This window comes from Agelaius phoeniceus, chromosome 1 (genome assembly GCF_051311805.1).
Source record: "Agelaius phoeniceus isolate bAgePho1 chromosome 1, bAgePho1.hap1, whole genome shotgun sequence".
In the NCBI taxonomy this organism is placed as follows: domain Eukaryota; kingdom Metazoa; phylum Chordata; class Aves; order Passeriformes; family Icteridae; genus Agelaius; species Agelaius phoeniceus.
This window is the reverse complement of record NC_135265.1, coordinates 116,199,385-116,314,827: the sequence shown is the minus strand read 5'-3', so window position 1 is coordinate 116,314,827 and position 115,443 is coordinate 116,199,385. Positions and strand designations below refer to the sequence as shown.

At 39.2% G+C, this 115,443-nt stretch overlaps 4 protein-coding genes across 7 annotated transcripts; 2 read left to right on the top strand and 2 right to left on the bottom strand.

The window, feature by feature from the left end:
• Window positions 1-2,447: 2,447 nt before the first annotated feature.
• On the top strand, window positions 2,448-41,494 carry NSMAF (neutral sphingomyelinase activation associated factor). 3 transcript variants are annotated; one of them, XM_054631760.2, is made up of 31 exons: window positions 2,448-2,787; window positions 12,394-12,483; window positions 12,585-12,663; window positions 12,755-12,822; window positions 12,908-12,944; window positions 15,683-15,733; window positions 18,220-18,291; window positions 18,656-18,703; window positions 18,829-18,881; window positions 19,391-19,520; window positions 21,313-21,384; window positions 22,202-22,310; window positions 24,361-24,537; window positions 25,503-25,582; window positions 26,969-27,059; window positions 27,148-27,211; window positions 27,333-27,384; window positions 28,344-28,464; window positions 28,736-28,867; window positions 30,615-30,657; window positions 31,096-31,259; window positions 32,587-32,695; window positions 34,049-34,107; window positions 34,556-34,623; window positions 36,222-36,289; window positions 36,524-36,647; window positions 37,386-37,469; window positions 38,490-38,640; window positions 39,028-39,130; window positions 40,088-40,197; window positions 41,143-41,494. In XM_054631760.2, exons 1-31 carry the CDS (start codon window positions 2,735-2,737, stop codon window positions 41,235-41,237), a joined length of 2,757 nt encoding a protein of 918 aa, XP_054487735.2. In that variant the 5' UTR covers window positions 2,448-2,734; the 3' UTR covers window positions 41,238-41,494. The 3 variants fall into 3 exon arrangements, with proteins under 3 accessions (XP_054487735.2, XP_077041950.1, XP_077041953.1); XM_077185835.1 differs by lacking the exons at window positions 2,448-2,787; window positions 12,394-12,483; window positions 12,585-12,663; ... (4 more) ...; window positions 18,656-18,703; window positions 19,391-19,520 and having other exon boundaries at window positions 18,850-18,881; XM_077185838.1 differs by lacking the exons at window positions 2,448-2,787; window positions 12,394-12,483; window positions 12,585-12,663; ... (16 more) ...; window positions 30,615-30,657; window positions 31,096-31,259 and having other exon boundaries at window positions 32,681-32,699.
• Window positions 41,495-45,401: 3,907 nt separating this feature from the next.
• Window positions 45,402-60,812, bottom strand: SDCBP (syndecan binding protein). The gene is made up of 9 exons (XM_054629415.2): window positions 60,655-60,812; window positions 56,215-56,296; window positions 53,270-53,348; window positions 50,658-50,767; window positions 50,185-50,343; window positions 49,010-49,185; window positions 47,622-47,793; window positions 46,976-47,067; window positions 45,402-46,116 (listed from the first exon to the last, which is right to left on the bottom strand). Exons 2-9 carry the CDS (start codon window positions 56,263-56,265, stop codon window positions 46,062-46,064), a joined length of 894 nt encoding a protein of 297 aa, XP_054485390.1. The 5' UTR covers window positions 56,266-56,296; window positions 60,655-60,812; the 3' UTR covers window positions 45,402-46,061.
• Window positions 60,813-74,663: 13,851 nt separating this feature from the next.
• On the top strand, window positions 74,664-80,751 carry CYP7A1 (cytochrome P450 family 7 subfamily A member 1). Its single transcript, XM_054643811.2, has 6 exons — window positions 74,664-74,743; window positions 76,018-76,258; window positions 76,608-77,221; window positions 78,539-78,669; window positions 79,602-79,777; window positions 80,452-80,751. The coding sequence occupies exons 1-6, from the start codon at window positions 74,664-74,666 to the stop codon at window positions 80,749-80,751; spliced, it is 1,542 nt and encodes a 513-aa protein (XP_054499786.1).
• A 17,701-nt stretch (window positions 80,752-98,452) lies between these two features.
• On the bottom strand, window positions 98,453-112,100 carry UBXN2B (UBX domain protein 2B). Of its 2 annotated transcripts, none has more exons than XM_054638879.2 (9): window positions 111,947-112,100; window positions 109,410-109,510; window positions 107,852-107,923; window positions 106,188-106,347; window positions 104,635-104,712; window positions 103,127-103,236; window positions 102,515-102,652; window positions 102,224-102,385; window positions 98,453-100,092 (listed from the first exon to the last, which is right to left on the bottom strand). In XM_054638879.2, the coding sequence occupies exons 1-9, from the start codon at window positions 112,070-112,072 to the stop codon at window positions 99,930-99,932; spliced, it is 1,110 nt and encodes a 369-aa protein (XP_054494854.1). In that variant the 5' UTR covers window positions 112,073-112,100; the 3' UTR covers window positions 98,453-99,929. The 2 variants fall into 2 exon arrangements, with proteins under 2 accessions (XP_054494854.1, XP_077041941.1); XM_077185826.1 differs by having other exon boundaries at window positions 99,956-100,092; window positions 102,199-102,385.
• Window positions 112,101-115,443: the final 3,343 nt, after the last annotated feature.

Below are 115,443 nucleotides of genomic sequence, written 5' to 3'. Positions count from 1 at the left end.
AGACAAGCAAGTTCTTACTGGGATGTATTTATGAATGTTCCTCTTATATGTAACACATGGGGCATAATTACTGCACCCCAGTTGGTGTTGATGCCTTATATCCTAAGATAAAGGCAAAAGTCATACTGGAATGTGACTTTTTGGAAGAATAAAGCTGGAAGAATAAATCATTTATGAGTGTAGTCTATAAAAGTGAAAAAAAAATGTTTAGTCTATGAGAGGATGATATACATATCTTCACATATAAACAATTATATGAATAAGTATACATTTATCCAAAAATATTTATTAAAACATATGTGAGGCGCATAAATACCTTTGACCTTCAAGTACTGCATTCAGCTCTGGGGTCCTCAACACAGGAAGGATATCAGCCTCTGGAGCTAGTCCAGAGGAGGCCACCAAGATTATTGTGGGAATTGAGCACCTCTGCTCTGAAGAAAGGCTGAGAGAACTGGGATTCTTCAGTCTGGAAAAGAGAAGGCTTCAGGGTGACCTAATTGTGTCCTTCCAGTACCCGAATGAAGCCTACAAGAAAGACAGAGACCATTTACAAGAGTATGTAGCAACAAGGACAAGGGGTAATGATGTCAAACTAAAAGAGAAAAAGTTTAGATTAGATGTGAGGAAGAAATTCTTTACTGTGAGGGTGGTGAGGCACTGGAACAGGTTTCCCAGAGAAGTGGTAGATACCCCATCCCTGGAAGTGTTCGAGGCCAGACTGGGTGGGGCCCTGAGCCATCTGGTCTAGTGGAAGATGTTCATGTCCATGGTGGGGGGATGGAACTAGATGATTTTTAAGGTCCCTTTCAACCCTTTCTCAACCCAAGCCCCTCCATGATTCTGTGATTCCATGATTTCCACTGGAAATATGACAAGGAATGCAGCAAAGAAAAATCAGGTTGGACAAATATATATACACAGATGCCTGTGGAAGTTTGTACAGGCTACACACAAATGTTGCAGATTTTCTTCAAACAGGTGCTTTTACAAATTGATCAGAGTTCATGCAGATGATAGAAGTGGTTTTCAAACTGTGATCTGTTGCCTCCTTAGATTCTGTGAAGTACTCCTGAAGAGAACCCTGAAAGACAATTAGCCAAAGTAAACCTGCCTTCTGTAAATACAACAGTTCTCATATTTATGCCCACAAATTGAAAATATTTGAGTAACACTGATCAACATATACCTGAATCCATCTGAGTACAGAGAGTACATCAGACAATCTCTTGAGGTCTAGAAGCCAATAATTCTTTTAATTCCTATGTGAAAAATTATATCCTCTCCATGAATCCATTCTTTCTAACTTATGCAAAAAGCAAGATTTTTCTACTGCACAAGATATCGCGTCTGTAAATGCATAATAAATTGTTCAGATACAGTGGCAGTTTTATCAATTGAAGGGGTTTTACATTAACTAAGAGATTTTACTTAACTCCTTGTGAAAAATGTGTATTTTATGATTGGCTGTTTGCAAATATTGAAATGAATATTATATGTGTTGTGTTAGAAAGTAATGCTGTATTAATTCTCTTAAGTAGTGTGTTAAATATATTTTTAGGTTATAAGAAATGTTAAAATAGAAACTATGCTATGTACGATATTTTTTTAAGAAAGGACTCGCAGCGAGATAGCCACAGGACACCTAAATCTTTCAGAGAAAAAGAATTTATTGCCCTCTTATCAGAAGAAATGAACTTTTTCCCGCCTCGAAGGCACTGTTAGGATTCAGAGGAAGAAGTTGACAATGACCAGACAGAATCCTGTGTTTGGATAGAATTTATACCTCATGTATGAGGTGTATGAATATGCAACAAGCTATTGTTTTTAAGGGTTAATCCTTTGTTAACAGGTGTCTTTTTTGGGCTTGTGCTGCCCAGAAAAAGGTACCAGGATGTCCATAACTCTTTGTTTCTATTGTTTCATATTGTCCTAATTCAAATTGTCCAAATTATTATTACTCTAATTGTATTACTATTTTTATAACCATTTTATTACTATTAAATTTTTAAAATTTTAAACACAAGTGATTGGAGTTTTTCACACTCCTCTTTGCATAGAGGTCTTTCTTGACAGTGATAGGACTTGAACAAACGGCATGAAGCTGAGTCAGGGGAGGTTTAGGTTGAGTATGAGGAAAAGGTTGTTTAGCCAGGGGGTGGTTGGGCACTGGAACAGGCTCCCCAAGGAAGCGGTCACAGTCCCAAGCCTGACAGAGTTCCAGAGGCGTTCGGACAATGCTCTCAGTGCAGGCTGTGACTCCTGGGGATGCCCCGTGCAGGGCAGGGAGTTGGATCCCTTCCAGCTCCGCACGTTCTGTGATTCCAGGCTTTGAACACACCTCCTGCCCGGACAGCTTCTGTCACACGCATTGCGGGCACAATGATCTCACTGCAGTGGCACTACATTCAAAACTTTTATTTTAGTCCACGTAAGGCAGTTGTTTCGCAATGTAATACAGCGTGCCCTTCCCTCCGTGTGCGCCGCGGAGGCCCCGAAGGCCCGCAGAGACACCGCAGCCCGGGCGAGGGCGCAGAACCCTCGGCGCCGACTGTCTCCGCTTCCCCGGCCTTCTCTCTGTGCCGCCTCCCCCCCCCTCTCCGGAGGCACAAATGGGGCGGGCCGGGCTCCCCAGCCCGGCTGCGGCCGCGGCCGGCCCGCTCTCCCCGCCTCCCTGAGGCGCGGCCTGGCCCGGCCCGGCCTGCTGTGGCGGCGGCACCGGCAGCTCGGCTCCATGGCTTTCATCCGCAGGCGGCGGCTGGAGCGGGAGCTGTACTCCAAGGAGAGGTGAGCGGCACTGCCCCACCGGCCCCGGCCGCTCCCGCTCGGCCCCGGCCCCTCGGAGGGCCCGGCGGAGCTGCGGGCGGCGGGGCCTCCGGAGAGGCCGCGGCGCAGGGAGGAGAGCACGGGCGCTGTGCTGCCCTCGCTGTTGTCACTGGGGACGTCAGGTGGCTGATGGGTCCCCTGAGTTAAGGCTGAAAAGGGTGTAGAAAGGACCTGGAAAAACAGGAGTGCTGCTTGCCTTGCATAAATTGCATGAAAAATAGCGTCTTGTAAATTTTTGTTTATTAGTTTGTTCTCAGTTGCGCTTGTGGCATGGAGCTGTGCTTCACTGTTGTTCGTTGTAGTTTGTTGTGATATTTTTTCCTTTTTTTTTTTTCCTGAACACTATAGTCAGTGTACTGTCAGCCCTTAAATTACAGACTCTGTGTTGTCTCTTTAAAGCGTTAAATTCAATTTACGCGCTCCTGTTTGCTGACTGTAATCTTTGTTTTGTTTCTGAACGTACAACAAAGGCTTATCATACATGCTTGAGTGTATCCTGAATTTACTCTCTTATTTTTAGGTAGTGTCCCACTTCCTTTTGTCTGGCTTCACTGTATCTGTCTTGTCAAAAAGTTTCAAAATCTTTTGCAAGCCTAACATTTCCACATAGGACATCTCTGAGGGAGCAGTAGGTCGGCATGGGTTACACAGTAGGACACCCCCTTCTCTGGGGGGAACAGGGATCCCCAGGTGTCTCCTGCTGCGGGAACCAGGGAAACAGCAGGCTGGTCCCGTGTGAGCCCTGCGCAAATTCCTGCTGCAAGTCTCTGCTGGTTACACAGCACTGTTTATTGTTGATGAGAAAACCACATGATGGGAGAGCTGGACTCACTCTGTCCATATAAATTCTGATTCATAGCTATGCAGCCTATGAAGCTACCACATCCTCTGAAGTGTTTTGGGTTTTTTGTTTTGTTTTTTTTTTTCTTTTTAAGTACAGATGTGTTCTGGATCACGTTTTGTCTTCTTGTATATCTTGTTGCTTTAGGGGTCTGCTGTGGTATCAGATGTGTGTAAGGGACTGCAGGCAGAAAGGACAAACTCCCAGTATCGAAAGAAAAGATAAATGTTTTTTATTGTAATTGTAGGAAAACCAAGTAAAATGACTGTGTGAGCTGTGTTATGGATTTCATGTAAATAGCCTTTTTTTTTTTGAAAGCTAAAAAATGGCCAAAAATCAGACTTGTCCCAGAGAACCTAAACAGGGTCCAAATCTCTTCTAAAAAGCCCTGAGAACAAACTCAGCATATCGATGTCAGTATTACTGATCTACTGTTGTTGATGAGAACTTTTTTCTTTGCTCCTACTTGAAAGCATATCAGGATCTTATTATTTGAGCTTGTAATTTGAGCAGTTTATGAAAGGTCAGTCTTATTCTCATTTGCACTGGCAGCTTTTCCTGTATCTGCAAACCCATTTCTCTGTTTTTTCCCCTTACCTAACAATTGATATTAGTGCAAAATCTAAGTAAATTTACATGTTTTGTACCCTATATCAGGTCCCTCCCTCTCCCTATTTTCCTGTGCTTTTCTCAAGTAGGAAATCTTAAAAGCATTTAAGCGATTTAAAATATTTCGAGCTTAGAATTATCAGAAACACTGTATTTTTGTTGTGTGTTGTCCTTATAGTTCTATCTTAAAACAGAAAAAAACAGTGTGTTATGACTTAATTGAAGGGACAGGTTCTGAGAATTTTTTCCCTAGGAACTGGGTAGCTGTTAGAGACACCAAATTCTGCTTGAAAGCTTTGCTTGATCTTTGTATCCTTGGGGAAGATATTTCCTAGTGAAATGAACAGGACTTTTAAAATTTTGTGGCAACTGCATTTGATGTGTGTTTTGGTTTGGGGTTTGTTGGGATTTTTTTTGGTTTTTTTGTTACTTGAACGTTGCTTTCTACAAAACTTTATGCTGTAAAAGTTCCAGTTAAGAGTAGTGTGAAACTTGGTAAGTAAGAAGTTAATCTTCTTATGCAGTTGCTTTGGAGGGAAGGAAGATCAGATTAGTTTTAAGTGATCTGAAAAAAATATTTCTTCTTAACTAATTAGTCCACTTTAATATCTAGTTACATAAACCTTCTTTTCTGTCTATATGCCATTTTCTAGAAGAAAACAAGAAAATGCTGAAATGTTCTCTGTCCAGGACAGTTTATTTAATCCCCCAAATATTCATCCTTCATGAACAGCAATCCTTTTTTTCAAGCAATTTAGTTACAAAACATCAAATTAGATGATGTGGTGTTTTGCTCAGGTTGTTGCTTTCTTTATAAATTGATTTCTCACTTCTGCTGGCAGTATGCCCAAATGCAGACAAGTGTAAACACTTGGTATGGGGACTCTCTATGCAGTGCTGATGGTTTGTCTTGCACCCTGCTTGGCTTCCTCTGTGAGGGGTTCATGTCTTTGCTGGAAACATCACTCACATGAAGCAACCTCCTGGCAGCATGTAGGTGCTGCAGATGGATCTTTGGTGTGATGGTTGCTTGGTCATTGGATATATTTTTTTTTTTTAATTTTTTTTTTTTTTTTTTAGTCAGTAGCCTTATCTTACTCTCTTGAGATAAAATATGTATAATGAAGGCTTTTATCCAAAGATCAGCAAATGAGTCCTACAGCTGGCTTACAGATAATTTGTTCTTGTTGGGAGGAGGTTTAATTTTAGAGTTGGTTTTGCATAGCTGTGTGCTGCTGCTAGATTGGGCTACTCTGCTTTTTCATCCCTGACAATTTCCTTCTGTTATCAGGGCTGTACTTCTAGTTTCAGGTTAAGTGATTGTGCAAGGTGTGTTGGATCAGCCACTTGAAACCCGTGTCCAAGTAGATTGCCAGCATGTGCTTTTCTGATGAAATGACAAAAATAGTAAGGCTTCAATCACAGATTATGAATTTAAAGCAGGATCAATAATGGATACCTTTCCTGGGTGGTATAAACACTCTTTCCTGGGTGCCAAGGCACTGGTCCCTGCATGGTCATTCCTGTGTCCAGTTTGAATAAGTCCAGTGCTTCAGCTGGTAGGTGAAACTGGTATATGAAAAAACTGTGGACTTGTTTTGTTTTCTTTTTTTTTCCCCCAGATGTTGTCGAATGTCTGAGTCTTTTGCAGACTGAAGTATAGAGGGACATACACATCAAGCAGAGGAACAGTAAAATTCTCAAGTAGACTAAGCCTGATGCAGCACACTTTTGTTTGGAGGATATTTTGTAGCATCTTGGCAGGAGTTACAAACCCCAGGTTGTAGTTTGTAAAGGGTGATTGGCTTCTTGGCTGCATACTCAGAACAATGCTAGGAACGTGTGGGTGCCTTTGGGTTCCCAAACCTTGTGTATTGGGAATGACATCATACAAGCTGAAGTCTTGCAAGTGTTTTCTTGCTACTTAGTGCTGAGTTTTCTTATGCATCTTGGGTGTGTTCTTGACTCATATTCCTCAGACCTTTTCTGAATGACAATTATATGCCAGTTCTTTGAAAAAGGAAGTGAGTTCTCTTTTTCTTGGCAAGATGGTTACCTTTTTCTTTTTTTTACCTGGAGCTGCTTCTCAAAGGAATACTGATTCCCTTCATAAGAAAATACCTTCCCACTGACTGGCATATGAATTTTTCAGTTATTCTTAATATAATCTTTCTGGGACTATACAAAGACAGGAATTTGAAATAGGTCTTCAAGCTAAATTATGTTGGCATGCTTTAATTTGCCTCTCCCCTTAAAGTATAGGTGCTTATCTTTTAAGCTCAAACAGCTCCTTATAGACTGTTAAAAGATTAACTCTTTACCAAATTCTGTATACTTTTAACACTGTGTGGGGATTGAAGGTGTTCCAGCACAAAAGCTCTTAAAGCCTCCATTAAAGTTACCTGGGGGAGATGTAGAGATGTGTGTGATGTGTGATCATCCCTTGCTGTAGCTCCCACTGCCCCAACATACACCCTCGGACAGACAGGCACAACTATGGCTGAAAATCTTTTTTCCATTTTGGATCTGGGAGACTCCTTGTGTTATTAAGTTGGTGGTGTTGGTTTTTCCAGCTGTGTGAGTTGTTATAATAAAAGATATTCCCTTATCTAGCATGTTCTTCTCTTTTCCCTCTCCAAGATGCTGCTGCTGTTGATTTTTGGACACAGAACTTACACTGTTACACCTCAGGTTTAATGCAAGCGCCTTTCCACCCACTCTAAAGCTCAAGGCTTTGCCATAGTGTAGTGGTGGCTACTGATTTATTTTACACTGGAAAGTGAAACTGCCTCTTTCCTAGCATCTCTTGATAGCAAGAAGATAGGCTGTGTGGGTTTGCTGCATTCCAAAGGGTAAAGTCTTCTTCCTGACCACCTTGTTCTTGTGCGTGACCCATTCTCCTGATACTGTTTCTGGTGTTCCATGTACCCTTCCATGTACAAAACTATCCTGGGAAAACTCCACAGCTCTGAATAGAAGCTTGCATTATGGCCTGTCTGCTAGTGTGATAACTTTTTAAGTCAAAATTGGCTGGTCTCCACAACTGGAAGTAGTTTTTAAAGCATTACAAGTGTGTGGGACCAGCAAAGCTACTGAAGCCGCTTTTTTTTTTCCTTCAATTTCCATTTTTCAAATATTACATGTAGTAAGAAAATATAGTCATCTTGGAAGCTCTCTGAAGCTTTGTTTGCTGTTGGTGAGACATTGAGGATAAAGGCTGGACTGTTAAGAGGCTATAGTATAAGGCATTGAGCATCTTGCAGAGTCTCAACCCTTACAGCTACCTTCATGGGGTTTGAACTTTTTTGAAAATCTTGTCTAATTTGTCTCTGTGTCATTCTGTGTCATTTTCAGAACATGTTGGCTTTTTTTTTTTTTTTGGATAGCCTAGTATGTCGAGTTCATTGTAGAAGAACAAAAATGGTCAATGATCCCTGAAGCCATGCCTGTGGCTTACTGACTTAATCAGTGTGTCACAAACCATTGAATAGCATAGTGGCAACAACATTTGTGGGCATAAACCTGCCTTTATTAGGGCGTAAGCATAAAAACATCCTGTAATGAACTTAGAGGTGTGAGTTTTATTGCTGGATTTCAAAGGATTTTTTGTCAACAGGTATTTGAGTTGCTTTCCAAGCTGTAGCATTACCTTTCTCTAAGTAGATTTTTAATAAAAACTCATTAATTATTTATACTTGGGAAGTTTTGATTAACAAGTGGGCTATTAATTTTGAAAATGAATCAAAATTACCACTTGCTGGTAATAAGAAAAATGTCTCAAACTGGATCCTTTTCTGTTTGTGATATTTGTTTGTTACTGTATTACAGGAATACAAAGTTTTAGAGCACCAGGCAAAAGTGTTTAATAGAAACTTGAAGGGATCTCCTACGAATATGTAAGAACCAGAACTGAGCTTTGATTGTTTATTGATTTATTTGGTGGGGGTTTTTTTAGATGCTGCTTCTTGCAGATAATTTAAAAATGGAAAAAAAAAATCAAAACCCTTTTTCATTTTAGATACCAAAGCATTTTTGTACCTTACCAGTTAAAACTTTTGATTTGCCTGACTAACTGCTTAGATTGAGGGGTTTTTACATCTTGGGATCAGACTTGAAGGCAAGGAAGGGTAGACTGGGGACAGACTTACTTATTGTTACTTGTGTTGACATTGATTTTTTTGATCCAGGTTGCTATTGCAGGTCAGTGTGATAAAGTCATATGCTTACAGTGTGTGCTGTTAATTACATAGCACTGGGAACAGTACAGCTGCTCAGTGGCTGAAAACCAAAATATAGTTTTCAACTCTTACAGGTTTAACCAGTTTCTTATACAGGGTACCTCATGCATTCTCTGCCTACTGTTGCTTGTTGATTTTTTTTGAAGTCTTCCTGTCATGTGCAGAATTAAGTTACTATTTTAAAAGTATGCTAAATTTTAATTTTAAATGTATGCATACAAATTCTTGTTGTAGAACCATACAGCAGTTTTGATAGTATATAAATGATGTATATAGATGTGCCGGTCATCTTGATATCACAAGTGTCTTTGGCATACTTCCTTTAGCTCTTTGGAAGGCAGTCAGCCCAAAGCCCAACTGCTTAGTTGCACTTTGAAGATCCCCATTGCTGTAATTTTATAGCTATTATGATTGATATCCTGGTTTTTTCAGGCCTTCACAGTACTGTTTGCCTACTTATGCAGCATGCCAGAGGCTGATCTGTGCCCTTGCTATCTGTAGATACTTGTTAAACCTCCCGGCAAGCCTGAAGCATCATTATGTGCAGTGATGGTTCTCCAGAGGGACCCTGTTAATACAGTAACTATCAGAGGCTCTGTTTATTTATGTGAAAGATACTACTTCTGTGAAGATAAAAAGCTGGCTGCACTCTAGTAACACGTGATGAAATTTGACTTTTCTTTGACAACTCTATGGATCATTAACACAGGCAAATTAAATTTAAATACTTGAGCAATAAAGACTAAGATGAGTTGAGAAATTCCAGAAGGTTATTCCAGAGATCACGCATCATAATCTTCAGAGTTCATTATTAGCAGTAACTTGAACTGGTCTAGATTTGTTAGCCAGTAGTGAGATGCAAGTCTGAAAATTTTGCTTTCACTTACGGGATCATATTAATTTTAAAAGGAGCAGTTTTTGTGACATTTGTGGAGATTTGATATCTGGGCTCTGTCTGCCTGCAGAAGTGACTTGTTGCAGCCTGAAAATACAGGAAAATGCAGTTGGAGTAAGTGAACTTGCAAGTAGAATAGCAACAAGCACAGAAATGCTAGGAAGAGGCTTCAGAACTACATGGGAGGCTCTGCAGAGAGTGGGAGGGGAAGATAAATAAGCAAAATGCACTTATCCTATATGATGGACAGTGTTTGAGGAAAAATGCTTTAACAGGTTCCACCACAGCCTTACAAGGCATTTTCCAGACAGCAAAGCTGAGGTCAGCGAGCAGGAGATCATTGCACAGGAGGTCGCTGGTCTCTAGCAAGAAGCTCTACAGCACTGCTGTCTCTGTAAGCCTGGAGAATGAGTACTCATGTGGAAGAGACACAGAATAGCAGAAGGATAAACTGGATACTGCTAGCAAACATGGTATTTAAAAAGGAGTAAACCTACAGTTTCCCCACACTACCTATTTAGCCTATATAAAGAGTTTGAGTTTTTGTGCATATATTTACTTTTTCTTTTTTTTTTTTCCTTCATGACACCATCTGGTTCAGCAGCAGTAAGTGTTATACTGGGGAAAGAATACCTCAAATCTTTGCCTACAGCTTCTGGTTTTGGAAAGGTGAATTGATTTATAAAGTGACAAGCACACAAAGATACAATAGTTTCATAGAGGTGGTTATAATGAAAAATTTCAAAGAGAACTCTTGTTTTATGTATTTTGGCTTATGTTGAGTATATTATCGTTACTGTGAATAATAGCCAATGTTTTGATACAAAAACATAGCTTGTCTTGAATACATGCGGGATGCCTGCATTACCTAAAATCTTAAAAATCTAGTAAATACCAGTGCTGTCATCAGGTGAATTTGGAAAGAATATAAACATGTGAGGAGTTTGTTAAAAGAATTGGTGGAGATAAAAGAAAGAGCCCAAGCATGAATAATTTCAGAAATTAATTCTATTGAGCAGACATTATTGTTTTCTTGGAAAAAAATTAATTGTGGGACCATAAATGCCATTTCTCTGAAGCTCATGTTCTCTATGTCAATAGTGGCTGTTTCCTGATGAAAGAGAATAGATTTTTTCAAACAAACCTGGGTGCTAACTTTATTCTTGACTTTTATATTTTTATTACTTAAATAATAATAATACTTACATGTATAGTATATGTAGTGTGCTTATACATACTAGAAAGAAGAGCATTTTACTGGTGAATTGCTCTTTATACATCCATCTGTGATAGAACTTGCAAGATCTGCGTTTGTAAAATAAGAAGTTCTAAGTTTCTCCTGGATGATTTCAACTGGATAATATGTTGGAAAATGGGATATAATAGGATATGAAACATAGTAGCTTCCCCACAGTTACTGAGTATAATTCCATATGGCAGAGAATAACCCTTGGTCAGTTGGGGTCAGCTGTCCTGGCTGTGTCCCCTGCCAACTCCTTGTGCACCTTCACCTTCCTCGCTGGCAGAGTGGGATGAAGCAGAAAAGGCCTTGACTCTGTTTAAGCACACTCAGTGCTTAAATCATTGAATTATCAACAGTTTTCAGCACAAATCCAAAACAAAGCCCCATAGTAGATGCTGCAAAGAAAACCAAGACCAGCAAAATGGGATAATAAAAAAACTGTTTTCAAGAAAGGAAAGTTAAGATAAGGCCATTTTACAAAAGCAGCAGAGCAGTAAGACAAGGTATCTTGGAAACACAGTTTTGAGTATATAGAGCCACTGTTACTTGTAGTTGCAGTAAAACCTGTATTGTTATGTTCTGTTTAAGATAACAACCACAACACAATCTTTAAGTGTACAAGATATATTTTGAATAATGTTATTTTTTCCATTGTGAAATATGCTTTTTTAATGAACAGGCTGTTTGATTCACTCAGTTCATTTTGTGAACTCCTGACATATTTACTGCTGTTTGAATACTACTCTGGGGATACTTGGTGTTTATTAGTGTCTTCACAGGCATTTCTAGTGAAGCACATCATGAATGAAGTACAAAAAGCTCAAAATATGGGTGTAAATAAATACTAAGTACTTGTGCAGATCAGATCAGCACTGCACACAAATAAGTTGTACTTCCAACTGAGGTTGTTTTGCTTCTCCTGCTGTGCCAGTATCCACTGGCATTCTCTACAGCTGAAAAACTCAGTGACTGAGTGTTCACCCTGTTAGAAAATTGAGTTTTGATCACTTGCAGTGGTTTTACTTAAGTTGGTAGAGAAAGCATTTCCATGTTCCCCCTAATCTGGCCTATTTGCATTTGCTTGGTACCAACGCTGGCATTACTATGATCCTGCAATTAAATATTTTCAAAGACTTCAGTTTCCTATTTTTGTTTTTTTGTTGTTGAGGTTTGTTGTTAATCACATTAGTCCATAAAAAGGCTTCCTGGGGGCTGAACAGAGGTGTGGAGGAAGTACAAAATGTGGTTGGTGAGGAGGGTAATGCTTCCTCAGAGGGCATCCATTGAGTGACGCACTCATGTTGTAAAATCTGTGCCAGTGTTTTCACTTAACATTTTAGACCAGTTTAATTTGGCTTTGCTTCAAAACAATCTAATTCCATCTGTTCTAAGTGATTAATTCCTGCCCTTCCTTTTTGTGTCATTGCATATTTTGCCTGGCATACATTGATCAGGGCTAAAGCAGAAAGCCTGGTTATATTAGAATAGTTTCCAGCTAAGACATCAGAATCAAATATCTAACCTTATATGTGTTGGAAGAGAATTTGTCTATCTTCTTCACATGTACACAAATTTCCATATAGGTTGTTATTTTAAAAAGTTAAATTAATTCATTATTGGGGTGTGGAGCGCAGCAAAGAGATCAGAGAAAACTTTCTGAACACCTGAAATGTTTTATTAAGAGTACTAACTGTTATGGTATTTTCTCTTAGAATAAAATATTTTTATTTTTAATTTGTAGGTTTTCGCTGCTTCTTCTGAACCTGGAAGAATATTACTTTGAGCAGCACACAGCTAATCATATTATAAATAAAGATTGCAAAGATGAAAGGTACAAAACTCTTGCATACTTTCACCTTTTGGAGTCATTCTAGGCTCATGTATCTTGAACATATGCACAACTTTTTTTTTTATTTTTGTTGTTCCTTTTAGAAAATTCAGAGGCTCCCTAAAAATCTGTTCTAAGTCAATTATTTTTGAACCAGATGACAATATCCAGCCTATTATCAAGGTAAGCAGTGCAAACTTAAATTTCTTGGTAACTAAAGATTCTCTTTAAAAAGCTTTTAAGAAATACCATGTATTTTTATGACTTGCTGCAGATACCATTGCGGGATTGCAGTAGTATAAAAGCCCCAGAAGATAATGAAGCAAATAACCCTTTCACAAGGTAGGTAAATCTGGAATACTCTATGTATTTAACTTCCTTTAAAGCCCAAATTCCCATAATTTCAAATATCTTATTTACATTTCAGGAATACACCTGGAGGGATTTCTGTTGTATGTAGCCAGGTAAGACATGCATATAATAGATTCTTGATGTATAAATGGGTGAGGTTACATAAATGAGCAAGCTTATGTTCCTTAATGGTATTTTTCCTCAAAGCTATAATCTAAGAGTGGGAAGTTAACTGAAAACAAAACTAATTAGTGTCAAAAACTTAGCATTAATGTGAAACTGTTGATGCTGGAAATTGCAAACTCTAATGACTTAATTTAGTCATTAATTCAATAAACAGAACATTTTTGCCCTGTGCATTTTATAATGGAGCTTAGGGAAACCTTGGAATTGAATGAAAAAGGAGAATAGACTGTAATAAAACTTTATTGATCATCTTTAGTTTGATTTTCTTGCACTGCTTTCATCTACTTTCTGCAGCATTTTGGGGTAATGGCAAAGCCATCTCGGTCCCCGCAGTTCAGCTTTGTGAAAACTCTGGACTGTGCTGTGTGTCCACCAAATAGTTTTCAGAAGGTGTCCTGAAATACTGTCTTAAAGTTTAAGTCAAGAGTTGTGGTTGTGGATGTATTCATTCTTAGAGTTAACCAAGGGGATACACTTTAAATTTTGGTAAATTTCAGTTGATAAGTGTTCCAAAGCTGCAAAAGTTAAAGGAAAAAAAAAAAAAAGTTCATGTGTTCTTTCAGGATAGAACAGACTTGAGGCAGGGAATACAATTTTAAATATCCTTGTTTATTTCTAAAATCTGTCTTTACCAATGCCCAAAATTGATAGCCTTGCTATGTTATGTGCTGTTGCAGTCAAAAACAAACTCAAGCATTTAATACTGTCTATGCCAGAGAAGCTTGTGGTTTGTGTTGTAGTAACCAGTATATTTAATTTCATTTTGAAACTGCTTCTGTGAAAAATACTGTGTAATCTATTTTTTGAGTTGGCAGATTTCTATGTACTGAGTGATTTTTAAAAACGTATTTCTAACTCCTCTAGGCAATGCTTCCACCATACATCATTACTCTATGTTTTGAAGAGCAAGGGATTATAAAAAACATCTTATAGGAAAGAGGAATTAAGTTTTAAGATGGCAAGTGTGGTTAGCACCCTCCACTCCTCCATTTGTAGCTTGCCAGTCATCTTCCTATCTCTGAGGAAACGTTCTGAAATATTTGAATGGCATCATAAATACTGGTATTTTGTATAAAAGGCATATGGACTTCCAAGTGTCAAGTAGTCACTAGTTGTAATTATGACAGATCATGATGTAATTAAAAATACGGGTTTTTTAAGTAGAATTTTGGCCTTGTAGGAAACCACACATAGGGAGTACTTGGAAAATCTTAAACATCTTTGCCTTTTAGAATCAGAAAAAATTGGTAGTACACAGCTGGATAAGCAGCTTTTCCTTATGTAGCAGACAACTTAGAACTAATGGCTTTAAAATATAGTAAACAGGAATAAGAATTTGGTATTATTTCAGTATTTTTTTCTTGAGATAAAACTGAGGGAAATCCTCCAGAGATAGGAAATTAATACAGTATGCTTAGGTTTTTGCTCAGCTTACAAGTAAAGAAAACCAAACCATTATGTCTACTTCTTATGTAATGTAGAGTACTCAGTATAGTTATCCTGCAGAAGAGCAATGAATGTGAAGCAGATTTCTCATTCTGATTCTCCCATGGCCTGATTCAGGTCTGTACATGATGATGTCAGATGAAAGGCACTAATTGCCATTGTTTTTAATGTAGCACTTACAGAGGCATGCTGAACCTATGGGCTTCCAAGCCTGCCACTTGCTTTGTTCTAGCTGGATGTTTCTTGGAGCGGTCATGGGCTGAAGGTTGGCTCTGTTGTCAGCTGATGGGAATGGGGAAGGCTGTCTGTAGCAGCCAGAAGGATTCTGAATGAATCTGGGAGTGTAGAACCGCAGGTGTGCTACCTATAGGAAGGAAACTGAGGCACTGGGAAGGGACCTGTGATCATCCAAGTTTCTTGGGCCAGGAGTAGAACACAGTAGGTGATGCAGTTGTCACCCCAGGACAGCAGTCCAGTGTATTTTGTTTAGTTCAGAACCAGTCCTGAGCTTAGGCCTGAGATTTAGCAAATTTGAGCCTTCTGTACAGGCAGCAAAACCATAACTTATTTCTGGCTTGTTGCCTTTTAGATGGTGGATAGTAAGGCACAGCGTACAAATTAGTGTGTTACCAGTCAGGTCTTTTTATAAGAATTGTGAGAATGTTCTGAAGAAGGAGAGTAGTTTTATGTGGGTTTTGGAGAGGAAAGACATTCTCAGAGATGAGGCTAGCACCAGAGAAATAAAACTGTTCAAAAGCATGGTATTGGATGAGGGAGGAAATCTGGTGTTCGTTGTGGTTGGAGCTGGAAGTGAAATGTTTAGCAGCAGAAGAAAGGCATTCATTTGAGAAAGTTTGCACAGGGTGTGTTGCGTGTTGCCAGTCTGGAGTAATTCCTGTTTGGGCAGAACCTTGAGCCACTAAAAGAGGGGAAGGATCTGCCCCTCTGAATGTAGCTCCTTGAAGATCATATGATTAGGATAAAAGCTCACTAATGAACTGTATAAGTAAGCCTCTGAACAAAATTGGACTTTTGCCCTCCTTGCAGTTAGCTGATGTAAAAGCTCATTGTTTTTCTGCAGTTTATCTGGGGTAGTTAAAGCAGAATATTACAACTCAGTGTTTTGCTTGCTTAAACAGTGTTCTTAGTTGTTACCAGTACTTCTGATTAATTATATTATTTTTAAGGTGTGAATCTGTAATGTCTGTTATTCTTTCAGGTTTTTCTCATTAAAGAAAGAAATGTTATTGCACCCTATAAAACAGTAAGAGTAAGTATATATTTTTTCACCGCTTTTAGCAAACTGGAGTTTTGTAAGGATTTATGTTGTCATTTCTGAAAGAGTTAAGATAATTATCATTTGAGAAATATGACAGTGAAGCTTTTAAAAAAATATTTTTAAAAAAATATTTTTAAAAAAATATTTTTAAAAAAATATTGAAAAAGCATGTCTGAATTCTTCTGTGATGGCTTTCTGATACTTCTTGGAGGACATGCTGCAGACTTGACACTTGCTATTTATCTTGATGTGCAGCTCTATGGGCTCAACAGTCAGAGCTGTCAGCTGAGTGCTCATGTATAGTGGACACTGCATCCTGGCTAAGTGGCTTCTCCTCAGTTCTGCTCAGACTGAGATTGCTGAGATTCTGCTCAGATGAGAGATTGCTAATTGATATTTCCCAGCTGAGTGCTTCTCAATTCAAAGAAATGGTGGATAAGGCTGCTCACAGCAGAAATTGGAGCTTGCTCCTGGCTGCTTTCTGCTGATAGGGTCGGTCTGCTCCAATTCTGAGCCTGGAGGATTCAAGGCATACAAGTAAAGGTTCTTTGCTTAAATTGTGAGATTAGTTAAGACACAAACACAAAACTTTTATTTTTCAGAGTTAATTCACTTTTTGCCCAAGAGTTGAAAAAGATAGAATTATATTTCTCAATGTTTTTCTTTAAGTAGGAAACTTCAAGAATGATGGAGTCTATAAATCCGTATTACTGTAGTGGACAGCAAAGAGACAAGAGAGGATCTCTGTTCTCTCAACAAGGGCTTTGGGTTGGTTTTGTGATTAGATCTGCCTCTGAACTAGGACTTAAAAGGTTTTTTTCTTTGTTTTTTTTATTCTGATAATTCTTCATGTGTTGAAACTATTTTGTCTTGTAGTCCTTCTATGATCTGTTTTGCAGACATGTGCAAGATTTATTAAGTATCAGACAAATACCTTATCTCCAACACAAATACCCTATTGCCAACACAGTGGAAAAGGAAAGAATCAGAAGGGTTGTTTGGAAAGCTCTTCACTTCATTTTCTTCTAAGTTATGGTTCATCCACAGCTAAAACATTTCTGACAGTTAACCATCACAATTTACTCTGCTGAAGTGCAGCTTTTTCTCTGCATTTTGAAACAAGAAATCTAATTCACCTTCAGTCTTTTCTGATTTTTTTTCTGTTGCTGCTAGATATCTTCTACTTGAATTGTTGCCAGTTCCATATGTCACTGAGTGCTGGAATTGAGTAATACTTTTTATCTTCCATGTCTTTCTTTGATTGTTTCAGATCAATTACAAAATACTGAGCTCTTGTCTTTGAATATGGCTGGAGAGCTACAGAAACTGCTCACATAAACTGTCACATTGTTGGCTGTAAGCAATACTTGTAGACCATTCACTAGGATTTCTTAGAGCTGTGTTTTTTTCGTGTTGAAGAAAAACAATGCTCTGGGTGAAATGTTGCAGGGCTTTAATCTAAATTGCTGCTGAATTTAATGTCTCCCTATAATCCAGTTCCATTTGCTTTTCAAAGCATGCTTTCCTCTTGCATTGCTGTCAGTTCAGCTCAGATCACATACATTACACTGAAGATCATCTAGATTTTCATGTCTTCCTTCCTTCAGTTAAAATTAATCCAGTTGTATCTACTGACTGATGTCTTGCTTTAGTCCTACTGATCACTTTGTTGCTTTTTTTTAAAGTCTAGCCTGAGAAATCACAAAACGCTACAGAAACACGTTGATACAGTTTTATACTGCATTATGGGGTCATGAAAGTATTCAACAACCTTTGCTAAATATGAGTTGTGAGTAAAGCTAGTGCCAGTTGATCCATACACATACTTTTAATATACTTAAGTAAAAGCAGGAATGTCTCCTATAAAATGACTCTTAAGAAAGCTGGGAAAACTTCGTAGGAGAAAAATGAGTGTGCCACATAAGCTGGTTGATGTGTTAGTGAGGCTTTTGTGAATGACTAGTCAAAATGGACTGTTGACTGGATTTGGGATCTTTTCAGCTCAAAACTACTTATGTAGATGAGAGTGACTAACTTTTTTAGCCTAGTCTTTAAAGATTTGATGGGCTGGTGTCTTTCATCTATAAGAAATACAGTAGCTGTTTAAAATGTAACATGCCATTTGCTAGTTCTATATTTGCAAGTGTTTAAAATAGATGTTAAAATAGGCAGAACAGGTACTACTTTTCATTTATTGATGTTTGCACTACATTAACTTATTCACTTCAGAGCTATTGTGCTGTATTGTATTAAACAACGCTGCACAAAGAGCTTTGCCCAGGGAAGATATATTTGTAAAGAAAAAAGATCAACATCTGCTTTTGCAATCTTTGGCATATAACACAATCTTTAATAGCATAGTTTTACTGGGTTTTAGAGTTTTATTATTTAGGGGTCTTTCATTTTGTTTACTTTAATTTTATTTTTTTCCACTGAGTTCTATTTGAAATTAATTCGTAGTAAATTTTTAATTTTAGGGTAGAACAGAACACTTATTCCAACTGGATGTTGCTTGGAAAGTAGGAGATGTTGTGCAAACTCTACATCAGGTATGTGGTTATTTGATATCCCTGCATAGTTCATGACATCTTTTGATTTTTAGTGTAAAGTTTTATTTGTACTCAAGGTGAAAACCTTGGATTATCTGTTTTTAAAATGTGGACTTGAACACAGCATCTAGTTCTGTCAGCTACTAGATTCTGTCAGCATCTAGTAGCTCTCAGTATGCAGGGTGGTGCTAAGCAAAGTAGTAACATGGCAGTAGAAGTGAATAAATATTTCCTATTTTAAAAAGAAATTGTGATAGATCTTTTAGTATGCCATCACCAAGAATGCTAAAGCCCCTCCTGTTTTGTTGACTTCTGAGCTGTGTGGGACATCTCTGTGCAATTTCACTTAAAGCTCATTGTTTAGCTTTACAGGGCTTCTTGTCTAGATAAGATGGGAGATCAAGCTGCCATGGTGAGTATCTGATTATTTCTAATATCCCCGCTTAATAATGAAATTGTGATATCACTGTTTAATAATTAACTTCTCATTGCATTTGAATCAGATACCATATTAACTTTTCTTTCCTTCCACATTAGATAACTGCTATATTACAATCACGCTTGGCTAGAACTTCATTTGATAAATACAGGTACTTTTCTAATCACTTTCTACTGGGAAATAATTTTCATCTTGTTGTTTGATTAGTCTACTGCACTGATAGTTAGATGGCTGGTTGAGTTAGTGTAAGTTCTCTAATTCAGAGAGTTAGCTTCTTAGTATTTTGAAGCTCCTGGAATGTAGAGCAGGAAATTCTGTGTTGAGAAGATGAATGTGTTACTTTGTCTCAGAAATGTTCATTTCTCTGTGAATTTGTTGCAATTGGGCATCAGTTTATGCCAAATAAAACTACAGTTCTAGAGAAGACGACTGACTTACTGCCCTGAGACTGGAGCAGAATGTAGCAGTGTTCCTTTCTGGAGTGTCTGTAAAAGTGGTGGTCCCAAAAAAGAACTTTATTCCTATGTAAAATAGGCTTAGTGAAGTCCCCATTCTGATGTCCCAAGGCTATAAACTGACTGAAACCTTTCTAAGTAATTTAAGGGTGCCTCTACCAAAGTAAGAACTGGAGGTAAACTTACTCCTTTTCTTCACTTGTAGATTTCAAAGCATTTCTGAAACGCTGCATATGGAATGCAAAGCAGAAATGGTGACGCCACTGGTGACTAATCCAGGGCATGTGTGCGTTAGTGATGCTAACTTGTACTTCCAGCCTCTTAATGGATATCCTGTAAGTGCCTCATAGATGGTCTTGCTTACAATGTGAGCACGCTGCCCTGCTAGCAGACAGTTTTAATTCTCTGTACTTTTTCTCTAAATGCACATAGAGCGCATCTCCAAGGCAACTATTTTCAATTATTTTTAGAAGGCCATTGGTTTTCCTTTGATCTCTGCTGCATTCAGTGTATCTCTCTCTGTGAGGCTTCATTCTGTGCTAACTTGCTTAAAGTTTACCTCCTACTGACAAAGCACAAAATGTCCTTTGCTCATTCTCTATTAATATTTGAAGATCACTATTTGTTACATTTCATTTAAGATAAATTTCTCAATCTTAGTCTGATACCATTCCAACTTAGTGAGAGCTTTATATATATGTAGTTTACTTTGGGAGCTCTTAGCTAGGTTTTCTATTAAACTGACCATTTCTTTCTCTGGAGGAAAACTGAGTGTGTGTTGCACATGGATTATTGCTTTGGAACTTTGTCATAGAAACAGAAGTGATTGTCTCAGCAGGCCACTGACTTAGCTATGATATTGTGAAATACCTTTAGTGTGGACATGGCAGTAGCACAATCACCAGAAAACTTTAATTTTCAGATTTTTAATTTTTTTTTTCCAATTTGCTTGTCAACATGTGAGATTACATCAGCAGCCCTGCTGCTGCTCCAGCTGTCTATGACTGGTCCTGCAGGCTGGTGAAGCACTGTCTGGCCAGGGGTGATGTACCAAGCTAGATCCATCCTCTAATCCCAATGCTGAACTGCCAGTTCCCTCCCCAGGGCTGAGGGCTGGAGCATTCCTCTAGTGCTCTCATCTGATGGTACCCTGTGGGGAAAGAAAGCAATCTGCCTGATTTGAGTGCCCTAAGGACAAGGAAAAGACAAGCAGAAGATTCAGTGGAGTCTGGGGACTCAGACACAGGGAAAATAAAGGGAAAGCTCTGAGTGCTCTGAAAGGAACACTGAATTAGAAAGATCATGTCTGTGACAAGAGGAAGGAATGTTTGGAGCTAGTACAGAGAAGGGAAAAGGGGATTGGAGAAAACATGTTTGACAAAGGAGTAGGAATTTGGGGGACAGACTTCATAGCAGGGCCTTTTGCTATAGGCCAAGGTTAATAGTTTTAAACTAGAACAGGCCATATTTAAACTAGGTAGAGGAAAAAAAAGGTTTTTACAATGGGGGTGGTAAAACACTGGCACAGGTTGTCCAGAGAGGTTGTGGATGCCCCATCCCTGGAAATATTCAAGGTCAGGTGGGACCACACTCAGAGTAACCTGGTCTAGTTAAAGATGTCCCTGCTCAATGCAGTGGGATTGGACTAGGCAGCCTTTAAAGGTCCCTTCCTACCTGAATTACTCTGTGATTCGGCTGTGCTGGAAGTCCAAGCAAAAGAGAGGAGTTTCAGGGGGATAACGGTGCCATTCTGGTTCCACCCGCCAGGTGGCACCCTTGGCACGGTTTGCCCGGCAGCCCAGTGGCTTCCCTTGGATAGAGTTCGTCCTGTTCTGCTTCTCTGGTGCATGAGCACTGCTACTGGGGACTGACCCGGGATAATGCGCTGCTGCTTACCTATTCCTAAACTGCTCTGCTGCTCAGGCAAAAAACAACAGCAAAGACAAGCTTCCTCTTTCTAACATAACTGCTTAGCATCACTATTCCACTGCTACAATAACATGGATGGGTATTATTTTCATATTGCTAATATCTGTAGTCAAGAAAAACTTCAGATTTTCTGAGGAGGGTTAGGTAGAAGAACATAAACCTACTAGAATGTCTCCATCTTTTCTTCCCCCTCCACAGAAACCAGTTGTACAAATTACACTGCAAAATGTGCGTCGCATCTATAAAAGAAGACATGGGCTGATGCCACTGGTAAGCTCAAGGATTTATTTTATTTTATTGTCTTGCTGTATATATGGTTTCTTAAACAGACCAGCTGTAGCAGTCTGCATCATTAGGTAAAAGCCATGTGTTCTTAAAATCTCTGTATTAAATAGTGAACAGTACTCAATGATCCTTTCCGGTTTTTTTAAGTGTTTCCTTTTCCTGTGCTGTCAAAAAGATGAAAACAGAATGAATTCTGACAAGGATGAAAAACTTCTTTCATAAGCCGTCAGCATAGGAGAAGGGAGTACTGTTAGGGAGCAATTAATTCCACTTATCTCAAGCACCTATCACGGGACAGAATGAATTTCTCTCTCTTGGTGTATTTTCTCTGGATTGATTCATGGAGTAAGTTTTGTCACTGCTTCATATTGAGACTAATGTGGAGTGATGATTCCTGCTGTACATGACTGAGGAATGTCAAGAGCTCTGCAGTGAAGCCTCAGTTGTGTGCTTTCAGTGGTAGCACTGAAATTTCAATCTTGTAGAATTTTTTTGTCTCAAAACACATTTAAACCAAATATACATTTTTTTTTTGCCTAAGTGAATGGAATAATGCAAAGAATTAAATGTCTATTACTAGGCTTAATCAATCCAGACAGAGACAACCTACTGGCTCAGTGTAAACTGAATGTTCTCGTGACTGGAAATAGAAAATTTAGTATGTTAGATTTTGTGGGCAAAATTGCTACCCAGTATAGAGTCATAAGGCTTATTAGTAAATAGAACATTCTGTTAAAAACTACAAGTACTACAGCTTGTTAATAATTGCTCTCATTTGTTTCTCCCCCCTTTAACATTTCAGGGACTTGAAGTATTTTGCACAGAAAATGATCTATGTTCTGACATCTACTTGAAATTCTACAGCTGTCAGGATCGAGATGAGGTCTATCGCCTTATTGCAAAATATATAGGTTTGGAGTATTTATTTATTAATGTAGTGTGTAGTACCTTGGGAAGGGAAATTTGCCTGGATTTTGCTCTATTGGTGTGTGGGAAGAATGAGAAAAATATACAGATATATAGGCTGTAACAATTTTTAATAGAAGTGAGCAAAGATCAGAATGAATGTTGTGAAATGGCACCACTTTGGTTGTGTTTGAAGAGCTGAGTGTGAAAGCTGAGGAGGCATTATTGAGGCAAAACTAATTTTTTTAATTTGCAACTTGATATACACTGTCATTTAACAGCCCCCTTTTCCCCCTTCAAAAAAAAAAAAACCAAACCAAAAATCAAACAAATGAAACAAACAAACCCACAAAACACTATCTTCAAAGTAAGGGATAAATAAGATCCACTCAGCTAAATTGTGTTTTGCTGAAAAAATATAGACTAGCTTGTGTGTGGATCCCCCTAGGACTCAGTTAAGACCTTATTGAGAAACTTCCTGGTGGATTTCCAGTCTACACAAAAGTACCTGAAATTTTCTCAGTCTTAGGAGTGGTTGATGAAAATTACAGTTCTGAAACAGTTGAGTTCTCATTTCTATTAAATCTTGTATACATTAATTCCTAGAAAGTGATGATTATTTTTTTGCAGATTGTAAACAGAAACTTACTAAAACATGTGTGTCCTGGAAAAAAAAGGGAGAAAAAGGCTGAGTTTCTCTGTAATTTGAAACATTGAAATATATATTTACTGCCAATATTGAAAATGTTTACGTAAATTTTGTGCTATTTTATTATTGTACCAGGACTCTGGTTCTGTTTCAATGAATTCACCTAAATATTAGTTTACATTTCCCTCCTGCTTCACAAAGAAAAATGGAAAGGCCACAAAGGAATGATAACTTTATTTTAGAACTGTTTTAGTATTTTCTATTTTTCTTTGGAAAGGAAATAGATTCTGATATCATTTTCTCTGTTGTTAAAATACCTGCATGCTGTTACCCTGCTTCAGACTTTTTCTGGATAATTTTCTAAGGTGAAATTTCAAGATGTAGATGAAAATGCTGGTGATGTTGGAGCTTAGAAATAAAAAATGGTGAGCCCTTTCCCTAGAAGTGTTTTTAGCACCTCGGTATCTCTCTGGCAGCAGAAGAGCCTCTCTTTGAATGTGCTAATGTTTTCTACTTTACTAGAATTTAAAGTCCTAAAGTGAAGGAAAGATTGGACTATGTCTTTCCAGTGAAGGAAAGATGGGAAAATGTCTTTCCATCCTATGCTGAAATAGAGGCTAAAATAGAGGCTTGCCATAATCTAATCCAAGTTTCTTTCTTTCCATCATGCCATGGATGCAGTCCTTCAGTTCTATTTCAGGCACTTGCCCAGGTGCTGTATACAGAATCAATGGAAGAAAGTTTAAAAGTAAATAAATAACCCAGTTTTCCAGCAGCATACCTTGACATTACAGCTAATAAGCAGGGTAGTGCAGTTTGAATGTACTGAGCTCCTTCCTATACTTCAAAGAGAACTCCAGGTGCATAATTCTTAGTTTTTTGAGTTTGGGCCAATTTTCTTTTCCTCTACTCTGTTTCAGTGGATGTGAAATTAAATCCTGTTCATGTACATACATGACCTCTTTCCACAAGTTACTGATAGTGGGTGTCCTTGGTTACAGTAGGAAAATATATTTCACTTTTTTCTTGACTCAAGCAGAACTGCTTCTAGAAATTTGAAATCCTAAAGGTTACCAGCTTGCTGAGAGATGTTCATGGTCTGCAAATATTTTTCCATTCCTATGTAAATATTCATCCATTCTTACTGTGTTTGGTTTTAGCACTCCTTCTTTATGACTTTTTTTTTTGGCCAAATGCAATTGAGACCCCTGTGCAGAGATATTAAAAAATGCGTGGAGTATGGTAGCTATGGCAACACGAAGTTGCCAGTTAATTCTGACTTGTTCTTTTAAGAAACTGTGCCCTTAATTGTTTTACAGTATCTTGCATCATGTTAATGGCAGTATAACTTGGGGGCTAAACTCCAAACCTCCCAACTCTTAATGTTTTGTTTTATTTTATTTCAGAAAATCATATTGCAGAGCACACAGCTGAAAGTTATGTGTTGCAGTGGCAGCGAGGACATATATCAAATTACCAGTATCTTCTCCATCTCAACAATCTGGCTGATAGAAGCTGCAACGATCTCTCCCAGTATCCTGTATTTCCTTGGATCATAGCAGACTACTCTAGTTCAGTGTTAGGTATGTGTATATGAAAAAGCTTGTTAGTGCCTCATGACCAACCTGAACTGTTGGAGGGGGGGGCATTTACACTGCATAGACTTCATGTTACATCAAAATGAGCCTGGCATTAGTGGTCTTGGGTGTTTTCTTGTGGCCTTACCCTTCCCCTTTAGCTTAGGGGACAAAATACCTCACCTTTTTCTGTTAAGTATTGCACTCCTCAGATACAGAGTATGTACCAAACATCTGCTTGCTTGCTTTGCAGATCAGCAGTCCTGAGCATTCAAAGACACTGTGATTCTTATAAATAGAAAAGAAGCAGTAAAATTACTTTTTTGTTTTTTAACAAGTTAGATGCACTGAGATGTGTAGAATCCAGGTGTTCTTTTATGATTCTTAGCATTGCAGATTGAATGTAAGAGGCTGACAAGGCTTGTGCCTGAATAGGCTCTTTGATTAAGGGTCTTAGTGCAGTTTGTGTTGGGATTTTGTCCTTTTGAAGATTGTGTCCCTCTGCAAGAACCAGAATAGGGGAATCTTGTGGTATTCATCAGCACCTGCTCAAACACTTCAATCCGATTGTATGGTGGGACTTAACTGTAGCCTGACAGAGTGGTTAGTGAGTAGAAGAAGATGGTACCAGCTGCTTTTGTGCCTTTGGTAGCAGTACCTTGATTAGATGATACTACTTGTAATAACTGCCCCATAGATTAACTATTAGTTCTTCAGCAAGAGGTTTGAGATTATACATACTTGGAAGGAAGATGAGTAGCTATTTACAGTAAGACTTTATGGGATTGCAGTTAGTAGGGAGGGAAAAAACTACTGGAGGGGTTCTGGGTTGGCTTTTGTTTGCTTTGTTGCTGCTTGGATAGGCTGGGGGGTTTTTGGTTTGTTTTTAAATATTGATTAGAGTACGTTAAAGTCTAGTAGAATGCTTGGAGTCTATAACCAAGCATTTCGTTTGTTTTTTTTTTTTTAAGATCTGACAAAGCCTGAAACATTTCGTGACCTTAGTAAACCAATTGGTGCCCTGAATAAGGAAAGGCTGGATAGACTTGTGGTATGTATATCTTGGTATTCATATGCTGAACATTTTGTGCCTTGTACATATTGGCAATAAAAGGAGCTTTGTCCAGCAAGCTTTGGGAATTATGTCTTAGGAGTTATTCTATCAAAAGTTACCTATAAACTTTATCAGAAGCAAACATACCTATAATCATTCCACATTTATTTTCCAGCTTAATTTAATCAGAACTGGTTTTGTCAGTACTAATTTAAAATTATTTGAATCCATTTCCTCTCTCTTACTACCTTTTCATACGTATATACTTTTGAAAGTTTTGCCTTACTTTTAAAATAAAATCCCAAAATCCAGTTAATGTATATATGGTGGCATTGAGATGCTATAAACATACATGAATTTATGAAACTTCAAAACCGATGGATTTAAGTACGTAATGTAAAACACATGTTTGAAAGAAATAAGAAAAAGTGGTAGAAATCTTAAGTATTTCCATTTAAGAAAAATGCTGAATTTGAGGGAGAGAACTTTAAAGGGAGGAAATTTGGATCCATGGAGGTCAGAGCACTAACTTGAAAATTCTATATACTTATAATAGTTTTTCTATTTCTCAAGGTAGGCAGGCTTTCCTTTCATAAGCTGTCAAACACATACTTAGAGACTTAGAAGTCCTCAGTTATTTGGCTTTTAATTATTTGTGTAAAATTATTGTCTTCTATGGAAAGTTAATTATTGCAAAATAATTTATGGAACATTAGAAAAAAATACTGCCAGAATAACTCCATTATATTTATAAAAAAAAGATAAAAATATTTCAAAATCATATAGCTTCCTAAGATTGTGGAAGGCAAGAGAATATGAACAATATTGTGTTTACACAATACAGTAATACAGTAAATACAGTAACAGTAAATAAAGTCTCCTTTCTAAGATCTGACTTCTCTCAAACTGTTATTAGCTTCATGCTTACTGCAGTAAAAGTCATTCTGTTTGTATTATGTTACATTTTAGAGTAATGCATAGGAGCTTCAGACAGGAAGGAATCTCCCAGGTTGATGGAAGTCACTATGTTCTTCCATACTCTCATGAACCTTAATGTGAAAGACAAAAAGGAAGCACTTCTTTGTTTGCACTTCTTTGAATTTTAGTCACTGCAGTTATGTGCTAAAGTGAGAGAGGAAAAAAACACTATAGTTCTGGATGATCAGTTATGACAACTATTTTGCCATATTGATTTACTGCTCTGATTAAAGCTGCATGGATATTAGAACTTAAATGTTTATTTTATCATTGGAAGAAAAATTGAGGGTGGGTGGTCCTAATCTGTGCCTTTAAAAAGAAACAGTGTATATGTGTATTCAGAATTGAGGCAAAGCAGCAGTGCTGATTTGAAACAGACGTTTCTTTCTTCTTTCTATGCTGCAGAAACGTTACCAGGAAATGCCAGAGCCCAAGTTCATGTATGGAAGCCATTATTCTTCTCCGGGTTATGTTTTGTTTTATCTCGTTAGAGTTGGTAAGGCACCTTTATATGCTCTCTGAGCAGACACCTCCAAAGCAGACAAGGTTTGGAGCAAGCTGATGCTGTTTTTCCTTCTCCTTAGCTCCAGAATACATGCTCTGTCTGCAGAATGGAAAGTTTGATCATGCTGACAGAATGTTCAACAGGTTTGTTTACATTTTGTCTATAACTAGGCTGGTTTTGTTTTCAAATATGCATCAATGGGGAGTGCAAAGCCTTAAATTTTATTTTTTTTTAACAAATGTGTGATTGATCTGTCTTATCTAGCATTGCAGAAACCTGGAAAAACTGTTTGGATGGTGCAACAGATTTCAAAGAGGTAAATAAATGGCTGGAAAATTATTCAAGTGTTCTCATCTGTGCTTAGCTTTCTCATGTACTGTTGATTTGAGAGTGTTTGCTTGGAGTGTGTTAGGTTGTTTTTCATTGTTGTTTCTGCTTTTCAGTTGTATGGGTTTGGTTTTTCGGTTTTTTTGTGAGGCTGGTTGACTGCATTTTATGAGTCTTTTATTAACTGTATATTAATCCCATCTCAACTCCATGTTTGCTCATCTGTGCCTGATTTCTGGCTTTTAGTTCAACAGAAGTATGAATGTGAATGTTAATGGAAATACATGGGAATTACCAGAGCGTAGATTAAGGCTGAAAAGACAATTTTATATATTGTCTGCTGGAATGTTGTAAGGATTGGCTATATTGCAATGCTTCATCCAAAGAATGAAGAAACTGTGGAAGAAATTGTAGAAGTAGTATCTTGGGGTTTTGAGCCCTGAGAAACCCTAACTTGTAGAATGTGTTGAGAAGAATAAACTGTCACATAGTAAATACTGTTAAACTCCTTTATCAAAGAAACATTAATACAGTGATGCTTTTAAAAAAATAATCTAGAGTTAATGGTTAGATATGGTGATATTTAAGTAATTGATTTAACCTCTGAAATTTGTCATAATTTTAGTTTTATTCTAGATTTTAGTCTTGACTCTTACTTGATGTCTTAAAAATGAGAACGTAGCTATGCAATAAGAGTTCTGAAGATACTCATAGATATTATGGATTCATATGTCACACATTACTTGTTAAAATGTGTGCCACTCTGAATTTAGCAGTTTGGCTCAGAGAACTGTCTTGTAGGTAAAACCTGGAAAGCCTGCCCAGCCTTAGGGCTTGACATATGAACTTTAATAACTTTCTTTCCACTGAATGATATGTTTAAGTGATGAAAGCTAAACTAATATCAAAACTTAGTCAGTTTTTTTTGTTTGTTTTTTAAAATTCCAGTTGATTCCAGAATTTTATGAAAATGATTCTAGTTTTCTAGTAAATAGTTTGAAGTTGGACTTGGGAAAAAGGCAAGGTGGCAAGATGGTTGAAGATGTAGAGCTTCCACCCTGGGCATCAGGTAATAATAGTCAAACTTCTTATATTATTAACTAATTCAAGATTGCTGGAATCATTGTTCTTCCTCAAAAATGTTCATTCTGGTTTCTTCTAAGTGAACTCTTTCTATAAAGCACAACATAATTAATAGGTGCTTTTAATTTTTTATAAGAAAATTGACATTTAGTGTGGGGTGTTTTGTTTTGTTGGCTTTTTAAGAATGAGGAGGAAGAGAGATGGATGCCAATACTGAAAGGGATATTTTCTCCTTTAATTAACCTTTATCTCGTCAGGTCCTGATGACTTTCTTCAGAAGTGCCAGGAGGCTTTAGAAAGTCCATATGTATCAGAACATCTTCATGAATGGATTGACATCATATTTGGCTACAAGCAGAAAGGAAGTGAAGCAGTTGCAGCTCACAATGGTAAATACACATTTATAGAACTAGCAAAAATAGGGGATGCTTCAATTAGGCAGGAATGGTAAATCACAACATATCTGTAATGCTTATTTTGTTTTGAGTGTTCATAACAGTGCTTTGAATGCTTGATTCTTATCTGGCAGTATTGCCTTCATGGTGATTTGCATCTTTGAAGATGTGCTTCAGAGGGTGGACAAGATGATTCTGTAGCATTGCTGGGAATTGCTTGCACATCATGGTGTGGCAATATATTATGGAATTAGTGTTTCCCAATTAAAAATAGAAGCCTGCAGGGTCTCCAGATAAACATGTATTTAGCCTTCCTCCACTGTAATTTCAGTGGGAGAATTTCAATACAATGTCCCCCTCCTCCTGAGAGAATTGGCAAGGGAAAGAATGGGCTGATGGGCTCCAGGTCTTTGGGGCAAGAATGAAGGAAAAAGTGTGTGTTAGTTCGTCCTTGTACACATACACATAACTGCATGTGAGACTGTTTGCAACCTTACTCTGAACATGTATCTAGCCACTATGGGCCCTTACAAAGGGGGATGTTATGTTACTGCTGTGTAAATGTGTTTATTTACACCTAATAGTATTACCAATGATTAACTTATTCATCAGTCTGGTATTTTAGCTGTGTATGTTACTACCCAATAAGAAAGTGCCCTCTTTAAAACAAGAGTAGCAGATCAGATTTTTAGGGTGTTTATTCCAAAAGCCCTGATCATTTTGAAGGACTTCTAGCAACAGAAAATGTTGAGATAGTTTGCATTTAAAGATGTAATAAGTTTAGAAAGAACACCTTCCTACAACAGTGGTGAGAGTAGGAATAAGCAACATTTTGATACTTGGCACTAATTCCAGGGAAAGATAGTTTCTAATTCCAGGGAAAGATAGTTGAGATAGCAAGGATTGTTTTGCTGGGGTTTGTTTGGTTTTGGGGTTTTTTTGCTGTTTGGTTGGGGGCGGATTGGGTTGTTTTCCTGCTGTTAATTTCTTTCCAATATACTTTCTCTACATGTCCTTAACATATGATTGGCTATATTTTAGAGCTGTAGGGTTTGGCATTCAGTCATACTGTGAGGATAAGTGTCAATTACAATGTACCACAGACTTTAAATACAGTAAATCAGCATATAAATTATGGCATCTATATTTTTACCTCTCAAAAGAGACCACTAATGAGAGCACTTTTTATGCATAATGTGCTGCTTCTGATGCAGTATGGATTTTTATTAGCATAATGAATTGCAGACTTTTAAGTAGATAAGAGAGTCAGAAGGGATCTGGGTATGAATGAACTTCGGTCAAAGTAAATATTCTTAAGCAGAGGCCTCAAAGTCATTTGCGTCACGGCAATTCACCTGGAAAAGTGAATACACTGATCTTTCTGATCATTCTTTATTACTTTCTGTTCCCTGTCTGAAAATTAACCAAAGATCCAGTTATGTAACTGTGCTTGCTTTCTTATTTATCTGTTTATATATTTATTTACTGGGGGTAGGTATTTAATGAAGCTTGAGTAAGCAATCCTTCCTCTATGAAAGTACTAATTCTTTCTGAAACTTTCTGAAAATCTCTTGGAAGTCCTAAGTTTTTTCAGGTAAAAAAACAGGATTAAAATGTAAGACCTCAAACTAATGCCTGCTGAAATAACTTATTTGTGAGTAAAAATGCAGCTCTGTTTGTAGGAAGACAAACAAAATGAGCCTTGTATATCTACATTGTACAAATAAACTTTTTTTTCCAGTGTTTCACCCATTAACTTATGAAGGAGGAGTGGATTTAAACAGGTAATTAACAAGAATCTGAATGTTTTTGTTAAAGCAGTTAACTAAGTTTCTCAGTATCTCTCCAGGTTCTCTGCCAGCTGTAAAAGGGCTCTGTACATGAATGGTGTTGCTCTTCCATTTTATACTCCCAAATATGCAGAGAACCAGCGCCATATTCTCAGTTTTAGCTTGCATTTGAAAGACTGTTTCTTAAGCATTTCTTCAGTCTGACTTTTCTGGAAGTGCTTCACTTTTTCAGTCATTGAGAATATTGTTATTTTACATAAACAAAGTTATGAAGCTGTTGTGATTGTAAATCTTCAGTAAGTCAGTTCTGTAAGAATATGTGATGGCCTGTAGTGCTGTAGTAACTGCACACACAGTTCCATGCTTTTGGGGAAGGGGAGGGGAAAAAAGTACTTGCCTCCATGGCTTAATTATATATCTTGCTTTGTAAAGTATTATGGACCCCAATGAAAAAGTAGCTCTGCTGACACAAATCCTGGAGTTTGGACAGACGCCAAAACAGTTGTTTACAACCCCTCATCCTCAAAGGAAAATTCAGAAACTGAAAAGCTTGTCTCGAACATCTAGTCACAGCACTTCCATAGCTGAGTCTCCAGGTAAATGTTTAATAGATAAACTAACAATGTGAAGGATTTGTAATTTTGAGTAGTTTCTTTCTCCCCCAGGATCTCATTATACAACTCTCTTGGCTACTTTCCCTGTAAGCCAACTCAAGATAAATCCATGAACTAAATCTTAAAAGAAAAACAAAACCAGACCAGTTTCAAATTTCAATATACAGCTGTTGCCCTGTATTTTGCCTTCTGTTCCAGTGGTCTCCTCTGGAACTGTTGCACCTCTGCTTCTGAAGCTGTGGGAGGGCGATCATCCCTGGCCTTTCCTGGCACTTTAAATTCAAGCTGATGTGACTGCAGTTTCAATGGCCATATCTGCAGGCATTCTAAATGATGCAAAGATCTGTTTGGTTTTTTAACAGGAATGTCTTAGGAGGGTAATTAGTTAATTAGCTTGATCAAAGTAAACCTTAAGAACTTAAATTAAGCATCTGAATTTTTTCTCCTTTTCCATGACTTGAATGAAAATCTGAAAGGACATATTTTTCCCCATATGTTCCCCCTATACTGTAGGGACGGAGTTGATTGCGTAACTTTCTTCTAAAAAAGGATTGCAATGCCCTCACAGGCATTACAGTTGCCATTCAAGGCAGGACTTAAACCACTTCTCCAAACCTAAGATGCTATTGTCTTCATAAATTATATAGTGATTTAACTATAAATTGGGCTGAAGATTCAGCCCAGGTATCACTTGGAAAGATCTTTCTCATTTGATTGTCTTCAATTCACTTACCATTTGATGGCCTTCACTTTGAAGCAAAGGAGTGACAATGAGTGCTACTTAGCATGGCAACCTGTAGCATCCAATGGCAAGAGAAGCTTTGAGAGTTGTATGTGGTGATAGTAATGGTCATGTATTAAATAGATTTGCTGCCTAAGTCATTATTTCATTCATCAATGTTTTCTCTTGAGTTTGACCATTTTATAATTGACATCTAATTATCTCAATTTCGTTGCATCTTTAATCCCTTAACTTTTGCAACAGTGAAATGAAGTTGTGATGCTCTTAACATAATGCAATAGAATAATAAAAGCATATACTTCATTGTAGCAGCAAATGGCTTCTCTAGCTTTTTCCATCTGGAAAGGCCTTGACATTTCAAAGGACATCAAAACATTGCTGCAGAGTTTTTAGGTTTCCATTTTTTGTTTGTTTGTTTTCCATTTCCTTTGGATTAGTCTAACAATCTTACTCCTGAAGCTCTGCATGATTTCTGTAATTTTATATTTATGTCAGCTACCTAGGTATTTGAAATATGTCTTTTATTTTCTATTTGTGATGGAACTTTATTGTGGCATTTTATTGCAGTTTCTCCAAATGAAGAATCATTTGAAGATTTGACAGAAGAAAGTATAACACTTGCCTGGAACAATATTGCCAAACTAAAATTAGATACGCAGTGTAAAATTCACAAAGAGTAGGTACTATTCTTTCCAGTCAAAATTCTTCCACTGAATTGGGGGGGGGGGGGAATCTGTGTGTCAATCTGAATGATGGGTTAGGGTTTAAGGTAAATACTTTTCTTTTGGAGATGACTTAGTGATTTGATTATGCAAGATGAACTTGAGTATATGATGGGTTATGAATCCAGAGAAGGTATTTGTCAGCTTGATTTTTGCTATTGTTTTTCCTTAGCTCTAGATCTATATAAGTTCATTATCATTTTAGTACCTGAAGCAGATATTGATTACTCTTCTCTAAAACTGATAACAGCAGCCAGATAAAGACTCCAATTTATTTTTTTTTATAATGTCAGGAGCACACAACTTCATCCCATCAGATTTGAAAGGTTAAACACTTAAGTTGTTCCACTATACACCTCAAGCTGTTGCTGCATGAGCAGTTTGCCAAGTTTCCAGCTATAGGTTTTTAGTTTATCTGGGTACCAAACTGCTGTTCTGGTGGATTCCTAGGGATTCAAGGGTCATTAGGGGCTCTTTTCAGGTGAACTTTGAAAATACATAATAATGAACAACGTCAGCTATGTGTTAAAGAGCAGGTTTTCCTTTGCACCCATCTCTTGTCCTAGTGACTGGGCTGGTTAGGAGGATTTCTTACTACCTTGAATCCAGCTACTTTCTTGTTGACTTGTAATCGAATCTAGGAAAACATTATCCTGTCCCTAAAACAAGGTAATATTTGTAGTGAGAAATCTGTTACCAGATTGTTAGCATTAAAAAAATCTTGATCCTGAAAAGAGACTCAAATTTCAGCTTCAGATTATTTTTATTACTTTTTTTTCCTGAAGACTGCTGAGAAATAATGAGACGCAGAGCTGTGTAACAGAACTTTGGCTGTGCAGTATGCTCTGTGCTCCCTAATTCCCTGACATAAGCTTTGTCTAAATTTCTTCCTATAGTGACTTTGCCAGTGTCAAATTAAAAGAGAAAAAAATGTGCAAGTTCCAATTCCTGACACTTGAGGTTTTCAGTATCTGCTTGTAGGCAGCTTCCTGATTATTTGTAGCTAATCCAGAATTGGAAAAACTAAATGTGAAACCATTTATCTTCTCACACGGGCAAGTCCCTTCTGATGAAGATGGAGTTCTTACAGAACACTATAGGGATCCTGTCCTGGTGTTTCACATTTTATGTCAAGGTATATTTTTGTCTCTAGGCAGATAACACACCACTGTAGTGTTTTTAATCTCCTTGAATGTCTTAGCTCTTACAGAGCTCAAATAACAGATTTCAGCTGTAGTCTATTTACAGTATGGTGGTTCAGTTTCAAAATCTATGAAGTCACCCACAAGCTTACTTGTATTAAACAGGGCAATTACTGGAATAGCAGTCACTTGCAATGGGTCTTCTGTTTTCACTACATCCCAGGGTAAGTATTGCACAGGTATTTACCACAACCTGCAGGGTAAATGCAGGTTAATATTGTTTTTTTAACAAAATGGCATGAAACTGAAATATATATCTGATGTAATTGAATAGCTTAACTATATGAATTTGCTCAGTTTTAGATGATTTTGAGTCAAGCATTTCAATATTATCTAGGCTAGGGAGATAATTTCAGTGATAATAATAATGGAAGTTTGTCCATTTACATACCAGAGTTCTCTTAGAGTTTGATGAGCATGTGGTAGTCCATCTGTAACTGGTACAAAACTGGGTAGTTCCAGGCCCAAGTCAAAGCCTTATAAAGAGTTTCTCAGAGACTATGAGAAACCTGTGTCTGCTTTTCATACTAAGATATTCAAGCAGGAGCAAAATTATTAGCTTCTAGAATATAAAATAGTCTTTTTATTTTCTATTTTGTCCCTTATCCCCAGATTCAACTTTGAAGATGTTTTCCAGAGACTCGAAAACCATCCAGAGAAGTGTGTCCTTTTCAAACATGGTAAGCTGCTGTCAAAATAAGAATGAGATGATTGGGAATCTTCTGAAAGCTGCTCAGTTAGATGGCTCTTAGCATCCATCAATGCATCTTTTCTTTCCCCTGCCTACTCAGTTGTATTGTGTGTGAATAATTTAGCAGAGTGAATTGAGACTCTCTCAGGCCACCAGAGAGACAGAGCACATTCTGCAAATATGGGGAAGAAGCATTAAATGGTTACACTGTCTCTGTTCTGAGTTGCCCTGCTATCCAGGGAAGAGCTTGTGGTAGACAGTCTGGCATGAGCAGGGATATCTTCCTGAGCAACCTTGAACTGCCATTGGGACCAGAATTTCAAAGTTTAAATTCCACCACATGCTCACACCAGCATTGCCTTACTGCACCCAAGTGTTTGAAGCCTATGAGTCAGCCAGCAGAGAAAAACCAAGCACAGGGAGTGGAATATGCTGGGTGAAAATGAGCCATCCTTCTTCCATGAGCAATGATCTCAGCAACTTGTGAACAACACTTTCCCCCTGCTCCTTAAAGAGCTGGGAAAGGGATTCTGAATTTGATTTTCTGTGCTTGAGCACTGAGGCCAGACCTGGGTTATAAAAATACACTCCCGTTGCCATATTCAGTCTTTTATTGGTGCAAGACACCAAGATACATCGGTTTTCTCTCTATCACCATCTCTAGGGGGAACAAGAATGGCAAATGTGTTGCCCAGACAGAAGCCATAACATGCTCTGACTGGTCCCCAAGTAAGTTGCAGGATCAAGACCCTATGGTCTGCCTTGGGGCACATGAGCAGGTGAATCTAGATACATCAATTCCTAATCTTCAGCAAAGGGAAATTTGGGAACATTGCCTCTTGGCACTGTGAAAAGGGAGCTCTTTGACTCCTAAGCCAAAAGTCTGTTTTTCATGAGGAGGCTTTGTATACTCTTATTCTTTTCCCCTGTAGTTTTAGTGCTGACCTAAACACTTCAAGCAATGCTAAAAGGAGTGGTGTTACAGTCCAGCAGCTTATTGTTTTTCAAACAGACCTAAAACATGACCAGTAATGACAGCAGGTAGAAGCACTGGGCTGATTGTTGGTTTTTTCCTTGCCATTCCTAGTGACAGTAATGTAACTGAGCAGGTACCTGTAAATAATGTTTCTTGTTGAGAGTAGTAGGAATCAGACAGTTGTATTTCTTCTTTGAAAGACCTGAGCTGATAAGTACCTGTGATGGAGAACAAACATCAGAAGAATCTGCATTTTTAGTTTCTGTTAGCTATTTGTGTCTAGAATTTAGAGCAGCTTACAAGATGAAGAGCTGACCCACTTACTTCTGAGTGAGGAATTACATACCATGTACTTGAAATACCAGTTTATTTGAAAAGTTTTATCAGTTCTGCATGTATTTCTGAATGTTTTTGCTACCTTTATTTAATAGAGATTAAGTATTCTTGATGTTCAGTGTCCAGCCTCTAAGGTTTTTCTTGATCAGTGTTCATATAACATCTGCATGTTATTTTTATAGAAGATTAAAATGCTTCTTGTTCTCCAAAAGCATGTTAATGTACTTGAACTGGATTTGGGGTAAGAAATTGAATATTTTTTTTCTTTCTTGCAGGCTTTATCATCTTGTTTAATCTTACCAGGAGATACCACTGTCATAAGTTCTTCATGGGACAATCATATGTGTGTATTTACTTCCTGTTGACCTTACTGAATTTCATGGAGCGCCTTGGTTGCTATGTTTATGGTTTTAGATAATGATACAGAAAACCATCACATTTTAAAAACACAGTGTCTGCATTTCTGGCTTTTCCCACTAGATTTCTGTTAGAAACCACAGAAACAAAGTTACTTTATTTAAAAGAAAAACCCTTAAGTTTTACAAAATGTAATGCTTTTATAACCTTTCTCTGTTAGATATTTTTATTCAATTGCATTTGGAAGACAGCAAGATGTCCTATTGGGCCATGATGATGCAGTCAGCAAGATCTGTTGGCGTGATGGGCGCTTATTTTCTGCATCTTGGGATTCCACTGTGAAGGTTTGTAGATGGGACTGTTAGAGTTGCATGACTATTTATAGCCAGCACTTTGTAATATTCAGCCTGCCAAATGCTTTGAGATGTTTGTACCTGTTGTACTAGAGGAATAACCTGGCTAGTATCACAGTAAGTTTATTTCCAGAGCTTATTCTTCATTTAGCTTTAGCTCAACTGTTTCAAAGCTAAAGTGTTGTTTTCAGGAAATTTCATTCATTAAAACCTACTGTAAAAAATGAGGATTCTGAAGACAAATTGTATTTGTTGGAGAAACTGGAATGTTTTGTGACTTTGGCAATTCTGTTTCTTGGGTGGAATAGATTTCTAAAATGTTTTTAATAATTTTGTAGTTTACATTCTTCAGCTAAGAGAAGCAGAAACTTGCTAATCTAAAGAGCATGCCTACAGTTAGGTGGAAAGATAATTTGGAAGCTAGAGACAGGAAAAACTTTCCTGAAGCCTGGTGTGTATGATTGTTTTGGTAAGTACACATTTAGTGCAGTGATATACCCACTCTTAGGTAGGCTCTGTAGGCCATGTGGAGAGAGCAGACTTGTGTTCACCATGTGGCTGTGCTTAGGGTGAAGGAGTTCAGGTGCCATTGCTGTACTCTGCCACGTAGGCGAGGCCCACAGTGAACACAAGCAGCCCCCCCTTGTAATGTGAGAGTTCAGCACTGAAGGAACTCATCTGGGGTTATATTACTGCTTCCTTGAACAAACTTAACTATCTGTGTTGTAGGTGTGGCACTGTGTTCCTGGAGAGACCTTGAGCAATAAAAAACACCACTTTGAACTGCTTGCACACTTAGAACATGATGTCAGTGTAAGTATGTTGATGCAGTGTCTGAGAACAAGAAAATTAATTGATGATCTAAATCATGATCTAGTGGTAAAGCACAAAGATTGGGTTAGGGGCTGAGGGGTGTATTTTGGGAAATGTGTGTAGGGCCTTCTTGTTTTGTTTTGGTGTTTTCACTGTCTGATGGTTCTGCACCGGTGTTCCCGGGCTTCCTGGGTTGAAAGGTCCATTTCTTGGGACTGAAGCACCAGTGTAAACAGAGGTTTCTTAACTTGTCTTGCTCAGCTTGAATGCACAGAATTCCTATGGGGGGCAGGAAGGATTGGGTGGTTATGTTTGCCTCTTTGCTTTTAAAAACAGATTAATCTTTTTTCAAGTGTTTTGATTGTTACAGTTTCCTCTTAATGTAAGGCAAGCAAATGAAAAAGAAATCCTGAATCGTTTACCATGCTGTCATGGTAAATATCTTAGTGAATTTCACTGTAAATATACAAACACATTGTGTGCAATGCATCAGAAATGTGTAACTGCATACTTTTGTTTATGGCCTCTAACATCAGTCTGTGAAGATATTTAAAATTACTATGTTCTAAACCTTCCTAAGAGTTAGTTTTTTAATAGATCACAACGTTGGCAAATACTGAAATGGTTCTGATAACATTTAAGAACTGTACCCAAGAGAACTGGAAGCAGCTGATGGGTAGGAAGTTTTTTAAAAGTTAAAAATTTTACCCTTAAGGGTAGAGTCTAGCAGTTAGATGGAGAGTATTGGTACTAAAAGCAATCTGAAATGTCACTTAGCATTTCTGATTCTGCAAAGCAAAAGCTTTTTAAAAGGTCTTTAAAGTGACCTATTTTTTCCTCTTATAGTTTGGATTTTTCATACTTGTACCTAATAAAGGATGTTGAGAATTAAATTCCAAGCTTTTCATAAATAAAATGTCCTCTTAGGGATAATGGGCTTGTTTTGTGTATGTTTAAAACCTGTCTCAAGATGGCTCACATGAAAGAAGAGGAGGAGTCATGGGATGTTTAACTTCCTAGGTAAATACAATGGATCTTAATGCTGCAAATACCATCCTGGCATCTGGAACCAAAGAGGGTACCATTAGTGTTTGGGATGTTACTACAGCAACAGTGTTGCACCAGTTGCCACATCATTCTGGGACTGTATTTCATGCTGCTTTTAGTCCTGGTACGTTGGATTTCAGTTTTTAATGTGCACTGTTGGGAGTTTCAGAGGGAATCTTATTCTTAATACCATATAATATATCTTTCTTATTGGAATTACTGCTTTAAGGGGGATGGTGAGATGTTTTGGATTGTCACACATCTCCTCTGTAAAGAATTTAATTGTACACAAGGCCATGCTAGGCTGTAGACCAGCGATCTAGACTCTAAACCAATCTTGTTTATCTTTGCTTGCTTAGAGACTTAATTTCCAGTAAATTATTTATAGATACATAGGTCAGGTAATGTCACATCCAACATGCTGATCGCAGAGTGCTTTGACAACTGGAACTGAATGTCTGAACATGATTTTTCTTGTTGTTTCTTTTATTTGCTTCCTTCTTTTGTACAGACAGCAGACATCTACTGAGCACAGGGGAGGACTGTTGTTTTAAAGTAATAGATGTACAAACTGGAATGCTTGTATCTTCTGTGACCACTGAAGAGCCACAGAGGTAATGCTGAGAATATGCAGGTTATGGAGCTGGGTGGAGATGGTTGGTGACAGCAGAGTGGGAAGGGCCAGACTACTGGGAACTTTGTTTTATTGAATCACTTTTTAGAGTGAAAAGACTGACATTCTAGCATTATGATCAAGCTTTCCAAACTGGGGCAAAATCAAACAGCTCTCTGAGTAAACAACTTTTCAACAACTGTCATGTCTCTTAAAGATGATGACAGCTGTAGCTAACCAGCTCTTCCAGCAGCTGAGCTACTGAAATGTCTTAACAAGTTGAGTTTTCTTATTTAAATAATCTCTGTCACTAATACTGATTTTTTTGGGTTTGTTGTGGAGGTTTTGTTTCAATGTTTTCTTTTTTTGATAGTCTTAAAAAAAGACTGGCTTTTAAAATCAAAGACCAATCACCTTTTTCCACCAACTGAAAAGTATACAGTTATTTATGGTTTATCAGATAAACAGATGGAATGCTTACTCAGTTACTGGAGTAAAAATATAGCAGGTATACATGGAATACACTTCATTTTTTTAGTGGGTATACATAATTATATATGCATGTTCACATATATTTTCACTAGTTATTTACCTGAAAGTCGTCTTTGCATTTTAAGTGATGGTTTCAGGAATATGAAGTGGCAGAAGTGAAAGTGGTGGCTCATGAGAGCACTGGGATATCACACACGTGCATAGCTGACTGGGCCCTCTTCTGTTACGGGATTGTTTCACACTCTGCCAGGGGAAGGCCTGGCTGGGTCTAGGGCAGTCACAGAACCAAGTCTGGGCCATGGATCTTTAAAATAAGTTGGGAATAATCTTTCCAGAAAGACTGTGTTAAAAAGTAGTTTCCTTTGGTTTCATAATTTATTTCCAGTTCTTTTTTGACCTAGTTTGGAAATGTCTGGCTGTCATCATGCAAAAGCCTGACATGAACTAATTTCAGATTTACTTGCAGGTGCTTCAAATGGGATGGAAATACCATCTTATCAGGATCTCAATCTGGTGAATTACTGGTTTGGGACCTTCTTGGAGGAAAAGTTACTGAAAGAATCAAAGGACATACAGGTATGCCTGAACTATTCCTATTCTCAAACTGAATGTGAGATTCCTATTTTCCAGCTCTTCTAGTACTGAAAAGTTTGAGAGTCATCTGCTCACCCAGCTTGCTGTTCCTGATGTCAGCTTTACCTGAAACACCAGAATTAGAAGTAGGTCCATGTAAGCCTCCTAGGAAATCAAGTAAGAATGGAGGAATATTCCTTTGTAGAATACTGGCCAAAGGGAAATTACTTTCAATTTTTCTAATTACCACAACATTGCAAAAGTCAACATTTTTCTACCTCTTGGCCCTGAAATATAGTATAGACTGTACTGTATTCTTTGCCACAGTCTGTCCAGGCTGAGTCTAACAACATTAGGTAAAGTTCTCTAGTAAACTTGTTTTGGATGGGGATTTATAGGCAGATTAAATGTATCTATATAGTCTCAGTATATCAGCAACCAGGATGTGTGGGGAAAAACTACGTAAGTTTTACTAAGTCAAGTTTTTAAGGCTATTTAACTAAGAACAGTTGTTTCAAACTTCCCTACTCTAAGTTTTACACTGGAACTTGACCTGTGGAAAGATCATTCTGTAGTTGGGGATTTTTCAGAAGTGGGCTTCTGAAGCATATGCTACAAGATGTGAATACACTTTTACCATGAAAATTCCAAATGTCAGTGAAAAAGCTCATTCTCCATTAATGCTTTCCATAGTTGCCATCTGCATTCTACATAGCAATGATGTCCCTCTAGTACCAAAAGTCAGCTGAGGCAATGGAGCATGAGATCCTTACTATGAATAAGAGCAGCTACCTAGGACCTGACTAAAATTCCTCTTAGCATATATGGTGTCAGTGTAATCCAATGCTCAGACTATGATAAACTCTCTCAAAGAAAGATCTGTTCTGTCATCTCAAGTACCACACTTACTTGCATTTGGATTTACTTGTTTGTGATTTTGTTTCCCAGGTGCTGTAATGTCCATGTGGATGAATGAACAGTGCAACAGTGTTATTACAGGAGGGGAAGACAAACAAATCATGTTCTGGAAACTGCAATATTAAGTGCCTTTCCCTCCAGTCATTTAAATGAACTCTAATTTTAAACCAAACCTTTTAAAGGAACTTAAATCTGTGCAATGATGGCTGCTGAAGTTCAACCAGATAGGAAGCTTTGTTCAACCACAACTTTCTATGTTATGTTGACTTCACTGAGAGCTCTTAACTTCCATAGAGTATGCATTTGTTTTTCATGGACTATCATATTGAAATTGCTTGTGTAAAATGATATGAAATAAAAGACTTATTTTTCTGTAATTAAAGAGCTCATAACTTGCAGTCATTGTTGGATTTACATGGAATGTATCATAGCTTGCTGTTGGAACTGCTTTGAAAGAAGAAGCATTTGCATTCTTAATTTAAGCCTTTTAGGGTGTGTGGAGCTTTATGCTCTCTGTCATGTGCAGTCAACATTTCTTCTTAGTGGAGATGCATGTGATTGTAAATCCTGCTTTGAACACTGCAGCAGCTGTCCCCAGTCTGGGCTCCTGACAGTCCTTAGCTGTGGCTATTTGCAAAGGCATACAGCACAGTAAGAACAAATTCTCTCTTGCTTTTTCTTACTCAAAACCAGCACTAATGTATTGGTCTGAAAAGAAGACAAGCATAAAATTGATCTTCTAACAGACCAGATACACATACATGTGTTGAGATAAATATTCCCCTAATCCTGTGCCTGAAGTTGGAGCATAAAAGACTATCACTCCTTCTTTTCCTCATTTTTATTACTATCCTTTTCTTTTAGTAATCGTCAGCATTTTCATGTTTTGTTTAGTGTTCCCAACCTTCTTTAACTCAAATCTCCTTTGGGATGGAATTTCAGTATGGCATTTAAACAGCTACAGAGCTACAGTTCCTGGGTTTATCCAATCCCTCAGCTGTCTTAACCCAGGAACAAAAGCAGTGTTGCGCAAGGATTACTTTCTCTGTAGGACTTCAGGGTATCTTTTCCTGGGAGGAGCTGTTCTGAAGTGAAAGACTTGAAATATTTAAATTATTTAAATGAAGTATTTAATGGTTTATTTATAGCAATAAGCATTTGCATTTGTAATGCTGCCTGAGTATGACTGAGGATCTATTTATTTCTCTGCTGCTGTTGAGGTGTCATGGCACTATGTCCAGGGGAAGTTCTACTGAACTGTGTTCAGTCAGATACCCTGCCTTGGGTTTGACACCCAATGCCTATCCAAGACACAGCTGTTTCTTGGTATTGTGAAACAATCAGCTTGTGGTTAGGTGCTGTTCTCTCATTCCCCCAGTCTTCTATTCTACTATGCCAGAGTGAGAGCTTATTTTTCAGTAAAGTAAGGCTATTACACCAAAGTGGTATTTATTTCACTCTCTCTTGGCTTAGCAGATAACTATTTTTATGTATTCAATGAGTGTGTGTGGTGAAGCCATACATGGTGAAAGGCTAAGCCATACCATGCATGCCTGCTGTACCAGTCTTAATCTTGCAGGAGAATGTCTGGTGTCTGCCCTGTTTCTTCATCTTTAAATTTATTTATCCCCCAAACATATCTGTGTGTATGCAAACATGATTTTTGTACACTTGCCTGGAAATGGCTTGGGTGAATTCAGGATTGTCCTTTGTCACTAGGGGGCCTCCTGCTGAGGTAAACCAGGTGAAAATAACTCAGAACTGAGAAAGAAGCAGAAGCTTCAGGGTCAAACTCACTGAGAGATTATACTCTTTTGATTATATATGGATGCATGGTATGCATAGCTGTTGAGTGCAGCTGAGGTTACTTTGTGCTGTAAAGCATGCTCACAAAACAAGAGCCCTCACCCTGCTCCATTGCCTAAAGCAACCATAGCTTTTTAAAGGGGAAAAATCAAGTTAGCCCTGTTGACTGGATACTTCCTTCCAGTTTCTCTGAATTTATGTATATGCATTTAATCATAAGTTACTCTTCAGTGCTAGCTAATTTCTGCCTTAAAAAATGAACTTCTTGATTATCCTTTTACTTCTGGTTGCTATCTGCTATAGCTGGAAGTTCTTGTACTGACAGTCTACCACTGTTTTTTCCAGTGGATTGCCCCAGTAGTTCCAGCAATCTGGCTGATAACAAAAAATATAAGTATTGTCATCTTACATTCCCCCAACATATTGTTGTCTTGGTTTACTCTTTTTTTTTTCAGTATTAGTTTTAGCATGATTTGTTTATTAGGGAGTCACAAGATTTAAGTAACCAAATGCCACTTGTTAAGCTGTAAACAGAGTTTTAAAACCCAATTACATCTATAATCAGCCCTTGCTGACTCATCTGCTCCTAAGTTAAAACTGGTTAGAAGCAGAGATCAGTGTCTGGGCTCCAGGGATTTCACAGCTAAGCAAAGGAGCTTGGCAAAGCCCTTAGAGATAACTGCAGGCACAGGGCTAGGCCCATGAGGCTGAATTATACCAATGCTACATGAAGCCACCAATTACTGCCAGTGTAGGCTTGCCACAGTGGTTCCAGAGACCATCATTTAGTAACCAAACAGTCCCATTAAATTGGCTTGCAGGATGAATTTGATCACCTCTCCAGCCTGAAGTGCTGTAATGGTTTTCTCTGGGTTACCATAACAGAGAAATTCATTTGAGAAACAGCAAGCTACATACCAAGACACTTCTTCACTGCTGAACTTCAGTCCTTCCTGGAAGAGCAGGTCTCCCAACCCAGGAAAAGCTACAATTAGCTACGCATGTTAATGAGGAAGTGGTAGATGAGACTTTGTTTATTGCAGACTGCCAAGCTCTGAAATGTTTGCTTTTCTTTTTGGTGTGATCTCTTAAAATCTTTTGCATATGTCCCTTAAATGGACAAAGAAAGAAAGAATTGGGATGCCACCACCACCCCCAGACCAATTCTTGATCCAAGTAAATTCTGAAGGAATAGCTAAAGTGATTCCCTAAATATATCTTTACAAAATAATACCTCTACTGAACTCAAGTTCTTTGCTTTGACTTCATGCTGCTGCCAACTATGAGGGAAACTGAAGTTCAGTAAACCTAGATTTCATAGCTGTAACCTGGAACAGAGCAGAGGGGGAAAAATAGTAAAAAGGCAATCATTAAACTTCAAGTCTCAGTTGAACAAGCTCCTGACCTGTTGTGGTGGGCTGAACCCAATGATCAGCTTCTCGCTCACCCCATGCCACAGCAAGAGGGGCAAGAGACTCAAAAGTGCAAAAGCTACAAGAATTTATGGACTGCAATGGATAGGAGAACTAAGCAAAGGGAATAGAAAGTGGGGAAGAAAAAAGAAGTGATGCAAAGGTAATCATACCCCTATTCCCACAGCAGACTGATGCCCAGACCAACAACTGCCTTGGAAAGATTCCCCCCTAATTATTGCTGAGCATAGTGGTGTTGAATTTTCCTTTGGTCAGTTTGGATCAGTGGCCTCAGCTGTGCTCCCTCTCTCCCTCTGGGAACAGGGGACAGACTGAGGAGCAGGAAAAGCCTTGACAAAAGACTGACAGTCTACCACTGTTTTTTCCACTGGATTGCCCCAGTAGTTCCAGCAATCTGGCTGATAACACATACAACTCAGTGCACATACAACTCAGGAAACACCCTGCAGTGTTATCAGCCCTGCTTTGGACACAGGCCTCTAACACAGCCCCACACTTTCTCCTACAAGAAAATTAAACTGAACTCCTACTACATTACCTTCAGTAACGCAGCCAGGCCCAGCACACCCAGCAAGCTGTAGGCAATTTTACAGTGAAATTGCAACTCTACAATTAGTACAACAGCTGGCTGCTATTCCATATGTTAAGCTTAAGGTGGAATGAGAGTTAGAATCATAAGAGGGCTTGGGTTAGTAGGGATTTAAAGATCACCTAGTTCCCAGCTCCCAGCCATGGGCAGGGACACCTTCCACTTGACCAGGCTCCTGGGGTAACACCCAGCCTGGCCTTAAACACTTTGAGGGATGGGGAATCTACAGCTTCTCTGAGAAACCTGTTCCAGTGCCTCACCACCCTCACAGTGAAAATTTTTTTCCATTCAACACATCTTACTCTAAGTAGTCCAGAGTTACCCCTTCTAAAACATTTCAGTGTTAAAAGGAGTAAGATTTTTAAAATATTTTACACTGCATTTCCTATCTTAGTTGTTGGCTGAAACTGACCTCAACAAAATAAGCCTGTTTTACCTTAAGTAGGTACACACACAGGATGTAAAGTTTTGGTCATTTATTTGGTTATGTCTAAATCCTTAAAATAACATGGTTAAGGCGAGAGAGAAGCATATTCGTTACAATTCATATAACAAGTAATAAAAAGATTTGAGTATCTGTACACTACTTCAATTAATGCTTACTGATGCCTTGAGCTATATTCAGCTAAGTGGCATTTTTGTGTAAACAGTATTTACTAGAACAAAAAATTAACTAGTACTAGCCCTACTTCTAATATGCTATTTCAAATCTACTCTTGCAAACAAAAAGCAGTAAAAATACTCATTTGTCTTAGACATACAAAGCACAGCATTGCCCTGGGTAACAACATGTAGCTTTGCAAGTGATACCTGGTTCCTTTAGTTGCAATGGCTTATAGTAGTAGTAAGCTAAATAAAAGACCTACAAAAAGAAGTCATAACACAATTGGAATTTCACATTGTCAAGCATGTAAGGCTGCAAGTTTTACAGTGTGTGAATACACGAGATATGTTGAACGGTGACATTCCCAGCCATTATAGATGCAAATGCTTGATGCAGCATATCTTCTCTCAGCCTCCAGAAAGGCTCATGTGCAGAAGAAAGAGATCACTGAGTATAATAGCCCAAGTTTAGTGGAATCATCATTATATATATGTACACACACATCCATGGTGCAAGTTTAGACTTCAGGAACAGAGTGATCCATCAGGCTCTTCATGATGCTAGTTGCCATCCTAAGGAAAAGGAAAAGGCATTCAGGTTTGTAAGACAACTATAGAAGACCACTCAAGCCTCTGCTCACAGTAGCTTTGTCACTACCAGTCCTTCAATACAAACCCGAAGCTGGACTTTCTCTCCACTATTTTTGATAAGTTGCTACAGACAGCTGCACAAAACTGCACCCTGAGATTGAAGAGAAGCCCACAATACTCAATGCTTCTATTAGCACCTGAGCTGTGTGGTTGGTATCTTTCAGGGTATGGGCATGTGTGCAAGCAGAGTACAAGCACAAGGGAAGGAGAGCAGAGGGAAAGGTGGCTGTTAGACTGAAAACTGCTTTGTAGAAAGAGGATACCAAGCCAAGGGCTTATCCTTTTCCTTTACCCGAAAAAAAGACTCAGTTACACCTGAAGCACTATTAATGTCTACGATCTTCAAAAAGTATTTATGCAGGACAGATTCAGTTGTAGAAAGCCATTGCTTCCAAAGGATTAGGAAGAAACCCAAAACTATCCTGCCCAGAATCACTTTTAAGCCACAGGAATTACTTGCAGTACAAACAACATTTTAGTTAAAAGGTAACAAATATTTGTAGTATTCAGCTCTTAGAAATTCAGGCTTAGTCAAAAGAAGTTTAGAAAAGGCTTTTTCCAGAGAGGAAAAGGCAAAGGATCATCACAAATGTAGAATAGGTTAAAAACAGTACCAACACACACCAATTTGACCACAACATCAGATTAAATAAATTTTCAGGCATCCCCACCCCTCCTCCAGTCTTAAGTAAAGTTTGTAATTAGGTCTTATCATGAGTACACTTTCTAGTCACTGTCCACTGGATTATAAATAACACTGTGGCTGCTTTGTATTACCTACCTCTTTATTATATAGTCATAAATACTGGAAGGCATGACAGTGATGGTCACTACATTTCCAGCTGTTGCCAAGATGTCTGCAACCTGTGAGTCCTGTCAGTAAACAAGAAGTCACATGAGTAACACAACTCAAGCTGACTAAGAAAGCAGCAGTTCAAGAGCTTTTTCTAGACCCATTTCACATGGCTTTGAGACCCCCCCAACTCCTTGTCTGGAGCACTTCAGGACAAATCACTGAAACTGCAATGCCACTTCATAGATGTTTGGTTATGAGTATCTTGCATGAACTGACTAGAAAAGGGACACAGATGTCATACACAATTCCTGCTAAAATTTGATGCAGATTGAAAGGAGGAAGTTTACCCCTCTTTGTTTTGCCAGCAAGGTTGGACTACAGATAAAAAGAGAGGGCCAGCCTTGCCAAGTAGAAGCAGAGAGAATGAGAATCAGCTGCCCTAACAACCAATACAAAACTGCACAGAGGCCTAAAACATCTATGTCTCTCCAGTCAAGTTACATCATGACTGAAGTTTTTATTTTATGAACACTGAACAATATATTATAACATTTTCTGTCTCTCCAAAACACACTATACAAACATAAAAAGCTCACAGCTATCCACACCCCACACATAGTAGTTATTTTACCTTCAACCCAATTACATTCTGGCCATTAATTTCACAGATGTTGTGCTCTGTCAGAAGTCCATTTCTTGCAGCAGAACTGTCTTTCACTATTGAGGTTATTTTTCCATTCTTGAATATGAAACCAACATGTCCTGTGCTGTCCTTATGCATGGTAATAATTCGTTCAAAAGGTCTAAAAGACATTTTAAATAAAAATCTTCAGTCTACTAAACCATAAGAAAAAACACATTCTATTTTAGCATCTTTAGCTTATAAAAAGTAATTGTACTGTAAGGGACTCATATTTTCTATAATGAAAATTTGTTTGATTTAACTTCATTTTGTTAATATTATTGTATTAAAATATACTTGTTTATAAACCTTACATGTTTTCCCTGTTCTACAGATATTTCACCATCTGGATTATAATAATACAAAAATCCCATACAACATCTACCCACCACCCCAACCAAACAAACATCCACTAAAGTTCTCTACAAACATTACAAGGTCAATAAAATAGCGCAGGCAGTTTTAACAACTGTAGGTAGACTACAGGATTCTGAGAGCACAAGGCTTCCCCAAAAACATTTCAACTGCTTTGGGGACAATAAACCTTTAAATTGTGTCTTAAAAAGGCAGAGGAAGAGGGTGCCATGTTGGGCACAGAAGTGGTAGACAGAGCAGGGAATCTACTGGCACAGTATTTTAATTCAGTGTTTGAAGTAACTGCCCCAATCAAAGCAGCTGCCCTCCACTGAGTCAGGCTTGGTTCTTAAGCAGGAAGAACATGGAAAAAGCTTTGAGGCATACACTTAGTCACATGAAATATCATCTGTCTTCTTGCAGCCTACAAGCCTTATGTTGAATCTGACCTGTGGTTACTACATACAGTTAGCTACAAGATCATTATTTAAAAACATATTGGGTCATCAAGCATGCTTTTAGTAAAATTGGCATTAATTCCTATGTAGTCAACAGAGTTCACAAGAAAAGCTATCATGCTACATAAAATGCAAATCTATTAATTAATACAGCAAACATTTTGTTACTTTTATTGTTGACTTTCACTTCAACTAAATTAAAAAAATCGTATCTGAAAAAAGCACAGAACTCTTCAGAGTTTAAATTTAACTTTTGCCATCTCTCACTCACTAGTTTATCTTGGAAAAATGTTATGCCTCATCAGGCCCAGGAAGTTTACAATTTAGGAACCATTTTGATTGCTCCCCACAAAAGGGAACATTTCTGAAGATCTTTACTACTGAAGCATGTGGACAAGCAGATTTTGCACAAGCAAGCAGATTTTGCACAAGCAAACAGATTTTGCACAAGCAAGAGGAGACCCATATCCCTCAGAATTACTCAGTGATGGATTATGGCAAATCCATATCTGCAGCTGGCTTTACCTGTCCCGAATGATCATTGAAATCCTTTCTGCAGAAGCCTGTTTCAGAACTTTGTGTGCTTTATCAGAACTCCATCCTGCGCAGTTTTCGCCATTGATCTGCAGAACTTGGTCCCCGAACCGCAGACCAGCAAGGGATGCTGGAGAGTTTGCCTGAACTAACTGGACAAATATACCCTACAAAAGAGAGGGAAAAAAGGGAGGGGAGGAGAAAGGGAAGTTCTTGCTTAAAGATGAAGACCAGTCACAGAACACACAGCCCCTAAAGTTTCACATTCTACACAATATCAGCCAAACAGACAAGACAAAAGGACCTGCTAATTATCTCTTTATAAGGGGCAATTTTGAAATTTCAGCCTGTTTCTAGATGTATTTAAAAGTCTGACAGACACTCAATGCAAGAACAAAGTTGAAAAACAAGCAAATCTATCTAGATCTCTAAATATTAAAAATATAAAAAAATATGAGTGTAACATTAAAGTCTTAAGCAAAGGGTTAAATACTTGTCTGTTCCAACAGGTGTTACAAAACTATTTCTAGTGAAACTACACCTAAAAACAAAGTAAAGCATATCAAAGCAAATTATAAATAATACCTTGGAAGAGAGGGGTGTTAAAAAAAACACCACCCCATGCTACTCTAAGAAAAGCCCATTTTCTGCATTAGAAGAACTACAGAGAAGTATTTTAACCCTATATGCTCCTGTAGTTCAAATTTTCTAAAACATTCAGATTAAATGGCTTAAATGGTTTAAGCACCTTTTACAAAAAAGGAGATAGTTCTAAACTGTGGGCAGTGAGTACATACTGCTGAACATTAAGTACTGCCCAGTATTTGCACAAAGGTAAAGACAAGCAGTCCTGAGCTGATAATAAGTATCACAGCAACTATGCAAGGACAAGTTCACACTCTAAAGTGAAACAAAAAATATTTTATGTATTTTTCAAATCTTACAAAACACAAGGCATTAAACTGCAGCTGTAAATTCAGCTTCTAGTCCAGAGAGCTGGGAATCTAATTGGAAATCTAATCACAAGTCTAATGAAGGACTTAATTATTCTCGTAACAGATAAGAAATTGTTTTACAGAAGACTATTTTGTGACCACAACCTAACTTTACTACTAATATAGTCCAGCAGTAAGATCTCTAGAGGTAAAAGCAACTTCTACACTTACATTATCAACAGACTTAAGGCGAAGTCCAATTTTGCCATCTTGATCTTTACACAAAATTGCTTCACGGATGCCTTGCTTAATTTCTGCTCTGCGAATTCCAATATCATTTCCAGTCACCGGAGCTACCATGTAATTAGTAGAAGGTCGTGTTACCAGTTGCTGATTAAAACAAAACAGCCAGACAACTTAGTTTCAACTTTTAAGAACACCTATATGTCAGTTTGTATGAAGTGATATTTAAAACAAACAACACACAAAATAAGCCACAACACCAAATCTCCCCCACCCCCTCCCAAAATTGGAAATGGACTTCTCAGTTTCAGAACAGACTGAAATAGGCACTGCAACTTAAATAATTCACCTCTCAGTCAAGTATGGTACTTAGGGCAAATAATAATCTGCTCTCTAGAATGCTAGATACACATTTAGTCTTTACACTTTTGTTTTCTAGAATATGCATGACTGGTACCTACACCCTGTGGCTGAGCAGCTGCTGCCACTGCTAAGTTTCTCTGCACCTCTTCCTCATTGAGGCTCAGGCCCATATACTGAGAAAGTTCTGGATACAATCTGGGGTACAAGCCTACAGGAGAAAAACAAAACAAAAATCAATACAACAGCTGGTTTAAAAGAAGGAGCAGTTAACTGCTTTCACATGCACAATTACTTCAACAAATCTAGTGCTTTTGTAATTATTTAACTGGAAAATTATGGCAGAAGACCCACTTGAATCAGAATTGTTATTCTGGCCTGGTTCAGAACAGTAACCAGCCAAGCAGCACTTCCGAGAGAAAGAACTTAGAGGAGAACTTTCAGTTTCAGTTACTCTATTCACCCTTTACAACACAAACAGCAATAGACACACGGTGATGTTGCAAAACCAACACTGTGATGCACTGCATAAGGACACGCCCTTCAACTCCAGAATTTCTGGGCAATTAGTGGAGAACTGCTCCCTTCCCCACCCCCAAACCAGGTGTGCTGAAGAACACACACAGAGACCTTCTACCAAGTTCAAAACCAGCAAGAGGCATTCACGCCAAGGATATTCCAGATCTGAGGCATGGGAAGGTTTCTGCAGAAACCTCCTGGTTCTAAGGTTCACACTACAGTCTGCTGTGAGTCTTCATGAGAAAGCAGCTGTCAGTTTGTCACCACTTCAAACTGGAGGGGCTTTATACATGCCTCTCAGCAAGACAAAACACACACAGCCTTTAAAACAACCCTCTACACCCAAGCAAAGGGAGGCACAAGGAGTGGGAGGAAAGGAAGTTGAACTGACAGGCTTCACAGACCTTGAGCTGAACAGCTCTGGAAATAACCTTGATATTGCTCTTGACATTCCACAGATCATTAACTGGTGCCATACAACAAGTGCCAGATATGAGAACTCGTAAGAGTCCCCCTGACATTCTCACTAAATGGGTAGGGACAGAAAAAGCTGCCTGGAAAGAGAGGCAATGGAAAGAAGGGCTTCAGAAGCAACCAGACTCCCCAGTACACAAGGCTTGGGTTTCTAGTGTTCATTTATGGGTAAAAATGTATAAAACCAGCTATTTTAAGAATCCATGTCTGACCAGCAACAGAAAGTAACTTTTCTGGGAAGGAGCAAAGGTCAATGCAAAGTGAATGCCAGTATAAACAAGAGATTTTTTTTGCTCTTTAATATGCTGCTTTGCATGAGAGCAGTCTGATCATATTTCTGGACTAATCCAGAAGGTTATAGCTTCATCAATATTGATTAAAAAGCTTTTGATGAATAAATTTTCTATTTTTGCTTGCTTTTTCAAGCAAGTCCCTAGGATTATGCACAACACAAGATTTCTGCAGCTACACAATTCTTCTATTTCATTCTTTACTACACCAGATGCATCTTTGCTGCCTGAATTAAATTCTCATTTAAAACAGAGTGCTCCAAATAATGGAACACATAGCAGAACACAAAACTCTTGATGTTGTATAGTCTCCCGTTTCTGTCAGAACAGAAGCATTTCCAGTGGGTCTGGCACATCCTATAGGTGATGTAAGGCCTTCTTTCATTTGGGATATATTGAATGATTAAACATTCTCCAGTCACAGAATTCCAGAGCAATTCACACACAAACTGATGTCAAAATTATGTTTTGGCTCCTGCTTGCTGAACACATGTAGGAGAATTCAAACTATGGACAGTAGAGCTGCCAAGACTGCTGAAGCAAACTCAAATCTGGTGTGGTGAGGTTAGGCCATGTAAGTACCTAATCCAGATAGGATCTACCAGAGGCAACTCTGGTGAGCTATGCAAACATCTGCCTTAAAGTCATCTTATATACAGAAGCACCCAGAGGAGAACTGGAGACAAAGTTCCATCCTGCTCTGATCAAGCAGCATTCCTGACCACCATTCTAGCACTGCTGCTGGTCTTGCTAGTTACAAGGCTTTAGGCCTTTTAGACTTAAGTTTTCTAAAGCAGAGCTGTAACCTCAAACATACCAGTGCACCTTTGTGGATGTACACGCACATGGAAGAAAAGAAGGAGAAAGTACAAGTACAAATCATTCAGCTTTAGATCTGATGGATTTCCCACCACATGTCCGATTCCAAAATCTGCTGCAAGCTTTATGTTGGTTGCACAACAAGATGAAGTGCCAGCTTCCTGGGCACTTGTTGACAGAGATTTGTCTTTGTCCCAAAGCAAACTCAGTGTAAGAGAAAAGACTAACTCACGCTGTCCTCTAAAGCTTACAAATACATATGTGATAAATAAGGACAACTAAGTATCTGAGGTAAGAGTTACAGAGCCCAAAGGCATCAACATCAAATCTTGTTATGGTAGGCTCACTTGGAAAAGGTTGCAAAAAGAGAAGGGTGACTGCTTGCCACAACTTCCTTTTATAAGCAAACACTGTTTTTTGACTCCTATAGCACCTTACCAAAGTGGGTGTTAGCATTTCCAAAATGGAAATGTAAACAGGGTAACATTTATTTCCCTTTGTAAATAGGGTAACATATTTATAGCTATTTTTGACTGTACTGTTAACTTTAAGATTTCAAAACAGCCTTCCACAACATTATCCATAGGACACTATGTAGTACATGAGCTTACCTCCATCACAAGGAATTGGAGCAGAAGCTTCAGACAAGATTGCTGGATTAGCTGGATTTGAAGAAAAGGCAGTCTGAGCCTAAAAGCGAAGAAACTCACATATGTTATCTTGCATAAGAAAAAATAAATCTTAATTATGCAGGCAGGAGACTCAGTATTTTCTTTTTCTTTTGTACATGCTAATTACTATTCATCTTGAAGTAATGAAGTCAAACTTTTTATGTGAAATAAATAGCTTCAATACAACATGCTGTAATAGTATCAGAACTACTTTGGCAGACCAACTTGTATCTTCCTCAGAGACAAAGCTACAGTGATAATGCAGAAAGCTTTCCTGTCAACCTGTTCTATTTACATCATCAAGCAAGTTAAAAAGCCTTAAAGGAAACATTACCTTTGTCCAAAAAAGCTTACAAATAAGTTTTAAGATGTGACCTTTAGCAGAGTGTTTCACAATTGCTTTTTTCAGCTAGAGAGCAGCAGTTTTACTTCTTCACACCATTTACAGACATTATTAGTGAGATCCATAGTTCTTTTCAGGTGTCAAGTTCCACACAGTCCAGTGCTACTAGTATGTCTTCTGAAAGAATCAGACCTTCCAAGTTGATTTTTCTACAGCCACTACAGTGAACACATTAAGCTTTATTTCTGTATTGCTGACTGGCTTACTTTATTAAGTTCTCTTATATTTGTGAGTCAGTTTCCTTCCTTCTCAATACCTCAGCTCTATTTTTTTGTCTTGTGTGCTCACGACCAGTGAAAAATACAGCCTTAGAGAGGCCTCTTAAGCATGATGGAAATAGCTATTCCAGTAACTTTCCTGAGGTTGAATGTCAAAGGCAGGGGGAGGAAGTACTCAATGCATACTGAAACGTTACCCTGAACGGGACACATAAATTTTCTAATACAACATGACAGTCCAATTACTTCATGATGTTAAGGAAACGCTTAAAAATAGAAAACTTCTCAGTCCTGTTCACTCCAGGAAGTTGTCTTTAAAAACAGGTTTCACAGCAAGAATGAGTCATTATTTAGCAATATCACGTGTATTTAGAAGCACAGGCTCCAACTCAAATGATGGACAAAAAGAGCAGGTTAGAATAATATTTAATGTAACAAGTCTGTTTGTTTTAGCCAGCAGTCATTTGAATCTTAGTCACTCATTGCAGATACAGACATCTTTCAGCACTCTGCCCCCTCTTCTCCTAAGAATGGCCTCAGACTTATTTAAAGAGACAGCATTTTTATAATGCATTCTTTGGGAGAAGGAAATAATTTAGCCTTTGATGCCAGCAGGTCAAGGGAGGTGATTCTGCCTCTCTACTCAGTCCTTGTGAGACCCCACCTGGAGTGCTGTGTCCAGCTCTGGGACCCCCAGCACAGGAAAGACATGAAACTTCTGGAGCAGGAAAGACATGAAACTTCTGATCACAGAAGCAATCAGAAGATGAACACCTCTCCTATGAGAAAAGGCTGCCAGAGCTGGGGCTGTTGAGCCTGGAGAAAAGAAACCTACAGCAGGCTTCCAATACTAAAGGGGGCTTATTAAGAAAGATGCTGACAAAACCTTTTAGCAGGGCCTGTTGCAACAGGACAAGGGATACAGGTTTTAAACTAACAGAGAGTTAGATTTAGATTTAGACCTGATATGAGAAACAAGTTTTTCAAAATGAGGGTGGTGAAGCACTGGAATAGGCTGTCCAGAGAGGTTCTAGATGCCCCATCCTTGAAGACATTTAAGGTCAGGTTGGGACATTTTAGGCTCTGAGCAAAGTGATGGAATTGAATATGTCCCCGCTTGTTGCAGAGGATTTTTATCCAAACTATTCAGTAATTCTATGAAAAGTATCAGTGAAAATGGAATGGGTTACTGATTACATTTATGAAAATTTTCAACTGTAATATATAAGCTCTAGCAGTTGGTCTATAAAAGGCCAAAGGAGCCTGTTCTTGGCTCCAGGCTACTAAATTTTTGGTTCAGCTTTACCAGACTGTAGATAAAGGACTGTGGTTACATAAGAAGAATGGAGTGGGAGGACACAACAAGGAGCAAACCTAACATAGCACCCACAACTGCAAAAGCCCCACCCCACACATACAAACACAGATGAGACAGGGCTCTGCATTTTGGGATAGCACAGGAGAGTTAAGAAGCTGTTCTAGTAGTTTGCTTGATGGCTTCCCAATGAAAACAGCAAGGACAGAAGTATCAGCCACCTTAAAACACACTATAACTTCTTGCTGTTGTTTAAACCAGGAAGGAATGCAGGTTAAGTTCAGGAAGAGGTAAAATGTTTAAGAAAGTAAGGAAACTCCTTGTGAAATACATCCACATCAAACTTCTCATAGACTTGTTAATCCATTCAAGTGTTTTTCATTATTTTGTTTCACAGATTATTTTTTAGTCCTCATCATGTCTAATAATAAAACTACCAATATTCTTACAAATAAAGGGTTTTGCACAAAGGTGATAATCTTGGATGTACTGTAAGAACTGGTCACTACAGTGAAATGAAATAGCCACAGGACAAGTCTGATTCCAGATGGCATTAAGACAGCCAGTGCTGCTTTTTTGGTTTGTTTTTTTACTCCAATGACCACAAAAACTTTCTGCCACAGATTTGGACACTGGGAATGAGATGCAGCAGATTTATTAGTTTAGTTATCAGTGAAGACACTGACTATATTTGTCTACTTAAGACCATGTATCTATACTTCAAAAAACCCAAACGTATTAAAGACAAATGAACACAAATGAATAGATAAAGCAAAATATATATATATCCAGGTGGTAAAATAGGCATTAATCATATTAGATAAAGCTACAAAGTAAACAGGTTGTCTTTTCCAACAAGTTCTCAGCTACAATAAGTCTCTCCTTTCCTGGATTAAATATCAGATAAATTATTGTCATCAAAACTCATCTTTTTTTAAGTCCACCATACCTGAATAACTTTGTCCACCTTCAGATCTTCTAGGGAAGGATAGAGAGACATTTTGATGAAGTCCTACTGGCCAAAGGGCAGACTAGAAAAAAAATCAAATGGGAAAGCAAACAAACAAGAGGATTAGCTTTCAGATATTTACTGAGTTTAACTCCTTAATTTTTTTTCTTTTAAATAAATTAAGCAGACTAAGTGCTAAACAAGTGTTCTGTGACCTGCCAGTCAGCAGTAAAGATATGTGGCACTACAGATGAATTCCATTAAGACTACCCATTTAATCTGTTATCAACAGCAGCCTTTGGCTAATAGGCTTTATTTAATATACTTAGCACTGTCAAAGTTTAGGTCTCAATGAAGAGAAAACCTACACAGAGCAAAACATTTTGCAGGAAGCAAAGAAAGACTTTAGGAGGCCAAGATGCAATTACAATGAGGGTTAGGAGGAAAAACCTAACCACTCTTGTCCCAACAGGGACAGCATTTTACATTCAACTGTGGAAGCTTCTGCTCTGTTGTCTAAAATATTTAAACACTTTCAACACTTCTAATATTCCACTGACCTGCTTTTGGCTGGGATGGAGCTAATGTTCTTCCTAGGGCTGTGTTTTGGATTTAGGATGAGAATATTAATAACACACTAGTTGTTTCAGTTGTTGCTAAAAAGTGTTTATACTAAGTCAAGGGCTTTTCAGTTTCCCATGCCCTGCCAGTGAGAAGTCTGGAGAGGCACAAAGAGCTGGGAGGGGACACAGACAGGACAGCTGAATCAAACTGGCCAAAAGGATACCATGTGGCATCATGCTCAGTATATAAACTGGGGGAAAACCAGGCCAAAGGCATGGGCATTGATCAGCAAGGGGTGAGCAGTGGCAGTGTGCATCACTCATTTTATATATTCCAACTATTTATTTTTTTTTCTTCCTTTTCTGTCACATTAAACTATCTAATTACATCAACCCATGACTTTTCTGATTGTCTCCCCCCATCCTACTGGGGCAGGGGGAATCAGCAAGCAATTTTGTGGTGCTCAGTTTTAGGCTGGAGCTAAATCATGAGATCCAGCAAGAGGCCTCTAGACAGACCTTGGCTTCCATTCACAACACATTAATTGCAGCAAGAGACCTGTAAAAACTAGGAAGATTCAGTCAGTGGTGAGTTTCAAAACACAGGAATTCCAGGCTGGCTGTCATGTGATGTTCAGAGAGCCCCTGTGACAACTTATGAGGAAGTAAAAAAAAAAAAAAAAAAAAAAAAAAAAAAGAAGGGAAAAACCCCCAAACCCTAAGCAAAACCTAACTAAACCACTTCACATACATGGTACTCTAAGGCACCATGCTGACATCCAGCTCTCCTAGAGCCAGTCACCTGAGGCTTCAGGAAATCCCACTTTTCTAGAGCTGCTTAACTCACACTCTCACTGCGATCAGCTGAACTTTTGAAACCCACAATAAAACATTCCACATCAGTCCATGGGAACATTTTAGTGAGAGGGATGGAGAGGGACATAACCAGAAGACAACAAAATGTGATGCAGTTTAGCAAGTCACAGAAGGTACTGAAAACATAGTTAATACAGAAGTTTTACTAAAGGTTTTTGTTTTGGGGATTCATTTTCTCATTCAAAGAAAAGAGGTTCTTATTAAAGTAGCAACTTAGCAAAAATTTCAGACTAGAAGTGACCATTGCATAAATCCTTGAGAAATTGCTTCTTTAAGTGCAGACACAGTCTATTTCTAAATGAACACCACACACACAGATGCCTAATGTGATACTGCAGTAACACAATAGACATCTCTTCATGTTACACTAAATTCATCAACAGCTTTTATGTTTGCTCAGCAGTGCCCAACAGCTCCAGTATCATGTCAAACTGCAATTAAAACTTCAAAAAAAGCATGCTCTAAATGTGACAGAGATCTAAACTGTAAACACGTGGTCTGTTATATTACAATAATTAATTGCCACTGACTTTTTTGATTAATTGTTGCAACTCTACCAAACATAGTTAAAGCCTGGAAACTATAACACATGCATTTAAGGTCAGTTTGAAGTTCTGTTTTAATCCAGTATCAACCTGAAACAATGAAATGCTTCTGCTCATCCAAAATGGGCAATAGCAAATGTAAGCCAAAGCCTTTGGTCAGGAAAGTGGCTCCTGGATGCTCCATTCTGCTGCTGACACCAGTCAAGGCACACACAGCATTGGACTCAGCATCTCCTTCTGTGCTACAGCAGCCCTGGTAGGTTCAGGAGCTGGTCCCAGCACTGGCACATGTTCAGAGTCAGCACACCCCTGGCAGCAGGGGAGGGCAGGCCAAGGACAGTGTGTTCCCAAAGGAGTCACCCCATGGCAGGGTGAGGAGAGGCACACCAGCAGCACTTTGCAGGTGATGATCTTGGCATCCACAGAGCGGCAGAGCACAGCACAGGCAGCACCAGGTCCCCTGCCCCAGTGACCAACTTCCACGGAACACCCTGGCCAGCTTTACTTCTCCTCCTCAGACCAATCAGTCTCTGCACACAGTTACTTGATTACCAGAAAACCCCAATCTTCCGCTAGTTTATAAAGAAGACCCCAGTGCTTTCTGCAGAAAAGCATTAGCAAAGCTAAACAAATACTAGTGTTCAGATTACATAAGACAACACTCCAGAAGTTTATCCTGCCCCTTGACAACCCCCTCAGCCTTCCATCTCCAGCCAAGGGTTAACAAACCCAAGTGTTTGTCACAAAGGCTGGCTGGCTAGGCTGGCTCCCTCACCATAAACTCACCAGTTCCCAGTTTTGGTTTTCCAACTAAATAGCCAGAGGAACAGTCTCCACTGTAACTGCACTGAGTGAGCTGATAACTTTGCATATGGTAACACAAATACCACATGTTAGATAATGTGAGAGCCACAAGAATATTGCATTTAGTTTAAAAAAGGATTGTTAAGTAATAATTGCCACCGTCAGGGACCACCAGTAATTGCAGGAAGAACTTGTCCACGATTTCTGTGCAATGTTATTCACAGTATAAACATGAATTTCAGCTGGTGCTGTAACGGCTTTAGGCACTAGGGAGTGGATACCACAAAATGTGAGTCACTACAACCGCCTCTCCTCTCTTAAAAATCTATACCAACACCAGAATTACTTTCCCCAATCATTTCCATACTGTGAGGAGACCAAGTGTTTAGGGACGTAGAAATGAAAAGGAAATGCATGGGGCAGGAGCTGTAACTCAGCTGGTGACCCACAGAAGCTGGCAGTAAAGACCTCGCCCCTCTCTTCAGTACACTTGGCTGGGAAGTCTGACTGCCCCTGCCAGCACGTCCCACTAAGGAGAGATCCTGTTTGCCAAAGGGAAGTACCGGGCCACCGATGGGAGAGGTATGAACGGCGTCACTCGTGACACCCTGAGCCTGCCAGCAGGAAGTCTCCAAGGTGGGAGTGATCCCGAGCTGCTTTCGGTGGCCTGGCTGGGAGGAGACGGGCTTCTCGACGCATTGCTTAGGTCGGAAAGCATGAACAAAACACAGCAGGATGGTCCTGCGAAACCCCAATCTGGTCAGCCTGTAGTGACTGCTGTCTTTGAAAGCACCAGCAGCCAAAACTGTGGGAGGGGAAAAAAACAAAACAAAAACCGCCCCCCCCCCATATGTCTTCCTCCTGTAGCCCGTGGAAAAAGTACAGCAGGCCACAATGCTCGAACCTACAGTGGAACACTGGTTCCCACTTCCAGAAATTAGAAGCTTATGAGCCCCGAAATTCATCTTTAGAGCAGATCGAGGACAAACAACACTTCCCGAAGGTCAGGCTGAGACATCATGAACCGAGAAACGGTTTCGTAAGACGCGTTCTCCACTAATAACTCAGTATTTCCCTTCTGATACACATCTAATTAGCCTGGGAGCAATTGCCCTCATTATGCGCTCAGCTCCGAAACCTGCTGCCTCCATTTCAGACCTGAAGCAGGGCTCGCCTGCCTGAAAAGGCCCGTCGTGTCAGTCCATTGCTGCAGCACCTTTCAGCCCGTCACAAGAGAACTCAATACAAATGCCCGAGCCTCCGCCGTGCAGTGGCCGCGGAGCCCCAAGGAGGGGCCAGAAGGCGCTCCCAAACCCCAGGGCCGGGCACAGGCAGTCACACAGGGCCTTATCCAGGCGCTGCTTTCCCTGTCCGCGGCCGGAGGAGCCCCTCGGGCCGGCAGCGCCCCGAGCCCGGCTGAAGCCTTCCCCCGGCCGGCTGCGGGGAGCGGCGGCCCCGCAGGAGCGCGACACGGTTCCGCGGCTGGGGCGGGCACCCACACCGCCCTCGCAAGCGGCACAGCGGGGCCGCCCCGGCGCCGGCCGCCCCCTCCCCGCTCCGCCATGCCCGGCCCGCAGCCCCCCGCCCGTCCGACCCAAGGAGCGCACAAAGGACCGCGGGGAGGGGGCCCCGCCCGCCGGCCCCTCGCTTACCTCTGGCCCAGGGGGTTGTTGGCTGCCGTCCGTCGGGGCCCGCAGTACGGAGAGGGGCGGTAGGGGAACGGCTCCCCTGAATCCCGGCAGCGCCGCTAGGAACGGAGCGGAGCGGGGGCGGCGGCGGAACTGGCCCGGCCCCGCGCATGCTCCGGCGGCGGCGGGGAAGGGGCCGGGGCCGGGGCCATGGCTGGGTTGGGCTGCCGGCGGCTGTGGGGCAGAGAGGGGGCGAACGAGGTGGCAGTGGTCTCGGTCCCCTCTGGCCGCTTGTTTCACTCAGAATCTTGGCATCATCAAGGTTAGAAGAGATCTTCAACGTCATCCAGTCCATCCGTCTACCTGGCATTACCGCTGTAACCAGTAAACCACATCACCCGGCGCCAAATCCAGACTCCTCTTAACGCCTCCAGGGATGGTGACTCCATCACCTCCCTGGACAACCTAGTTCAGTGCCTGACCACTCTTACAGTGAAACAATTTTTATAATACCTGAGTCTTCCCTGTTTCAGTTTAAGGCCATTTGCTCTGGTCTCCTCACTGCAGTCACGGCAGAGTCCGGCCCCCACCTCAGCATAACCTCCAGTCAAGGGACTGTAGAGAGCGGTGAGGTCCCATCTGAGCGTCTCCCTGAGATTTCTTTGTTTTTGTAGGGTCTTAGACACATTCGTGTGCCTTTATTGGTTGATAGCTGCTGTCTTCATGGAGAAAAAGTACGATTTTCTGCTCATTTTCCTACTTTTTTTTCTGCTGTAATAAAGCACACTCCACTAACGGCCTCGTGTGTGCCTTGTTTTGTATGTCTGCCGTGGATGGGCAAGCTGTGACACATCAGAGCTGGAGTGACCACATCACCTGTCCCACGGTCCAACACCTGCCTGAGCCTTCTCCTACAGGCAGGTGTCACAAGCAGAGCTTTTATCCTGGAGAGGCTCCCCTGAAGAAACCACAATGTAAAGTGTACCAGCAACAGAGAAACCCCAGAACAAGCTCGTAAAGAGACTTTCATAAGTCAATTACCATAGTTACCTGTCTTTGCCTTATTTAGAGTATGCACTTCTCTAGCATCAATTTTTTAGTCTTCCCTTCTTCATTACAATTCTTTGCCTGTTGTCAAATATTGTTCATCACACAGATAATTGAATTTGCTGTGAGTGCCCTAGAGCTTCTCTTCACCTAAGAAGAGTGTCCAGTAGAGGAGTTGAGCAGTCCTCCAGCAGCCACCAGGAAGGAGGTCTGCTCCCACCTAGAGTCTCTTTCTCCTGCCCTCAGCCAGCCCCAGCATTTGCCCAGCTCTTCTGAGAGAAAGCTTAACTCATTGCTTCAGGAGAAATCAAAACATATGGATGCTTTTCTGCTGGTTAGTGAGCCATACTAGCAATAAAAGGCTCTCTCAAGCACAAGCATGAGCCAGAGCAAGGGAGTATGTGGTTGGAAACAGGAGAAAAGAGGAAGCAGGAAGAAGGAGATATGGGAATGAGAGGGAAGGTCATTTCGCTTCACTCTGGCTCTAACAGGCTGTTTCATCATTTGAGCTGTCTGCACAACCATAACCTTAGTTAAGCTAAACAGAAATTTTGTTGCAATATATATTTTTCTGTTGTTGTTGCAGTGTACTTTCCAGTTCTTGATTCTCTCCAGTTGCCAGCATCTTTGGTGAGCACCAAGGGTCTGGGGTAGCAGCCACAGCAGTGCTGAATGAAGAGGAACAGCAACTCTTTGGCTGCTCAGGAGGCTTCTGTTTCTATATCCAACAATCAGCCAGACCTGGAACCTTCCTGCATGCCACTACCTGAACCATTGGCTGCTGAGTCATGCAACTATGGGTTATTAAATATATATGAAGTGAAATCTTGGGTTTAGGGTATAAGTTCACAAAAATCCTGTATTACATGTTTTCTGGGCCAGGAGGAAGGGAGGGAATGTAGCTCTAGTTTAATAATGACCGATGATTACTGCTTTAGAAGTGCTACATTTTCTACATAGCCAAAGGAGATTTTAACATAAGTGCAGTGAAAGTTTTAAAACTGTGCTCAGACAAAATGTGCCACTCTTCATCCTGAAATGAGCTCAGTGCAGTGAAGCCCTGGACCCACCCTGTAGAATGATTGAGAGTTTTCCAGTGCAATTCTACTGAGTGCCAGTGCTGACAGCTGAAGGATGATGTTTTCTTTTGGTTTGATGTTGAATGCTCCTCTAATTGCGAAGACCTTTCTTCTCTCCAGAATGCTAGGCTGTTATTTGCTGTTTTCTGCATTACTCTATCTCTTTGTGGTCTTTCAAGACAGCCTGCTGCTATCCAGGGAGCAACCTTTTCCAGGGGGTATCCGACTTGCACTGTCAATGCACCCTCCCTGACTTTACCCACAAGACTGTAATGGATGTTCATTTTCTTTATGAAGATGTCCTAGCCCAAAAACTTGGTTCCATGTGGTTTATTTCTCGTTGAGCATACCATGTGTGTACTATTGCAGATACATAATCTAAGAGCAAGCAAAGTCCAGGTTATGGGCAGTAGCTCTGGCACCACGTCCACCTGCAGGACATCCATCTTGGTATCAGAAGTGAATCTTATCATCCCCATCTCCCAGTATATTGTGAAACATGATTTCAATAAAGATTTTGAAAATCTGCATAAAGCTGTTTCTTCTTGCTTAAGAACAGCTGTTGGAGAGAGAAAGAGTACACTTTTGAGAAATTGTTCATTTAAATGTAGGAACAAAACATAATAGACCAGAAAGATAATTGATGAAAAATCGGTATGTCTAATCTGTGCAACCAGTGCAGTTTGGCATGTCTCAGGGTCCTCATCCTTTAAACAAACAGACCAAAGACAATTCCAGCTGCTGGTCTAGTTTCGTTTCTTTCCCAAGGAAAGCAAATTTTGGAAGGGGGTAGCATGTGTCTCAGTCATTCTGTGACATGAACTGAGCACCTGGGACAAGGAAGATACTTCTGTGTCCTGGAGTTTGGAGGAAGACAGAAGAAGGGCCAAGCCATATCTTTCTAAGAAGTCCACTGAGACTGGGGAGCTCTAAGGAGCCAGAGGTGAATTGCCCAAGATTAGTTCCTAAGGTATGTGCATCTACTGTTTGAAAGAAGTAGAACAAATAGCCAAGTTATTAGAGTTTGCTTGTTTAAGTTAGAATACCAAGTGTGATAACTTTCCATCATCAGTGTACTGTTTGTGGGTTTTTTTGCTGGCCTAGTGCCAACTTTCAAAGAATAATAGAAACCACCCACTGATCGGTATCAGTCTCAGCTGTTGAAAAAAATCTTAACAAAATAATACATAATTATTACTGAAAAATTCACATTTCTCCTTTGAAGCTGAAAACAGGTTGTGCTTTTGTTTGTAAGGAAGCTCTCCACCCACTCCACGATTAGTGGTTGCTCAAAACATGTACCAATTGTGCAAGATAGCACCCTGTCAGCACTGGAAACAGAATAATTGTATTAAGGTGGTTCCATACCTGGGGTAGTTATGAGGGAGTTAACGGGTCCTGCTCTAAGCCAGCTGAAAGGAGTGTCCAAACATGTTGTTTGTACTTCTAGAACAAACTTACCACAAAGAGGCTTAATTAACTGTGAGGCTGCATTGCACTGAGCTGTACCTCTAGACTTCACATACCAGAATTTTTGTACTTTCCATGTGGAAATAAGATTTTTCAGCATAAACCCCTGTTATGCAGAAGAGATTACATTACAGGAGCTTTGCCCCAGTAATGTACTTAGCATTAGATACTGCTAGGTCACTTTTTTCCTCATTCCCTGTTCATATTTTTTGATCTTGCCTTTTAAAGGCATTATAACATATTATTTTCATATTATTGCATTATTGCATTACTTTTAAGAGCATAACACCCATGGGGTGGATGGCACTCAGTGAGTTATTTTCCACTGTTCAGTTGGCAGTTTCATGCCTGATTTCCTGTCTACTATTCAAACTCCACTCTAAAGATGGAAATACTAATGTTGTCCCCATCCTTACTAAGTAATGCTCTAAGTGCTGTGCAAACAGTTGCTCAATTATTTTCCATCATAATTCCTGGGGTACAGACAAGGCATTCAGGCACTCAAGTTGAATATGCTCATAATGCATTATTCTGAGCTCTCAGTTCTACAAACTCATGTGTCATATTTGTAGTAATACAGGAGATATTTTGTTAAATCCCCACCTTCCTGACTTCACTCATGATTGTGTGTGCCCAACACTTCTGCAGATTAGACCTAGAGCCTCTGTGGGGCAGATAGAAAATGAGCAAAACACAGGAACTGCTTTGTCGAGAGTCTGGAGAGAGGAGTTATTTGTCACTGCCGGACAGCAGCATCCAACTCCACTGACAGTCTAGGGTGTGAGCAATATGTTCCTCTGTCCTCCTCATTCATTAGACACCTTGTAGCCTTTGCAACAGATGAAGAAGAGGTCCTGCAGACAACAAGCTCCTTCATGATCCTGAGCCAGTCCTAGGAGACAGGAGACAGGAAAGAAAGCCAAGGAAGGGGTGGATTTGAACTCTATGCAGGCAAGCGGGAGGAGTGACTATACTCTTCCTGTGTCTTATCCACAAGTGGGATTTTGCTGGAAAGGACTTAAATAACCTGAACACTTCTTTCCTACCTCTGACATACACAATTCAGGGTTTAAAAATCTATATTCTTTGTTTTCATGTTGTAAAGACTACGTAGACATAGCGGAAATAAGGTGTATATTTCACAGTAGCTGTAATATTTTGTGTTTAACTGTTTTTCCAGGGATTCAATGTCTTTTCCTTTCTCCTGGGATCTCTGAATTCACATTTTATACCTTCATGTTAGATATAGTCTAGTTCAGGCCAAGGCTGTCGTCTAATATAGGTGGTGTTCCATAGTCTAGATGAAGCATGAAGCAAGACAAAAGGACAGATCCCTCTGCCCTCATAGAGTCATAGAATCACAGAAGAGTTTGGGTAGGAAGAGACCTTAAAGATCATATAATTCCAAACTCCTGCCATAGATAGGAATACCTTCCACTATACCAGATTTCTGGTCCAACCATCCAACATAACCTGGGCACAAGTGCTTGTGGCAAGTACAGCATGAGGAATCGTGAGGTCTGATGCCTCAGTGGGAGCCTGGCTCTTTGTCTTAAAATGGCTCCAAGGATAAATTTGAGCAGACATTTGCCTCTGGGATGGGGTGGTGGGACAGAGGTGAACACTCCTTTTGCTCTGCTCTGGCTATTGGGGCTGTAACCTCTGGAAGAAGCAAACGAGAGCAGAGGCCAAGAGCAGCTGCTCCAGCAAGGCTCACTGGTGGCACCTGTTGGAGAATTTTTCTGGTACCTTCGAGGTGAATTAAACACACCCTTGTGCTTCATTACAAAAGCAGCTAATGAACAATGCATTGGGCAGAGTCCCCATCACAACATGCACTTCTACGGGGATCTGCAAAGATGCATCACAAACAGATGCCTTATGTACACAGCACCAAATCCAAGATTATTTGCGTGGGGCACCTCAGCCTGTGGATCCACCCTTCACCCAGCTCTACTGTTCAGAGTTTGCCCCTGAGCTTGGCTCCCTGAGCACTCTCATTCCAGGATGGCTACAAGACAAAGCTGAGACTGTTTCTTATCACCAAGGGAAACTTCGCTCCCTTGGAAGGAGTCTGTTCTGGCTCTGGCATTCCTGCTTTCAGCCTGTTTAACCCCTCCTTGCCCTCCATGCCAGATCATTCCTCAGTCACAAATTACCACTGCTGAACAGTTATAATTAGAATTTCATCTTTTATGTCTGTCACCACTGGAAGTCTTTGGACCGAGCCAAAAATTTTGGGGGAGACCGTCATGGGAACTTGAGTTGCTGTGAGCAATCAGGAGATGGCTCATCCAAAGGCATGTGTTGGTGTTGGCACAGTGCCCTTACTTTTCTGGGGAGCTGTCTCCACGCTGACTCAGCAAGTCAAATGCTTCCCCTAGCTCAGGAGTGGTTTTTGGCAGCCTGCCACTGCATTTCTGACCACAGCAAACCTGTTTAACTTATGAGACCAGTCTTGAGCTATATAACTACTGGAGCACCAATGTTTGTCTACCTGTTAAAAAAGCAATAATTGTCTCCATTTGTAAATTAACCAGCTGTTTAAATGCTTCTATCTTTTACCTTGTGTTGTGTCTTTATTTTCCTGTTCTTTGCAACATCTACCTGTCACCCCTCTTCCATCAGCTTCTTTCTTCCTGTTACCCTGTTCTTTTTGTGTTTTTCTGTTTTAATTTTTGTCTTTCTACCTGTAGTTTGTCTTTAAAACTGCAAAGCAAAGCTGTAAGAGGTACAGCTCTGATCTTTGCCTATTTAAGTCAAAAATAATGTAAAAACATATAGAAATAAATACCTAAAATGCAATGTTGCAGCAAGGCTGGTAGTGAAAAATAATATTACTTTTCCAAATTAGTAATCTGTATTCAGTTGCAATTCAGTTTTCCTAGGCCAGAAGGCTGATTCACATGTAAAACCAGTGGGCTGTGCTTTGGACAGTTTATTTAGTCCCATATTCATATCTTTTTAATCTATCTGGACAGTTGAACAGCCTTACACTCTGAAGTTGGTTTCATATTATGTCTGTGACACCACCATGCCTTATTTTTCCTTTCTTTTGCACAATGAAGACATTGTTCACTGCCACAGTTTGCTTTCTCCAAAAAGAAAAAAAAACAAAAAAGAAAGAAAACCAAAGAAAATGAAGAAAGCTTTGGCAGATTTCTTCTGTAATATAGAAAGGCACTCACTCTTCAATCTTGGCTTGTATCTTCCAATAAATATTGTACTATAAAAAGTAGAATATAGTTATAGGAAAAAGAAATCTTTAATTAAATCTAGTAGTAGAAGAATGTGTATTTTCCCTTGGAAGAGTAAAATGTGGCGCAGTTGCATAACTGTGTGCCCCACACTTCTACTTCCTTGCATTTTTCACAGTCCAGTGAAGCTCAGATCTCCATTAAAAACCATATTTATATACAACCATTCTTGGCAAAATTTTCTCTACCTAGGCAACAGGCTTGCATAAATCCACCAGGGATGCTCTCAGAGGATGATTCCTGTGTTCATGTCTATATGCAAAAGAAAAGCAAAAATATTCTGAAACCAAAGAAAAACTGTTCAAGGAAAGCTGTGCTGATGACACCCACCATTTTCAGGCTGTGGATCCTTTCCAGCTGCACTGTCAATCCAGCTTCTCCATTTTCCCCAAACTTCTGGAGACTTCTAAAATCCCAAAGTGGCCTAATAGCTGCTGAAATCACCATCAAGGGGAAGTTGCTGGTGGTTTCCAACAGCTATCAGCCTCTGTCTCCCTTAGAACTGTAGAGGCCATAGCTGAAATAAAAAGTCCCCACTGTGACTTCAGGTGCCAAGCTGGCTCCCAGGCAGAATGCCTCTTGCCAGTAAGGTGGTGAGCCTTCTGATTTCCTTTCACCCAGGAGCAATGGATGTTGTCCTTGCACAGGTGATCACTTCAGGAAGAAAAGGAGCATGAAGCCAACCCCGCAGCAAACTGATGTGAGGTTTGCCAAAGTGACCAAAATCCAGACTGCGGGACCAGAGTAATACCAGCACTTGCACAGAGAAGATGGAAACAATAGAGAGGTTCTTAAGATGCCACCCTTCTTACAGAATAGGTACGGGTGTCACTGAGTCTCCATGGCTTCTAAATGCAGATGTAGAGTGAATTCTGAGTCTAATGAAAGAGGGGACATGAAGTAAGTGCTACACTTAATGGATGCCAAACTCAGGCAGTGAATCATATAATCATAGAATGGTTTGGATTGGAAATGAGCCTTAAAGACCATCTAGTTCCAACCCCGCTGCCATGGGCAGGAACACCTTCCACTGGGTTGCTCAGAGTCCCATGCACCCTGGTCTTGAACACTTCCAGGGATGAAAAGTCCACAGCATCTCTGGGCAACCTATTCCAGTGCCTCACTATCCTCACAGTAAAGATTTTTCTTCCTCATATCTAATCTAAATCTACCTTCTTTTGTTTTAAAGCCTGTACCACTTGTCTGATCACTACATGTTTGTGCAAAATGTCCCTTTCAATACTTCTTGAACGCCCCCTTTACATAATGGAGGGCTGATAGTTAAAGAGCAACTATGAAGCTACAGGGCAGTGCACCTCTTTAAAAGGGGGAGAGGGAAGGAGGGAGGGAGGGAGGGAAGGAAGGAAGGAAGGAAGGAAGGAAGGAAGGAAGGAAGGAAGGAAGGAAGGAAGGAAGGAAGGAAGGAAGGAAGGAAGGAAGGAAAAGAGCATCAGCAGAAGAAAAGCTAAGGGAAGCAAAGAGAGGCAGAAGGTGCCATTGCATTCCCTGCTCCATCTGCTGGAGGAGCCCAGAACAGCTTGTAGTGTTCACCCAGACAATTGGATTGCTGCAATCTTCTCCTGGCTTGCTACCTAACTACCTTTCTTCAAATAATTATTTGGTAGCAGTGAGCTGCATCATTTTTGTAATCACATCTGAGATTTGATTTCTCCATGTTAAGTCTTTTGAGCACCTGCAACTGCGCATTTAGATGTAACAGGATAATTTAGAATCTTCTGTTTTGTTATGAAATGATACTATACAACTCAACTCCAGAGTTTTAAAAAAGAAAAAATTGCTTTAAGAAGATGCAGTTTGCTGCACTGGATGAGTGGTAATAACTCCTCGTGGTTTATTTTACAGCCATTTCCTTTTCCTGCTTGGGTTCCCATATGAGTTCTCTTTTGTCTCCACTTTCATAATTGCTCTCTTTACAGCTTCTCCTCAGCAATACTAGAAAAAGGTAACTTTCATAAATCTTAATATTCTCAATTGTTACTTTAATCATATGTTTAATAGTTCCCTTTCCTTTTTTTTCTATTAAAATTCAAGTGAAGGATGGTGTTTCTGATTGAGTTTTAGTTTCTAATGCTTGATATTAAAGGGAAGATTGTGACATTGTAAATCCCAGATCTGATAGGAAGGTTACTGAACTTTCAACTGACATTCCTAAAAAACAAAGAAAATCCCAGAGAGAAAATAAACTGATATGGTGCAAGTAAATCAAGTTGCTTATCTGATACATAAGCACATGCAGAAGATACTCTGAGATAAATATGGAAATATTAATTTGGTCATTAGAGGAAATATCTGTCCTAACTATTATTTAAATGCTATGGGCAATTGTTCTGAAACAGGATGCAAGTTCCCAAGTCTGTCTAATTTCATAGCCCATCAATGTTGGTTATCCTAATGTAAATACAAGGCATTGTCTGTGCAGAGTGCTTCATCATGAAAAAAATGACAGGGTCAAATATATCAAATATATGTGTATTGTAATGTATACAATGATATCAGATTACAAAAGAGTTGTAACTCTACAGTTGACATACAATCAGCAGGAAGAAAAAAAAAAGATGATGGTGATGATGATTTTTTAAAAATTTTATTTTTAATTTTAATTTTTTTTAAGGAAACAGGAACATGCTATTTTGCTAGAGTCAGATGACTCACAAATTCTGCAGAAGGCAGAGTATAATGTAGGCAAAGTCTGCCCTCTTAACAACCATGACAGTTGCTAAAATAGAGCTGTGGAGTGATATTGTAATAGCATGAATTTATTTTAGGTTGTGTAGATCATTAAATAATTAAACTATGACATTATTCTTTACAGTGTCTTTAGTATAATTTTACTCATATTCTTTTAGATAGTCTATTATAATTTAGGTATACAAGACTTCTACCTATTCTATTGACCCAGGAAAACTAGGGGAAAAAGGTGAATCCAGCTAGGGATCTGTTGGAATTATATCTGGAATTACAGTCTCTCTGGGGAAGATACTGCATTTCTGACATGATCACTTGGTAACAGCAGCTGGTTTATGGGGGCAGGCTGGGCAATGTTGTGCCATGGTGTGTCAGGTCTGTTGTTGTGAGGGGACACGGCAGCCAGTGTTCTCTTGCCTGTGCCCAGAGCATTGCTGATGCCTTTCAGCTTGCAGACATATGATGGCTCTGCCAAGTCAACACTGATGCTGCACAAGGACCTTCAATTTCTGGACTGTCCCCAGTACACGATCCTGTGTGCTGACAGCCATCATTCCTCTTGAAAAATAGATGTTTCTTGTGGCTGGTGAGGAGTAGAGCCTTATTTCTTCTTCTGTTTAACATTTTCAGTGATCCCAAAAAAGCCAGGTTTTCAGCTTGGCCCTCAGAAACCTCAGTGATCTTACCCAGCATATCTCCATATCTTCATTAAAGTGATACTTGATGTAAATGCAAAGAAAAATATATAGACTCATGGAAGAAATACCATTTTTGGTGTATAGAAACAAGAAACAAATATTGACTTGCCAAGTTCAGTGGCTGTTGTAAAACACAAGTGCCACACAAGGAGGTTTACCAGTAGGTGGTGACATATAATTATTTATCAGCTATTTTTTGGCTGCAAAGGTTCTGAGCTACAAGCAGCTTCACTGTGCAACTTCTTGTTTAAGCTTTCCTTTTGTATTGCTCCACCTTTCTGAGATCTCTTTTACAAGTTTCACAGCTGTAGATGTGTTTCCTAGCTGCAATTGCATCTTCTGACTGTAGCATGTTAGCCTGCTCATGTTCTGTGAACTGCAGGGCTGCCTTCCCACTGCTGGGCAAAATGCTTGGTTTGTGTGGTTTCAGGGATTTTTGTCTATTGATGGAAGAAAATAAACCAGTTCTCACAACACGTGCATGGGGAAAAAAAGTCAATCCTTTCTTTGTAGAGTGTATCTCTTTTTTACTTCCCATGAATAAACAAGTTATAGAGTTGGCTGTGCAGAAATTTGTGTGGAAATCTGCTATTTATTGCCAAATGTAATCAGCAGCCTCTCCTAAGTCCAGCACACCCTTCTGCACATTAGTGCTCCCAGGTTATGAAGCCATTAGTAACCCTGGAAAAACATTATTCCCCTCATCTTGGTCTATCTATTATTTTCTACTCATTTAAATACCATGTGTAGGTTGTGACTAATGAAAGCCATGTAGCTACAGCATACGAGATGAAGTTCAGGTTTAGATAGTGAGCAGTTTTGGAGCAGCAGGAGGAAACAAGCCTAAAGGCTTCTCTTAGGCTTCAGGAATCACCACAGAAGTGAGCTGTTTTATGGGAAGGGTACTGGTTCCATGGAGGCCATGGCTCAACTTCGCCAGCTGGAGCAGCGGTGATAGATAAGAGCGCTCCTGGCAGCCTCTGCCCACAGCCAGTGGGTGTATCTGGGTGAAAAGTGCCCTCTGGGGGAAAGTGGTGCAATCTAACCATGCAGCAGTCTCACCACAGTTCCTGGCCCTGAAGACACGAGCAGACCTTGTGCAGACACGGCTGCCCTCGGAGCCTGTGCGGGCAGCCAGGCTGGGCTGGAAGCGGCTGCTAAATGCGCGCTACTGGGTGGAATGTCAGCATGCCTGCATCCACGTGCTCTTGAGCTGCTCTTTCTGAACTGGTTCTAGCTCAGTGTTCATTAGGGCTTGACCAGAAGGTCCTATGACAGTTCTTAAAAGGTTTTGCATTTTCTAACTACTATTTGATACCTTGCTGAGTTTTTGATGAACGCCCATGCTCAAACCTGCAGTGACAAAGGCTTATACATTCAAACATATGCAGTGTTTTATTCCTGATGCTGTCACTGGCCTGAGTTGAGTCTTGAGCCCAAGTTGTGACAGTTTTTCACATTAATATTCTTCTTACCATTTACACAAGGAGTTTTCTTCACCGAGCCAGGTCAGTATATTTTTTCTGACTGCACCCATAACTCTTGTGGGTTATCCCCTTGGGGTGGGGAAAGGCAGTCAAGCTCATACACAACACACAAAGGGTTGCAGAAAATGTACTCTCTGTCAATCAGTAGGACCACATGGTGCCTTTAATCCCTGCTGTACAGACTGGCAACTGCCTGAGCTTTGTCTGTGGGAAATAGTGTATTTGTCTGAAGAACACCAAAATACCACACCCAGAACATCAGGGCACTCCACGGTGCTGCTGAAAAATCAGGAAAGCCTAATGCCCACTAATATTAATGGAAGGAGATTCACACTTTTCATCTGCTAAATTTGGTGGAGTATCTGGGGCAGACAAGACTCCTGCTTGCCTTTTATCACAAGGACATAAGTCACAGCCTGCAGCCTGTTGTAGTACAGGCTGGCTTTGGGACTGTAGATTGGCCTATATAAGACTTTCCTGAGAGAAAAAGCAATTATTTCAGCTAGGTTGCCAAGCAGCTCCTGTGCTCTGCCTACACCTGGTTATACTTTTAGAACTATTATATATATACAAAGCAGAAAGTGAAAGAAGGTGGGCAGCTTTAGAGAAGTTACTGCTGCTGTTTGCTGGCATCAGGATGCCATTTATAAATGATGCTGTCATCACTTTGCAGCACAACAACCCAAAGCACAGAGGGAAGAGGCAACTGTGATGGCAGCTCTACCTAGTGCAACACAAGATATGATGAGGGGACACAGGCAACTGTTGCTGGTTAAATGTTATTCCTGGTTGTTGGACACAAAACTGACAGTAACTTCTGACTTTTTCAGTGTTGTTTCAACCACACATCCAAAGAGAATTAGACACCAATATAATAAAATTATTATTATTTTTAGGATGAAGAAGTCACAGGATGAAATCAAAGATGATGCCCAGAACTGAATTTTTCAATCAAGCAAACAGGCAGGAAATGGAAAAGCAAGGTTTTTATAAAGCAATTATATAATATCAAGCTAAATTCAGCTGGTGAAGAAGAACTTTTTATGGGAAAATAAATTAAGCACCTGTGCTTAAATGAAAATTGGATAGAGGACTGGAGCTGACATGCAAAAGGAGTGATTTTTAGATTGAGCCTTGATGCTGCAAATAAGGTTAATTTCTTCAGTATAGTAATTTAAAATTTGACTCAAATGTAATGACATGTGCACAGTTATCCCATGCCTCACTGCCTGCCATTGTTTGAAGCCAGGACAATAGTTCCACCTGCCAGATTTGAGTGTCAATGCCTTCACTGTAGTGTTCAATTGCAACAGCAAGATGTCCACATCTTTACTGTTTTATCACATAACTGTAGGGACACCAACAAAAATTTGTACAAAAGTAAGTCTGAAAAACCCTTCAGTTTCTCTCTTAGAAACATATTAGCCTTGGATGACTAATGGAACATCAGTGTACCTGAGCTGCCTCCTTGATGGCTTGATGCCAGTTCTAGGAGCAAGCCAAAATTTGAATTCTCATAAGTCAACAACAGAAAGAAGAAAATATTTAGTGGGAAAATAAAAGGTGGTCCAAGGACAATGAAAAAAAAACTGAAACCAGTGCGGTTGTCTAGATCTACTTTCCTTTTCTTCTTTGATTCACTCTATGAGTCTGTGAAAGACCATTTTTACCCTTTCTTCCAGACAAATGTTGTTAGAGGAAGTAAGTCCACCTCCGCAGCCATCCCTTTGCCCAGCAGCTGAACCCCGCCGCTCCCTCTTGCAGTGGCACTCCAGAGCCAGGGCAGCCCACAAGGAGCAGGGAGGGGGAACAGGCTGGCAGCTGAAGGGCAGCACGGGCTGCAGCCACCAGCTAGCACAGTCTGAATCTCCTGGACACCGGTCAGTAACCATTTCATATATTGCTAAACTTGAACTATAAACTGCAATTGGTAAATCTGCAGGATTCATCAAAATACACCTGGCTAACCTTGAAATTATCAACTATTACAGCTGTTTGGTTACTTTGGAACTGCTTCTGCTACGTGACATTAGCTCAAGGCCAGATCTGCAACTGTCTGCATCAATCTGGCAAAGCTTTCTGCAGAAAGGTGACAGAGAAGAGATGGAACAAATTCTCTCCAGAAATGGTTAATCAATAGCTTGCTAGGTTGACTCAGTGCCATTAGATACAGTAGTGTACCCACTGTATATAAATTGTGACCTGTCTTCTGTTTCATTCTCAGTCACCTCTCCTGCCATCCTGATAGTTACCCATTTTCCACTTGGAAGCTTTTGGGCATTACCAGAAATGTTCCTGGCATCCTGGATCTGGGGAACGGCAGTAATACTTTGTTGTGTGTCTTGGTTTCTTCTAGGGAGGAGGAGAAGGTAAGGACTCTTTCTGTAAAAGCATTTCAGTGTGTGTGGCCTTTATTTGTGTCAAATATCCTGTGCACATGACTAAGAGAACTGTGGTCAGACATATGCAGGACAGCATAGACAATGCTGTAGTTTGGTCTTTTGAGAGATTTTTGCCCCAATCAAATTTTTGTGTATGAACTCTGCAATAATAGTGTATTGATGCCTAGAGGTAGCTGTAGATACAAATCTATGCATCAGTAAGGTAATTAAAATATGAATATGTATGTCCTGATTTCCTAATGTTCTGGGCTGTAATTTCACCTGTATTGTAATCACAGAGAATACCTACTTATATGTAATTATTGTTTAATATCTACTTACAAAGATTTTTATATCTAGTAACACAATTTAATACAGGTAATATTTATGTATGAGGTATGTTCCTTAAAAGCATTTATCCTACTGACACATTTATATAAGGAGTGAGTAATTTGCTTAACTCTTCTTATTTTTTAATTTCCACAGTCATTTTCTAGTTTTATTTTAAAAAGTTTAATTAAAAAAAAAGGTGAAAATAATTAACTTCATTTACTGCAAAAGCTGAAGTATTATATGAAAGTTATTTCAGCAGTCATAATGTCTTTATGCAGGAAAGCTGTTTCTACTTAAAAAAGAAAATAATTTAAACATATGCTTCACTTTAAGTATCTTAGCTTAATTTACAGCATGTGCTTGATGACACATTGTCTGAAACACTAGCTCTTATGCTTACTGAGGATCATAGCAAAATTCCCATGTTTTTAGAAAGATCTGTTCTATTAATGGGATATGCCAATAATAACAACCTTTCTATGCTAAAAAGTTTCTTTGCTTGGTATTCAAATTAAATTGTGGAAAAAATTGTCCAAAAATGTATGAGATAATATTAGTGTGATGGATTATTTATTAATGTGACAATTTCATAACTGTGTTTTAGCTAATGGCAATAATTTTACATTTGATGAAAAATATACATATGAAAAATACACATCTGATCCAGGGAAAAGGAATATTACATAATCAACCTGGTTTATTATGTGTATTATTATGTCTATCAATAGTTAAAGTTGTTCTTTCTTACATAGCTTAGCTCTTAAAGGGGAGAAAAAGATCTGTAAATAAACTACTTATTTGGGGTTTTTTTCTTCTTTTTTTTTTTCACATTACACAAAGCCTAACATCAGTTTTTTACATACCTGATATTCCTGGAGAAGAGATCTTTATACATAATTTTAAATGGAGCTTTTGTTTGTGTTTTGTAGGCGGCAAGGTGAGCCACCACTTGAAAATGGGTTCCTTCCATACCTGGGCTGTGCCTTGAAGTTTGGTGCCAACCCCCTTGAATTCCTCAAAGAAAAGCAGAAGAAGCACGGCCACATCTTCACTTGCCATGTAGCAGGGAAATACATTCATTTCCTCACTGACCCTTTTTCATACCATGCATTGATGCGCCAGGGAAAACACTTGGACTGGAAAAAGTTCCACTTTGCTACTTCTGCCAAGGTATTCCTGGTTTTACTATCTAACATGCAAAGTATCTGCTGACATACTCAGTTAATCCCTGTAAACATAACTATGCCTTTGGATAGTTATGGATTGGTTTCACATTTCTGCACTTTTACTGGTTTAAAATATGGAGGTCTTTTTTTTCCTCTTCCTAAATGGAAATTTGCAGTGATTTTGATTGTTCTAAGACTATACATTATTCTAAGACTGTACATTATTTTATTCCATTGTTATCCTTCCCTCTAGTAAGCTATGAAGTTATACTTTGGCTTTTGTTTCTGTTAGACTTTATCATCCAGGTAATGACAGGCCTTACTTATCATGCATACAATTTATTTTGTGACAGGCTTTTGGGCATGGTAGCATTGACCCAGCGGAGGGAAACACCACTGAAAATTTTCATCAGACTTTCATTAGAACCCTTCAAGGCAATGCCCTAGATGCCCTCATTGAAGCAATGATGGAAAACCTCCAGTATGTCATGCTGCAGTCAAGAGCACCTAAGCTTCAGTCTAATACCTGGGTGACAGAAGGACTTTATACCTTCTGTTGCCAAGTGATGTTCGAGTCTGGCTTTTTAACACTTTTTGGTAAAGAATTTAATTCAAATAATGACAAAAACCTATCATCAAAGCAGGAAACTGAGAGAGCTCATATCCTAAATGCCCTTGAAAACTTCAAGGAATTCGATAAGATTTTCCCAGCCCTCGTGGCGGGGCTGCCTATCCACCTGTTCAAGAGTGCCCACAGTGCACGTGAGAAGCTGGGAGAGGCCCTCCTGCACAAGAACCTCCTGAAAAGGGACAACCTCTCTGAGCTTGTCACCCTGCGCATGTTCCTGAACGACACCCTGTCAACCTTCGATGACATGGAGAAGGCCAAGACCCACGTGGCAGTGCTCTGGGCCTCTCAAGCAAACACCATTCCTGCCACCTTTTGGACCTTGTTCTATCTTCTTAAGTAAGTCCCAATACTTGTTGCTCCCAAACAAGAAAAATATTTATCTTTCAGGAACCGATTCATTAGTACAGGCCAATTCCACTCCTCGATACCTCATCAGTGATAAAACACACTGTTTGCAACAAAGTGCTGTGTTGTTCAGGACTTCCACAGAAAAGCCCTTCACCCATCTGAGAACAAGTGTGGTAGCACAGAGCAATTCTTTAGAAGCTTTTTTTTTGTTAAGAAACAGCACTCCAGGGCAATGCTACACTTTGTCAAGAAAGCTTTGGAGTAAATCTGTATGATATGACATTAAAAGTGCTAGTTGCAGTCAAAACATTAATTGTATTAGAGGCTACAAATATAACTAGACATTTTTAGACCATCTCACTAGAGCAGGCAAAATGATGTTTAACTTTATTATTGTTTTCACAGATACTTAATAGAAAATAATTTATATTAAATTATAGATCCCACTGAAGCTCTACTGTAGATTGCACCTGCTGAGCTTGCTGCTTGTGAGAGAAGTGCACAGCTCAGATAATGCTATCAAATGTCCATTTTAGAGTAGGCCCTTTCTGGATTATCTGCTTCAGCATAACTAACTCTAAATATGTGTGTAAATTCCTAGCACTTTTCACTTATCATATCTACTTGCCAATGCTATTTTTTGAAGTTATTTAGTATTTTTTGCTCCAAGAATGCATTTGCTTTAGATTTCCTGGACTTGGAGTCTTTTAACACCCTGATTGTGTCTTCGTCAAGACACAATTGCACCCTCTTTTATTGTGGTTATATATTTCACCAAAGCTCATATATTCCATGTCTGAAAGAAAGGCTAGATGGTGAAGGATACTATGTGGGCTCTTAGTATTAGGAAGATTCTTTTCAGCTAGACACAATATTGTCACATCAGCCAGAATAAATGATGTTATAAAACTGATCTATAATCCTGCTCCTAAACTTTCTACCTGCAGTGGGGCTATTTCCTAATCTACAACTGGCTGGTTTTCTTCTTATTTTTGGCATTGCTTTTTAGTGCCGGTACTGTTTGTTACCTGAATTACACACATCAGTTCTGTCCCACTTGTCATTGCAGACAAAATCAAATACTTGGGATTCCTTTATTTTTCTTTTTTTTTTCCTTTGAAGTTCTCATACCTTTTCCAAGACAGGAAAAAATGGAACTACAGCATTTTGCTGCAACATTTTTATTTTAGAAGGTTGTACTTGTCGGTCAACAAAATAAATTTTGGTCAGAAAGAAAGTTAATAGCAAAACCACTTCTTAAAGAATTTTTAAATTTATGTTATACCTTTTCTCTTTTGATCTTAGGAGTCCAGAAGCAATGAGAGCAGCTACCAAAGAAGTGCAAAGTGTTTTGGAAAGTGCTGAAGAGAGTATCAGCTTAGATGGCAAACATATTTCCTTGAACCGGAAACAGCTGGATAATATGCCAATACTAGGTATGACTATTTTATGTGGGATTCTTTTATGCAGAAATCACACTACAATTTCCATGGTCTTCTGTTTATTACCATATAAATGCTTGCTATAGAATTCCTATGGAATTAACAAAGAAACATTAGAACAGGAAACTATATGTTCCTTAGCAGTAGCCAACACAACCAGGCTTCCCAATGTCCCAGGTGGTGAGACTATCAAAATTCACATGAACAGCATTTTTTCATGGGTAATGGCATATCTCAATAATCCTACACTGCTACATAAAATAGACACATGGATAATTCTGAACAATATTTTGTTTGATTATGTCTTTAAATCAAATAAAAAGGTGTTGCCAAAACTTAAATCCCTATTCTTATTATGTGAAGCAATTATAAGAATACCATTACTTCTATTTCCTCTCAATATTTTTCAAATTATAATTTTTCAGAACTTACAGAGAGTTGTTATAATGCTGCTTTTTAACTACTGTTACTTAAAAAAAAGTCAGCTAATATTGAAACAAAAACTTCCCATATTACTTTTTTTTTCTGAGTATGGGTTTCTACACAGGACCTCTTAAAGCTTTAGAAAATTCCGCTCACTGTACTGTTTCTTTTTCTTGTTATATTTTCAGTTTTCACTGGTTTGGTCTTTATAGCAGAGTGAAAATATGTCTCACTTTTGAACATTCTGTTTTGTCCACTATAAGCATTCTCTTATAGTGGGGGAAGCAGATTAGGCTCTCTGTGGTATCTGCAGAAGTGATAGAAATGCTGAAAAGAAATTATAAAGATACTTTTTTAGGCATTTAGAAAGTTAATATTAAAATATTTCTTCTAATAAATTCAGGGTTTGATAATGACTCTGAAATAGTTCAAAATCCATGACCTGCCCCCAGTATGTGAATACACTGTTTCCATTGCAATCATTCCTTGTCCTCTCCCAACAGACAGCATCATCAAGGAGGCAATGAGGCTCTCCAGTGCATCCATGACTTTCCGAGTGGCCAAGGAGGATTTCACTTTGCACTTTGAGAACGACTTTTACAACATTCGCAAAGATGACATTGTAGCTCTTTATCCTCAGCTGCTGCATTTCGATCCAGAAATCTATGCTGATCCCTTGGTAAGCATTTTTTTTGCAAATTGCATTAAACTTGGTGCTCTGGCAGAAGTTAACAGGCCTTTGGATAAAGCACTTATTGAGGTGCCCCATGGCTGGTGCTCTGTTGTACCCCAGACAATCCATTCTTACACCTGAAGATGTGATAACAGGAAACAATAAATAAATAAATAAATAAATAAATAAATAAATAAATAAATAAATAAATAAATAAATAAAGCATTATCTGCAAAACATGTTTAAGTGTAACCAAAAGGTGTGCTATCAGCCTCAGACAGCCCTTTACTTACTGTCTTCCTGAGTGAGGGAAGATCACCATGATGAGGGTCTTTGAAGAAGGATGAGGATAATAGTTTCTCAAAGGCAGAGAATTAGATTTCTTCCAGTTCTCCTTTCTCCTTCTGCCACTTGAACAAGAATGCATGTTACAATCCTTATTTTTAGAGGTCAGGAAAGAAAAGGGGAGTTATCAGCAAAGAACCTGGGATCCTGTCCCACATAACAGAACTTCTCAGAGTCCATTCTTTCTAAAACAGTCCCATGGGGGATGGTGGTACTGTACGATGCTTATTGCTGGAGACATCCCTTTCCCAGCCTGCATTTTGTCTCTTAGCAGCTTTATCTGGCTTTTGGAGGTATCCAAATACCAAGGAACCCTTTTGTGTGTTTAATTGCAGACATTCAAATACGATCGCTTCCTGAACGAGAAGGGAGAGGAGAAGACCGACTTCTACCGGAACGGCCGGAAGCTGAAGCACTACTACATGCCTTTTGGGACAGGCATAGCAAAGTGCCCGGGCAGGCTGTTTGCTGTCCATGAGATCAAACAATTTTTGGCTCTGATTTTTTCATACTTTGAGATAGAGCTTGTGGACAGTAATGTGAAGTGTCCCTCTCTAGATCAATCCCGTGCAGGACTGGGTATTTTGCAGCCATCCAATGACATTGATTTCAGGTACAGGCTGAAGTGCTTATGAATATGTGTTTTGTATTATGCATATACACTATGTACTAGTAGTACATAAATACACTGTATATACTAACAGTACTAAATACACTGTATAACATATGCTTTATATACATTTTATGTATATATGCAAATGAAATGCTTCAAGTCTTGGGTGAAAAGCTATGTGAAGATGCTAATTCACTATTTCAATGAAAAATGGGCACAAGTGTGCTACCACCTACAGTGGGTTTAATGCTCTATTTTGATGCAAATGTCTCCCTTTTTACCAACCCTTTTGAAAGGCAAGTTAAGATTTTCCATTGTGTGTGTCCAGCAGCCAGGTTTTTTTTCTGTCAGCAAATACTTTCCCACAGGTAGAATTTCATGAGCTAATTCATAATAATTTCAAGATTGTACTACAATTAAAATATAATCTTTTCTATAATTGAAATGTTGGGTGGGGGGCTAGGCCTCCTCACAGGTGAAATAAAGTTTTTGTTGTATAAAGGCATATTCACAGTGGGGAGGGGAGAGTTTCCTGGGGAATTACATTTATGGTTTTATGAAAAACTGGAAGAAGACTTGAAAAAAACCTACAGAAATATTCACGTTCAAGTGAAACCTCAAAACTTGTATTATAATCTTTGTAAGATACTTATTTTTAGAAAGTGCTAACTGTGTTAAAATAAATTATATTGGCTGAACCAAATGCATCTCTAGACTGTTTGTTGTTTTAACATCTTAACATTAGGGTTTATGCACTCATCCAAAGCCACCCAAACCAGTTTTAAACTAGCCAACTCAAATACCAATATGGAGATAAATAAATAAATATCTACCATATATTCACCAGTGGTTCTGGCTGCATTTAGCCTCATTGCCTAAACTCCATATTTCCATAAGCCTCTTTAGGTCTTCCTAGTCTAATTCCATTAAAGTTACCATAGGTAGTAGTATGCCCACACATTTTATTTTCAGTGGTGGCATGTCCATAAGAACAATAGTTTCAGGGTTAATATAATTTAGTTCTCTCTAACATCCCTGTGCTTTTCTGCTGCAAGTGGTAGATGTATGTACATGTCACAAAAGTCCATTTTTTAATGAAATTTTTTTGGTCTGAAAGAGATGGCTTTCTTATCATTTGCTGATGAAAAGATCAAATGGACTTAAAACATTGTTTTTATCCTGCTTTTTTCCAAGAACTTAGGTCTGACCTTTTGTCCTTAACTCAAAAGATGAGATACAGGACTACTTGATATTTTCAGATTTCACATTCTGGCATGATATCCAGCTTAGATGATAGAACTCTTCCTATATAAGGATTTTTTGATTGAGTTCTACAATTACTTTGAATTTTCTATTCTTTTTTCCTCTTACTATCCACTGTGCTAAATATTCAAAGGTTAATAAAAAGATTATGCAGCATGTGCATAACACTTTATTTTGTGCGCAACACACATTCATTATCTGTGTGTTGTCTTTGTAATTTTATTTAATCTTTTTGCATTTTCAAAGGAGAACAGAGAACACCGATTTCTTGCACCATGTATAATATTAAACAATTATGTATAATGCAAAGGGGTTGAATTATTACTTTGGTTCTCTTGGTAAGGGTAGTATCCAGTACAGCTTGTTTCCATACTTCTGCCAATTATATTTTGTATTATTCATATAAATTATAACATATTCAATGTAAGCTAATTTGGAGAGTGAATGGCAAGCCTGACATGTGCCCTGGTACTTGTTTTTATCATTAGAGTATCTGCTCCTTCTTTCTTAAATAAATCCTGCTTGAAACAGCAATTTTTGAGGGCAGCAAGGCTATGCAATATTTTAAGAAAAACACACTTCCTTGAAGAAAAGGAATTTAACATGGAAAACAGCAACAGAAAAGAGGTAAGAAAACTGCTAAGCTAATTCTAGATTGCTTCAAAAATTATGCCTCTTTTACATCCCATTGTCTGCTTCAAACCAACTGCTCCAGACTTTTCTGGCTGTGGTTTAAGGGGTTCTTGTGAGTTCCTTTGGTCAATGAGAAATTGAAGTATTCAGTAGCTCCTCAAGCTGATCTTTCAGCTTCCCAAGAGTGGGAGAGTAATGGAAGATTGGTGAGGAAGATTGTGAACCTGGTCAAATGGCTTGTAAGCTGAGGTGTCAAAAACCATGTACATCATTCCAGTTATTGTTTAGCCTCCTGTGCTGGACAACACCTGTGTTCAGATAACATAGTCCTGAGACAGATTTAGAGGTATCCTGTTGAGCATGGGTGAGATTCCTGTCCTGATGTGAGAACAATCAAGCAGTAGTAAACTACACCTGCATGAATCCCTGATATAGAGGGAAAAAGAGAAGGTTTGGTGATCCCCTAACACTCAGAGAGCTCCATGGTGCCTGCATCCCTGCCTGGGTGCTGCTTTGGGAATCCCCCCACTGGCATCACTATTTAAACCCAGACAACAACCAAGCACCAAACAGCCAGTCACTCACTCCCCCAGCATTAGGATCAGGGAGAGAATCAGAAGGGTAAAAGCAAGAAAACTTGTGGTTTGGTTTCAACAAAACCAAATTTTCTCTCCATTTCATGCATGCTGTTTTGGTTGCTCCTGTGTCCTGCCTGAGCTGGCTCACACACCAAGGAATACTAACAATAGAGAACTCAGGGGAAGGTAAAAATATCAGAGGATCAACCCACAGATTAAAGTCCAGTTCTGAACATTGTGGAGAAAATAATGACTAAAGTGCAGAACCACAAAGTGGTGGAAACCAGCACTGTCACCAGACAGGGCCCTGCAAGGGTGGCTCAGGAGCTCCTGCCCAATCTCCTGTGGCACCATGGTCCTCACCACTCAGCCTGGGCCACTCCTCTCTTGCTGGGATAGCAGCTCTCCATGGATGGCTGGACCACATAACCTATAGATTGATGTGCAGTGTGTATAGAACAGGGTCAACCAGCCCTTTCTGCTCAGCTCAGGACTCCTGTAGCCTGAGGATGATAAAACATGTCTGCAGGGGACTCTTCTTTTTTATATTGACCTCGTGTTATGCAGATGAAAAGTCCCAGTATAAGCCCCTAAGTATGCTTCCACTTTGTGACAAAAGACACACAGATGAACTGTTTGAATAGCTTGGATATGGATTTCCTTTTTTTTTTTTTTTTCCTTAATATATATTGGGCTATATACAAGTATTTCTATTTACTGCTGTAGCTGCTAATTTTCTAACCTCAGTTAAACCCCTGTTAAGGGGGTTGCACAGATGCAAGTGAGGGGAGAAAAGAAAGTACAAGGTCTGTGGCACTATGCCTCAGCTAATGTAATCAAATACTTCAGCAATCAATACTCATCTGCCTTGCCAGGGTCACAAACACCACAAGGTTATACCAGGGCAATTCTTTCTGCTGCCTCTCCTAAAAGCAGGACTTGTATTAAGACAGGAAAACAAAGAAAAATAATACTAAAACCATAGGAGCAATTAGACATACTTTGGACAGATCCAGGCTGGTAACAAGCAAGCAGCCTCTGCTGTGGGCTGTGTGAGTATTTCACATTATATACTTACTATTTAAAATGCATGAAGAGGTAGGGGCAGAAGAGGAGCCACAACCTCAGCCTCCAGGTGGGCACCCTAACCAGTAGGATAGCTCAGGCATTTTCTCAGGGAATTTGTAGCATGTTTTCTCAAAAAAAAAAAAAAAAAAAACCAGACTCAACAGGATGATTTGCATGACTTCCTGACAGTGCCCTTAGAGCCAAAGTGCTCTCTTAGTTGAGAGAAGATTCAATTTCAGTTTGGGATTGCAGTCCCTGAGGAAGTTAGTGAGTTCAGTCTCTCTCACACCCCCAGGCGACAACTCCATGATTGTGGTTGTCCTGTATAGGGTGAGTAAGAGTGAGGGATAACTCTTGAGGAACACATAAGTGTAACATAGATTAGGCACACCAGGGAGATTAAATGTTCAGATTTTTTTGGACCCAGATGAGCTGGACATTGGGTGGTCAGATGCCTCTGAACAGTGATTTGGGGATTAGGAGCAAGGCACAAGTTGGCTGAGAGAGACCACATGGCTCATAAGCCAGCAGAAGGAGCATTTTGGGTGAGCAGATTGAACCTAGGCAGTGAAAATGTTCTAGAGTTTTTTCAGGCTAAAAGAAATCTTTACTGATCATGGAGATCTTGGAAGTGACATGGTGACTACTAATGAAACATGACACCATGTCAGAAAACAAGACAGTTTTACAGTTCTGAAACCATGCTGGCCACAGCTGTTGTAACAGAGCTGAGTTCAGGCAGCCACTCTTCAACATGTCAACAGTGGTTTTGAGCATAGATTTTTCAACCCTTCTTCAATTTTTTTTTTAATCTTACTGGAGGAATATCAGGATAAACTGGTACTTCTGTTATGAGACCTCTTATGCAAGTTTCTGATGAAATAAAAGAGGAAGCAAAAAGAGGAAAAATCATGGGATAATTTTTCTGAAGTCATGAAATACATTTTAGAGATAACTATTGCTTAGCTGATGATAGCATGCTTCAATTTGTTCATGGTCTTGGTCTAAACAGAGAACTGTGGCACCATAAATAGGTATTTGCCATTTATGAACTGTGTGACTGCCTGTTGACTTTCAAAGTGCTCTATCTGAAAGTCAACAGGCTGAAGATTGGACCATGATCTTCTGATGCTCCTGCTCATTGTAGGGAATTAGACTAGATGACCTTCCCACCTAAATTATTCTATGATTCTATGGTTCTATTATCTCCTCTCATTTACACCACCAGCTCCACACAGTTAAAGAACAGGCAGATGAGGCTTGATCATGCTCATGTTTTGCTGCATACAGGGGTTTTGGTGGTAAAAGCAGTGATTGCCTCCTAATAACCTTAGAATTAAATAACAAAAAGGTTACATACTATTAACAGGAGTGCTATCAGTGTAAATACCCACCTTGCTAACTCTTGTTTACTTTAATTTGTTTTCTGCCAAGACAGACAACTCTGTGGGAGACACATTTTAAATCAAATGATCTTCAGTGACCCATGAGTCATGAAGGGAGAGAGAGGTCACTTCAGAACAATTCACTAAAGAGACATAGATTTTTAAAATGAACAGTTTGTTATATTTAAATCATCTATAAATAAGATCCTGTGGGTTCCAATTATCTTTTTAAAGATAACAGTAATTACTAAAATTTGTCTCATCAGATAGCAGGATCCCATAGAAGTTTTGAAAGATTAACACACCTTGGCTGGCTGAATCTCTGTTGTTTTGAGAACTCTTTAGTGCGACTGGCCATGTAATTATTTCTCAGTAACATTTGTGTAACGGCGACTGGAGAAGGATTGGAAAAGGCCCCCAGTAACTGCAGACTTGAGACATAAAAACACCCAGAGGACGAACATTAAATACCATAGGCTGGAAGAAGTCAAGCTAGAAGTCACTTCACCCTAGGTGTGGAAGGAGGTCCCCTTTACCCAGGGCAAGAACAAGCAGAGCTTTCTTGGGATGCTTGTGCAAGGTTCCTAAGGAACAGATTTGCTCTCAAAGGTGCTCAGCAGCTTTCAAAAATTCAGCTGGTTTTGTGTTGGGCTCTGGAGGGCTTTGGGAGGCCTCTCTGTTTGTGTTAGCTGCAGTAAGCACCCTGTGCAGAGTGCTGGCCGGCAGGAGCACAGAGTCAGTCCCTGCTGTCTGCCCCGGGATGTGCCTGTGCTCTGCCAGCTGCTCCAGCCAGACTCGCCTCTCACTGGGTTTGGAGAGACAACAGCACCAGACCCCACCTCATCTCAGCCCGTGTTCCATATGGACACCTGGACTCTAAAGGCAAGCCAGATCCCGCAAGGGAATTGAAGGCAGATACAAACATTTTGTGCCTGTGAAAAAAGCTCTGTTCCTCCCTTGCCGAGAGCTTCCATGTCTGGTTTGAGGCACAGGGTGAGGGAGATTGGCCCAAGGGTTGAATCACCGGGTGAGAGGGGAACTGGGCCTTGATGACCTGCAGTGACCTTAGCTCTGCTCTTCTTTAATGATAATCACTCCTCAGGCTGAGGGAAAGACTTCTCTGCTTCATGCAACATTTCAGCTTGACTGCTCTGCCCAAGTAAGCAAAACCTTGGAAAGGTAAATAGTTAAGGGAACACTCCCTAAAAGTACATCCTCCGCATTGAACGGAGAATTTCATGGCTATTTTGTTTCTTCTTGGAACAAGGGCTAATGTCCTTATAAGAATGAAAAGCTGATGTTAAAAACAACAGGGAGAGCCGTTAATGATGCAATCACATGAGTTGTGTTCACTGTGCCTCATACTCTTGGTACATTAGCTGCTTACATGTGTTATTTAGACACAGCAAACTTGGCTAAACAGACCAAAACAGCTGCTGTCCATTGAAGTTCTATGTCTGGACTTAGAAGAGATTCTCCTGTGTCTGGAAAGAGATTACAGTCAGAGGACTGTCCCTAAAACCCGTTGATTTAATAATCCTGTGAATTTGCAGAAACCATAGCCAGAGAATAGGGGTGCTGGATGCAGATATAAGACATATACCACACTGCAGAGGTGTCTGCAGATGAAGTTCCTAGTGAAGACACTGCAGTGCCACAAGAGAGTTGCCTGGCTGCAATTCAGAGGACCCCAGCTCCCTGCTGATGTTTGTGGCACAGGCAGAGCAGAGGTGAGGGATGAAGGCCAGCACCATCTTGCCCCATTAATGATTTTTAAAGCTAAATGGCAGCAAACATTACTTTCTTATTCCTCAGCCTTCGCTGCTAAGTATATTTTACAATCATTTTTTATTACTAATGTAATTTCCACCCAGATAAGGACTTGGTATAAGAATTGTACAAACACAGAACAAAACCACCATGCTTCTCCCAGGGATGTCACAATCTAAGGAAGAGACAAGGTGAAACCACCCATCTAGAAGAGGGCCAGGAATGAATGAGGCAGCATTGCCAGAAGGACAGCTGGTGGTCTGGAGAGACCAAGAGGTCAGTTAAGGTCAAGTGTATCAGTGACACCAAAGCATCTTGATCTGGTCAGGTCTAAAACACTAGAACTGGGCAATTAATACCAGATGATAGAGACATGAGAATTAAGGTACAAAGGTCCTTGGAAGCAAAAAAAGTTTATATTTGGTACTATAAAGAATTCAGGATAAGGTAGCAATGGAGGAGGGATGACAGCACAGATAAATGCTCTTTGTGGCAAAAATACCAATGGATGTAGCAGGAGAGGAGAGGACAGCACTGGAAAATTACTGCGGCACAAGGAGGAAACACTTGGGTGAAGGTTTTGTTAGGAGAATGGCTATGGAAGGCCATATCTTATCAGCAGTTTTGCAGAAGGCAAGACAACATTTGAAGGAGGACACGGACAGTGACAGAGATTGCTGATGGGTGACCAAAGGAGAGCGAGGATGGGGTTCTGATTTTGAGTCTTGAGCCCAACTGAAGACATTGTGAAGCAGCATCACTTGAATGAAGCAGGTATAAACTCAGTTGATGGGGAGCCAGAATAGCACTTCAAAGCAGTGCTCCAAAATGTGATTTTTTTAATGTGCATTCATCAAGCTGTGAAGCAAGAAAGGAACAGAACACGAACAGCACAGAAATAAGCTTGCATTAGGTAACAATATTTAGGGAGGAACAAAAGGTTAAGGGAGGGCATGACAGGGTGGCTCTGAGGAGATACAATTGGATGGAGTCAGAAGATGAGAAGAAGAGGTCTGCAAGAGCATGGCTCTGTGGAAACCGTGGATCTCAATTTTCAGAGTAGATCTCAGACAGACCCTATTCCAAAAAGTTACTCTGTAAATAAAATACAACAGGCTGAGTCCACATGCATGTACTATGCAAATATTTGCCACCACTCTGATCAAAGTAATTAGGTGATAATGTCCAGCCTTGAAAGTGGCCTCGAACAGCGTTTATTAAGGTGTTCCACTACTACAGCTATTGCTAAAGATCAGTACATCAAAGTGTACCATCAATCAGCCTTGAACCTTGTGCAGGGGACTGCCACTGAGCCATACAGAGGGAAAAATGTATCTGGAGCCTGACAAATGAGACACACATGCAGCCACTATTACAATTTATGTATTGTCAAAAATATGCTGGATAACAAGAGGTAGCTAAAGGAATACAAGATTTTACTGCTTCTTATGCTTATCTGGGGAATAATTCTAATATTTTTGGGGCAAGTTTTTTTCATAACCTAAGAGACTTTATTTCTAGTTCCCAATTTCAGTGTAATAGTGATTTTGGTAATGAGTATGTGGTAAGAATACGAGAAAGAAAGGGAAATAATGGGTGCCACATATGAAACTATACTGTAGTCTGAGAAATATTAAGTTTGTGCCGCCAAAGACTACAGGAAAATAAGACTAAAAAAATATTTAAAGTCCTGTTTTGAGAGTGACAGACACCCAAAATAAGAGTCAGTTCACAGGTTATGAAACATGAATTAAGTTTCAAAATTCATACAGACAGTGGAGATCTGGCCAGCACATGCAGGCAGCTGAACACCAGCAGCTGCCAAAGTATGTGGTGTTACTTTAGGGTAAACCAAATAAATGTCTACATTGACATGATGGCACTCACAAGGGGTTTGACTCATTTGTCCCCACACAGGAAGTAGAGACATTGAAATACCCTGCAGTAACCCATGTATCTCTAGGCTCCCTTCATACAGACTTACAGCCCCAAAAGTCAGGTGTCAAGTCTGTTGACCTCATGGTGTCTTCAGAAACTGAAAAGCTCCAGGAATCTGTCTGTGGGATAGCTGCCTGATCAAGCCCTAAACACCTACTGAACAGAATGGGAGCTGGGCATTTTGCCCATACATAAATGAGCACAAGTAGATACCTGCATTTAAGTGCCCTAACCTTTGAACTGAATCCCATTCTCAGAGTTTTGAGGACCATCAAAGAAATGCAAGCTCTGAATTCAGTTTTGGTCATCAGCTTTCAAAAGCAAATTTTTATATCAACAGGAAAAAAAGCTATTGAGCATGTAAATAATAAAACTACCCTGGAGATTTCTGCTCTTGATTGTACTCTGAAAGGAGGTCCTGGAGAGACAGTGTTTTTCGTTCAGGAATTGTATCATGCAATTTTTGCATAAACTAGGCAAGTCAAGATTGCACCTATCTGAAAAATAGTTTGGCCAACAATTTCTGAGGGAAAAATGCAAATTGTAGCCACTAAAACCAGATATACAGGGTTCATATTTCCTGAAATACAAATTTCAATTGGAAATAAGAAAATTAATTATTTCCTTCTGTTCTATTCAAAATGACACATTCCTGGTTTTCTTCCATTTAAAAAGCTTTCATTTCAAAATTACTTCAAGTGAAAAGATTAAAAGATGGAAAACATATGATTTTATTAAATTGATCTATACTGGCTGTCAAAATGTTTTGGTTTGCTGAAAACTCTGACATATTGGACTTAGGTCAAATCTACTAAATGGCTATAATCCAATTCTTTCTGGAATTAATTATTTTCATAACTTCCTTAGTAACTAAAAATTCTTTCAATCTTACTGATAGAACTGTTAACTTTCTGCTACCAGGCACTCATGTATTGAAACCTATGAAGAACTCATACAGTATTTACTTTCAAAAACATTTACCAACCAATTCTTTGGAGTTCTTACACAGTAAAAGTTCCCCAAGACACTAAGCACTCAGAAGGAGCTTAATCTAAAACTTTCACCACAGGAAAAGAAATCATGGTGTATTGCTCTTGAAATTGTCCTCTATAACATTTAGAATAAGGACAGAAAGTAACTTTGTATATTTCTATTAACTGGAATGAACAGATGTGTCTGAGCAGATTCCAAAAATGATTTTCCATCTATTGCTGTATGCACAAATACAGATCCATCAGACTAGAGAGATGTTTCTGTCTGCTGACATTAGATTTTGGTATGCAGTGTCTCATGACTATCACAGCCATAAGGCACAAAGCAGTTGGTGAGATGGATGTTGCACAAACCATTTACAATAAATATTCAGGTGCAGTGCTGCATCTTGGTTTTCTACTTTAAAATATAACAGAAAAGACCAATTTCCAAATTCCTAATCACTGTCAAATCCAAGTCACTGACTGGTATCTTATAATACTACATTTTTTGTTTTCTATTTATTTTGATACACTTCTACACATTTACATTCTTTGCTGCATGGAAAATTTTTTCATTTACTTGCTTATGCAGAGAGCAAAAGAAAACAGTCTCAGAAGGTAAAATAACAGAAGGTAAAAAACAGAAGGTAAAAAAATCCTGTCTTTCTCAGCTCATAGATGCATGTCAAATCTACTTCCATTGTTACTTCTTCCCCCCCAACTCTGAAAGAAATTACATTCATTAATCATATAATTCAAAGGAATAATTCAAAAGAAACCAGAAGAAAACTGGAAAATTCTTCTTGGTGAGAATTCTACCCTAAATCTCACTAGTATACAATAAAAAACTAAGTCATATTTAAAAAGTTCATAAAGTCATGATTCTAAGAGCAAAGATTATGTTTTAGTCTTTGTGGTCATTCCCTTTCTTAATGCCTATCCCCAACATTTGTGAAATAAAGGGAAAGAAATCCTTCTTCAAAGAGTTGTCACTGGTGACAGGGGTCCCAACAGGTCCACACACCTTTATGTTCCCATTTGACATGTGCACCACATCTGCCTTTTTCCTCTGCCAGGCAATTCATAGACTCATAGAACAGTTTGGGTTGGAAAGCCCAGACCCCCCCTCTGCAATGAGCAGGGGCATTTTCAACTACATCAAAGCCCAGTCCAAGCTGACCTTGAATGTTTCCAGGGATGGGGCATCTACCACTTGTCTGGGTGTCCAGTTCTGGTGTCTCACCACCCAGACCATAAAAAAATTTGTTTATCTCTAGTCTCCTCTTTTAGTTTAAAAACTTTACCCCTTGTTCTGTTGCAACAGGCCATGCTAAAAGTCTGTCCCCATCTTTCTTACAGGCCCCCTTTAAGTACTGAAAGACTGCAAGAAGGTCTTCCTGGAACCTTGTCTTCTCCAGGGTGAACAACCCCAACTTTCTCAGACTGCCTTCATAAGAGAGGTGCTGTCTCTTTACTTTTGTGGCCCTTCTTTGAACTCACTCCTCATTCCTGTGCTGAGGACCCCAGAGCTGGACACAGCACTTCCAGGTGAGGTCTCATGAGAGCAGAGTGGAGGGGCAGAATCACCTCTTCTTTTGATGCAGCCCAGGACATGTCTGGGTTTCTGGGCTGTGAATGCACATTGCTGGATCATGCCTAGCTTTTCATCCACCAGCACCCCTCAAGTCCTTCTCTACAGAGCTGCCCCCAATGCCTTCATTCCCCAGCCTGTGTTGGTACCAAGGGTTGCCCTCATGCAGTTGCCTGACCCTGCACTTGGCCTTGTTTAACCTCTGATGCAGTGCTCAGATGAAGGTCATAAGAAGTCACTTGCTGCTCAAGATTTGCTTTGTTTTGTTTGCCTTTTAACTTCCTTATCTATAAAACCCATTAGATCACAGGATGAGAACAAATTCCTGCTGACTTCTACAGCAATTCCATCTGTTCTGCTTTAGAACACAGAGGAACAAGAAAAAATAAAAGAAAAACAATAGAAAAGGGAAGTTCTCCCAGGCTGCACTATCTGCAGTTTTTAGCATGTCACGGGTTGACAGATCAGCTGCAATGATGGCTAAAACCACAATTACTGGGGTAAAACTGGGGTGGTAATACTGCCAAAGTGCTCTGAACTTAAGTTAAGCATGATAATTGTCCACTTAGTCAAAAAAGTCAAAAGATAATCAAGGTCTTTGATATGAAAAATTTAGCTTAGCTATGGGGGAAAAAAGTGCAGAGTGTAAAAAGCAGAATCCATTAGTCATGTCTGAATGAAAAGTGACAATCTTTCATTACTGAGTTAAGGAAGAGTTGTTTTCTTCTATTTTAATATATTTCTTCCAAATAATTTCTTAAATATGGACAAAAATATAGTTCTCAGAAAGAAGGTGAATCCTTGGAATATAAACTGGAATATAAATATCAGCCACACAAGCATGTCATTACTTGAACAGAAGAATTAGCTACAGAAGACCAAATAAAATGGATGAGGTGCAACATAACAGATGAGATCCTGACAGTACAGAAGTAAACTTTGTTGTCAGAGGATTCCCTCAGTTTCAGTGGCAGGTGTTTAAGAAGGCAAGAATAGGAAAAAAAAAAGGAATGACATTTATCATTTATCAGAGGTGGGCAGCTGCCTTCATGGGAAGTATAGACTGAAAGCTCTGTGGGTGCTAAGATAGCTGGAGTAAGAAAGCAGTGTCTTTCATTGTCACTCACATCTGTTGAAAGTTTTCTAGGAGAAATACCTGATATGAATGATAATCTATTCCTCCCTCAGAACATGAAGATAAAGAAAGGAGAAAGAAACTCCCCCTAGTCATTTGCCAGGACCTTAATTATATAGTTACGGGTTTTTTAAACTCTGAGTTGCAGGAATTAAATATCCTTATAACTGTGAACAAGCTTTCTATAACAATGCTACAGAATCTCAAGTTCAGTGACTATATTACAAAAATCCATATTATTGACTATCACTATTGTTACACGACAGGAAAGAGACTGATTTGTTCATCTAGAGTATCATGGAATCATAGAAAGGTATAGGTTGGAAGAGAGCTTAAAAATCATCTAGATTCCAAACCACCTGCCATGGGCAAGGACATCTTCCATAAATCCCCATCCAACCTGGCCTTGACCACTTCCAGGAATGGGGCATCCATTACTTCTCTGGGCAGCTTGGTCCTGTGCCTGGGATGCAATTAGGTCACCCCAGAGCCTTCTCTTTTCCAGGCTTAATAATCCCAGTTCTCTATCTTTCCCCATAGGAGAGGCACTTTATCTTTCTGACCATCTTCTTAGTAAGTCTATTAGGTAAATGTAGCTTTCTTAATAATAAAGACATCTCACTATTTGAAAAGCACTTAATAAGTGGTTAGTGTGCTTGTACAAAGCCAGCAGCACTCTCTGAGCTTGGAAAGGCTGCTGTTCTAAGAAAACTCATAAAATAAAATGTGTGTTTATTGGTGGCCTTGACTATGAGTAAAGGCCATTTGGAAATCACTGACTTTGGGTCAGCTCTACCTTCTCTGCTTGCGCAGTCAGTTGGGAAATAGCACCCACAGAGACAGCGAAGGCAAACAGACCTTGCCAGGTCGACATGTTCTGATATTGGATATCAGTCAAAGCAGTAGGAGCTACAGTTGATGGGAACAATAACACAGTCATGAATCTGATTTTTTATTGTTTCCAAGTTTTATTGCAGTAGGGCCTGAAGATTGCAACTACAACAAGGCAGACACTATTTTTCAGAACTGCAATCATGCTGAGAGACATGAAATCAGCCACAAAAAAACCTAGGATGAAAGCATTGAACATAAAGTTCATTATTCTCATGGGTGCCTACAGGCAGGCCAATAGGAATTGCATAGGAAGACAGAATTTAAAGAGACTTTCTATACATGCACAAAATAATGTTTAGATGAGTAAATAAATTAAAACCTCTGTGTGGGAGAGGCCAGTGTAAGTTAGAGAAGAAACATGAATAGTCAAAGTTCCTCCATAATTCTTTCAAGGTTCTAGTTTTCTCACATTTATTTACTTGGTGACACTATGACTTACTCCACATCCTTATAATATACATGACTTAAGCTTCTTTCTTAACTTGGGCCATGAGATACTATTACAAACACACAAAACCCAGATAGAACTGGATTCCAAAGGCCTCTGTGACAACAGGAATACAGAACATACTAGCTGAGTCAACCTTACATATTATTGAGTCCTATGGTGGCAAGGTGTGTGTGGTTTATCCAAACTTTTCAAGTCTTAGGATTTAAGAGTGAGGGGGAGGAAAAAGTGAGCCTGAACCCTGTGCAAATCCTTTTAAAGTCTAATTGTCTGATCTCTCCACTTTAGTCCTTTCAGCAAGCAAATACTGGCTTACAATTTTTTTATGTAGTGACCAAGGTTAGCAAGCAGTTGCTACCTGGTTTAAGGTCTGTGTCTGTTTCCATGAAATACAGTTTTCAGGAATTGGCCTTAGAAAATGAAACAAATTATTAGACTATAAGAGCAGGAAAAAATAATTTAATAAAAAACTTTTTGACACAACCATTTGCCTATATCCACTTATGCTCCCTCCTCTGCTTTCAATGATTCCTTTTAGACTACAGGATCTGAGGGCTGCTATGGGAAGAAGTCACACATTAATAACAATATGCAGAATATAATTTTATAGTTCAAAGAGGTGAAAGCATACATGGGAAAACAATATCAAAACAAGAGAGCCAATACTAAAATGTGATAAATAAAGAAGTGGAAACTACTATTAACATGTATTGAGATACTCATCCATGGACAAAGAGTGGTAACACTTTTCTGCATTTGGAGACAAAGTCTTCTCTATGGAAAATTTCTCGGTTTCTTATACCAAGAATCAGTTTGCTAAGTAAAGAAGACTTCAAATGCAAATAGATAGTTATCTATGCTTTTCTCTACTAACTGCAAGCTTTCAGAAAAACTAGTACTTACACTTTCACATTCAGGTTGAGGTATTGGTTGGCAAAATCTAGTTTAAAAAAGACTAAATTGTCATGAGAGACTGTAAGGAAATTTACATTGTGAACATTTGATTAATGATGACAGTGTAATTTGATTAGGAACAGTTATAAGATAAACAGAAATTAATTCTTTGCTTTGAAATGGAAATTTGTCAGTGGTTTACACAAGGCAAGCACTGAAGTTCTGAGGTTTCCATTGGTGCAAAACTGTAGAAAGCTATTGTCATAGAAAAGTTCACAAAAATGAAAATTTAATTTGGAAATCAGAAAATTTACTTTGTCCTCAAAGTGCAGTTACTTGGTAGTGTTAAGGTTAGAGCTAGTAAACACTATAAATTGTTTTGGTTTTTCTTTTTCTAGAACAGACAATAAAAATTCTTATATCAGCACCTAGTAAGACACTACAAATTCTACAAAACAAATACCAATATTATGGCCCTGAATAAACAATCCCTTCTATTCAGCTAGAAACATCGGATTAGACAAATGACTCATGGTTATTCCCATTTGTGAATTCTTGTTAGTATTTAAATGGTCTAAGAGCTCACCAAATTAATTTGGACTGGAAAAGGTTTATAAATTCAAAATAGTTGCTCTTCCAGAATAATTCCTTGAAGGATCTTTAAGATCTTTAAAAATTTAATTTTAATACAGCTAAGAATTTCTCTCTTGATTTATCTTAATGCGGTGTGGAATAACAAAACTACCTCCTCATATCCCTGAAAAAGAGCTAAACCACATAGCTTGTAGATCACATATTTAACTCCAGAGCAGACAGCTCCCAGTGAACAGAAAAGAGCTCTCTTTATTTCTCAGTTTTAGATGAAAAAGTTTTTGAACATAGTTTCTTTGCTTTAACCTTCAGATATGCTGCCAGGGAGCTCTTATATTATGGGCAGAACAAGACCATTACTAAAGGAGAATTACAACTAAAAAGTGTAAGAAGTTCAGTTCTAGTATCTGAGTTCTTTGATATTCAGCAGACTTTTTTTGGAAGGCTTGTAATGGAAATTTTGAATACATACAGTGATATACATAACATCTCCAGCCCATTGAATATGAAACATACATCAGAAATTATTAATTATGACTAGACAAAGGCAAAGCAAGTTGCTTTTCAAAAACTAAGCCACATTTTTTTACTTTATTTTACATCAGTACCAAACCTAAATAAATTTGGTATAATTAAAACAAATCTTACAGAAGGCCAGCATAACAATAAGATTTCAACAAACAAAACAAAACAAACAAAAAAACAACAACAGAAAGGAAAGTTGATTTTTAAGGCTGCTTCATTCCAGTAGTTCAGCTATTGAAAACTGTGTTTGAATTTCCCTTTGAGAATACCTGCATTGAATTGCCAGCTTTGTACAAGCTTCTAATTAGTGTTATGCTTTCCTCCCTGTGAAGTAACTGCCCACTTTAAATCACCTCATCCCTGTTTTCTTCCTTGTAAGTTACCAGTTTAGAGCTTTTTTAAGATAAGAAATTTAACTTAGGACCAAAGACTCAGTGGAAATGCTCTCTCAAAAGAGAGGTCGTTAAGAAGCAGAACCAGCATCATAAACTCAAATTTGATCAAACTCACTAATAACAAACACAGGGATTAAAATAATCTCCCAGTCACAAAGTCAATTCTGTAAACCTCAGATAGGTGTAGATGGTTCTGCTGCACTGTTTTCATCTAACCCCATTCCAGGGCCAGTGCTTTCCAGGCTAAATAGAAGCAACCCTACTTTTATTGTTTTCAGGACTGATTCCAATTATAGTCATCCTACAGAAACCCCAGAAGCTGACTGCTTTTGGTAGGCCATTGATTCAGCATTTCCCCCAGACTCTTGCTGCTGTCTCACCTGCCCAGAGAGCAGCACATGCCTAAGATGAGGCCTCCCAGCTTTAAGCAGCATGAGCAAGGGGGAGATGCATCTCTGTCTCTTCTCCCTGCACAGCATAAGACAATTTAAAGACCATGGGACCTGTAACTTAGTGCAAGCATCTAAGCAGGGAGCTAGCAAATAGCTCCTCAGAGTACTCATGTGCTCTTCCTTGCTTCATTTAATATTGGACAGATTTTCACCAAAGAGCAAGAACAGCATGAGATAACTGCTAATATATGCTAATTATACAAGTGTGTCCGGTAGTTTAATTAAAGCACAATGCTTGCAAACATCTCAGTGGACTGCTGAGGAAAAAACCAAAACCCAAAGACTAAGAAGGCTGTGTTTATCCAGAATCAATTATTACTGAGGAGTTTTCTTTAAGGAAAACATTCAGGTTTTGATTATTTGGCTCTTGTGTGCTAAAGGATTTCTAGGAAAGTCAAGCAGAGGTGAAGCTTGAGCCTTTCATAGGCTGCTACAAGAGCAAGCAATGGGATTATTACCTGTATTTAAGGGAAACTAAATGGAACTCCCAAACTTAGCAGCCTTACTGTGAGAGAAAGATCATCATCCTCTCCCAAGCTCTTTCTCCCTTGTAGCCAGTCTTAGCTACATATCCACATAGGTCTGCACTCAAAGAACAGTTTTGTGCCAAAAATGCCAAGATATTGGCTATAAGTGACAATTTATATAATAAAAGTTATGACATAAAATAATGAGGTGGAAGATTCCATAGGCTTTCAAGTACTGAGAAGCATGAAATATTTAAACATAAGCATTGATACATTTTCTTAGTGCTTGACAAAATATTGTTAACTTCTGGGACTCCCAGTTACTCTCAGCTGCCATTAAACACTGAAATTTAACAGGCATTTGAAACAAAGAGACTGTGATAATATGGACTTGCAGGTTTTGGCATAAAAGGGAAAAACCCCTTAGTTAACCCCTTTTCTTCATACATCACTGCTTAATCAATAATGGTCTTCAGAAGTAATAAGCAATGTAACTTTACCTGTATCCTGTACCAAAATATGCCCAAACCACAGACTGCCCAAATTGACATCACGAACTTTGGCCTTGCATTTACATAGAGAATTTTTAGTATATTGGATATAAAATACATGCACAGTACATGACAATTCCTTTATGTTTAGGCTTAAATATTTGGCACACAACACAATCACCACTCTATCACAATGTAAATTTGGAATAACACAAGAAGCCTTTTCTGCGATCTTAAACATAAAGCTTTAATTACTTAGCACATGAAATGAATTATGATTAAAATCATGCAGATATTCAGACTGCAAAACAAAATACTTCAAATACAACTGCATGTTTAAAATCTACTCAGTCAAATATCTACTTTGAGGTAAAAACGTAAGAACATACTAAGCAATTATAACCTTAACATAAATAAACAAGTATTGATATTTTCAGAACAAAATAAACATGGAAAACAGCAATTTTCAACACATATTGGTACAAGAGATACAGCCCACCTACTCTCCTTCAGTGTGATCCACTCATCTGATATAAATCCAAAAATACTAAAAAACTGCATACTACTAAAGCACAGCAGCCAGTTTCCCCCAACATAAGACTCCTACCTGCTTAGTGCAGTGTTGGGGCAGGTTTTTTTATAAAATATGTAATTTCAAAGATGAAGGGGTTTAATTATACAGCTTCCAAACAAGCACAGTGAAAGCTGTACAACCAAATCCCTAGTGAATACTACAAAATACCTTTGGCCAAAATTCCAAATATAAACAACTGAAATTTGGGTCAAAAATATGTGACCAATTAGCACGTTTATGCTGTCACTTGCATGCACAAAAGTAGACCAGTTCTATGTTTGTGCACCTCAGTGTATTTTTGTTTGGGGTTAAGTAACTGTTTGTGTAATGTATCATGTTGTTGCACAGGGTCCAACTGCATACTCAGATTCATAATACCAGAGACCTCCTCTAAAGCACATAATTTTCCCAGATAACAGTGGTCTCTCACATTTCTTTAACTTCAAGAAGAAAAAAATTCATATTTATTTTCATCACAAGTAGTACAACTAGAATACAAATAAGAACATTCTATTATAGTCTGCAACAGCTGAGGTTTGCATCTCCTGAACTGATTCACTCATACGAGCAACAATACAAGGAAAATGACATAAAAACTGTAATATAAATATTATACTACACCATGAAACACTACAAATAGAACGTACAAAAATTATATTAGGGCATTAATTATCTGTAAACCTATTAAAAAGAACACCTTAATATTAATACAGTTTTTAAGGTAAACATAACCTACAGTCTAAGTTTTCAAATGGCTGTTTGTCAATGCAGCATAGAACATTTCCATAGTGCAAATCTTACCAACTCTATGAAAGATACTGTCCCCTTCAGAAAAATGCTCCTTCCCCCACCCCCCTCAAAAAACTGAGTCACAAAGTCCTATCTCATTTCACATTTCGTTTGAAACATATTAACATACAGAACCTTAATTTTAACACTGAAAATAACCTGAATAATATTGAGAAATTAAAATTAAAAAGTTAGATATGTTATAGCTGGAAGACATGAAATCCAAAAATATGATCCCTGGAAAAGAGGAAATAAAAAGACATTGATATCTCCTTTCTTTCATCTGTTTGAAACGTATTGTATGACAGTACAGCAGGGTCCCTATGTTGTACAACAATCACAAGATCACTTTAATTGCTGAAGAATCACAGTGTTAAGTATATCTGCTTCTTGTAGTGTCAGGCTTTCATCTGTTAGCTCTTTATTTGGAAAGGTAGTCACAAGAACAAAATCCGTTGTTGCAAAAGCTGGACGGGACTGGATAATGAAATCTCGAATATGCTTAATCCTGTGAAAAGGAGATGGACATGAAAACTCTGTATGATTCCATCTGACATACATCTCTGAACATTAACATGATCAGAGAACACAAAACCATTAAGCAGACTAAACCACTAGGTAAGTTCTAGATTTCATATTTCTCTCTGATCCAGATGTAATGATTATAGCTCACAATTTTTTGGTTCTTGCATAAAAAAATCCCCTGAAAAATGATAGCGAATATTGCTTGTTTCCTCAAATAACAGAAACAAAATTTTTAACATTGAAGTATATTGCAAACTGATACCTAACACAGGAAGTCAACTAATCTCAATATCACTGTCAAAAGTTTCATTAATTAGTATATTCCAAAAAAGTGAAGTTGTTAGAAAGAAGAAAGAATCTTAAAATATATAGTCACAGTGAAGAGGAAGCAGACAGGAATTATTAATGCACTTCAATAGCAAGAGCTTTCTCCTATTTTCACTTGGTAGTGAACTTCTGAACAATAGTTAATAAAACAGTAACATAAACAGTATAACAAGAAGAATTTTTTAAGACATGGATAAAAAATAGTATTTTAGAGATAAAATCCTGAAATTTGAGGGTTTTCTATAAAGACATTAAACTGAGAATAATTCTGTGAAGATCTTTTGTAATTAATAAATTGGCAAGTTTACTGTAGCCAAATAAGTAGTGATTTCTGCTTTCTATCAGTCTTCAAGGCCTTTGACATAAATAATGCACTTTGCCATATATATGATCAAAATCAGCTGCTGAAGAAAACGATAAAGATTCACAGTCAAGAAAAAGTTAATAATAATTAAACAAGTTCCTGTCAACACAATCTAGGTTGTTACAGATGTTACTGGCAAGTTTACCACTTCTACCCTTCCATGCAAAGAACACACAACTCAGCTACAGAGGCTCCCAATAAGCCCCACGGTTTGTCTCAGTCACTTCTCAGCAGATGCTGTGAATAAAGGATCTGGGCGTGCACTCTCAGCATATATTATCAGGTCTAAACTGTCAAAAAGTACTGTTGTATCTTCCTCCCTACTGGAATCTCAGCTAAAATATCCTCACTGTGGTCTGTGTATACTGTCAGGTAAAAAAAGCTACACTTTGTCCTCCTCCAGAAGGAAAAAAGGAAACAGATGAGCTCTCCATGTAACAATATTAACATGGAAATGGGTCCATGCTAACACCACCTCCAAGTCAGGATTCAAGCTGCAGCCATGTTCTAACACAATTGTGCAGATTTCAAATTAAGGCTGGCTTTCACAGTGCTAAAGCATGGGTAGAACTGCTGCCCAAATCTCTGTCCTCTGCCCAAAGATCTCTCAGCAGTGGAGAGTAGAGCTTTGCAGAACCCTGCACTAACATAACCTCATGGGGTTGGCTAACACTGTTAGTGGCACTGCCCCAACATCAATAAAACTGGTGCCAAGCTCTAATCAGCAAAGCTACTAACAAATCTAAAACCACCATCAAGTTCACACACTGCCAATTCTTAGGAGATGACCATCCAAAACAGAAGTTAGCTCTCAGTACTATATCCAACCTACATGCTGGAATTGCAAATGAGCATGAAGTGTCTATATATCCTCCTGCATATGGGCTGCAGTGTACACTTACAGCCCATGTCATGTTTGTAATAACCTTAAGTATAACAAGGTAGAAAGCTGGAATTCTTGATTATGGGCCACAGGATTTCTCTGCCCATAGTGTGGACTATATTCCAATTGAGACTATACTTCACACTTTGCAATAAAGAGCTTTCACAGTGTTTCCCAAGTCATCCACCTGATCCTCCCAAGGAGGGCCCAGGGCTGGGATGACTACATAGTGGGGCTATACTGATTTCAGTTGTCCTGGGAACAATTATGGCTCAACTATGTCCTAAAAAAACGAAGGACATCATTGGTTATAAAAGTTTGAACAGATGTTGCAGTTATCAAATATATTGTGTTTCCAAGTACAGAATTTTTGACAGTCAGTTCATCATATAACCATGTAATGAAAGTGACACAGAATGATGTATTTCAGCAAGACCGGTATTTCTCCCTTTTTGATGTCTCGATGAGACTCATTTAACAACAAAACACAAACTTATTGAAATAGTTACTGTTACCTGCATTGATGCAGAATCAATTTACCTGTGTGTTTGATTAAATCTTTGTATTAACCGGCTTCCATCTGCTAATCTAATTTGAATTTTAGTTGCTGGCATGGAATCATCAATCAGAACAGGTGCATTAAGAATGGATTTCTCCTCCTCCTCTGGGGAAGAAGGTGTGCTGACTATTTCAGGTGTAAGGCTATAGGATTGGAAAAAAACCAAAGCAGATGTTACTAATGGAACCATGACAAAGTAGTCTGAAATTTTCAGTCATAGGAATGAAACAGTATATGAATACAGAGCACAGAACAGATCTAGCTTTTTTCACCTTCCAAGCTTCTGCCCTTCACCACTGAAAGCTTTGAATCGCAGTCTGGGCTTCACATATTCCTGTTCTTGGTGATCTTCCATATCCAAATTTACCTGGCCACCATGAACAAGTCGCTGCAGTTCCAAAGGAATTTCCCTGAATTACAAAAATAATACATGACAATAATTACACTTTCAATTACATTCTGAACTGCAAAAAGAAATCATCCAAAAAGTACACACACAGTATGAGTCAATACTAATATTATGTATACTTTCAAAGTCACATTCAATTGGTTTATGAATTGATTTCACCCTAAAAGAAGAAAAAAAAATCAGTGAACTAACAGTCAAAACTTAGAATATACTGACAGCTGAATCACAGAATGAGCTAGGAAAAAACTGTGAATATAAAAGCTGTTGTAGCAAGTATCATTCAGAGTTAAACCACCAAAAGAACCAAAGTATTGCAAATTTTTAAGTGCCCCATGCATCTGGTGACAAATACAGACTATATTTTATGGGTTCAGGCAAAGAAGAAATCTGGAGCTTTTGATAAGTGTGTGGAGAAAGGATTTTTGTCCACTTCACTTCAAACACATACCTCAAAAAAGTTGTCATTTTAACTTACCCTCTTTTAACTGACTCAAGAAATTGAGCATTTGTTGGATCTGAATAGGATCTCAATTCGCCATCATCTAAACTGAATCCATTCCTCCACAGTTTCAGCAAAATTTGAACCTATAAAGTAAAACAAGTTTAAAAAATAAAGACAAAAAAGGCAGCACAATTTCATACAGACTAGTTATAGAAATTTTGATCTACACTAAACAAATTTTGTACAAGACCACAAACAAGGAGGCAAATGACAAAATAAGAACAATACCTCACTGTATTGTTAGAATGTACCTCACTGTAACTGTCATTGTTAGAATATTTTTGAAAAAGCCATAGAATACCGCACTGTAACTGTCATTGTTAGAATATTTTTGAAAAAGCCTGGTAGTTATAGACTACTGTCTTCTTCTAGACCATTCTCCTACCTTGGGAAAAATAATCTCTTAATCTGCTATCCATGACATAAAGTATGATACACTGAGGGTGTAGTGATCTTCATCATGTTCCAGTTATTTCCAAAAGCAGTAAACATTTTTATTGAGAAATTAAGAAATAAACCCATAAAATAACAAATTACTGCTGATACATCAGTTACAGCAAAACCTACACTTCCCTCAAATTATTACAAGCTGAGTTCCAACAAAGCTGAAAGTAGCTCCATTCAGCTCAAAAGCTAAGAATCCTGGAAACCAGCCTCCTTTGCTCCTGTCTTATTTTGCTACATCCTACATGAAAGGTCCAGCCAGGGCCTTCCAGCTTCAAAACCTGCATCCTCTCTTCCTTCTAAGTGCTTTGTCATCCAGCAAAACTAGGCTTCCCCAGCCAGTAAAACTGGCCTTCCCTTAGAAAGCTATATATGTTCCCAATTATGGAAAGTCCACTCCAACAAGAGTCTGGCTGGGTACAGCTGGCTGTTACTTGGAGTAGAAGGATTGCTGGAGACCAAAAGGCTCCCTGTGTGGCACAACAGCACCCCCTAGCCAGGACCACATCCTTTGGCCTTAGTAGCTGTTTCTAGACAAGCTGAAAATTTGCTTTAGCCATTAACAAAAATAACAAAATGCAGAGAACTTCTTTTCTCCTCACCCTCTCCTTCACATCCTGCTTTTTAAGTGATAGGAAAGAAAGGCCTCAAGCCTGCTGCTTCCCCTTCTCTAGAACACCTCCAGTTTGAAATGGGCTGCTTTGCAAGCCACAACAAGAATCAATTCCTAAAAGCATTAAAATGTTAGCACAGCTAAGAGAATCCAGGACAACACCTGGAAACAACAACACTGAAAAGGAGGTGTGCTAAGAATTTCAAAGTAATTTACATCTGACAGCTCCATAATGGAGGCCTTAGGGGTATCCAACAAACATCTCTTCAGAAACTTCAACAATTTCTACTGAACATGTAGCTAATATTTAGATATTATTTTCTCCTCATAAACATAGTTTCAGTAATTGTGGCATTTCAAGCTGTAAACATGATTAAGCAGGCCTCTGTTGGAGATTCTGTTTTCTGCTATGAATTTTACTTACATCCTGATTTTCTCCATATATGTATTCAGAGTGCTTTTGTGATGAGTCACCCAATCTGTATCCACCACCAGAAAATGACTAAAAAAGTAAAAAGAAAAGCTTATAAAATAATTATCTAAAACAGTTTATCAAAATTCTTACCTAGGTAAAAAAAAAAAAAAAAAAAAAGAAAAAAAAAGAGCTTGCTTCTGAGATAAAAAGCAAATACTGTTCTATCATGTATTTTCTAAGTGGAAAATTATATCTAGCAGCCACAGTCAGACTAAGAAAGCTTTGTGACACATTTCAGCTTCTGTTCTGCACACTTTTTCAAACATAAGAATCATAGAATACTTCAGGTTGGAAGAGACCTTTAAAGGTCACAAACTTGAATGTTTCCAGGAATGAAGCATGCACTACCTCCCTGAGCATCTGTTCCAGTGTCTTAACACACTTACTGTAAAAAATGTCTCTCTAATACCTAGTGTGAATCTACCCTCTTTTAGTTTAAAACCTTTACCCCTTGTCCTACCAGAACAGGGCCTGCTAAAAAGTTTATCCCCATCTTTCTTATAGGCTGCCTTTAAGTATTAGAAGGCTGCAATGAGGTCTTCCCAGACCCTTGTCTTTTCAAGGCTGAACAATCCCAACTCTCTCAGCCCTTCCTCACAGGAGAAATGCTCCATTCCTCTGATTATTTTCGTGGCTTTCCTCTGGACTTCTCTAACAGTTTCATGTCCTTCCTGTGCTGTGGATCCCAGAGCTGGATGAATCACTCCAGGTGTGTGCTCTCACCAGAGTGGAGTAGAGGGGCAACATCCCCTTCCTCACCCTGGTGCCCATGCTTCTTTTGATGCAGCCCAGGACATGTCTGGCTTTCTGGGCTGTGAGTGCACATTGCTGGGTCATGTCCAACTTTTCATCTACCACTACCCCCATGTCCTTCCCCAGAATTGTTCTTGATCCTTTCAAGCTCCAGCCTGTGCTGATACTGGGGGTTGCCCAGAGGCAGATGCAGAATCCTGCATCTGGCATTGTTGAATCTCATGAGGTTCCCATGAGCCCATTTCTTAAGCTTGTCCAGATCCCTCTGGATGGCATCCAAGACCAGGCAGATCAGCTGCAACACTCAGCCTGGTGTCACCTGCAGACTTGCTGAGGGTGCACTTGACCCCACTGTCTGTGTTACTGATGAAGACATTGAACAGCACTGGTCCCTCTACGGATACCTTGTCACCAGCCTGCACCTGGACGCTGAACTGGTGACCACAACTCTCTAGGAGCAATTCTGTAGGTAAGATTTGGGATGCAAATTTAGTCCGGTTTCTTATTTAATCAATTGTAATTAAAAACAAAGCATATAATTCCAGTTCATGATGATTTCTAATGATTCCCTCTGAAATTGTGTGGTCCTTTATTTTCTAGAGCAAGCTGTTTGGAAACAGACAATATAAAACTATTTTGAGCAAATCTGCTATTTGTAAATCACAGAAGGAGGCACTTGCTCTCCTGTGGTTTGATGAATTTCAGAAACACAAATGTAAAGAGAGATCAACACATTTCTTGACTTTTACCTTGGCTTTACTGAAATCACCAGATGCTCTTGAGGCTTCATCTAATGGGACTGCCCCATGTTCTTTTGCTTCCTTGAAGAGTTCAGCAACAATTTTACTTGGGTTTGTAGAAGCCGCAGAAATCTGTAATCCTCTATATTCTGAGTCACCTGAATAAAATCTTTAGAATAGTAATGCAAATAAGCAACAATGCCTTAAATAACAAGCACAATTTTTCTCTTTCCATCAAAAGAAAAAAAAAAAATTAACAGAGAGGCAAATTTGGCACAAATCCTTTTCATTGTAATAAATGCTTCATTTGGTTCCAACCTCCTCAATAATCCAAGCAGCGCTATACTAAAGACATTTGACTAACAAAGAACCAAGGTGCCTTCTGGAACAGATTCCAAAGATCAGAGGGCAAGGCCACAAGTTTTAAGTGAACACAGTCCTGATGGAGCTGGGCATCTTATGTGGCTGTCACCTGCTCCCAGAAAGACTGATTTCCACAGGGGTGTCCTGTGCATGGGACTGTGCCTGGATTGGACAGAATATAAATTCACAGCTAACGCCACCTTAGCAGAAAAAGTTATAAAACTGTTCTTGGAAAACCTGAACAGTGCCACAATTTAATTTTTTAATTCAAAGATCTAGCATACATTCATTCCCAACAGTATCAGAAATAGAAATTTTAAAATAAATATTATTAACTTCCAAGGCATTTTAAAACCTGCAGAAAATGTTGTGAAAGCTAATTTGTGGGATTTTTTTCCTTCACAGCATCATTATTAGCTCTTGAAGACAAAATGCTAAACTACAAATAGTTCTGTTCAAAACTGTATCTGTTGGATGATGAAGATCAAGATATTCCTCAAGAATTATCTAGAGAAAGGCACTACAATCTCTAAATACCATTGGAATAGATACTGTAAAAAAATCTGTAAATAAATCAAAATCTAGCAAACCCGATTGTTTTGCCTTTGATTACAGGAAGCATTAATAACTAATAACTGCTTTCCACTTTCCTCAACTTTTACATTTAACCATTTGGGGGAAGGCAAGTCAATCCATGTGAAACTGTTTCTCAGACCAATGCCTTCACAATGTGTCGATTCCATCATATTTTACAATAACCAGAAGAGAGTATTGGGTATGAGGTTACTGTACAATCATACTGTTTTTATAATGCCACATAACTGTCAATCCCTGAGTGACATGTCTCCTTTATACATAAATTTGTCTTTATTCCCCCAACCACCATTTATATGGAAAATCTTTAATTATTAGATTTAAAAGAATGATAGTGGTAAGGATATGAAACAGGAATTCTTATCAGAATTTGTATTCAAGAAAGGAAGTGCTCAAATATTTGAGCAATAGATACACAGAACAATTCAGGATATTCAGAATGACAAAAAGTTTTTGAGCACAAGTGTAAGTTACAACCTTTATGACCATACAGGTTAAGGCACGTACAGGTCCTACATCACTCCAGCCAGATTCTGCTAAATATAATTTTACAACAATAGTGTACAGCTAACACTCTAGTAAGTCCCCTAGCTCTTTGCAGAACAGATCTAGCTCACATGCATTTTGAAAGAACATGAGGGAGGAAAGTGTGAATGTGACACAAACCCCAATTACTTTCACAATTATTAAACTGTTTTGTTTTGTTTTAAAAATACCTTTGGTTTTCTTTGTCATCACTCATGCTTCTCTCTGGTTTTCTCAATCTTTTAAGAGAATCCAGCTTAAGACTGCCAAGAGAATAAAAGAAAATATTTGAAGATGACTGGCACATAAACTTCATATCTAACTTCTGAAACTACTTCTTTTTCAAAAACTAAGAATATTGAGTTGCGTTTTTTGGGGTTTTGTTTGGTTGCTTGGGTTTTTGTTTTGCTGAAGTACACAGCCATAAATGCTTCTCAGTGAACAAGGAGGAAAGAGCACACATATGGCAGTCATTTTGCATTAACAGTTGCACTGGATGGTCACTATAGGTCTATTCCAACTGAATTATTTTTTTCTACCATAGAAGAGCAGCACTGTTTCCATGCAATTAATGCACTGCTCTCATCTGAGAGCAAACTGAAGTCTCTTAATTCATCTCTTCCATCTCACACAGATTCCAGTATGAATGCCAGCAAATAACAAGTATTTGCCAACTATCACACTGAAGTGTTTGAGATTTGGTACTGCAGCTTCTCCTTTGCTTGGGAGTGGGGAGTTTTAACTTCATGAGATGTACTGGGAAATTGAGCTGTTTGCTTTATTTGTTTGTAAACTTAGTTCTGTGTAGCTGGTTCGTCAGCTTAGGTGCGTTCACCAAAAGATACAAAAAAACCCATCAAAACCCCCTATACTTCCAAGTGTCCCATATTCTGTCCCTCTTCCTGAAGAGATTTCTGCATTTGCAGTGAACTTGAAGCATAACTGGTGACTAAATCTTTTCTGTTCCTTGACCTCCTTTAACACTGAGATCCATGCTGGCAGCAGTGATTCAAAAACAAGCCACATACAAGACTTGCTATGGCATCACTGTCAGTAGTTTTATAAATATTTATCTTCTTTAAATTATTTTATTTGATTAATTAAAAACTGGCAAGATAATTTTATAAAAAACATCCAAGACTATGATGAATCTTCAAATGTTATGTGAACTGCAAACACTGCAGTTTAGTACTATTCTAGGAAAAGCTGGACTGAAATATGCATCTATCCTTCCACCTGCCCAACCCAGACAAATTCATTAAGAACTTCTTCTTATTTCTGTCACCCCATAGGAACTTCCTAATAATTTTTAGAATCACTATTTGTCTCATCAGGCACTGCCATAAATACAACACTGAAAGCAGTTCACTTGCCAAGTTTCACACAAGCTGCTAGTTTACTGAATTTTGAAGAAACAAAGAACTGCAGTAATTTTCTGATACAGCAAATTTCCAAATTACATCTGTGTAAAAAAAGAGCAACACAGCATTTTGCTTATAGCATCTCACATGAAATAGATTTAAAGTGTTTTGGAATACCTGGAATACCAATTGGTAAAAAAGCTCCTAAATAAATTTTAAAAGCATTCTGAGAAGACAGACAATGCATTATTGCAGGGATTCACAATTTTTGATTATGAATTACTGTAGATTGCTTTTAATACGAGGAGGGATCAAGCAGGAATGACAAAGTTTTGTGAGCTAACAAAACACCTAACCACACATTTCTGAAAAAAACCCCACATCTTACCTCTGTGATACCTTTGGGTTACTGGTCTTTGTAGCTGTTGGCTTGTCAGAACACAATGACTGTCTTTTAGCTTCATCTTCATATAACTCTGCCAAGGCCAGCTGGAGGAAACAAAACTCTTTTTTGTAAGTCTGTAACTCAAGAAGTACATATAATAAGAAATAAGACAAAAATTAATGTGAAATATCCATCTCTCCAGAAAAGTAGAAATATCAACATGAGGAACCCCAACTAAAATTCCACTTCCCTTGTGCTTTATATAAAAAAATCAAACTACACAATGCTTAAATGCCATTATGACTTGGATCTTGCACTGTGCTGTCCTTTAGTTTCCACTGTTTCACCAGCTACATAAAATCTGTATTAGATTCAGCCATGAGGGTAAATACCCAAAGAGATATTAAGCATCAGCTCATTAATGGTAACAAATTGAAACAAAGCAGCAATCTAACCCTCTGATGGAAGCAAACAATAAATTTTACAAACATTTTACATAGAAATGTAAAAAACATAATTCAAATAAGCTTGTACTGGGATGAAGAACAAATTCAGCCTTGCTGGCTTGAATTCAAGGCATCACTTCACAAAAACTTACACAAACCCCAACAACTTTTTCCCAAAGATTCTTGAAATGCTGCCATATCACTGGCAAGCTCATTTTTAGAAATGTATGTAAGGGACTTGCAATGTCATTTCAGCAATCTTTCTTCTGTCCTGAATAAGACTCTACTTTGTCAAATCATCCTTAGTTTTGTCCCCAAGCCATTCTGCTCACATTATGTGATTCACATAGAAAAGGTACTAGGCTACAATTTCATTACATTTTTATGCAGAGGGGATACACATTAAAATAAAATGAAACATCATCTGTCCTTGAAAACACACTGCTACAAACACAGGGTATTAATCCCATATTAATTTTTGTTGTTTTTATAATATTATGAGGTATTTTCTGCAGGGAAAAGATAAATATGAGGAATTATATCCATTAAGAAAATTAAATTGAGAAAAGAGAGCCCAAAAAAAATCTGCTGAAGACCTCTATTTCATATGAGGATAGAAGAAAATACCTTTCAGATATATAAAGCTGATGGGTAAGTCACAGACTTACTATCCCTAATGCAAGGATTGAGGGATGCTGAGAGAGCATGGAAGGGCATGGCCAGGTTTCTGTGCTTTCCTCATGCCCCATCTCGTATGGTGGCGCCACAAATCAAGTACAGACTCAGGAGGGTACTTCCGTGCGGTTTAACACTTTATCAAAAAGTATCCAGCCAAAACGCCAGTCTGCTTCAGCTGACTAAAACCTTATAACCAGAAGTATCGACACAGACTTTGTTACAGTTACATATTGTAGCAACGAAATAGCAATCCCAGAGAATAACACAACAATAACACAGGAGAAGAGGAGGCTCCAGAGAGATCTCACTGGGGCCTTTTGTACTTAAAGGGGGCTAAGAAAAAAAAGCAGGAGAGCAACTTTCTACATGGGCAGATAGTGATAGGGCAAGGCAGAATGGTTTTAAACTACAAGAGGAGAGATTTAGATTAGATAGTAGGAAGAAATTCTTTACTCGAAGGGTAGTGAGGCATCAGAAAAGATTTCCCAGAGAAGTTGTGGATGCCTCATCCCTGGGAGTGTTGAAGGCCAGGTCGAATGGAGCTCTGAGCAACACAGTCTAGTGAAAGGTGTCCCTGCCCATAGCACAGGAGCTGGAACCGTATGATCTTTAGGATCCTTTCCAACTCAAAGCATCCTATGATTGCAGCAAAATTAATCTTAAGAGGAACCTATGAAAATTCCAAATAGTAACCAAGAAAAAAACTATACGCATCTTTGTCTGTCAATTATGTGTAATTAAATAGAACAGGGACAGTTCCAGTTATTAAGTTTCACCTGTTTACCAGTTTCTGGCTAAAAGATTTTGAACCTTCAAAAAGTGTCAAATCACGTGTAAAAAAAAAAAAAAAAGGAATACTGCTAAAATTAAGCTAAAATTAAGGTTTGTAATACTGATAAAGGGTTTGTAAATTTAAGTACTGATGCTGAATTACATTTGTGATCACACTCTACTTTTCCCACATACACCTGGGAAAAGATCTTGTCCTTAGTCTTACACCACATCTGCAGAGACTGACATTTTCATACGGGAGAAGACATTCCTATCAAATAATCAGGAAATGCAATGGCACTTCAATAACTTCAAGGACAGTTAAAACCCAGCTAGTGAAATGTCGGGAGAGCCCTTCCCGTTCCCTAGAACTGAGCACACACCTTTTCCTAAAGGGCCCAGTGCTCCTCCAGAGGCGTCCTCCCCTTCCCAGCCCCAAAGGGGCGTGGGAGCTGAAGGAAGCAAAGCCGAGTGGGTGCAGAGGGCACGTCGGGGCAGTCCCGCGGGGATCCCGCACACCGCCCGCTGCCCTCAGCGCCGGCCCGAGGGAAGGCCTGGGGCGGCCCCGAGGGGACGCAGCGCTCCGCCCGGCCCGGCCCGACCCCGCCCCGCCCCGGGAGCAGGGCGGCACCTCCGCCCTCTCACCTGCAAATCCCGGGCGCTGGGCGGGCGGCCGCTGCTCCGGGGCTGCCGGTCCCTGCGGGCGCCGGCGGCCGGAGCCGCGGGCACATCCCCGTCCGGCTGCGCGGGCGCTGCCCCGCCGTCCGCCATCTTGTGGAGGCGGTGGCCAAGGCCGGGTGGGGCGGGGCCAGCGCCGCCGGGGCGGCCGCCATGGCAACGGCAGAGGCCGCGCCGGGCCCGCCGTACCGGCCCCGGGCCCGCCGCAGGCCGGTGCCTCCCATCGTCAGAACTTTACCGTGCTTGTGCACCTCAGCGAACAAAGCCGTTAGCATCCATTCTTGGCGAATTGCATAGCTTGTCTATCCGTAGTTAAAGCCCTGCTTGCTGGTTTTATGTCTTGCTTCTCATTCTACTTAGTCTGCAGGTGCAGTTCTTCCCTCCATTTGAGTCTGGGGTCCATTTTACTCAAAGAATTGGTGGTTGCCCACTGCCGAAATTACCTACCACACAACCAAATGGGCTGGAACAGACCTCTGAAATCATCTTGTCCAACCTGTGACCATACACCACCATGTCAACTAGATCATGGCACAGAGTGTCACATCCAGCCCTCCGCCACCTCCCTGGGTAGCCCATTCCAATGTCTTATCCTTCTTTCTGTGAATAAATTCTTCCTAATGTCCACCTTAAACCTTCCCTGCCTCAGCTTAAGACTATGTGGTGTCATCCTGTTGCTGGGGAGAAGTGGCCAATTCCCTCCTGGCTACAACCTCCTTTCAGGGAGTTACAGAGAGTGATAAGGTCATCCATGAGAGTTCTTTTCTTCAGTCTAGACAACCCCAGCGCCCTCAGCTAATTCTCACAGGACTTGTGCTCCAGACTCTTCACCAGCTTTGTAGCCCTCCTCTGGATCCTTCTCTTCCCCCAGTTACTGCTCAGTTCTGCTGACTTCACTCCTGATGGCTCTTGTCCAGACAGAACTTCCATCTTGGGAGTGTCTTCACTTTTCCTTAAAACAGCTCCTTTTCCTTAAAACTTAGCATGATGCCATATTTTATGGGGTGTCCCTGCAGTCATTCAGGTTCAGCTGATTTGTCTGTGTGCCTTCCAAACTCCTTGTGTACCTCCAGCCTGCTCACTGGTGGGGCAGGGTGGGAAGCAGAAAAGGCCTTGGTGTGTGTAAGCCCTGCTCAACAGTACTCAAAGCACCACTGTGTTACCAACACTGGCTTTCAGTCACAAATCCAAAACACAGCATTTATGGAAAATTAACTCCAGCCTAGACAGGATGAAGAACTCTTGACTGTGACCAGAAAGCTGAATTGCAGTACTGTAAAGCTGTAGCTGTAGCCAGCCAACTATCCTCAGTTTTCTCTAGGGCTGTTCAGCTCAAACACCTGCTGCCTTCTAATCAATCTCTCTAGACCCTGTTGACTCTGGATTACAGTCCAGAAACACTGGTAATGGTGACTAGTGGAGCTGGCATCCCATAGAACTGTTTAAGCTGGACTATTAAACTCTGCACTTCATGCCTTCACAGTCAGCCAAACTCTCAGTGAGAATGCAGACAGAACATTCTGTCCCAGTCCACAAACAGCACAGAAAAAAGCATATGATGTGGTACCCAGATGCATCTCAAGGGTGAATGGTGACACTGGTGACACTGGTCTCTACACTGGTGACAATATTGTTCTTATGGAGTATGTAGATATGAATGATTGGGTTTTTCCTACAGAACTATATTGTGTCCTTGACAAAGAAGAATGGCACCACTGAGAAGATATATTCTATGTATACATATTTATATAACATTGCATATAAAATACATTTCATGCAGCTCCCACATTCAGAACTTTAAATGCTGATGATGTATGCTTGCAAAGAACTCTTTGCTTGATGTAGGAAAAAATGGAACCTGAATAGAAATAGATCTTCCCTCAGCTGGCTCCTGTACTTGAAGCATTCATGTGAGGACTATGCCAAGTGCAAAGCTTTAGTCACTTTATTTCATTCAGCCTTCCTTGGGTTGATATGTGGTGTGCAGCTTCTGTCTAAGTCAAAATGTTCTGTGGTGATGCAGACTGAATTAGCAGAGAGGATGTCTAAACTGTAATCACTTTAAAAGCCAAATAACTTTATTATAAAATCTGTTTTTTATAATTCGGTGTTCCATATTTTGACAGGCATATCCTCTCTAAACATTGGCATTATTCTTGTCTGTCTTTCTCTGTGATTGCCTCCTCTGCTTAAGGCTGTCAACAACATTTCAGGAGATCACCTGAATATAGATCAGCACATAATTATTTTCTCAGTGGAATTTATATTGTCATAGATATCTGGAAATTTAAATTTGTGCAATGCAAGCATCCATTTTAATTCGCATAACATTATTCTTGTGACCAATGTTTTCTCACAGAGCTGTAGATTTAAAACAGTTAATTACTACCTGGCAGCTCTAGTTCTTTAATAAAATTTGATACTGTATCTTTTTTTATGTCTAAAATATGCTTCAACTATCCTAAATATTTTCCTCCTAGAGGCTAAAACTAGCAGCATTTACAACCTTCTTTTTGGTAGTCAGGTCTTTTTTTCCCCAAAATTTCACTACAGTGTCAGTGCTGTCCAGAAACAAACATAAAAACACAAGTTAAAAAAATAGTAAATAAAAAGCCCATACATAAAGTGAAAAATTCTCCATGCCAGAGTGTGGAGAATGCAGATAAGTAAGACACTTAAATGCACTTCTGAAGTCCCAGTGAACTATAATATTTTCTTGATTAGTGAACTTGTATCTCTCTTACCCAAGAGGCAAATGAGTAAGTGCTGACATAGCATTTGTATTTAAATTAATTTGCTTTTTTTTTGCCAAAAATGCATAGTCCTTTATAACTGGTTTTGTGACTAGTTGGCAGCAGGGAATTCATTGATGCTATTACTTCTCCATGAGTTTCAGTTCCATGAAGCTTGTGCTGGAAAGAGAGAAATGCAGTAAGGGGGAGAGCATCTGTGCTTTGTGGTTGTGAAGTAAACTGTGTTAGAGGGAAATTTCCCACAGAAAATAATTTAGGAACAAGAAAGGGCTTGGTTAAACACAATGGGTTGTCAAGGCCTATGGTCACAATGTACCAGCTGTTTTGCAACTGATAACATTGTATGATAAATTAAAGGAAATTTCTTAGGGGCTGAGAGATTCACATTTGTATTAAAAAAATAAAATCACCACCAAACTCCAAAATAAATAGAACATAGTCTGTTAAAAATCAACATGTATTTCTAATTTCTAAAGCACTACATTTCTTAAACTCAGTATGTTAAAATGGGCTTTTTGTTGCTATTGAGGTCTAATGTTCTGCTATTTCATCATCATTTCAACCTAGAATTGCTTTGGCCTAACTCCACAATTTATATTGGATTTTGTTACAAGCTTTGTATTACAATAACTGCAAAAGAGCAACAGTGTCTTCATTTCCCTGCTCACTTTGGTTGTCTCCAAATGTTTCATCACAGACAGCATTTTGCTG

Coding starts and splice junctions, on each gene's coding strand:
- CYP7A1 (XM_054643811.2), top strand. CDS start 74,664: ATGTTCCTGGCATCCTGGATCTGGGGAACGGCAGTAATACTTTGTTGT. Junction 76,259..76,607: donor ACTTTGCTACTTCTGCCAAG/GTATTCCTGGTT, acceptor ATTTTGTGACAG/GCTTTTGGGCATGGTAGCAT. Junction 77,222..78,538: donor ACCTTGTTCTATCTTCTTAA/GTAAGTCCCAAT, acceptor TTTTGATCTTAG/GAGTCCAGAAGCAATGAGAG.
- NSMAF (XM_054631760.2), top strand. CDS start 2,735: ATGGCTTTCATCCGCAGGCGGCGGCTGGAGCGGGAGCTGTACTCCAAG. Junction 12,945..15,682: donor TTTCTGTTGTATGTAGCCAG/GTAAGACATGCA, acceptor TTATTCTTTCAG/GTTTTTCTCATTAAAGAAAG. Junction 18,882..19,390: donor ACTTCATTTGATAAATACAG/GTACTTTTCTAA, acceptor CTTCACTTGTAG/ATTTCAAAGCATTTCTGAAA.
- SDCBP (XM_054629415.2), bottom strand. CDS start 56,265: ATGTCTCTCTATCCTTCCCTAGAAGATCTGAAGGTGGACAAAGTTATT. Junction 50,768..53,269: donor TCCAATTCCTTGTGATGGAG/GTAAGCTCATGT, acceptor TTTCTCCTGTAG/GCTTGTACCCCAGATTGTAT. Junction 46,117..46,975: donor TATGACTATATAATAAAGAG/GTAGGTAATACA, acceptor CCTTTTCCTTAG/GATGGCAACTAGCATCATGA.
- UBXN2B (XM_054638879.2), bottom strand. CDS start 112,072: ATGGCGGACGGCGGGGCAGCGCCCGCGCAGCCGGACGGGGATGTGCCC. Junction 102,386..102,514: donor GAAGGGCAGAAGCTTGGAAG/GTGAAAAAAGCT, acceptor CCAATCCTATAG/CCTTACACCTGAAATAGTCA. Junction 100,093..102,223: donor AGATTTAATCAAACACACAG/GTAAATTGATTC, acceptor TCCTTTTCACAG/GATTAAGCATATTCGAGATT.